The sequence below is a fragment of the Lutjanus erythropterus genome, chromosome 10 (assembly GCF_056507025.1).
Source record: "Lutjanus erythropterus isolate fLutEry1 chromosome 10, fLutEry1.hap2, whole genome shotgun sequence".
Taxonomy (NCBI): Eukaryota; Metazoa; Chordata; class Actinopteri; order Lutjaniformes; family Lutjanidae; genus Lutjanus; species Lutjanus erythropterus.
Genome location: NC_139326.1, coordinates 6,242,390 through 6,355,306, shown reverse-complemented (window position 1 = coordinate 6,355,306; position 112,917 = coordinate 6,242,390). Strand labels below are relative to the sequence as shown.

Below are 112,917 nucleotides of genomic sequence, written 5' to 3'. Positions count from 1 at the left end.
CCCAAAACCACACGTCAATCATATCAACATGCTAGTGAGCTTTGTGGTATTAACGTTACGGCTCAGCTTAGAAGGATTTAATTAAAACAATGGAACAGAGCGACAATACTCCCCTTTGGCTGAAAACAACACTGTAAAAGTGGCCAGTCAGTACACGTGTCTGTGTCAAGCACATCATCATAGTTAGTTAAAAATGTCTATCCATCCATCTTCAACCGCTTATCCAAAATCGGGTCGTGGGGATAACAGTTCCAGCAGGGTGCCCCAGACATCCCGTTCCCCGGCTACATTAACCAGCTCTGACTGGGGGATCCCGAGGCGTTCCCAGGCCAGATACAATCGTTTCACCCAGTCCTCGGTCTGCCCAGTAGCCTCCTCCCAGCTGGACGTGCCTGGAACACCTCCCTAGTGAGGCGACCAGGTGGCATCCTTACAAGATGCCTCAACCACCCCCTCCTCCCCATGAACTGCACCTCGATATCCTGTCCAGGAAAGTCACGAAAAGAACTGGTGATAAGCTCTGACGGAGGCCAACCCCCACCGAAAAAGAGTCTGACTTACCACAGAGGACCCGGACACAGCACCCGCTTTGGGCTAGAAAGATTGGATGGCCCTGAGCAGTGACCTCCTCACCCCATACTCCCGCAACACAATGTTAAAAATGTTACTGAATAAATTAGTGTGCAGATTGTGTCTGTAGATCAAAGTGAGTCAGGAAGGACTCTTCATGATGGTGGAAGGAAAGTTTTTACTGCAATAAAAATGGTTCAACACTACGAAAACTGCAAAATAGCATCTTAACACTGCAAAAAGTGACAGATGTCAGAAATGCATTGGCTGAATTTCTGTGTAACACCACCGATTTGGGCTCCTTATACCTAAACAGCAATCCACTTTTCTTATTTTAGTCTTAGTTTAAACTGGCAACAGCCTTGGAATTTGCCAGTCAGATTAGAGTGGTTCATTCCACCTAAAATAAATGGGTGGGGACATGGCGCAAGAGCAAAGTACCCAGATGGGCTGCTCTCAGACATATCACAGATGGAGCTCTGTTGTGATGAATAGCCTCAAGACTTTATTCAGCTCGTTGTTGTTAAGAGATTGATTGTCCATTTTTATATTTTCTAAACATGGACGAAACCATTGGACCAAGACCACTTAAAAAGGGTGGGATCAGTCGGCTTCCAGTCAGACTGTGGTGGGGTTCATTTGTGGTCTGAAAGCAAATGAACCAACCACAGGGTTTTATGATAGCAGATATGTGATTTTAGCTGACTTAAGATGCTGAACTACTAATAAATCCATCTGCTGAAATTTCTTCAGGAAACAGTCTTACAATTTATCTGTACAAGGCATGTATATGTCAGTTATGTAAGTGCTTTAAGTATTTCCCCTGTTTAATCTATTCAAAATGCTGTTCTTGTACCCTACTCTGTTGGATTAAAAAGTATTTGACAGTGATGAGCCCTCCTTTTAGTCCTGCCTGTGGTCTCTACCTGTTATTCATTGTAAAACGGAGTGATACCTGTAGTTAAAAAGTCTCAGTGCTGTTATACTCTATATCAGCACTCATGGGATGTCTTTTGTCCAATCAAATTACTTGGTCAGAGCTAACTTTTGTGTGTCCTGCACTGTCATTAACATGCTTCCTTCTGTGCAGTGATACGGTTTGCAGGTGTGCAGGTTGTGTCATCTAGCTCCATTAGATTCAAGAGAAGACAGACATCTCCAAAACTCTGCAACTTACACCACAACTGTCTAGATGGCACGGCAGGTAAGAGTAAAAATGTATTTTTGATTCTGGTGAAACTTCTCTTTAACTTCACCTTCCACAAGGACACTTCACATCAGTATCACCTGGCAGAGGTCGAACAAGAGTTGATTTTGTCTTTTTTCCAGGTAACACACACAATTCATAGGTAAGCAAAATCATTTCTTGTTTAATAATAATAATAAATAATAATAAAATTAGAAGGTTTTGTCCTGAGATTCTTAGCTGACATTTTGTCACGTCTTAGCAGTAAAACACAGGTGCAACTAATCACATTAATGACTTCATTCCAGAGTTGTGTCTCAGTTAGCCTGCGTGCACAACAACAGGGCCGTGCAAGAGGGGCACACATTATTCTTATTGAGTACATCTGTTCTTCTCCTCCCATGACCTCTTTACAAGACAATACCCCAATAACTTAATAATCTTCTATCTTATGTCATTTAAATGGATATAAAACTTAACTCTTTAACAGAATTTTTGATTTTAGGGGAAAAAAGTATGTAAAAGAATTCATTTTAGTAATGTTAGAAGACATAGCATGAACAAGTGCTGTTGACACTGTCCTGCTGGTGTCTGTTTTGGCAACACTGGTGTACAGGAACACACATTTACAATACAGTACAAGAACGGAGAGACTTTAAGACAGAGGCTCCCAAGCTTTTCCTGGTATGCATCTTTTCAGAAGTTAAAAAACACTGTGAGCCTTAATGCTCAATTCTCATTTATTGCTCAGATCTGATTGTTTTGTTTTTGTTTTTGTTTTTTTCTTTGGCTCTTTGCGATTTTCCAAAATCAGATTCCAGTGTGAGAAATGATCCAGAAATTATGTCAATGCACAAAAGAGCAATAACTAAGACTTCACACAGAGCTCGCTGTCATACAAGAGAAAACATGGAGGCCACTGAAGTTGTCATTTATGGTTTAATTTATAAGCTGATGTGCAGTGGAAGTGAAATCATGAGCAGATGATAAATAAGGGTGGGGATGAGAAGAAAAACAACAACAAAAAAAATTAATGATGGCTTTTTGGGGAGCAATGGCTGCTTCTTCAAAATTTCAGGATGTCGAATGCTACTTTTAGCTACATCTTTCAGCACCTCTCCACAGGTCTTGGGCAAAACAAGACACAGTCATAACAGCCACATAAATTCAGATATGACTGTTCACACTGAGGTAGTATCACAAAAAATCAGACTTGTATCTGATTTAGGACTACAAATAGAAGTGGCACAAATCAGAATTGAAGAGATCAGATTTGTGTTGTTCACACTGTCATGAAAAACCCCCCAGATCTGAGTCACATTTGATCAAAAAATCATATTTGGGTTATTTTCGCCTGCAGTGTAAACGTAGCTTCTGATTGTGCAGAAGTTCTATTGCACATGAGGTGATTTGTCCCTCAGGCTGTTGTTCAGACACAGCTGACACCATATGAATGACTGCTGGATGGAGTTTGCAACATTAAAAATGAGGAGCGGACTCATCCTTGTTCTAACAGGACAGGTTTGACAAGCAGGCTGTCACCCCACCCTCATCTGACAGGGTGGGGTCAAACAGCGTGTTGCCAGAGGGCGTTAAAACTTGGACCTCTTAAATGTTCTGTCAGCAGGATTTAACCATGATGTTCACTGCCTTCAACTGCTGTGCAAAGATTTGAATTAATATTGATAAAATTCGCTCTTGTCACCAGCAGGGGGCAGCATTACTACAGTTTTAAAAGTGCCTCTGAACTTTGGAGAGAATGAAAAATGGGGAAAACTACCAATACCAGATCATAACCAGGTTAACACATTAACTATATCTAAATACTGACTTGTATTTTCATAGCATCTTATGAACAAATATAATTAATGTATACATACATGGCAAATGTTACCTATGCGGAGATATGATTGTATTATCATATTTTTAATGGTAAACACCATTAAAAATCCAAATCTGTGAAGTAACTAGTAACTAAAAGTATCAAATAAATGCAATGGAGTAAAAAGTACAATTTTTGCTTGGTAAATGTAGTGTAGTAGAAGTATAAAGTAGTATACAATGGAAATACTTGAGTGCACTTGAGTACATAGTACTTAGTTACTTAACACCACTGATTATTACAGTATTGAGTCCCCCTTTAATATGTAGGTTTTTAATGCAGTTTGAGGGTCAAATGTCACAGACATTCAATGTTAGTTTTCAGCCTCACACCTTATGTGCAGATATTTCTTTGGTTCCTCTGATTGTAGATGGTGAAATTTCTAAATTCCTGCAGTTTTGTGTCAAGAAATGTTGTTCTTAAACTGTTGGACCACTTGCCCATGCAGTTTTTCACAAAGTGGCGAACCTCACCCCATCCATGTTTGTTAAAGACTGAGGATGTACATTTAATTTCACCTGCTACCAATTATCCTGATTACTGGAATGTTCAAAACAGTTTTTTGAGCATTTCACAGCTTTCTCAGTCTTTTGTTGTTCATGTCCCAACTTTTTCGAGACATGTTGCGCTCATCAATCAATCAATCAATCAATCACAAATAATAAACTTTGACTATTAGATATCTTGTCTTTGTACTGTGTTCAACTGAGTACATGTCAAAAAGGATTTTCAAATCATTACATTCTGTTTTCATTTTCATTTAACACAACATCCCAACCATTTTGGAATCGGGGTTCTACTATGTGGTTGGCATATCTAAACATAGTGTCATAAGGATATAATATGTATATTGAATTAAATTCATGGGTTATACTGCATGAGTTATACTACTGCTGTTAGGTCTACTGCTTATACTAATTTTTAATGATCAACAAAGGTATTCAGTGCTGCAAAATATGGCCCTAAATTATGATTTGATAACCTCATAAATTGCAGAAGCAGTAGATTTAATGTCCCCATAAATCCTTAATTAAAACCATTCATCCGGGAAACACTCATGACTGCAGGAAGACTGACTGGCAGAGCAGTTGAGAGAGGGCGGGGGCCCTCTGCGTGCCGCTCATCGCACCACTAGATGTCATAGGCTCCTCAAGAAAGACTCAAGGGCCTTCCAGAGGGTCTGGTGTTTGCTTCCCGGCTGGAAGTTTTCTTTTGTTTATCCTTTGGCAGAAACGCTGTCCTGAGCTGAGCCTCAGTCTCAGCAGTCCCTCTGTCTGCTTTGTGTCTCTGATTGCGCTGCAAACCTCATTGTTTTGAGATATTTCTGCTCTAACGTGCGATTTGGAGGAAAGCAGGGACATGCCCAGGAGGAATCATCAAACAGACGTCTCCCGTATTGTCTGTCCTACATCCCAAAAGCTTGCGTAACTTCCACCAAAAACCTCCCCTTAGACATTATCTCAGTTCTACTTCTTGAGCCTCCGAGCTCCTCTGCGTTCCACCTTTCCTTCCCGACGTTCTCCCCTTTCTCAATACCCCACCTGGAATGGAGTCCAGATGTGGAACAGGGAGAAGGAGAGATTGCTTGCTTGGCTATAAGGAGTGCGGGGGCCTGTGGGGTGCATGGAGAGAAAATGTTGGAACGACATTAAAGTTTGTCTGGATGCCATTAAGTACAATTTGATGTAATGTGCAGTTTGGGACGTGACATTTTAAATGGAAACTGTGCTTTCCAGATGAGAGAGATTTGGGCCGTGTGGAGTTGGAGGGGGGTGTTGTACTTGAAGCCTTATTTAACAGCTTGGATAAACAGCCCTCTGTTTCGTTGCTGAGCAGGCGCCCGTCCACTCCGTGTGCTTTCTTTCAATAATCATGCTGGTTTTCTGAGCCCGCTCCAGTGTACAGTATCATATACAGGAATAACAAACCCGGGGTCCACTGTGTGGGTCAGAGCACAGTGCGCCATTATACTGCCGGGCATGCTAGCACGACTGAGGTGCCTGCAGTTTGGATATGTCAATGAATGCATGTCAAGCTCAATTGCATAAAGTGCCTTTCCAAAAATGTTCCTGCTTCACCTTCTCATATTTTGAAACGCTCTCCAGATTTGAATCGCCACGGTCTCCATCCTCCCCGGGCCTCTCATATATCAAAAAGTATTTTTAAAACAGAAATCCATCGAGGCCAGGGCCGTATTTTTGGGAACTTTCCATACACACACAGGCAAAAATGTGAAAAGGAGACTTTAAGGAAGTTTATGATCCGCTGTATTTTTTGGATTGGGTGTGATTCTTGGAAATATTATTCTTTCAACAAGAGATCTGAGTTTTTGGAATATTTTTTTCTCTGAGAGTATCATTAAATCTATTTGATTTCTGTGTGTATCAGCCTGCAGTAGATCTGTTGGCTCATTTATTATATCGACTCTGACAACAAAAACAACGTATGGTATGCTCAGAACAACACCCTCACCCTCCGCTGACTTTGCATTGGGCTTCAGTGCTTCTTAATGGTCAGCCAGTTCATTGGTAAAACTGTAAAAACTAACTTGCGTTTGGAGCCGAGGTCATTTCTGTTGCACTGGCGGCTCTCTAACTGTGGCCATCCCCACATAAACACTTAAATTAAATTCAAGTGTGTGGTTTTATTGGCAGAATGTGGCAGAAATGGGATATAATATCCATAAATATGTTTTTATTAGTGTATAATCACCTGAAAATAAGAACAGTTGTATGTGCGTAACCTTAGAATGAGCCAGTTGTGGGTCCTCTTCCACGGAGGCAGCCATGTTGCACCGCCATGTTTCTACAGTAGCCCGGAACAGACAAACCAGACACTGGCTCTGGATAAGAGCTTTGCAGCCATCTGTAGGTTTTTCTATACAGGTGTGGAATAATGGATTACATGTAACAGGATTACATAGTTAGAATACAAAAAAGGTAACTGTAATCCATTACATGTAACTGCAATCCATTACATGTTATCGCTATAGCTGGACAAACCATAAACCTGCAACGAACATAAAACGTTCAATCAGGCTCAACAATTTCACCATATTTGGCACTGAGGTAATCCAGAAGAAATGGAAAGTAATTGGTAATTGTAACAGAAAGTAACCCTCCCAACCTTGCTACTACACACTTGGAAGGGGAGAGTGAGGCAAACTGTTTGCAATTTGCAAACTCACTGTTAGATGCCACTAAAGTCTGCACACTGGTCCTTTAAAGAGTCCATCTATTGCAGTGTTTTACAGGCAGATCGCTGTTGTGACGGCCTCCAAGTGGACATAAAAATAACTGCTTCTGGAATAGAAAAATATGGCGTTGATTCATGTCATAAAGTCACCATCTACAAAATGACAGCTGAGTCTCATTTTATTTTCAAGATCAAGATTGTTCTATGTAGCCATAACTCTTTGTGCAGCAGCACTTGTATAGAATTTACTGAAGTGTATCTGTAAAAGTCTTTACTTCCTCTCCTTCCCGCTGATTGAATGAAAAGCCTTTGATCTGCTCAAACACACACAATACACAAGAGACCTTCAGCACTCATTCATAACTTTAGTTTGTGGTCTGCCAATGCAGGCGCACACTGAAATCAAGACCTTCCTGTCTTCTACAGTCTGGATGGAAACGGCTGATTCAAATCAAAAAGCAGCAAAACATCAACAAGATGGCACTGAAATAATTCATATATAAACACCTTTATCGTCCTCATCATTATTATCTTCTTATTTATAGCATAATATCTCCCTCTTAGACATTATAGGTCTTGGATGTTGCTTCTAAAAAAGTCATATCACCTGCAACGTGACAGATGTCTTACTTATTCTTTGTAAATCTGTGACTGTTACATATAAAAGCATCATATGAGGTTGACACAACTGCAAGTTGTTTGTGTTTGATGAATAACAATAAAGTTCTTGAATTTTGAAACTTACTGCAGCAAAATGGAAGAAAGTGAGCTCTTTTAAGCCCCTATGAGGATACACAATGATTAGGGCTCAACTAATATAAGATCTTTGAGGCTGATGCCAATGTTAGGAGGTTAAAAAAAATCTGATATTAACATATTGGGCTATATTTTTATACAGATTAGAATAAACAGAACATAGCTCTAAATATTATTGCAATAACCCCTCAAAAGTGGTGGTGATAAAGATCTGTAATAGATGCAAGATATTTTACAGTTTAACAATAAAATTTATTGTCCAAAATGACATAAGGGCAGTGAAACAGGAAACTTTCACTGGTATTTTCTAACCATGCAAACTATTCAGAGGAGTTTTTTAAACTTGTTGTTTTAAATAGTGGCTGCCAAACAATCTGCAAATGCAAGTTTTTTGTCCCATATGCTGACTATAATGCACTATAAACCCAAAATAAGTTAGCAGTGCTCAAATTTGAATTGAGGAAATCAGTTACCACAATTTCTTTAAGTTAATAAACTCAAAAGTTGGAGATTATCACAAACTTGACTTTTTTAAGGCTACATTCAGTAAACTCAATATTTATTACTTTCTTTATAAAATCTCTTACTTACCTTTAACTCAGAAACATTGACTTAAGAAGACTTGAAACCATTTACTTCAAATCTTTAAATATTTGCCTTAATTACACTGAGTACTAACCACTTTTTTTGCTCTGCTCTTCCTTTTTAGCACAGAATGAAACATAATATTTGTAAGACAGCAAAAAATATACAAATGTATGTATGTTTTAATTATGAAAAAGCAAAATATTGCAAAGGCACACAAAACCTATAGTGAGGCAAAAAAGCCTCTGAAATTTGGCTTAAAATAGCAAAAATTCATGTATGATATGAAAGTTGAATTGAAGAAAAGGGTGCATTTTGCTGTTTGGACCGTTTCTAAGACTGTTAAATAGCTTTATGGACCGTGTGATGAAGTTTGATGAAGGTGTGTGCGGTGAAGTGAGTTCAGGTGGGTTTGGTCACATGTGAAGAAACCTCCTCTCTGTCTGTGTCTCGGGCTGGATGCGCTAGGACCGCGGGGACCAGAGCGCAGACGCAGACGGAACGGGCGCACTTGGGGTTGTAACTAAGTGAGTTTGAGTGTGACAGAGGCAAGCAGGCAAAAACCGCTAGATTTTGGGAATTACACAGGAGCCGATCAAGAGCAGCTCACTTCTAGTCCGAAATATTTTTATTTCTCCTGTTTAAAGCGATTTTAAAGTGGAGGGAAGTCTGCGCAGAGCTCCGGGATCGGGGAAAACGCGGAGGAAAAGTTTTAAGAGAAGCGAACCAACTGAGAAAAGTTTGAGAATTTACTTTTTTCTTTACTTCTTCATATAGATGACAGAGTGGATAAGGCTGTGGCTGCTCATCAACCTCTGGATTAACTTTTAAAGAGTGGAAGATAACGGTAATGTTGACACTCCCAACTATCCTAAAAGTGATATAAATCTCTTCAGGTAATTAACAAGACCTCTAACTTTTTAAGACAGATTTCTTCGCCTGTTTGAAGGTGTTGGAGACGTTTGGATGGACTCACGCATCCTTTAAAGTTATTAACCATTTGGACCGTAGGGAGCTGCGCGCCCGGCTGCCATGACATAACGGGACACTCTTGGAAAATCAGTTTCTGGAATGACCGGATGATGAGTGCTCATTGTTGAGTTCCTCCAGAGTTGACCATTCATTCAAGACCCGAAAGATCACTCCTGTTGTTTTTAACCTACGCCCTCCTGAGCAGCTTCATGGTGGAGATATGGGATGACTGGAGGAGGGGGTGCAGCTGAGGTGAGATCCAGCCGAAGGACAATGTTTGCGCCCGGCGTTGGCATCCCTCTGCTGCCGGGGCGTCTGGTGGTACTGATGCTGCTCCTGCTGGCCGCCTCCGAGCTGCCGAGGCTCTGCCAGGCTTGTCCCGGGCTGCTCGCCGCCACCAGCGGCTGCAGCTGCACGGACGAGCGGTCCAAAGCGCACGGAGTCCAGGCTGTGGGGAGAAGGGTCAGCTGCAGCAAGGAGGAGCTGAGTGAGCCTCCGGATCCCAGCCTGCTGCCCAACAGGACCACCGCTCTGTGAGTCTGATAAGTTTACTTTTACCCCTGAACTAATGATATAACACTGCCAATTTATCATGGTTAGGATTGGGAGGGTTACTTTAAGAAGAAATTCCGATACAATTACTGGTTTCCTGTTTTTCAAAAAATGCAAAAGTTACACAGGTATCACAAGACTCAAGTCAAGCAGTTTAATAACTTTCTTATGGAGTATTTGGTGAAATAGTTTAGCTTAACTCTAGTGTTTGGTTTACAAAACAATTAATTGTTCCTTCCTTTCTTGTGCAAGTCACAGCAGCAATTATGAGCAATTAAATGTACTATGTAACTTCAGCAAGTTTGCTCTTCATACTACACACAACTTCAAGTAAACTGAAACCTATTGGAGTCTGGGGCTTGTAGTTTTTCCCACACGTCATCCCAGTCACCATCATCATCACATACACATTTTTTTCTAGCTCTCTGGATTTCTGTGCAGTTAAAGTTAGCTGTTGGTCTGAGTAACTTATGTAGTTCTGTTCTGTGTAGCTAAAGTTAGCAGTTGGTCTTTGCTGTAAATGTTGAATTAGATGTTGAGTTCTTTGCATGATGACAGTATTTTCACAGCTGAAGACAGAACTGTCACTGTACTGTGATGCTGTTCCTCTTTAACAATTTGAAGACAAAATAATGTTCCACCCAGAGAAGCATTTTGTTCAGCAGAGGTCATGACAATGAGTTGACTATAAGATTAGCTGGTTTTCACTGGTGTTGTGAGACCGCTAAATAATCCTCATTGTTATGTATCTGTAATCTGATACAGTAACTTTTTTTGCATCCCATTTACGTAACACTGTTACATGTAATCCATTACTCCCCACACCTGATCTTGATCATCCAGCTGTGGCCTTACATGACAGGCCATGTCTGTGGCACTGAGTGGTAAGATCTCATGCTGACCTTTACTTTATGGCCTCATCTGTATTCCCATAATATCCTTTAAAGATATCGGGGGACCACTTTATAATTAGGTTAGTTTATTAATTGGGTTGTAAACACTTAATTAATCAGTTTTCGATGTGGGCTGTCAACATCCAGTCACTGCTAGACACTAATTAACTATACTAATGACTTACTATCATTTATAATAGGCAAAATGGAGCCTTACTGTGAAGTGAACACTAAAAATAAACTTTTTTTCACATAGTTTCTGTCCTGCCTTAAAACTTTAAACTGACAGAATTTGAAAGGACAAGTTGAGGTAATTTTGTAATAATTCAAAGCAAGTAAACTTTCCTACTCAAATAAACTTGATATTAATTCAGCTGTACTTATGAAAACATGTTCAACTCTCTTAAAAACCAGGTGTTTAGGATTTAGCGGCATCTCGCAGTGAGCTTGCAGATTGCAAGACATCATCTCAGTCTCCACTTACAGTTGCGTAGAACCCAACTTGTGCAAAAGCTGAATGTAGCACCAGTGTTAGGATTTGTCCATTCTGGGCTACTGTAGAAACATTGAGGCAGCCTCTGTGGAAGAGGACCCGCACCCTCTGTAGATTTAAACAGCTCATTATAAGGTTTCTCTTAACAGTATTTTAGAAGTAAGGAGGTTAAAAGTTAATAAAATAATAATAATTGTAGTGGCTTCGATTAACCTGAATAACCTTGTACATTTTCATTAAGCTAATGGCCAAAAGATTTGTTGATTCCACTAAATTCCAGTATGATTTTTTTACATTGTAAAACAGTGCATTCTGAAAATGTCAAGGTAAACAATATTGCCAAGACCTTTGTGTATGTATCTGGTAATTTGATAGTTTAACCTGATTCCAAATGACACTTTTTGACTATTAAGATTTGCTGAAGGATAAATGCATGTAACTCACTTTTGCACTTTTTATCTATAAAGTGTTTGCCACCTAAATGATAACCTGAGTCTAAATAATTTATAGTCTTATTGTGAAGGATTACTCATTTGGGTAAGAGAACCGTTCCTGCTCCATTTCAAGCTGGCACAGCTTTGGCCATAGTTACAGTAAGTGTAAAGTATAACTGGCTGAGGCTCCGCAGTGTTTCCATGTGATCTCATAGGATTTAACTGGTTTTGATGGTGTATTTTACAAGACAAAGCGAGGGCACTGTGTTGCAATCAGGCCCACACACACCCACGACTGACTCTGAACCCATGACCTTTGGCTTAACTGTATTGAGGACTTGCTGCAGTAATAAGACTTATTAGGTCAGAAGTTTACATCTTGATCTAGTTTGACTGTGTAGTGGAGGGCTGAGCTGAGCGTCGCCTCCTCTCTGTAAAGCATTATGGGAAGATCAGGGAGAGGGCAGGCTGACTGTAGCCATCATCTGGCCCTGCCTCTTTGACACAACTCTGTCACTTTAAATTTGACTCTGACCCAGCCGGGCAGCTTTCTCCTTCTCCCTCCACCACCACCTCCTCCCTGTGCACATGGTCCAGCTGACTCGGCCTCTGAACACTGGAATAAACAGAATAGGACTGCAAATAACATTTAATATTTATTTATATTATCTGGCAAAAGGCCACACACACAAGGAAAAGTACAACTAAAAAGTAAAAACTAAAAACTCTTGTTACATCTTTTATGTTTTATGACTTTTTTCCGTCTTGTATCTTTTTCGTCCACCAACATCCATTTCGTCTTGGAACATCTGTCTTATCTTGCTACGTCTTTGTCATTGTTTTTGGCTTGATGCTTCTTTTTTTTTATCTTGTTTGGGGGTTTTTTTTGTGTTGTTACGTCTGTCATCTCTGATATCCACTGATGGATCCCTTTTTCTATGTGTTATTGTCCCATCCATTTAGGTTGAAAACAGTCTTCAAGATGGGAGGGTGGCACACAAAAAGAATCAATAATAATAATAAAAAAATCAATAATTCCCATCAAATACATTAAAACAAAAGTAATGAGCCTGTTTTGAAAATGTAAGGAGGATAAATATGGACATTTGGGTTAAAATATAGGGAATAAAAGTAAAAGGTTGTCAGAAAAATAAATAGTCAGATAACAGATACCTGAAAACTCTTAAGTACAGTAACCAAGTATTTGTACTGAGTTACTTCTTCCCTCTGCTTATTAGTGCAGTTTAAAATGTTGATCACTGTCTCCCAAAGCCCAAACTGATGTCCTCTACTGTCATAGGGGAGTAAAGAAACCAGAAAATTCACATTTCAGTTGAAATAAGATAATTTGGAAATTTTCAGAATGATTAATTGATTATTAAATAGGCCTAGTTGCAAATAATGTCATAGTTCACATATAACTGACTAATGTAGTAATTGTTGCAGCTGTAAAATACAAATCATTTTGAGGATTTTATGTCAAAAATCACCAAAACCATGTGGTGAGAACTGGATGATTCTGGCCTTAGTGTGATATTTTTTAATTATGAAGCAGCTATTCGTGTGGTCTATTTGGACAACACTTGAAAGGGACACATCACGTGCCAAAACACACTATCTCTCATGATGGATGGACAACCAATCTGTCAGCGAGGCATTTTTTTTGGGGGGGTGGGGGGTGGCGTTTCTCCTCACTTTCTCCACAGCTGCTCAGACTTTTCTGAAGACGTTGCCTGTTCCCACAGTATGTTACTGTCTGTGTACTCTGACCCAGTGGGAGAAATGTTCACTGCACATGGGCACAGTAAAAAAAAAAGAACATGTTCAACTGCCCCACTGCAGCGAGCATATGAGGTAAAGTAAGTGGATTTATGCCCTAGGAGAGCTAAAGCCAGCCAGCAGTCCATTTATAGGGCCTTATGTTTCTTGCTTAATAAAGGCAGAATAAACATCTGGGGAACACATTTCTGGAAACCAGAGGGGGAAAAAAAAGGAGGCTTGGGTGGCAGTGGTCGAGGTGATTGAAGATAATCTTCCATCCCAGCGTCTACTAATTTTGGTTGAGTTGTTTTTTTACAGATGTCTAGCATTCTGTGACACTTTATGAAGCTGTGCAACAAACAATTGCACTCAGAATCTGCCATTTTACCTTTACCTTTCCCGCAAACTCTGGTGTCAGGAACAGTGGTGAGCTCCGGCTGTCTGAGGGGCAGGAACAGGAAAACTAAAAAGGATACCAGCTACGTGTGATGAGGTTCCAGCATGTCGAAAGGTGTGATGCTTTTTTGGTGTCTGTAATTAAATCAGACATCAGGGAGAAAACCCCCAAAATATTTCCTCCATAAAACATGGTCCAGCTTCACCCGAATCACTAAATAATGTTATGAAGTGGTGTTTTTGTGCAGTGAGTCTCAGCTTAGAAACGCTCACCTACGCTCAGACCAGTTAATGGATGTATTTTTCTTCCATGCTTTGCTGTGTCATAAGTGAGAAATTTGATTGGACAACCCTGAGTGCAGGATGAGTCATCAACTGTTTCAAATCATTTTCCAGAAAAATATAAATCTCTGATATACCATTAAAAAATACTGAGAATGCTATGAAACGACTTACTTTGACATTGCTGTGCCAAATACTGGAATATGAGTGATAAAGATCAATATATAGGTGATAAATACACATCAGTTTTGACTTCATGGGAACTATTTGCCAATTAATTTTCATGTATGTAGGGCAGCCTATATGGCACTTTACTATGTTCTTTCTGCTGGAAGGACACCATAGAGGGCACTTTATTAACTTTTATCTACCACAGGACCATCCACAGGCACTTCTGTGGTATTGTTTGAATATGGGTGCACCGGGTGGGGGCAATTATTCCTCTTGCCCCAGCCCCCAAGTCCACCAGTGGTCTGGAAAGTTCATTTTCCTGAAGATGCGGTGAGTTCCTCAAGCGCCCAATGCTCCCATCGCTGCTCATGACATTAGCTCCAGATGTGGAATGTGAGAAGTTGTGTTGATATTCGTGTTATTCCTGACATTCCTCAGCCCCGCTCGGAGACTGCAGACAGTATCCCAGGTGCAGCAGGGGAGCTTTCCCCGTGCCCTGCGCCACCTCAGTCCCTCCCCACATCGGATGGCCTGACAGCCAGCCCACTCTCCCGGGGCAGCCTGGAGGAATGCTCTCCTCCATGCTGAGCAGGCGAGGGCTGGAGGACACCAGGCCCAGGGCTTCCGGGGCCGGCTGCTACGTGTAATGCACAACAGCTGGCCCCTGTGAACATTCCAGCTGAGGCCCCTCAGCCTCATGGGAAATCCCGATGGGGATTTGTTTATTAAAACTATTAGTTGGCTGTTTGTTGTTCCTGCCAGCCGTAAAGGAGCAACCAGTCGCCCCAATATTATCACCTCCTCCTCTGGCTTGTCGGTGCCTGTGCTGCAGTTTGATTACATTACTTTGTGTCAGATTATATACTGCACCATTACTATAAACTCACACTTATCACCAGTTTAATGATGCATCAAGCTCATGCTACAGTCTCCTGTCCCACTTTCCCTCTTTTTCTTTATCTCCAGCTCCTCATTTCTCTTCCCTTCCCACCCCCTCTATCATGAGTTCATCCACACGCAGTAACTCTCAACCTAAATATTTAGTCGTCTTGGTAGGAAACTGCCATGTCCAAACTCCTTCCAGATGTGAGCCTGCGCAGGCTTGTGTTTAGGCCTAATTATGCACGGCTGCAAAGGAGCTGGATCACTGGGAGAGGAGAGGAAGAGGAGCGGAAGGGTAGAGAAGGGGAAAATAGATAAGAGTGTAAAAGTGTAAAAAGAAAAAAAAAGTGCCGTTGCTGAAGAGGAGGGAAAGTGGGAATAAATGAGGGGAGTTGAAGAGAGGCTGAAGTGAAGGAGAGAGTTGAACACGAGGAGTTGAAGAAGAAGTGGGAAGAGGGAACCAAGAGGGGAACAAAGAAAGGGAGCAGAGCAAGAGAGAGGATGGAGGAGGGAGAGGAGAAGCTTGGCAGGCGGTTCAGAGGGATGTGCCCCTGGAGACTGAAAACTCCCCAGCCCCTGACTAACAGATCTTCGACACTGGGGTGAGAGGGGGGAGGAGGAGGCAGCAGCATAGCTTCACTTCACAAAGCAATGCTCCATGTCTCTATTATTATAATTTTTTTTTCTCTGTGTGAAATAGGAACTTTTGGTAAAAATCTGCAGACGGATACATATTATACCAGTGGCGGACTCAGGCCATCTGAGGGGCAGGGGCAAGAAACATATGGACACCAGCTGTATGTGGAAGGGCACCAGTGCCCCAAAGTTATTATGCATGTTCTTATGTTTTGTCCAGTAGAAGGGCACTCAAGAGGACACTTTATCATGTTTTTGTCGACTGAAAGGGGAGTCTAAAGGGCTCATTATTATGTTTTGTCCACTGGTAGGGCACTTTATCACATTTTTTCAATTTGAAGGGCACTCAAGAGGGCACTTCAAAACATTTTGCCCACTGGAAGGGCACTTTATAACATTTTGTCCACCGGAACAGCCCTTGATAACGTTTTGTCTACTGGAAAGGCACTCTAAAGGCACTCTATAAGCCACTTTACCACATTTTGTCCACAGAAAAAGCACTCTAGAGGGCACTTCAACACATTTTGTCATGTTGTATTGTCCTTAGGGGCAACCAAAAGGGAATTTTTGCTGCATTTTTTTCAAACACGGGGCCGCCAGAGGGGGCAATTACCTCCCCGCCCCGCCCCTCTAAGTCCACCAGTGTATCATATATATTCAGCCCCGGGAACACACAGCAATAACTCCTTTCCCAGCTCTGTGTGGTGGCAGCTGTGTTTGTTTTAACGTTTTAATGGATAACAGACAAATGAAGAGAACGTACAGTGGCAGTCTATGTGTGAACGCGCTGCTGGTGTCTCATAGCTTGTGGTTTTCACCCAAGTCAAAACCGTGCTCCTCCCTCTGCGTATTTTGCTGTCATCGTCGTTAGTGACTGATGGCCCCGGCTCAGTGGGTGCCAGCCCGAATGAGTGGGCACAGATGCTCAGGGTGGGGGGTCAGCATGCCCGCCCTTGGCCTGATGCCCCCTCACCCAGGACAGCTGCTGTGTAAGACAGTTGTTCACTGCGTGGTTGCACTTGAGCCCAGTATGTCAGTGCTGCTGGCTGCTCGTCAAGGGTTTAAGATAAAAATATTCCAACTAGGGCAGTAATATTTTTATCAGTGAGGGTCACTGTTGTAAATGAACAGTTGTTAAAGTTCCAGTTTATAGGCAACTGGGGGAAACTGTGGCTTAAAGGAACAGTTCACGCCAAAGTCTGAATGTTTTCCCTGGCCTGTAGTGCTATTTATCCATTTTGATTTTCTTGCTGTGACTTGCAGAGTTTTGGACATGTCTGCCTTCTCTCCAGTATAATGGGACTAAATGGCTCATCGCAAAAAAAAATACATTTGAAAATGTAAAAAATAGATAATTCATAGACTTTGTTGCGGTTCCATGTAAGAACTACTTTCTTTCTAGAAGACAGAGAGTCATTTTGGTAGATTTTAAAGTAGTTCTGGTAAATTCTGCTACAGAAAGAAAGTAGTTCCTGTAGCTGATATCTCCACCATGCACCATGTCTGAGTCAAATGAAATAATTGAAAATCTTGTAGAAAGCATAGATGTTTATAATGGTTAAATTGGGCAAAATATTAATTTAGTTGGGCAAGCAGAAGGCAGGAAATCACTGAACTCAAAGTCCAGGGTGTGTATTTTCAGAGCAAGGTGCTTTTGTTTTCAGGATAACGGGCTTAGCTTTACATCAACAGACAACTGACAGTTATAACAGCTGATCGACTTGCAACTGAGGACTCGTCCTCGCTTGATGTTGTCAGTTTACAATGTTGCACGTGTCTTGCACTCCTGCAGTGTTCCTGCAGCCTTGCCCAAGTCTGGGGAGGAGGAGGTGGTGAGAAACAACTCGCTTCAACTGTAGATCGAATATTAAATAGGATTTCAACCTATTTAATACACAGTCTATGGCTTCAACTTGCTATTTGTACTGTCATGCTCAGTGGCTATATGTTGTTCCTTTGTTCTAAAGTATTGATGTCCTGTGAGAGGCAGTTGGGTTGTATTCACACCAAATCAGGGGCAGTAGCAGGTTGTTAAGTTTTAAGCTAAGCTGACTGGCTCCTGGCTGAAGCTTTAGGCTATATTTGCTAGACAGACATGAGGGTGGCATAGATCTTCTCATGTTGTATTTGGGAACCTCAAACAATAAAATGAAACATATTTCTAATGCAGCTACACTTTATCTTGAATAGGTATTGGCTGAAGTAATCCTTAAAGGAGCTTTAAGATGCTTTTATGCCTAACCCACATTTTGTCTGGCTTGTCTTTGTCAATTTTGGTTTCATTTATCCATCTGTTATCATTTACTGTGACTCACCTCAACAGTATCATCGATTGGCTTCGATATAAATCCCTTTAATCACTATTTTATCTCCTGAGTCACATCATCGGCCTCTTACTTGTGGCCCGTGTGTGGACAGAAACCAAAGGGCCAGCAGATGTGTCTGTGGTTTATGTTGGGTCTGTGAGTCAATATATGTTGAGACGGGAGTGAGTCGATGAAGCACCCCAAACAGTCGTCTTATCAGCGGGGAGAATTCCAATAGCAGGGAGAGCGCTGGACCCCAAGCATTCCTGCAGCTATAGGGTTTATTTATGTGGGGAAAGGTGTTGAGAGGAGGGGGAGCGGGCTCTCCTCCACACATGTTAGGTGGGGCAGTGGTCAGCAATAAATCAAAAAAGCAAACAAAGGCTTGACACTGGATCCTTGGAGCTTTATTCTCAGCTCAGCACCTGCCAATGCCACACAAGCCCGGGTTTTATTGTGCCCTCGCAGGTCAAGGTAACGTGACCGGAGCTGGACGTCGCCACACAACCACTGTGCTGCACTGTAGCTGCCCGCCTGTTTTTATGATGAATGCGTATTTCACTTATCACCTCGTTGTGTTTGTTGATTAAAAGGCTGCGATATTTCAAAACCTGACAATGACAGAGCCGTGTGTTGTCGTAGTAATCTCGTACCCCCAGGTGGGTTTTTGTTATTTTAGTTTTTCCTTTCACGCCGCTCTCTTCTTATCTTACTCCAAAAATGCCTGACTTTGACTTTTCTTTGCCAGCGCTAACTTCCCGCTCCCTGTGTCTGACCGCAGTGGCCCCCAAAGTTCCTGCTCTGGGTCGACAGCACATGGATACAGACGCAGATAATGAGAGTCTATAGTGGGAATGCCTGTGGCTTCTGTGTGTGTGTGTGTGTGTGTGTGTGTGTGTGTGTGTGTTAGTGTTTGGTATATGCTTTCTCTTGAGAACTTATCCATAACAATAGTGCAATCATCTACTGAACTCACCAATGTAATCTGAGTGCTCATAACTACTTTTTGGTCACTCTTGAGTTAAAAAGATTTACTCTCTAAAATACTCAACAGTGTCTCTTAATCAAGCAATATGTGGCAATTGCACATCAAAAATGAGTACAACAACCCAAATAGCGAGTTGGATCCATGGATAGTGTATTTAAAAAGGTTCAAATCTTATAATATAATATAATCTATGATCTATGGTTGAAAAGAGTTGACCCCAAATGACTGATACAGACACTCATTCAGTGAACATTATGCATTAATTTGAACTCTAAACAATATCAAACGGCAAAGAAAAACAATTATTCCAGCCTCGAACAGAAATTTTAAGGGGGGATCGTGTGACTGACGTGTTTCATGGTCATTTTATGCTTTATTGCCGTAAATATATTCTCCTTTAAAGAGACTTAAAACTGTGTAGAAACAATAACAACATAATAATGGTGATGAGAAGCTTTTTCAAAAAACAAATAGCATAGATTTAAAAAGGAGATTTAAATAAAGTTTCTGCTCAAAGCTCCACAAGGAAACTATTCAGAGCTTTTCAACTCAAACGTCTGGTCCCTTGTGACATCAATCTGGATCTTGATACAAACATTGAGAGCTGAAGTCATGATGTTCAGGTTAGTCTGTGTCCCACCAGCTTCTGTAACTAACACAGTTTCTCAGTAAGCATTTCTTTAATTGATCTTTCTGAAAAAAATAAGTGCGTTCCTGGAGTTTAGTATCAATATTTTACAAAGAATTGGCGTCCACTGCAGAGCGGGGGGCAGATTTAACTTTTCAGCATACAAACAAACTACAGCTGTCATGAAAATTAAAATACAAAATATAGAAATAAATAAAGTCTGTGGTTAATGCAAGATTATGTGATCTTTATGTTTTGCTCTTTGATATAAAAATACATCCTTAAATACTCCACTTTTGAATTTTTAAGCTTTTATGTGTCTTAAAAAAGGCAGTTGCTAACAAGTATCATGCTGAACTCTACTCACTCAGTGGGGGGGGGGGGGGGGGGGGGGGTGTTGGTGGTGTAATTTTGGGGTTTGCCTACTAAAACATGTCACCCCTGCAGCACTTTATTTGGGCACTTACGTCATCGAAAACATATTCAACATGCAAAGGTCTCGGGCTTATGGGAGTTTGTGCTTGTTAAAGGCACCTGACAACAATATTCGATATTGGTTTAAAAAACACCCAGCAAACTGTTGAGAAAGACTCTGCTCCAAGATTGTTAATTATTTGTATTATTGCAAAAGTAAATGGGATTTTGAACAAGATTTTTTTTAATCTCTGGAACAGAACCCAGAAGTTTTGGTTTCACTTTGGCTCTCTAAAAGATATAGTTTGACATTTTGAGAAATATGTATTATTGTGTTTTTGTCAGGAGATTATCTCCTGGCTACATCTGTCAGCCTGGAAACAGCTAGCTTAGCTTGGCAAAAGACTTGAAACAATGGAAAAACAGCTCTGTCCACTTCATGTGAAGCCACAACTTGGTGTTTTTTACTTATTGAACAAAAGAGATACAACATAGGAAAATTTGGAAGTGATGGTAGCTGTTTCCATCAGTTTCCAGTCTTGGCGATAAACTAATCATCTGCTGGCTCTGGCTTCATACCGATCTTTCCCATCTAACCCTCGGAAAGACTGGGAATTTCCCAAAATCATGAGTTCCGGAAGAGTACAGTGAATTGCAAAGGTCAAGTGTAGAAGAGATAACATTATTAGCTTATTAGCTGTATCATTAAAAAAAAAAAGTTCAAATCTGCCAGATTTCCAAGCTTAAAGGGAAAAATAAATGAATCTCAGACTGTTTTTTCTATTTCAGCATTAAATCTGCATGGACAGATAATATAGAACATGGCTACTTTTTCTTAATTAGCTAATTATACTCAAACCTACTAACAACAACTTCATAAATTCATCACTCCAAACCCTTTTAATGTTGAGTATGTTGTTACTGTAACATAGAACCACAAGATATTAATAAACTGTCACTTCAATTTGTTTACCCATTGCTCATTCTGTAAAAATGAGTGTATTTACAGCTTAAATCAAAGGGACAGAGCCAGTTGTGAAACAGAGCAATAAGCCTTTATTAAAATCTTTGTTGATGGAGCAAACCGCTGCAGTAGGAATGCATATCCCTTCAGCTGAAAATCAAATCATTCTTTGGAAAGCATGTTGGTCTACCATATTTTATAACACATGATTATTTAATAAATTCTGGTGTCAGAAACTGGTTGCTACGTGCAGTAATTAGGATTGGAGCGATGTAAACACTGATTGTGATCTCTTGCAGTCAAATAGAATGGAAAAAAAATATCTAGAAAACAAAAGCACAACCTTCTCACAGATGCCACTAAAGACACCGTGAGAGTATCTGGGGCAGAAAGATTTTTAGCCAACCCTTTGTAAAAAAAAAAAAAAAAGCAGCCTGATTTCCCAGCAGTCTTTGCTCAGGAGCAGAAAACAGAGGCTGGTTATGAGACCGAACAATGAGACAATGTTAGCCAGGCATACACCACATTCCACTCACTGTCTGAAAGAGCTAAATTCACTAAATTGCCTCATTAAAAGTGTAAAAACACTTTAGACAGTGATTAAACTGACTATTGTGTTCCTGCTCTGCAGCCATAAACTTTCCAATTTGGTTTGTCTTGACTTGTCTTTGACTCTAAATATTGCGATAATTTATTGCAGCTTTACAGTAAGGCGGTGGTATTTCAACTCGTGCTCTCTGGCTGTTAATATTCATAGCTGCTACTTGTTTACATCTTTAAAGTTCACTGCTTGTACGGCTTTAGTAAACTGTGTATAGACGGCGCAAGAAACACGCTTCATGGACGGTTCCTGTGGGCAAAACTAGATGGATTGTCTTAGAATAAGACTAACTCCAAATGGGGGACCTTCCTCTCCAAAGTATTGTGAGTGTGTGAGTGTGTTTGTCACAGGTGGTTCAATTAAAGTTGTGCATAATGCTGAGCAGTTAGCACACTGAATCATTACATCATCATTACCTGTTCATTACTTGTCCTTCTCGTGTCCTTATGCATAACTAATCACTAGTTCCTCTATAAAATTAGTTACTCATTAGTTAATGGTTCACTAGCAATTAGTTACTCATTTGTTCCCTGGTTGACACACGAAATATTTTGTAACTTACTGTAAAGTGTTACCATAATAATAATAAAATTACTAGTCTCCTCCAATGATTTGGCGCTGACTCCATGTTACTGAAACAAATACCAATCATGGTATTTCACGTTGTTTTTCTTGCGTTATTACTTTATACACAGAGCTAAAAAATTTTTGAAAGCTTGAGCGATGATGCTTTCTTAGTCTGTTTTGTCCCGGGTCAAACGTGCCCCTCTGAAAAAACAACTGGCCCAGACCCCCCCCCAGTAAAACTGGTCTAGAACCGCCACTGGTGTTTGACCATGCACACACACATATGGGAAGGGCGTGCATCGCCACAGCTCTCAAAATAGGCTTCAGTCCTCCCCTCTCTAATTAGAGACATTTCAAAAACCCAGATTTTAATTTTAGACTGGTAGCTTTTGGACCACTTATGAACACACACACACACACACACGCACACACACACACACACACACACACACACACACACACACACACACACACACATTGAGTTAAAGATACACACTTTCCATATAAATAAAACTGATAGGTTACACACTTGTGCATCTAAATCTGCACACACACACAGCCACAAACCACAAAGCCTTACTCCCTGGCCCAGGCTGGTAACCCAAGCACAATGCAGTATACTCTATAATAAGTGGTTGCACATATCAAATGCAGGAGTTCACTCCCCGTATCGAGCCTCGAGGCAGGAAAGTATGATAATAACGCTAAGTAATGCAAGATTCACATACTATAAATCATCCAACTCATTTATTTGTCACTTTAACATCTATGAGGAGAAACTGTTCCACCGTTTAATGTGGCTCCTCTCGCCCTCCGCTCCCTATTTGATGACTGAATTACTCAATCAGGCTTTGTGAAATGATTTCACAAAAAAATATTTTGCATGCAATTACATGGATGCTCCTTTCCATGACAGGCCGTAAATGGGGGCTTGTAGCTTGGCAGCGTTCCCTACGAGCCCTCTGGTGGGTCGGGCACAATGGGCACATTCACATCTTGACATGCATTTGCTGCTAAAGTGCCTGTTGTGCTCAAGGGCATTTAGTCTCTCTGTTACATTCAGTGGCCGCCGTGACTCTCTGAGGACAGGCTCAGGGTGCAAGGGGCTCCTGGGACGGCTGGCCGAGGTGGCTCTCTCTCGTCTTTTTACGACGAAAGGGTTAAGCTATTTGGACGACGGACCGGAGCGCTGAATAGTCGGCACAGTCTGGAGGCCTCTTATAAAGTACTTATTGTAACAAAGATGACACAGCCACCTCCCAGTCTGAGAGATCTCTCTGCTTTCATTCCTCCTCCCTCAACCTTCCTCTCCTTGTCTCTGCAAAAGTGTCCATTAGCAAGAGAGAGACTGAGGGATGAGGGTTGGGTTCAGCTGATGTATTTGAAGCCTCAACAATCACTTATGTGCAAACAGTGACTGGGAATGTCATTGAATTGGATCATTTTCATACCATAAAATGAATGATAATAATTTGAATCATTTATAACACAAAAGAACAAACAGTATGTGTACCATGTTTTTTGTTGACGTAACTCATTTTATAAACCCTTATGAACATATATTTATTGAATAAAACAGAAAAAAAACCTTATCTATGACAGATTTGACAGCCAGCTGACAGAGTTGACTTCACATACAAGGGTGTGTGTCCAGACTTTTCTGACAGGGCGGGCTGAGTGGGGTACTGACTTATTTTTATTTATTCACTTATTTTATTAAATTGAGGGGGAAAAAATACAAGGTTCAAACACATTATTCAATTATTAGCTAAATCTTTTTATGCCTGAATAAATCGTGTTTCTGTAAAAATGGGACGGAGCTGATGGAAATCTGGGACACAAAGTTAAAGGGCCAACATTTTCATTAAAAATGTGTTATTATAATTGCACACCGATGTTATCAGTAGGTAATGTTAGTTTAGGTAGTGTGTTTGAAGTTATTGTCTGGGTCATGGCGTGCACAGCCAGCACAGTAGCAAACCTAGAATATACAATCCAGACATAATCAAACCATCGGCACTGTGTTCATTATATGAGGTTGGGTGACACAGACTAGCCAATATGAATTTTTTACAGTTTTATTTTTTTCCACAGCCCACTTACACACATTTCCTGAAATGACAATTTACTTTCCCAAAACTATAAACTCACCAAAAAGCCACACTTAGTCGGGCCAAACCTCAGACAAAATTAAACACTTTATTCCAAACATGTTATCTTCCATCTAAATTGAACTGCAGATTACTGGATGACAAACAGAAGCTGCCAAATACAAAAAACACCACTGAAATAAGTGAAAAGATGCTATCAGGAATCTGGACACAGGCAACTTCAAACCAAAAAAAAAAAAAAAAAATCTATTTACATTTAACAATTTCAAACAACCTGCTGTGTTTGTGTTATTTTGAAAGTGTGAAAATTGCCAGTGTTTCATGGTTTTGGCAACAGCAAACATATGATAATCTGTCAGGGATAGAACAATAAAGTCCTGGAATTATTTCCGTCTTTGTTCCTGGTGTTTGCACAGTCCACCAACTTTTATCAGAGACTGACATTCAATAGTAGTGGACTGGAAAAGTTGGAGAAACAGAAAATACACTGGGGTTTTGTTTTGTTAGTGAGTGAGTATAGCATAACAGCCTTTGTTTTTAATTTAATTTAATCTTTTATCTGTCCTTGCTCAGAATTTTGTTGTGCATCCAGAAACAGAAACATTATGCAGTATAGAGTGGTGAAAAATGATAAAATAATAATAATGGTTATTTTATTTGTATATTAACCAGATAAAATAACCAGACAATAGCACGAGCAGTTAAAAGTATTGGACAGATCTTCAACAGAGTTCTTTAACTGAACTAAAACAGGATTTCTGTTTGAAAACATGAGTCTGCCTCTGTATTATCTGTATTTGATTTTCAAACATTTTCATGAAAGACATTTTGACAAGTCGCAGTTGGAAAAACACAGGTGTAAATAATAAAATCAATTATGGCTGGATTCCTTTTAGCTGCCTCAGTTCCAGGGTTCTGGTATTCTTCATGTTGGCTCACCGTCACATCGTCATGGTTTACTGGGACACTTGAACAGAACAGAGCCATTGTTCATGTTATTAGTAACACCTTTGTTTTACCAAGTCATGTCTGTTTGTGTGAAAATGTCTAAATAATGCACTCTGATTTGTTAAGAGTCTTTTTAGTGACTGCAGAGACCGTATGTACCAGCAAACATACTGAATGTACCAGTGACACACACACACAGAGACTCACACACACATCCTGTGACATGTCATGACCCAGAATTCTCAGCCGCTAATGAAGGTCCGCACCAATTACTGCTGCGAGTTTGTCGCCACAGGAGCCCCAGCTCAGCGAGGGGTTGTGTGTACGTGAGTGTGACTGCTGTCTATCACTGAAACCTTCAAAGACATTACAAACAATTGATCTTTTACCTCAGCATGAATACACTTTGGATTGCAGGCAACAGTAATTTCTGCATTTTGAAGTCAGTTGTCACCTGTAGCGTGGCTCAAATATTATTATAGAAGCAATTATTTAATTTCAGCTATTGAGAGGGCGAAGATATCATCTTGAAAGTGAGAGGTTACCCATCATTACAGCAAAATCCACTCACTTAAGGAATCATGCAGCAATTTGTAAAATATGCTTATTTGATAACCACTCTTTGATCTGTCCAATTTGTTCACAGAAAGTTTGTTTTAAAACTACAGGTCAAAGACTCCTTGGGGCAGCAAATCACACTGTTAATTTAATTTAAAAAATCAGGCAATAATTGGCTTTTTTCCATCACCATGAGAAATCTGATTTGATGCTGCACACAGCATGAGTCTGTGGACGGCATGGAACAGTGACAAGAGTTGGTTAGCGGGCTGATAAAGTTGGAGGTGTGCAGTCTGTCGCCTGCAGTGTCTGGTTTAACAGCTCACTGTGGCTGCTCCTTCTTGTTCAATTACTCCCTGCAAATTAAAAAAAAACTGATCCCTCGCAACTAATACAGAAAATGACCATTATCCTGTTTTGTAGTCGCATTTTTGATGAAGAATTGCGGTAAATGCTAAACTCACTGACATTGCGTGTCCTGTAACTACATCATAATGCAGATGCATCTCAATCACTGTAGTGATGCATCATTTGACAACAGATAGTGATGTAACAGGCATTTATTTAAATAAAAATCTTTGAGATTCCCACTTTAAGATGCTGTGTATCGCATTTAATCTGTACAAAAAACAAAGTTCAGTAAGAAATGTAGTTTTATGGGGGTATGTGTGAGACTGTAAGTTTTTTTTTAATTTTGAGAATTTTAGAGATATCAGTTGTAGAGATGTCTGTCTTCTCTCCATTACTAAATGAAATGGCATGCAGGTTGTGATGCTCAAAGCACAATAAAAGATAATCCATAGACCTTGTTGTGAGCAGTAGACTTCTCATGTAGAAACTACTTCCTTGTAGAGAGAAAATGTTCTTTTTTCTTTCTTTCTACTGCAGAAAGAAAGTAGTTCTTATTTTTTTGATATTGGGGTGACCTGTCCCTTTAAACTCACTGGCTGCTGGCTGTAGCCTTACATTTAATGGACAGATAAGATTTGAGCGTGGTTTTGTTCTCCTCATCTAACTCTTGGCAGAAAATGAATGAGTGCATTTTACCAAAACGTCAAACTATTCCTTTAGTCCAAACATTTAAACTGGCCGTCAGTTTGTTAATGTATCATGTAACACAGGTATGATCATATTATTCCCACTCACTGATGTCATAACTGACTCTGAAATGAGACTCCAGCTTCTTGCTCATGAGGTTAAACTACAGTATAATGTAGTTTTGTTGTAATGGCTTTTGATCTATTAGTCCTGGCATTTGGACGCTCTAAGCGGCCTCGGAAAACCTTGTAACAGCCAAATTAAGTATTACATGTTTTTAATCCATCTTTTGGTTCAACCACAATATTTTGTTGATCCACTGCGTCTGTCCTCATTAGTCTGAGTGCGATGTGTGTGATGTGTATATAAAGAGAAACGCTGCCATGTCCACTTAGCTCTCCTCTGTGAACTGCCAATACACTTGAAATGCAACCCTGGCAAGCACAAGCTGCTCGAATGGAAAGCAAAGAAGGAAAAAGCAGTAAAAAAAAAAAAAAAATGCTGATGGTTTTGTATAGAATGTTCACAGCTGTAACATACACAGTTAAAGCGCTCCCACAATGCTTTGCTGTTAGTGTAAAAGTGGATAATCGTATTGCTTTGAGCAGAATTTAATTACCTCTAAGGAAAATTCCCTCTAGGCTGAATTATTATTTCTTATTTATATGAACTTAAGCACTGCTGTGACACAGACCAGCATGTGCATTATCAAGTCAGCATGCTAATTAAACCGGGCTTAATTCAATAATGACTCTCTGAGACTCTCATTGAAAATCACTCTCATTATCTGGCTCCCATTGGTCTCTGAATTAGGACTGGATTTATGGCACGTTACCAATCTCTTTCAAGGGTTCTTGTCTTTCACCTCGCGTGTGGTCCTCGAGGGTAAGAGACCTATCCAAAGTTAAATGATGTTTACACAGTGGCCCCGTTGGGTTGTTTTGACTCTCTTTATTGCGCTGAACCTGCGTCTCTCTGTCTCTGCTGGCCTTGGAGCGCTACATTGACACGTGGGGTGGGACAGGAGGCGTAAGGAGGCATCTAACCAGAACTCATGTTTTCACTCCACTTCATCAGTGACAGTGAGGATGTAAATCATAAGTTTCATCGTGATACAATATTATATAGATTCTTCAGACAATTATTAACCATTATTAACTTCAACCTATGGTATTGCATCTTATATTGCATAAATAAATTATCCTAGCAGCTAGCAAACATCTCCCAAACCACAGTCTTACTGATGAGAGAGCAGTTGATATTGCCTGAGAGGGAAGGAGGAGGTACACTTGGACAGAAACAGTCATCAAAGTAGATTAATGTTTTCACTTTGCATCAATGATATTGGATTGTTGATCACTGCATTAAATAATCTATCCAGATTGATGGACTATACACCCGTATTGCTGGTAAAACGCTCTGTATTCAGTGAAAGAAAATATTACTATTATTCAGAGATTTTAGAGTAATACATAGTTAATGAGTCCAGGCAGCTTAGCCTGCAGATGAATTATTATTAAATATAAATCCCTCCTTAAAACTCTCATTGTGTTTGTGGTTTTCTGCAGAGGCCTGCAGCTACACAGAGCTCACTGTCCAGGATGCTTGAATATTTAGAAAGCAACAGGGGCCAGTTGGAATCAGCGCTTTTTAAATGCATCTCATTCATGTCCGGGACCTAATGCCAAACCAGGATGGAGCATTTCCTGTATATTCTTCCCACTTATAAAAAGAAAAACAAGTATCTAAGTGTGTCCAGTAGAGAGACAGTTTGAAGGTTGCAAAGATATTGACACCAAACCTTCAGTGGTAAGAGGCTGCAAACAGGACTTCCTGTTGAGTTTGGGTTTACAGCATTCTTGCTGTGGTTAGGACAGGATGATAGAGGGATGTGTTTTCCCTCACTGTCCCTCTGCACCAGGTTGTGATCTGGAAAGCTGAAAGGACTCCGTTCAGCTGCTCCCTGTGCTGGTGCCGCACACCACACAGCAGGCCTTCTCATGCAGCTCCACCACAGGGATGATTCCTCGCTGAAATGATTGGTTGACAATGACCCCAAAAACCAAAAGCAGCTGTAGGAAGCACGCTGCTTTTGACAGACAGTTATAGTTTTACAATACACACAGGTACACACAGACACATGTGCACGCACAGACAGACCTGAGGCAGTATGTTACAGTCAGAGGGGGGAGAACGGAAGTAAATCAGTGTGCAAATACGATTTGCGACATGCTGTCATGCCCCTGTGTGGCCCTCAAAGGCTTTGTGGGTTTAGGAAGCAAATTGAGCAAACCAACAAAGTGAGTGGCACGGTGCAGGGGAGGAGCGGCTGCGGTTTACTAGACAAGACTCTTTGTATGGTTTTTACTTTTTCACACTCTGTCAGGCACCAAGGAAACCCTGAGCGAACACTCAGCTATTGCTCTTGCAACTGAAACATCAAGCACACTGGTAGTATGTCATGCTCTTTAGTTTGTAAATAATGAATTAACCACAGAAACATTTTGTTTCAAGATGTCCGACTAATATTTTGTTTTAAAGTTTGCTTTAACAGCAGTATATTTGTTTGGACAGATGTGTGCCAACATGTGGTTTGAGGTGATGCTGTGGGATTCAGTTTATAAGGGTGCTTTGGATATATGCTCATATGTATGCTGTGCTATACATATTAAAAGATTGCATTATTCCAGAGTCTAGATTTTTGTGGTAAAACATCTCAGTTATATCCCAAAAGTTCTCAGGATATATGTTTTTCTATCCAGACTCCTTCATTGTACCAGATTACATGCAGCTGTCTCAAGTAGGGCTGCACAAATAGTTGCAATTGCAATAAAATTGCAACATGGCCAAGTGCAATATCCAAATCGCAGAACCAGAACCGCTTATCCTGACGGGTTGTGGGGCGGCTGGAGCCTATGGAGCTGACATATGGTGAGAAGTGGGGTACACCCAGGACAAGTCACCAATTCATCGGATGGCTGACACAAACAACCTCTCACACTCACATTCACACCTACAGGCAATTTAGAGTTATCAATTAACCTATTTTGCTGATGCAAGCTCTGTGCAGAAAGGTCCTGCCCCTGCCACAAACTCCCCAGCCCCCAAGCCAGCTGGGGGATTCAAACTCAGAACCAACAGCACTAACCACTGCTCCACTGTGCCGCCCACCAAATCACAATATTTACCAAATAGTGCAGCCCCAGTGTGAAGGTTACTGTTCAGGTTTTTATCTTTTTATTTGTTTGTCCTAATCATACAGACTAAACCAGGAATAGGGAAAAAGAAGAGGAAGAAGATTTTTTTTTAATCTTGCCTCTTGCCTTTTGAGAATTCACAAAACAAATAAGTAATTACGGAAACTCTTGGCCAAAATTAGAACAATCAAGCGAGTGCTTTTTAAAATATTTGCTCATTGGCCCTATTTAGGGGCACATTTGATCCCATTTAATTGTGCTGCTGTAAATTTTATTCCTCTGGCACTGCCCCTGCCTCATTACAACGATGACACACCAGCTTGTGTCCATTAAGCACAATCATGTATTCGCATTCCCCTCTGCATCAACTTTTCTTTCTTTTTTTTTTTTTTTTTTTTTTGGACATTTTGATTGGCTGCTACTATTAACGTTACTAGCTACAACCAGTCAGCTGGAGTGCCACTACTGGAAACGACTGCATGATACTGAGATGTTGTCCAACACATGAAGACCTTCAGTGTGCAGATAACAAACTCTGGTTGCATTCTGGGATGTGTGATTTAGGGACACTGTACTTTTTAAATGCAGCATAGAATTGTATTTCGCAAATCAAAATCTTTACAAACTCTTGCGGGCCACATAAAATGCGTCGCTGGGCAAGATTCAGCCCACGCTGCTTAAGTTTGACACGTGTTATAGAAGAACCAGAAACACAAAAGGCAGACCATGAAAAAACGAAACGGTAACAAAAATGTCCGAGTGGATGGATGGAAGGCACTCTGGTGTACCAACAGTTTCCTCAACAAGTCGAGAGTCTAGCTTGTTTTTCATCGTAACCAGTGTCTTGAGGAAGCACCAAAATTAATGAGAAAATGAACAACACAAGTGTCACAGTAACTGAAGGGTTTAAAGTTGCTTTAAATTGCCTTTTCTGTGCTTGGGCCGCCAAAAATGTAGTTTGGCCACCAAATTTAGTGGCTTGGAGGCCCATGGGATCAGTGACTAAAATTAGCTTCTATCACTGAATGGATTCATATGTGTTCATTTTCATTTCATTCTTGTAGATAATGAAAAACATAGCAGAGCATGGAGAGAAGTGGTGGTGTATATATATCCGTGTGTGTGTGTGTGTGTGTGTGTGTGTGTGTGTGTGTGTGTGTGTTCTCCATGTGTACTGTGGTTTGACTGACCCTGTTTAACCCCTCTACTCTGAGTACAGCACACAAGAGAATCTCTGGTGTCTGTGCTTCTGTTTGACCTGGCTCTTTTCATATGACCTCCTGCTTTTTTGATCTTCATGTAAATGAATTAGATGAAACGGGTGGATGAGATCCTGGAGCCCAACATGTGGCCCTGCTTTTTTTTTTTTTTTTTTTCTTAACACAGATTAGATGGATTCAATTAGCCTGTCTGATTTCTCAGAGGCCTTTGTGGTCTGAAAGGGTTAAGTGAATGAGAGATACCATCCACAGTCTGGACTGAGTTATCACAGTGTCGTGCCATGTACTGTACAGCTTATTGCTCTGGAAAGCAGATTAACTCAATCTGCCATCTGATCTGTCACTGAGAAGCCACTCTTGTACAGTTAAGGCCTCAGTAGCAGACGTTAAGGCCTCCGAGCGGCGTGGACTCGTATGATTAAGAAGCTACTCATCTTCTTTGCTTGTAAAGCTCTGTTAACCTTTGTAAACTCCAGTGATGAAGCGATGCTCTCTCATACTGTCACCTGCCTCCGGACATGGCTCCATCTGTCTGTTGGCTGTCCAGGAAGTGCTCTCTCTGCAACCCCTGACCTCTAGAACCGGGTTCTGAATAAACAGCTAATTGGCTGGGTTTCCTGTTTAGCCTGATGGGAACGCCGACTATTTCTGTCTGTTTACAGAGTTCTGCCTCTCTCTCTGTCTTTCTCAGAGTCGTACTCTCTGTATTGTTTATGAAAGAACAATGTCCTCCACTACGACTGCGCTCCAAACAGCAGGCTTTGGGGATTATACAGTAGTGACCAGCCTCTGCTCTGCAAACTCCCCTGCGTTCCTGGAAATCTTTTGTTGTCTGTGGGAGGGTTTCACTTAGCTCATTTTGTGGCCTTTGTTTGTTTGTGAAAGTCAGCTTTCAAGTCCTAGTGTGCAGAGTAGCAGGCTAATTGAAATATCGTGTGTTGAAATGTCTTAACTTGAGACGAATGAGGGCTATTGTGATATGAGGCCACATGTGAATTTAATCTTTTTCCAAACATGCATGCACACAACGCACAAATAAACACATCTGTATATGCTTCAAATTGGGGTGATTTGAACTGGGGTTGTATGAGGTAATCATCAACAGTCAGTGTATTACCTGCAGAAGATTTCAGTCGGCATGCCCCCAGTTTGGAGAAACAGAGAGGAGCACCAGCACAGAAGCAAAGCAATGAGCTGCTGTGGACGGGGCCGGCAACAAAAAAGTATTTTAGCCACTTAAAGGGGCAGTTAGCCCTCAAATCCAAAATACATCTTTTTCCCCTGCCCTGCAGTGCTGTTTATCCATCAAGACAGTTTTGGTGTGAGTTGCAGAGTTTTGGAGATATTGGCTGTAGAGATGCCCACCTTCTCTCCAATATAAGGGGACTAAATGGCACTCTGCTTCTAGGGCTCAAAGCATCAAAAAGACGCATTTGAAAAATTCCACAGCAGTGTCTCTTTCCAGAAATCATGACTATCCACAGACCTCGTTGTGAGCAGCTTCATGTTGGAACCATTTTCTTTCTACAGTAGAAGAAACCAGATTCCTGCTCACAACAAGGTCTGTTGATTATCTTGAGTAACTGAACCATGGGGTACCAAAGGGGTACTGGTTTTGAACTTTTCAAATGTGTTTTTGGTGCTTTGAGCACCACAATCCGAGTTCTATTTAGACCCATTATACTCAAGAGAAGGCAGACATCTCTAAAAATCAGCAACTCGCACCTAAACAAGAGAAAAAATATGTATTATTGATTTTGGAGTGTATACACTATATTCTGAATAATTTCACTTTGCTGTTAAAAGTCTTTTCTGATGGAAAACCACCATTATATAAGCCAAATATTACTCCCACCAAATTAACCGGACTCCACAGGCAAAGTTGGTAATTTTACCTTGTAGCACACTTTGCTGTTGCCTTGATCCATTAATTTGTTTGTGTTATTATGCGGCTTCAGTGAATCCAAGCTATGCTTTTAAAACACAGAAGTCACACAAAAACACTAATAAGCTAACTGATCAAGGCAGTGGTAGACTAGCAACTTCATGAGGTCTGAGAGGTAAAATGAGTGATTTTGCCTATGTAGTTTGGTTGATTTAGAGAGATATTTGGCCTACATAATGGCAGTTTCCCATTGGAACAGGCTGTCTGATGGCAAGGTAAAGCTGTGAAAATATTCTAAATATGGCGCACACATAAACTGATCCCACGTCAAATAATCCAAGCTACCCCTTTAAGAAGCTAACATTACAAATCATATCATAATGTTATATTTTTTTCTCATAGAAAAGGCATGAAGATTTATGCATTCATGTACATTCAAGCAAGCGAAATACCTTCCGTGTCCGCTGACTAGTAGTTTTTTTTTTTCTGCATAATAAGCTTAGTCAGAAAGGAACTATTGGTATCTAAACTGTCTGTGTTGAATTAAATGGCTTGCTTCTTTGCCAGATGTGACTTTCTCCTCTCCTATCTGCATTGAATTATTCAGGCAGTTCCGGATCTTCTGTAGCTTTCATCTCAGGCCTGCATCAAGTTATAGGAGAGATACTGTGCCCAAAGTCAAGTGAGAGACCTTAAGGTTCAGGACAGGAGTCATAGGTTCAAATACAGGCTACGCCACCAGAGGCCTGACTCTGCTCTTGTCTAACATTCACTTTGAAAAAGCCTTGACTTAATAATTGTGATTTATTTGAACAGTTCAGTGTGGATTTGTGAACATGACATGTTTTTTTCTAAAGCTCTTATCTGATGTCAATTTCAGTGTGGATTTTGTGAGAGTAATTCCAATGATATGCATATTTTTTAACCTAAAATAAGGATAATTTAGGTTTAAATGCTAAGTAATCAGTCAGCAAGACCTCGGTTTCAGTATTATAGTCATTATCAGTGAAGCAGCTCTCGTCTCTTGATTGCAGCTCAGTTTAAAAATATACACCTCTGATTTTATTTTGGTAGATAATTGTAGGAAGGTATTGACTGAGGTGGAGATGATTTACTTTCCATGTTGGCTTTCATTTTGTTCTCTCTCTGAATGAATAACTTCTGTCTTCAAATTGTCCTGATATTTTGGCTGTCAGTGAAATTACTGAAGTGAAGAAGTGTGAGTCAGGCCGGTTTGTCCCTGTCTACCGAAACTGCATGATTAAATCTGGTCATTAACTGGGCTGGAAGGTGCAGAGCTGAAGGCAGTGTTTTTATTGATGTGGCAGGAAACAGGGGGGCCGACTGCTGCTGCTGAATCTGTAAATCTCACAGACTGTTCGTAGTCCGCTCCCACTTTTAAAGCCGCTCTCACAGCTTCACTCTCTCGATTAAGAACACACTTAATGTCGCAAACAGCCCATTAAGCACCATGTGGTGAGGGCAAAGATGATGTGAAGCTGAAGGGTGTGTTAATGATGGTGGGCTGTCGCCAGAGCAGGGCCCCTGCTGCACCCTGAGCTCCCGCTGAGGGGATATGGGGAGTAGTAGCAGCAAAGAGGATCAATGGACGAGGCTGAATATTCAGAAGTCAACACTGGCTTTAAACTGCAGTGTTTAAGTAAAACCACAATCTTTTCCCTAAATTTTCCCAAGTGTTTTTGTGGCCTAAACTTAGTGATAGGTTGGATTTTTTTTAAGGAGGGTATGTTGTACTTATCAATAGTCAGACGGCAGTTGACAGAGTGGAGAAGCAGAGAGGAGTACCAGCAGGGAAGGTACATTTTGCAAAATTTATTTTATCCACTTTTAGGCGGATGAAAAGATGCACATAAAAAATCTATATCAGTTTAAGTGTACAGTACAGTTAGAATATTTTCACCTCTTTATCTTGCAAACTTTTCCTAACTGCTGTTAGATAAGCCAAAAATTAACCAGACTTCTTTTTGCAAAACCAGTTATTTTACCTCAAAGAACACGGAAGTTGCTGGTCTAATACTGCTTTGATTGGTTAGTTAGTTTGTTTGTTTGTATGACTTTGGTCACACTCTTACCGAAGCCAGTCAAGCAAGAGACAGACTAAACTGACTTGCTGGACATGCATACCCAGTATGCCTTGCTGGAAGACACACACCTACATTGCCTGTATTGGCTATACCCTTAAGTGATACCCTTCGTGAGCTACCGGGCCCAAGCTGCTCTCCTCCAGGTCATGACAACTTCATAGCGCTGGTTAGCATCGTACCTAGGTGAACAGTAGGGTTTAGCAAAGCCTGGAATACCTGGAGGAGTTTAGCCAATCAGAGCAGCGTAGGGGAGGCATACTGGCAAGGCATACTGGGTATGCGTGTCAGCAAGTCAGAGAGTCAGAGCAAAAATGTTTTGTCTATCAAGAAAAGTCTTTAATATGGCTTTCAATGCAGAAATATTCAGTTCTGCAGCATCTATACTAACCTTTATGAGCTCCTAATATCGTTTTTCCTGTGGTCACATCTAAACCACACCCATATCTTCCTGTAGTTCTTCATAGGATGCTAACTCGCCTGAAACCACTGTGGTTCGACCAGAAGTGCATTAATTGGAAGCCAAGAAACTTAGCAAGCTGGATTCTCATGATCTCAGGACCTGGTCACTTGAGTGTGTTTTTTATGCATGTGGGAGTATTTTTATACCTGTAGACAGAGCACTGGGTTGCACCAATGCTTGTGCTAAGCTAAGCTAAACACCTACTGGTTCTAGCTTTATATGTAGCATACAGACGTGAGAGAGGTATCAAGCTTCTCATCTATCTGCAAGAAAGTGAATAAGTGTATTTCCCACAGAGTCAAACTTTTCCATTATGCAAAGGTTTGTCCTAACTGGCTTTTACAATGCCCCTCAGAGAAAAGTGATTATCCATTTCCCGTGATCCCCCCTGTCAGAAAAAGCAATCTCAACTTCACTTCCAGTGTGTCCTGTGGCCCTCTGCCCTCTGGACTGATAAGAGCCCTATAAGCCAAATGATTGGCCAGGAGGGAAGGGGCTAATTGACATGGCCTGTGCCGTCGTTCGTTTGATGTGGAGAGACATCCTTTTGATGTAAAAATGTATGCGAAATGATTATCAAGATTACAGTTTCCCTCCTAATCTTGATGTCCTATTCCGTCTTTAGCATTAATTGGAAACATCTTAAGCTAATGTTTCTAGTCAGGCTAATCTCGCGTGTCTGGAGCACTGAGTGGACATTTGACTTGGCTCTCATCCTCCTCTTGTGACCCCTTCACTGTGTGTTTTGTTGAACCTGAACTCTCCCTTAGCAATGAAGCTGATTTCAAAGATAGTAATCGGAGTTTAGCATTTTAAGATACGCATGAGTTTATTCTCAGCGGAATATTTCCAACAATACTCAGTTTGTTTCTTTTTTTTACAGGATACTGAGCCACAACAAAATCCGAGTTCTGAGAAATGGATCCTTCTTTGGACTTAATGCTTTGGAGAAACTGTGAGTAGCCCATTGTTTAAGAATATTTCACTTCTGCAGATGCTACAGTGTCATGTTTATTGTTTACATGATGACATATAGGCCTAGCTTATGCTGTTATTTTAGCTCGCCTCAGGGCCTTTGTAGAGAAATACAGACGGGGTATCAGTGAGATCTGAGCAGCTCTGTGTGCTTCTATCCAATCATGGGCTTCTGTCCAGCAGGGAGGATGCTACACTCAGACCGGCTATCTCAGAGTTATGTTGAAAAGTTCACATAATTACACTTGAGTCCTTCATTATCAGGTAAGCCCCACTCCACAGGACAAGATAAGGGAGATCTCTGGGAGGAGGTGTATGTTGGCAGCTTCCCCTGTGGTTCACAGACAGCTTGGTCCTCCTTAGTAGCATCATAATCTCTGTGAATGGAGTGTGAGACAGGTGATAGACAGGATAAACGTGGGGAAATTTAAATGAATGGCAGCTGCGGTGACAAACAGGAAAGGAACCATAGTGGGAACTGGTGCCTATCAGAGTAGCTGTTTGCCTTTTCATTCCTTTGTAGCGGCATGGTTCTATCCATCTGTCTGTCGGTTAGTCGGTGCTTTGGTCCAGACTGAAATGTCTGACTAACTATTGGATCTATTGTCATGAAACCTGGTAGACATTCATGGTCCCCATGAATCTTATTGACTTAAGTCATCGCCTGACTTTTCTTCTAACAGTTTGGTGTTTTAGTGAACTGTCGCTACAACTATTGGATAGCCTAACATTGCTTACTAGGATTTCTCAGTTCACTGTTGATTTTAAAGGGGCATTATCAACAGTGCAGACCAAAATTCCTATCCAACTGGATAGAGTGACAACGAATCAGAGCAGCGAAACAGATGACATAGCATAGTTTGGACAGTGCAGGGGAAAAAAAGCAACTTGGTCACAAACTTTATCAAATTACAGCTTAACAGTGCACTAAAATGTTTCTGAAAACATTTGAGGCAAGAGATAGGCAATGTAGTACTAAAGTGTCTAGTTTGACAGTTTTATCTGAGTTTTGTGAGCCATGGCACTCCTCAGTCGGTAATCATATCAAACCTGCCCTGTGATTGGCCTGAAGATGATGAAACATGAGAAAACAGATGTGCCTGGTTCCCAATTATTGGACAGATTGCCATGAAATTTGGTACAGATGAACTCCAGAGGATGAATTACAGTCAGGGTGAATTTAACATGTCTGGTATCAGCATGTTAGCATTGTCTTTGCGTAAACATGTTAGTATTGTCATTGCGAGCATGCTAGCATTTCGATGTTAAAGGTGAGTCCGAACAAGGAAAATAGGTCAGAGACGACAGTATCTTAGTGACATTTGATTTAATAGATTGAAACAGAGATAAGACACCTGCAGTTGTCTCTCAAGCACGCACTGAAGGTTAAAGTTCTCATATCAAAATCTAATCATGTTTTCTTCCTGTAAAACAAAACATGATGTGTGCTTATGCAGACTTGAACCAATTAATTTTAACCAATATTGTTATGAAATCCACCTAGCAATCAATCTTCAACTTTCATTAATTCATTCATTCATTCTTCCCAACATTATGTCCTGCCTGCTTCACATGGAAATATCTAATGATATGGACACTAGATTCTTATTGCTGTTTCATCTGGACTATATGCTTATTTTGGTCATTACAGTTGAGACTGGCAATTAGCTGCTAACTGTTAGCGTCTACAGGCTACCGCTGTTGGCTCCTACTCTGTGAATTACACCTAGAATGTGTTTCCCACCAGAAGGTGTGCTGTTTTACAGAGCATCCCAGTAAATCTTTATAGCGCCCTTGGTAGCTAACAACACACATGGAGCAGCTTCAGTCTGGATACTGTAGTCTGGCAGACATAGGCTACTTATTTTGTTGGAGGGGGGATGGGCATGTTGAAGGGATATTAGTTCCACATGCCACTCAGAGCTGCCACCCATGAAGCTAACAAGCTTCTCAAAAATGTCGAAAGAAAGAAAAATATGGTAATTTGCTGCAGCTGTTAGCTTGTTAGTACCTACCTGCTGGAGCTCACTCCAGACGTGCCAGTCGAGAACAAAAGCCAAATTTGCTGAATTGCTGTTTTTTATGTCTGGCATGCGAATGCCATGGATGAATAGATCCAAGGCCAAGTTCTCGGTTCTCACCTCAACTGTCTTGCCCTGAAGACGCTGATGAAGCTGCTGACAGGGAGACAGTAAACCGAGATCCTGTGACTAATACTGCTTTGGAGAATAATTGATAGCAAAGTAAAGCCAAAGTAGATCTGTGGCTTCAAGTGTTTGATGTAAAATGAGTCGATGTTGCTTGTTTTTGTAAGTGCGGACATGGTTCCCTGCAGCGCCGTAGGGTCGGTGGGTCGGGTAACCTGAGCTTACCCACTAACTGAGCCTTGTAGCTGGAGCTGTGATAAAACTAGCAGGGGGCAGCAGGGTGGAGTTTTTTCTGGAGAGTCATAACTAAAAGACCAAGGAGAACAACACAGACCAGGCAGACAACACTATACATATTCACACTCTTAAAAATAAGGGCTGAGGTTCTACCCAGATCCATCTGCTTCCGAAGAACCCTTTTTTGAAAGAAGGGTTTGTCATGGGTTCTTTGTAAGATTAAGGGTTTCATTGTTTGGACGAAAGAGTTCTTCAAGGGTTGTTGAACTCATTCATCAAGTGCTCTTTGCACCATAATATAAAAGGGTTCTCAGTAGAACTGCCTTGGTGGGTTCTAGATAAAACTCTTGGAATATCAAAGTGTTTGCTGTAGAACACTCTGGGTGTGTTCTAAATACAGCCTTTAAAATATAAAAAGGCTCTTGGCACAACCCCCTTGGTGGGTTCTAGTTAAAATCCAGGGGATATAAAAGGCATTTTGGGAAATTTCCTTGTTCTACTCAGATCCATCTGCTTCTCGGGATTGTAAGAGTTCCATTAAGAACCTTTTTTGGAAGAAAGAGTTCTTCAAAGATTGTTGAAATACTTGAATAACTCTTTTGTTAAGCGTTCTCTGTACCATAATATTAAAGGGTTCTCAGCAGAACCCCCTGGGTGGGCTCTAGATCAAACTCTTGGTATATAAAGAGGTTCCCCTTGATGAGTCCTTGTTAGCACCCTTAGAATGTGGAAATATTCTGGATGGAACCCTGAGAGAGGATTCGGGGTGGAACCATTTCACCATAGGTTTCTCCTCTAGAAGCTCTCATAGGATGTTCTGGATGAAACCTCTCACAGAAGGCTCTAGATATAACCCTTTATGTTTGTTTCTAGGTAGAACTTTATTGGGTCGAGCTGAAAAACCCTTCGCGGTTCTAGTTGCCACCTTTTTTTTTCTCAGAGTGTATCCTTGTGCTCCACAGAGGGAGATGTGGGCGTCTGGTTTTCGGAGAGGACACAACGTAAATCATGCAGGCCTCATTTCACTCCTCTGCCTCAACCTCTGCTGGCTCTCTGACACACAGCGGTGGAGGTCTGCTCACTCACTCTGACGTCTTCAACCTTTAATTGAGCCCTGCACAGCTTATAATTACATCTGAGCTCATGGCAAAATTGCTGTCTGATGTGAAAAATGCCGCACTGAAATTCACAGTTGCAGTGATGGAAGGGTTTGAAGGGATGAAAACGGGAGTGAGTTTACGGGAAAGGTTTTGGAGTTTTTGTCTTCGTGATTTCAGTTTGTCTCTTCAGCTCGCCGTCGCTCCACAGGTCTCCTCATTGTTTCCAGTATGTCGTCTACATGTGCTTGTCATTTGGAGCAGTAGTGAACAGTTACTCATATTATGCGGTCAGTGCTGTAATCAAAGGCCAGCCCACTAGGGCTGAGTAAACACACATCAGGGAATTACACTGCATCTCTTCCCCTGCGCGACAAGGATAAACACGGCCTGCTCCCTGACTGCACACACACACACACACACACACACACACACACACACTCTCACTCTCAGTCCATCTCTGTTGTGACTCTAGCAGTGTGTTTCCTAGTATGGGCACCTTCGCTCCTTGTCCAGTCGTTTCAGACGGGTCTGGTAACTCTCTCAGCAGACACACACTCACACCAGACATCCATTCAGCGTTGAATGCAGTCTGATCTGCTGTTGTTAGATGGAGAATACAGCTCCAGGGCAGGCCACCCTCCTCCAGGCCTGGGCCAGACAGTGCAGCAATCTACACAGTTAGCCCTTTCATTGGGACAAACCTCCTCAAAGCCACTATTGCCTTCATAACCTGCCAAACCACCCAAGTGCAGAGGAGCAATTTAGCCTTGTTTGTTTTTGCCCTCTTACTGGACTACTGTGTTTTTGTAGCTCTTTTAAATAGCCCTGCCATCCAACAGCTACATTTGGATCTTGGAATACCTCGTTTTTTTCCAGAAACAGCAGTTGAATCATACCTGGCTTCTGTGGCGGTGCTCGCCGTATGCAAAACAAATAAGAGATGATGCCCTTCAAGGTGTCTATAATCAGGAGGCCAGAAATGTCCAGCATGCAGCAGAGTCCATCAATTCCTGATAATGGATCATTGTCATGCATTATTCCACTTATTATTATTCCACCAGCCAAATAAAAAAAAACAGCCCTAGAATGGGGAAATTCACTATATTACAGGAATTGTACAAACAGGAAGAAATTAAAATATTAAATATAATATATTATATATTATATTATATTAAATATAATATATAATATATAATATATATAAACAAGAATAAATATAAAATACAGGAACAATATAGACACTAGTAAAGAGAGACAGTATACAGTATACAACATGAACAAGAAACTTGTTTACACCATTAGGAAATAGGAAATATTGATAATACTACATCTGAGTGAAATATTGATATTGCACTTATGAAATAAAATTATACCTGAGTGAAATCTAAAGTTTTTCTTTATCCCTGGTGAAACCTGATGATTTGACTAATACCTAGAACAATCATCACCATCTCATCAGGTTCTTATGCAATGTAAATGTTGTTTACTACACACAGTAAATCGGACCAGTCTCAGATACAACATGGCAGCGGAGATATTTCTAGTCCACTCAGCTCATGGAATCCTTTGGCTCAGCTATTAGCCAGAATGCTAATGTGCATCTGTGTGCATTCACGAAGTAAAGCAGATCAGATCTGTGCAGATTCCCATGTGACTAGCAGTGTTTATTCTTCCAGAAGCCGTCCGTCCCTCTGCTCTGCCTGGTCCTCTTTGCAAAGCGATACACACAAACTTTTCACTCAAGCTGAATATTTTCAATTTGCACTCTCATCCAATGCCTAATGCAGTGCTGCCTGCAACACTGTATTAAGCACAACTCATTTGGGGTCTTGTATTAGTACTTTTAAAAAGTTTAATAGCTTAACAGCAGCATATGGCTGCTAGCACTTGCTCCATATCACTTATATTATGGCGGCTCTTTTGGCTCAGACAGAATGGCCAGTAAAAAAGGCAGGCTGACTCCTACTGTAAATTTGGGTTGGGTTGGGTTGGGTTGGGTTGTTGCAGTAATGTTATAATCAAAATGGCCTGTTGGTAAAATCATCGTTTGTAGTTAACTATTCTTAAAATAATATGTGGGCAGTGTGTCATATTTTAACATTTGATCCAAAAATATAACCATAGGTTAGTAATTTGCCTTCGTGTGTGAAATTAAAATGAAATAGTTCAGATTTCATTGTAAATGTTGGGTCTCATGGTTTTGCAACAGCATGCTCTATGTCCAGGGATAATGTCCCTTCTGTTTCTGATCGGTTAGATATTGAGTATCAAACAGTTTCAGTTTCAAGAATTGTTTTGGTCGAGTATCATGATACTGAACTTGGCATTAGTGTCGAAGTCAAAATTTTGGTATCATGACAACCCTAGTCACATTCATGCACAGCATCAGGCCTCCGATACAGTACTCATCCACCTATTTGAGTACCTCCACCTCTGTGCACGCCCTTTCTGATGAGAGCTGACGCTGGCAGCCCTACTAACGAGCCGGGACCTTTATGAGTTGCGGACAGATCCCAGCAGCCTGTCCTGCGCTGATTTGAGGCGAGGTAATGAGAATAATGAGCAAAGAGGGCCGAGGCAGTCTGGCTCTTGTCCAACTGGGCCCCACTGCACCATGGGACACAGGACAGGCAGGCAGGGCACAAGGGGCCCTCATTACCAGGTCTGTTCACCCTACAGGGAGAGAGGGAGCAGGGAGCAGAGAGGGGAGAGCAGAGGGCAGCGATGATGATGGATGAGGGAGCAGCAGGGCGCTCGCAGCGGACAGGTCTGAAAGGCAGGAGTGAGGCTTGTGCTTAGGACCAGTTAGAGGCTCGAGGTGTTGGCAGCATGATAGACTTTGTCAACAAGAGAGTCTGAAATGATCCCTACAGTACCTGACGTGTCTGCACTGCGCTACATACAAGAGTATGCACAGGAAATAACACGCAACATTATTGAAAACTTCCTGTTGACTTACAGAGGTGGCAAAAGTGCACACATTCTTCACTCAAGCAAAAATACAGATACTTGTGAAAAAAAGACTGAAAAGTACCCTTTTCATTCAAAGAACCCTTTTTGGAAGACAGAGATCTTAGAGGAATTGTCGAAATCCTTGAAGAACTCTTTCATCAACAGTTCCTTGTGCCATAATATAAAAGTGTTCTCGGTAACCTCAGTGTTCTCAGATCTCATTAGAACCCTTTGGGTGACCTGTAGATAACACCCTTGGAATATAAGAAGGATTCTTGGTAGAACCCGGGGTCGGTTCTGGATAACACCCTTGAAATATCAAAGGATTCTCAGTAGACCCCTCTGTGTGGGTTTTTTCGTCTTGTTAGGTCTTTTAAGTCACCTCCATATTACTGTGTCTTGTGTGTAGTTTTGCCTTGTTACGTCTTTTTTCATCTCTGAATCTTTTACGTCATTCTGTTTCTTGTTACATCTGTTGTGTATGATGTGCCCTGATGAATAAACAGAGGCATCGTCTTCTTACATGTGCTGCTGTCTCATCCATCTAGGCTGAAATCAGTCTTGAAGTCTAAAACTCCCCTCAAATGCATTAAAAATTTAAGTAACAAGCAAAATAATTATGTTCAAATGTAGGCAGTAAAACTAAAAAGTCGTCTGAAAAATAAGTACTCAATTAAAGTGCAGATACCAGAAAAATCCGCTTCAGTACAGTAACTAAGTATTTGTATTTCCCATTTCTGTTGACTTATAATAACTTCATTCAAGAGCAGGAAAGAAGGAGTTCCTTGTGATTTATATTTGCAGAGAAACAAGAATTAAGGGAAGTTTGCACTGGAACCTGTGACCAATAAGTCACACAGTGCATGAGAACGTGCAGATGTGTTTAGGAAAATGTCTGCATGATAGAAAACATATACACTATTATCACATTACGGTTAAGAACACTCAGGCCAATTCATTACTTTTTGACTTGATCGTATCTGTTTTACAGAAAGAGGGGGGGGGGGGGGGGGGGGGGGGGGACGACCGGGCCGCTCAGTCTTCTGCCTGAGCCTCGCTGAAACCGACCTTGAAATCGCCTCTGCCATTCTGAGCAGCTGGGGTTAGGAAGGAGTCCAACTTAAACAACTTTACCATCTGACACAGGGGAAGTGGAGCCGAGATGGCTAAAGATGGTATGGTGGCTGGAGAGAGAGGGAAAGAGAGGAAGACGGAGGGAGGGGATGGAGGAAAGCACACTCCTGCAGTTTGTCTTATATAAAGCTGAGGCTGTTTTTCTAAGTGGGAGATTAACATTATTTCCACACAGGCTCAGAAAATTACCTTAATGAGTGGGAACAAAGCAGAGATGGGCAGCAGTATAGCATGTAAAAACAGTGTGCGGACATGGCAACCTGCCCTTCTGTCTGCTACTCTCTCTTACAAATGAAGAGGTCGACTAGAACCATAATGGGTTCTTGGTTTTGTTCCAATGGACGAACCCTTTTTGCTTCCTGTTAGAAGCTTTTATAAACGTTCCACTTGGAGTGCTTTCAGAGAGTTCTACCTCGAAGTCAACATAAAGGGTCATATCTAGATTCAGCTGTGAAGGCTAACACCCAGAACTCACTATGGAGGTTCTATCCAGAACCTTTCCACCTTCTAAGGGTGCCAACAAGAACTCACTCAGGGGGTTCTACAGGGAACCTTTTTATATTTCCAGGGTTTTCATCTAGAACCCACCAGGGAGGTTCTACTTAGAAACCTTTTATATTGATGGGTTTTATCTAGATCATGCTCAGGAGGTTCTAAGGAGAATCTTTTTATATTCAAAGGGTTGTATCAAGAGCACACCTGGGGGTTCTATCAAGAACCCTTTTCCATAGGTTTTTAAAAAGGACCAACCCAGGGTTTTCAACTGAGATCTTTTTTTTATATTCCAAGGATTTTATCTAGCTCACACTCGTGAGGTTCTACTAAGAACCTTTTTATATTTCATGGTTTTATTATAAAGAACTCACCCAGGGTGTTCTAGCAAGAACCTTTTCATATTCCAAGGGTTTTATCAAGCTCACACTTTGGAGGTTCTACTGAGAACCTTTTTATATGGCAAGGATTTTATCTAGAACACACTCATGGGGTTCTAATGAAAACCTTTTTATATTCCAAGTGTTCTATCCAGATCACACCCAGGGTATTCTAAGGAGAACCCTTTTATATTCCACTCAGGGGGTTCTACTGAGAATACTAATGTATTCCATGGATCTTATCTAGAACACATTCAGGAGGTTCTAAAGAGAACCTTGAAGGTTTTCAACAATCCTTGAGGAACTCTTTCTTGTAAAAAGTGTTCTTTGGATGAAAAGGGTTCTTAATGATACCTGTAATGTTACAAAGAATGCTTGACAAACTCTTTCTTTTAAAAAAAAATGGGTTTTCAGAGGCAAATAGTTCAGGGTAGAACTAATTCCTTCAGGAAGAGCCTCCTTAGAACTCTTATTTCTAAGAGCACAGACCAGTGTGGGTAAGATGAGGTTCAGATTGTAGAACTCAGGCCAGCTGTGGAGGTTGCACATGAGAACCCTCAAAGAAAAAAAAAAAAGAACATTTGTGTTGGTGTGTTTGCCCGCACACGCCATCGAGTGGCCCCCGGTTAGACAACGGTCACCTAATGAGAGTGCATGACATGAAGGGGTGGAGCGGGTGAGGAAGGGGTTAAGCGTGCTGGAGAGTGGAAACAGAAAGGGGGGGTGCTGCTGGAGTTGATAGACTCCAGATGTGTCTTTCAGATAAACTGAAGGAACGGGGTGTGTTTGTATTGCAAGCCTAGCTCAGTCATGGCTCTGGGGGTTTATTGAAACAGCGAGCGAGCCCCCTCATAAGCCCATTACCAAATTGTACGCTTTATACGCCAGTAACTCTCTCTCGCACACTCATTCGGCAAACTTGATATGGTTTCAATGGCATTTTTCCTGCAGAGGAACTCGAGCTTTCTCTGGACTTACTTCCCCCCACTTCCGTCTGTGTTCCTTCTCTGCTTTATTTTTGCATCTCCCCTCTCCCAGCTCACTGGGTCTCTCGCTGTTCCTCCCCCTTCCCACTCTCGACATGCTGTGGTCCACCTACTGGCTGAAAACTCACTCACACTGGACGTGAGCCTCCCTTTTCATTGATAATTTGAATGAAAGGCGTTTGTTCCTGTTTCCTTCCCAGCTATTAAGAGTGCATTGTTCCAGCACTGTGTCTATTAACGTATTGGCAAAGATGGTGAATGAGACTTTTGGGTATTTCAGATCAATTTGACAGAATAAAACTGTAGTTATACTGTTTCATATTATTAAAGGGACCGCTCACTCCAAAATCAAGAATACATATTTTCCCTCTTACCAGTAGTGCAAATTATGCATCAAGTTTGTTTTGATGTGACTTTCTCTGAAATATTTCGAACTAGATGGCACTCTGCAACTCAACAGCAATGTCTCTCTCCAGATATCATGACCCGGTTACTCAAGATAATCCACAGACCTTGTTGTGAGCAGCGTCATGTAGGAACTACTTTCTTTATACCATCTGCCAATGATATCAGAGGAAGGATGTGTGCATCTACTCATGGACAAAAGGCTCGTTATGTTTTAACATCAAAAAGTTCATGTTCAAGCTGCCTTAGAATTTTAAGTTAACAGAATTTGAAAGACAAGTTGATTTTGTGATGATACAAAATAAATGTGCTAAACTTTTCAAGTCAAATAAACTTGATATTAATTCGGTTGTACTTGAGAAAACATGCACATCATGCTTAAGATCAGGACGAAGGAGGAAGGTCCAATATATTTGTGTGAATCACAAGATAACATAAGATAGAACAAGCCAGAATTGCTGTATTGCTCTTCTGACTGTCCTGTAGCCATCATGTGATAACAATATGCAAGTCACCATTTCCTGACCTTGCAGTTATCAGGGTGTATAAAACACTGACACATTCTTTCTTCTGGACTCATTCTGACCAGTTCATTCTTTAACTGAGCTGTGAGACCGTCTGCAGACACCTGAGTAAACCTTACAGAAAGACAAGTTTCTGACTTTTTGCTTTATTCAGCAGAAACTGTCACACAGATGAACATTACAAACAAATCTGATTTCCTTTTACATTTTCTCAGTCTGAAGAGTCAGTTCTTTAAATACTTAAATAAATACTAATCTTAAATACTTAAATACTAATCTTCATGATTTTCACAGTGTCTTTGTCATTGTAAAAACAAACACACCTGATGTATCTTAGAGTCTGTTAGAGGCACACAGCAAGTTTCCATCATAAATGTTTTTAACTTACACAGTGCATGCTGAGAGGTCTGCTTATATGCTCATTTTGTTCCTTTAGAAACTTAGTTTAATGAGTTGTTTGCACTCTGTACAGTACATTCATTCATATGCTTGAATATAATACTTGAGTGTAATTAACTTGAATAAATAAAACTTGTCTATTTACATTAAGTAAATGAGAAAAGATAAGTTGATTCCAACTATTTTGCATAATTTTTTACGGTGTGATGTCCTCCTCAGCTAAGCTGTAACCTCTCATCCATGAGTAGATGCATGCTTCCTTCTGCAAAGTGGTACAACTGGTGTAGTTTGGCAGAAAGAAAACATGAAACAGCCCACAACAAGGTCTGTGGATTATCTTGAGTAACACGGGTCATAATCTCTGGAAAGAGACATTGCAACTCACTCTAAAACGATCTCAATGGATAAATAGCTCTACAAGTAAGAGAAAAACTGTGTATTTTTGATTGTGAGGTGAACTGTTCCTTTAACTGGAAAAAAAAAACTAAAAACAATAGCATTTCACCACCTTTTCTCTCTTTACAAAACTTTCACCAAGCTTTAACTTTACATGATCATTAATGTGACTGACAAATATTATGATCCGCTGCGTGTCCCTCTGAAGCCATAAAGTGGCTTTCATTGTGTCTGACTGCTGTTCATGCAGCTAGATCTCATGAAAATTAACAGAGCTGCCAGAACAGGCATCGCCCCCTTCGCTCCAAAAGCCAGAACTGAAGTCAATAACAGTCCGTGGTTCCAGAGTTTTCCTTGGCACAATAATCTGCAGCTCCTTTTGCTGCAGACTATAGAAACATATAATCAAGTTAGGACATTTTACACTTCAAATAAAAGTGTATATTGCTATTTCTGTACATCCTGCAGTTGGATCTGCAGTATATGTTTCTGTCAGTCAGTAGCAGAGTCGAGGGCCTCATTAGATTGAACCAGAGTACAGTGATGGTGATTGTCCAGGTTTGAAAGGGAACGTCTAGTGTGTCTCCACTGGTTCACCAAGTGCATCCTTGGGGTGCAGCAAACTGCATGTTGTTTAATTACTAATTTAAAGGAACACTTCACCCTAGAACTGAAAATAGACATTTTTCTTCTTTACCCGTAGTGTTATTCATCCACTTAGATCTTCTGGTGTGAATTGCTGAGTGTTAGAGGATGTCTACTTTCTCTCCACCGTAATGGGACTAAATGGCACTCAGCTTGTGGTGCTCAAAGTGCCAGAAAAACACATCTGAAAAACTCAGCAGTAATGTCTCTTTTCAGATATCATGACCTTGTTACTCAAGATAATCCACAGACCTTGTTGTGAACAGTTTCATATAAGAACTTTTTTCTGTCTGTGGTAAAATACACCAGAACTACTTTCTTTCTACTAGAAAGAAAACACAGACTTTGACTGTGATGCAGATGCAGTGTGCATCAAAATGTCATGTCTCCTAATAATATTAAAAGTTTTGTTGCCTCAGTCCATGTGCTTCAGTGTTTTTTGATCTATCTTCCAAATTCTTCTTCTGACAGGAGTATCTCACCCTTGAGACACAGGCCTATTAAAAGCAAATATGAATCATGGTTAATAATTTTCATTTGCAACCATTTAATTTTCAAGCACTTAAGCAATGACAGGTTCATATCTCACCGCGAACAATAACATTTTTGGGAGGTTTCTAAAACTCAAAGATTCAAGTATGTCAAAAAGAAGAAAAGTAAATTATCTCAACAAAAGATTACATGAAATCAAAATGTTCTTTACTTTATTTCCTAACTTGAGAGTTTGAGTTTGATTCAAAACTCCAAAATCTGAAGGTAGTTAAAAGTTTTCTCTCAACTTTTTTGCAGTATAATTAAAAACCCTTTGTAGTGGCTACTTAAGGTCATTCAATTTAGGTTGTTAATCACAAACTACATATTCTCATGGCATGGCAATGCCACAGCTCACCAGCCATGGTAGTCATTTAATGACAGTCGCCTACCATTTGATTAAAATCACCTGTGGTTTGTGAATACTATCAAATACTATGAATTCACCTAAAAAGAATTAACAATTGCTCCTTTAAACACATCCTCCTGGCCTGCCTGAGCGAGGACAGGACTGACCTGGTTCATAAATCAAACACACCTACACTTTACTCTGTCAGTGTCACTGTGCAACAAGACTCAGACTTTGATAATCAATCCTGTGATGTGATTTGGATGTACAGTAGTTGAACTACCTTCTGAAAATAGAATAGTAAAGGTCTTTCTTTGCTCCTTTTCCTTCACGGCTGCGCCAAAGCAGTTGGTTTCCAGACAAACACATACAAAAAGTTGATTAGGTATATCCAATCTGAGAGGAACCAGAAAAAAAATAAAGAAAATAATCTGGGGAAGGGGCAGCAAAGCAGGAAATTAGTAGAAAAACAAGAGCTCTGCAGATCCCGGTTTCCTGTTTTGGGGGGAAGGCAGGAGTACGTTTGGGGCCTGTGTTACAGAGCCCCCATTGTGAGCAAGTGTGTTGAGCAGTGGGGAGGTGGGGTCTGCGGGGCCATACACAGGGACGATTCTGCTCAGCACTGAATCCCCTAACCCACCTGCCCCTCCCTACAGGGGAAAGCTAGCTAGTAAAAAAAGGAGAAAAAGGAAACTGTAAAAATAAACGAGCAAGGGCCTCTGCGAGACTCGCCAACCAGACAGGAAATGACACGCGGCACAAAAATGGTCTCCACTGACCTCTGTCAGGAACCAAGGTGCCAGTTACCCCCTCCTCCCTTTTTTTCCAACATAATCCATCCATAGACATATATGTTTCTGTCTTCAGGCTTGTATTGTCCTGCATCAAGATCAATTCAATCTAACATTAGTTTTAATAATGTTATATTGTTTGCTAGATAGCTAAAAATGACACCATATTCTTTGATAGTTGTCTAAAAAATAAAAATTGTTATATTGTTTTGGTAGTTAAGGTTTGTTACACTAGCCTAGTTAGTCATGATGGCTTGGCAGAGTAGGCCTAATTTCTTTTCCTTTGAGAAAAACTTGCTAGCAAAATTAATGGAGCAATATGGCCAAATACAGTCATAAAATGTGCAACAGCACAGTAAGGAAAAAAAGAGAGTGTCTGGCAGAAACCGGCAGACTGTTTTAACAGATCAGTGGAGTGAAATACAGGAGAAACTCAGCCTGTCCCTTAACTTCTTTTGAGAAACTTGATTATTTTTCACAATCTATCACAGAAAAGCTGTTTGAATATTTAACCTCCCCAAGTGTAAGTTTAATACTAAATCACACCATGAATTGCAGTTTAAAGTTTTGGTGCAGCAGAATTAAAGTTAATCTAGGTTGAGAGTAACATCTAAACTAAGGTTTAAAGAGAGTTTTAAGATTAATCTCTGATACATAAATTAAAGTTAAACCATGATTTAATCTGATTTAAAAATTAATCCCTGTTGGTGCAGCCCAGCCTCTCAGTATAGAGGCTGGCCACATCTTTCCATTAAAAAATTCCAGGAACAGGAAATTCTTGATTCCAGTCTGGCGATAATGAGTGGCTATTCCCTGGCTTCAGTCATTTTCCCAGCCTCCTCTGGGGCCAGGGCCTAAACAATGTCAGTGGAGCACCCCAGTCCCTGCCGCTGTGCTCCTGATAATGGAGCACTCCACGTCTGGAGCGCTTTACAGACCATGTCTTCATTATTACCCTCTTGCTGCCCTACAAGCACGTCGCTCCTCTCCAGCCTGCATGGGGCCCAGGTGCTCATCCCATGTCCCCACAGAGAAATGACTCTTCAGAATGGCAGAGGACCAGCCCCATTGATCAGGAGGAGTTTGGAGGAAGAAAAAAAAAAAAAAAAAGACATTCTTAATGGCAGCCGCTGGTGTTAGGCCCAGCGGCAGCAGACAATGGCCCCTTCTGGGCTGGGAGTGAGCTCGGGTCTGTCACAGCTCAGTCACACAGGCCACATGTGGCGAAGGGGATAAAGCAGTGCACTCCTGAGGTTACAGAGCATAACTCAAAGAGGAAGACTATAGTCATAATAATCATGTGTCACAACCAATCAAGTAACAGCTACAAGCAGAGATGGGAAATAACTAAATCCGTATACTTCCTTACTGTACTTAACTAGACTTTTTTACTAGAGTTTTCATTTTTCTAACAACTTTTTACTTCTACTCCCAACATTTTAACACAAATATCTGCACTTTCTACTCCTTACTGTCTGTTACTTTAGTTTTGATGCATTTTGTGTTAATTATTTTGCACCATGAATTTCACACACAACAGACGTAACAAGATGAAAATGACGTAAAAGACGTAACAAGATGTAACCCACGTAAAAAACAAGACGCGAAAATTACATAAAAGATGGAACAAGACAAAAGCAGCGAAAGACGTAACAAGATGAAAATTATTTGAAAGACGTAACAAAATGAAAAGAAACAAGAAAGGGAAACTTAGCTGTGGTGACAAGCTGAGGTTCAGTTAGCTTTGAAATGTCCTTCAGGGGGCAACTTTTTACATTTCTACTTGTATTTTTTTTTTACTTTCACTTGAGTAAAGAAGTTGAATCAGTACTTCTGCTTTTTTATTACACAAGTATCTGTACTTCCACTTGAGTAAAGAGTATGTGTCCTATTGCCACTTCTGGCTACAAGTTGCAACTTCTAACCTTTTTAACTTCATTTTCATGCTCAGACAGAGCGAGGCTTTGAAGTATTTCTCATCTCTGCTGTGATTCTCTTGCTTGGTGACAGCTGTTGTCATCAGTGTCGAGGCCACTGAGCTGTGAAGCTGTTGTCAGGGAGGGCGCTGTCTACTACAGAGGGCACACAGACAAGTCATCGCCTTGGTGTGAGGCCCGCCCGAACTGCAGTTTGTGCCGTTCTGTAGGTTTGAAACAAAATTGGAAAAATATCTGAGAGTGCGGGCGAGTGGCCAGATGTTTAGTCTGGATTATCATGGTGAACTAGAGCTGACATTTAGGATACAGTAGGGCTAAGCACTCGGCTACAGCTTCAAGTCCCGCTGACTCTAGTGAGCTCCTCTACATTCCCCAGCTTGGTGATAAGAGAGTGTATCAGAAATAGTGGACTGCTGATAAACAAAGCAGACGCAGCGCCGCACCCTCTGAAGCCGGGTGTAAAGGAGCAGACTGTAGGAAATGCACGTTTGTTGTGTGATACTTGTTTTGGATGATAGTTGGTTTTATCACATTAGGCCAAAGGTTCATCTTCAGAAAGCCTGAGGTGCTTTGAGATACACACCATCTGTGTCATGTGCTGATGTGTGGCTCTCACTGCCAGTGATTGTGCGTAAATTCTCTGCTCCTCAGTCAGGGTCATGCACGTAGGCTTTAGGTTACTACAGTGGTTCTCCAGCTGTGGTGTGGGCCCCACTGGCAGAGCATAGAGCCACTGGTGTGGATGACATGGGAAAAAATATGTAATGAAGTTGAATGAATGGACAATACAACCCCACTGGGGTCAGTAAATGTTTGGGAGGACACTAATTGTTGAAGTTTTGAAAGTGAAAAACTTTCTCATTCTGGTGTGTTCTGTTTTATTTTGTGGTTCATAATGCACCACACATTTTCAGTGGGAGGCAGATCTGGACTGCAGGCAGGTCAGACTAGTACCTGATCTCTTTTACTACAGAGCCACTCTGTTGGAACACATGCAGAATGTGTCTTTTTATCATCTTGTTGAAATAAGAAGGGACGTCCCTAAATGAAACGTCATCAGGATGGCAGCATATGTCGCCCCAAAACCTGTTTGTACCTTTGAGCATTAATCGGGCATTTACAGATGTGACAGTTACCCATGATGCCATGGGCACTAACTCACCCCAATAGCATCACAGATGCTGGCTTTTGAAGTTGGAGCTGGTAACAATCTGGATGGTCCTTTTCCTTGTTAACCCGGAGGACACAATGTCCATGATTCGTGAAAACAGTCTGAAATGTGGACTCGTCAGACCACAGCACACTTTTCCACTTTGCGTCAGTCCATCTCAGATGAGCTCGGCCCCCAAAGACGTCAGCAGCGTTTCTGGATGCTGTTGATGTATGTCTTTGCATGGTAGAGTCTTAATTTACATTTGTAAATGCTGCAGTGTTTACTTTCACAGTGTTCCTGAGCCCATGTAGTATCATTTATACAATTATGTGGGTTTTTAATGCGGCACCACCTTAGAGGTCAAAGGTCACAGGCATTCAAAATTGATTTTCAGCCTCGCCCCTTTGTGCAGAGATTTTTACTTTTTTCAGTTTTAGTTGAGTTTTAGTGCAGCATCTCCATATCCTGTAAGACACACATGACAAGAGAAACATCTTTATTTTACTTTGACAGTTGAAAGACATGAGGTTTGAAAGTAAGATTGCTATCTAGGAACATGGGTTCCTGCTTATTCGTAGGGTTGTCTTAATCCCATTGCTGATGCAGGTCTACAGTGTACACAGAGGTCAGTGTTACACAGCGAATACATGAGTGTGAAAAGGACAGACAGGGAGGGAGAGACGATCATCAGAGAGAGGAAATAGTGGGCAGTGCCTCGTCTTTCATCGCTGCACTAATGAGCCCCGGGACACACAGACTGGAAACAGCTTATTGTTCTCCCCCCCGCCCTGGTCAACAAATCCTATAGAGCTACTGACACACAGAAACACATGTACATTCACAGTGTGACACATACGCACACAAAGATTACCGCATACATTGTGACAAACCCAGAGGAGGCAAAAGTACAGACATGCTTTACTCAAGTACAGATACTTGTGTAAAAAAAAAAACAAAACTCAAAAGTAGAAGTCCTTATTCATCTTCTTAACTTGCTCTGAAATGTACTGAAAGTATAACTTCTGAAGGAGACTTCTTCTGACTGTTTCTGTGTAAAGCTAACTCAACCTCAGCTTTTCTCCACAATCGTGTCTCCTTCTCCATCAGTTTTCATCAGTTTTTTTCATTTTGTTACATCTTTTACATCATTCTTGTCTTGTTACATCTTTAAGTCATTTTTATCTTGTTATATCTTTTTTGTCCTGTTACATCTTATGTTTTTTTGTTTTGTTACATCTTTTATGTCGTTCTCATCTTGTTATGTCTTTAAGTCATGTTTGTCTTGTTACATCTTATACATTTTTGTTTTGTTACATCTCTTACGTCATTTTTCTCCTGTTATATCTTTTTTCTCTCGTTACATCTTAAGCTGTTTTCATTTTGTTGTCTTTTCTGTCTTGTTACATCTTATTGTCTTGTTACATCCTTTTTTATCTTGTTACGTCTGTCGTGTGTGATATGGACACGTCAAGAAATTGTCCTTTCTGTGTGTTATTGTCCCATCCATTTACTTTGAAATCAGTCTTGATGTTGGGAAGGTGGCATAGAATAATGCAAAATAAAAAGAATCACCAATTCCCCTTGTATGTATTGAAACTAGAGTAACAAGTAATGAGCCTGTTTAGAAAATGTAAAGAGTAGAGAGTACAGATATTTGTGTTAAAGTGTAAGGAGTAAAAGTAAAAAGTTGTTAGAAAAACAAATACTCAAATAAAGTACAGGTCCCTGAAAAGCCTACTGTAGGCCCACAGGGCCACACATACTGTAGAGACTGTCAAATGCTCAGACTTGAGTAGATTTTTTTTCCTTAGTCAGAATCAAAGAGGTGGAAACATCTCCACCTTTTTAAAAAGTTGTGAAGTTGTTGCAAAGCGTTCTGTCTGCCAAGCTGGCACGCGCTCAAAGAGCCGGGCTGAGCTGTCCAAGGCTGTCTGCTTTGAGACAAACACAACAGACCTCAGCCTTTTGGTCCGAGGCCAGGCAGATTTTGCTCCATCATTATAACCTGTCTCCTGTCTATAATCCAGATATGAGCGATGGCTTAGCGAGAGCTTGGACCAACAGCAAAAAACCCCTGATCTCTGACTCCATCCCAGCCATACCGCACAATCTAACTCTTTACGGGAAGCCATTTTCTGAAACAATTTTCCTGCCCCAGTTTGATCAAAATAGCTCATCTCCTGGAAGGCGGACAAGACAATGGTTAAGGGATGCCTGAGGTTGTGCGCGGTGTGAGGCAGCGCGGTCGAGAGCGGCGATGACAGATAATCTTTGTGGAAAAAAGGACCAGAAAGTCCCCTGAGGTCTTGCCTACCACAGTGGCATCTCTGGGAGAAGTGAAATAGACAAAAATGCAGCCGCGGTGATGATGATTTTGAGCTCCTGTAAGGAAATCCTCCCTTGCGACTGGTCCAATGGGAGTAGGCATTTTTCATGCTGCAGGAACATGGATCACATTCCAGCACACATCAGCCATGTCCTGCCGATAACCATCCGTCTACTGACCTGCTTTAACCCCCATTATTCCCACCTGGGCAATAAAAAACCTGGATTCAAAATGCAGTGCAGGTTAGCTGATAAAGAGAGGCATCTGGCTGAATAGTTAAACAGATGGGTGTGGGTACGGAATGGGAAGAGGGTGGAGAAAAGTACAGCAGATAGTATGAAATTAGATCCTCAAAGGCAGTTAAAGTAAATAATATTTATACTTTGCAACGGCCAAGTGTATGATGGGAAGAGTCATTTTGACACAAGCAGAAAAATGACAGAACCCCTTGCTTGCAGTTTTAGATTCCACTCCATGTTTTATTTGGTCAAGTATCTGCATCTTGCTAGCCTCAAGCCCCAGGTGGCTGATGGGATAAGATTTCCTATCTGTGTGCAGAAATAGCCTGCTGTGTCCCACTGGAGGAACCAGGTTTGGGAAATGTGTCTGCACTCCCTCTCATTTTAAACTTAAAGATCACTTCTTTTTAAAGGTCGAATCAGTAGGATTTGTCCGAGCTGTTTGTAAACAAAATGATGAGAAAATAAGGAAATACATACGATATAATATAGGCTGAGGGCAGGATCGCTGCAGATACAAACCACACCACCACATGCTTATAGTGGGTCATAAGTGATGATTGAGAGGGATTATTTTTGTACGAGTCTATACATTGTTTTTAGGAAAATATTGCATATTATGAATTTAAAGGAATAGTTCGACATTTTAGGAAATTTGCTTCTTTGTTTTCTTGCTGTGAGTAAGATGTGACGGTTGATGCCACTTTCTCTTAGTTAAAGAAATGGTTCAGATTATTTGAAATGGAGTTTTATGTCATACTTATCAATAGTCAGTGCATTATGAACAGTAGATGACAGTCAACCCATCCTCAGTTTGGAAGGCTTTTTATAACTTTCTCTAACTTTCTCTCTCTCTAAATCAACCAAACTCCATTGGCAAAAGCAGTTATTTTACCTCACAGAACATGTGAGTTGCTTGTCTACCGCTGCCTTGATTGGTTAGTTTGTTTGTGTTACTGTGTGACGTTAGTGTTTTAAAAAGTTACTTTGTGTACCAAAGTCACACAATAACACAAATAAACTCAGTGATTAATGCAGCAGTAGAGAAGCAACTCCTGTGTTCTGTAAGGTAAAATTACTGATTTTTTCAAAGGAGTCTGGTTCAGTGAGAGAGGGATATTTGGCTCATGTAATGATGAATTCCCATTGTAAAAGTCTGTCTGAAAGCCAGGCAAAGCTGTGAAAATATTCTAAATATAATGTACACTTAAAATGATATTTATTTTTTAAAGACTGGCCTGTTTTTAAGTGGCTAAAATTCATTTTTGCTGCTGAACCTGTCCACAACAGTTCATTGCTTAGCTTCTATGCTACCACTCCTCTCTGCTTTTCTAAGCTACAGGCATTCTGATCGCCATTTACTGTGGGTGATACACTGACTATGATAAGTACCTCATACAGCCCCACTTCAAATTATCCAAGCTATCCCTTTAAGTGTGAAGTATACAGCCAGCAGGTGGTTAGCTTGGCTGAGCAAAAAAACAGGGTGAAGCACAGCTAGCTTGGTTCTATTTGAAGGTAACAGAATCTGCAGGCCAGCGCCTCTAATGCTCAGTGATTAACATGCATCTTCGTGTGTTAAATCCATACAAATACCAAAGCATAAAAACAATATTTCACCATTTTACAGGGGCTTATTCCTAGACTATTTCTTGGCTCTGAGCAGGAACTCCCAGTTGTGAAACTGCAGCTGTCCACTTTAAACTTTGGCCATAATGTGCTTTTCACCAAATATAAATGTGGTGAAAATGTGGCCTTTCTGACAACCTTAAATGGTGAACAAAGTTGGATTTTATCGTGCCTGTAATTTTTGACCCGCATGTTTTGCATACTTCAATTTGTTTTTTCTTGACCACTGCATAGTTTGTGTATGTGAACAAAACTATTGGATGCTGTCGGACTGGTCCAAACAAAGTGGATCTGGGGAATTAAGTGTCGACTTGCTGAGAATGAACAGTGTTAACTTTATTTTATTCAGAAAACAATAAGGATTGTCCACTTGCCCAGTCCAAGTAAAATGCCATGTCAGGCTAGTAAATTTAGCAACTGACTGACCAGGAAAGTGGTGAAAAATAACCACATTCATTATTAATAATTGTCTCAATAATTTTCTTTGCAAAAATGGCAAAAAATGCTGTTTTCAGTCATGGTTATTTCAGTTATATTTTTTGCTTTTTGGGATGGACATTTGTCACTATTTTCTGACATTTTATTGCAGCCCTTGATTAAACATGACAATTAACTTTAGTCTTTGTTGTTATTTGATAACTGCTAATAAAGAAGCCAATTCGAGTTGCAAGTCTATTTTGATTTTGTCATGTTGAATGTTAAATTTGTGACTCATGTCTGACTGGAGTCCAAGTCATCTGACTTAAGTTGAAACCTCTGTTAATCAGTAAGCTTTAGAGATGCTGGTAGGATTTTGTCAGCTTCGAACAGAGCCGGGCTAACAGTTTCTTCCTGTTTCCAGTCTTTATGCTAAGCTAAGCTGCTACAAATTACCATACAGACAGACATTTAACTCTCAGCAAGAGGGAGCAAACAAGAGCATTTCTAAAAAAGGAATAACTATTCATTTAAGACCTATCGGCATCATGCATTTTCTCATTGGCCTAATATTTTCTGTCTCCCCAGGGACCTCAAGCACAACTTAATCAGCACCATCATGCCTGGAGCCTTCCAGGGCCTGTCTGAGCTTCGGAAACTGTAAGTAGACATTAACATGATTCACATTCCATTCGGCTTCAGAGCAGCAAACATATTAACACAAATCATAAACGCAGGCATGGAAATTTTGGATTCAATTGTTTGGTATGAGACAAATGAAGGAGTCAGGGTAGTTTTTTATGATGCGAGCGGCATCGTTTGCCAACTTCACAGTAGCTGTGGAACCAGACAGGCCAGCACGTCCCCTCACATCTATCTTAAGAGGGTTCTGTTTTGGCAGCTCATGGCATGCGTTATATTGAGCTCCTGGTGTTAGTGTGACAATAAAAAGCCTCCTTCAACCAAAGTGTTTGTGCCGGTCCTTGTGGGGGCCCTGCAATGTCATCTCTGGTGCCCCGCTCCACCGCTGTGGAAACCTCAGGGCCTCCTCACACGTCATTGGATGTGACAGGGCGGCTGTTTGCAGCCACTCGCTGCTCGCTCATTGTGTTTTTGGACACCGAGGTCTGGTTGCGGCGTAGGTCGGAGCTGGTCGTCTGTGCTGCGCCGCGTGACTCCCCTTCCCTCCTCCCCCTACTTGTGTTTTCCCTGCAAGGTCTGGGGCTTCTCAAAACAAACAGGGGGAGATAAACACATGCTCTGGACAGCTCTCTGCTGGGTAGTGTCAGAGGTGCAACAGAGCAGATCCCTCTCTGACTGTGGCTATACATCACACTCAGAGGTGGACGGTAGAACAGGGGCCCCGCTTTTACCCCACTGCTGATAAACCTTTCCTGGGGTCCCGTGGAGAAGAGATAAGGAAAAGTGGCATGGGACTGTGGGCATGTTTATTTAAACTTTAAACTTTCTAAGCCTTCTAACTGTGGAAAAGAGGCAAAGAAAACCCTTTAACAATATTTATTTTACTATAGAGCCCCGCAGGAGGTCCTGCACAGTTTGACTTGTATGCCGGTCATGTAGTGTTGGATCTGATATCACAAAACCTTTTAACATTTGATCAAGAGCGCTTAGTAGTGGCGATTTAGTTTTCAACAGTTTAAATGACATTTTGACATGTCAAAACCTCATTTTCACAGAATGTTAATTATAAAAGATAATAATCTGTAAAACAATTTTGACGTTACAACATATATTCTCACGTGTAGAAATTAGATACAGATTGGTCAAAAATTATTTACAGATATCTTTAATCATAGATACTAAGACAAGACAAGATGTTTAATTGTGAAGCGGATTAACTTTGTTGTTGTTTTTTATTTGATGCCTTCAACATGTTTCAAAAAAGTCTGGACACATGCATGTTTACCACTGTGATACATCAACTTTTATTTCAGTAACACTCAGCAAGCATTTGGGAACTGAAGACAGGTATTTTGTGTGTGATAATGCTCCAGACATGTTCAGTGGGAGGCAGGTCTGTACTGCAGGCAGGTCAGTCTTGTACTTGAACTCTTTCACTATGAAGCCACGCTGTTGTAACACATGCAGAATGTGTCTTGGCATCGTCTCACTGAAATAAGCAGCGACGTCTCTGAAAAAGATGTCATCGGGATGGCAGCACATGTTGCTCCAAAACCTGTTTGTACCTTTGAGCATTAATGGGACCTTTACAGATGTGATGGTTACCCATGATGCCATGGGTACCAATACACCCCAATAGCATCGCAGATGCTGGAGCTGGTAACAATCTGGATGGTCCATTTCCTCTTTAGCCTGAAGGTCACAACATCCATGATTTCCGAAAACAATCCGAAATGTGGACCACAGCACACTTTTCTACTTTGCGTCAGTCCATTTCAGATGATCTCAGCCCAGAAGTCTGCAGTGTTTCTGGATGTTGTTGATATACGGCTTTCACTTTGCACGGTAGAGTCTTAACTTGCATTTATAGATGCAGTGACAAACTGTGTTTACTGACAACAGTTTTCCAAAGCGTTCCTGAGCCCATGTGGTATCCTTTATACAATTAAGTTGTTTTTTTAATGCAGTGCCGCCTGAGAGGTGAAAGATCACAGGCGTACAATGTTGGTTTTTGCGGCCTTGCCACTTATGTGCAGAGAATTATCTGGATTCTTTGAATCTTTTAATGAGATTGTAGAGGATGAAATCTCTAAATTCCTGCAGTTTTGTGTTTGTTGTTCTTGAACTGTTTGGACTGTTTGGTGAACTCCGCCCCGTCCTTGCTTATGAACAACATCCTTTCGAGGATGCACCTTTAATACGCTGTCATGATACCGTCAGCTGTTACCAGTTATTCTGTTTTCCTGTGAAATGTTCCAAACAGGTGTTTTTTGCAGGCATCAAATTCAGAGTGATGTATTTTCTTTGCACTGTATTCAGTTCAGTTGAATACAAGTCAAAAAGTATTTGCAAATGTTTTAATTTAGGTTTTACACAATGTCACAACTTTTTTGGACATAAGATTGTTATTAAACTGTTATTACTGCTGCTGATTTAAAGTTAGAAGGACTTGCCAAATGGTTTTTCAAAGAGTTTAGGTATCACAATCTATGACTGAGGGAATGAGATGAATCCTCTTGATTCAAAAATTCAACACATTCTTTTGCCTTTTCACACTTTTTAGCGACCTATCCAACAACCGCATTGGCTGCCTGACTGCAGACATGTTCCAGGGACTGACCAACCTCACTAAACTGTAAGAGACAGATAAATTGATTCCATGAAAATGTTGTTCTTTTCTCATAGCAGGGAGAAGCTGTCAAGTTAACTTGTTTATGTCTAACTTGTGTTCTGCTAGGAACCTGTCTGGGAACATCATCTCGACCCTGGATCCAGGAGTGTTTCAGGAGCTGCCGTCCCTCAAGCTAGTGTAAGTACCAGATACTGTCGGCATGTAGACACCATCCCATATCTGAATAAAACAACAAGTAGTATTCTGGACATTTATTAGATGTTTTCATCCATGGATTATTTGTAGATAATTCTGAACTGATTTTCATGAAATTTAGTTTGTTATAAAGCTGAAAACTCCATGATAGTGGTTACTTGTTGGAATCAAATTCAGTTTCTGTGGCTGATCTAATCAGCTCTATGCCAAAACTTTAACTTTCTGAGTAGAGATGACTTCCACTGAGACATGCAGGCACCAACCTCTGAATGGGCAACATTATATATTCAGAATTTCACTTTTTCTGAATTCCTCCAAAAAAGTTGATATCTATGATATTGTTGTAAAGCCACCTGACATCTTGTAATGATCTGCATGAACAAAAAATTGTCCTGTTTATTGTTTCCTTGATGCTTGGTTACAGCACCGTTGCACTGTTCTATGCATCTTAAAAAACAGAGACTATGCTTTACAAAAACCTTTATTCAAAACTTTGTAAATCCTCCCTGGGGCCTGATTCAGACAGCAGACTTAACAAACTCTGAGCCTAAACCTGAATGAGTTCACCCAGTGTGAGATGGGAAACTCTGAGTTTTCGGCTCCAGAACAGCTGATCAGAATTAGTTAAATCAGCTCTGATTGCATGCACGTGCATAAAAACCATCTTCAGTGTAGCTCTGATACTTTGATTCAACATGGCAACGGGTAAACAAAAGTCAGAGCCTCCATCTAAATCCGGTGGAGGTACAAATATGAATGTGTGGGAGTTTGAGAACAGAGTGGGGAAGTTACCGCTATTATATTTTAATCAATGTAGTCACTTGTTTATTATTTGTCAGACATGAAATCCTTTAATGTGCTGGAATCCGACCGTATGTTACATTTGATTTTTAAATATAGTTTGCAGCTGTAACCTGACGGGATCTGTCTTTCTGAAACAGAAAACTCAGAGTTGCACTCATGTCAGGCTTAACAGTCTCAGATTTTTCACTAACGCTGCAATAGAGCCCTGGTTGTCATCTTGCAGTTCTCGTTTCATTGCATCAGGTGCTTCACCATCTGTTGCCAGGTGGAGATCTGCATTCTGTTGAGTGCACTCCCTGTATTTATTCTGAACTGAATATCTTTATCTATGTATTGTTTGTAGATGAAAAACATATTTGACCTTAGGCCACCATTAATCAGAAGATCAGCCCGTCTACAAACATATCCAGTCTGAACAAATGTTTGCTTGTCTCTTATACGCAGCACTGCCAAATCTTGTATCAAACAGTCAGAGCTCGAGCAATAAATCTTGAACATGAAACAGAAAAATATGCATCAAGCCTTTGAGTATGTTTTTGTTATGTACAGGTATGACATCCTGATCCAGTAATAAGCAACTCAAGATAACACGGTATCTGAGCTGTGTAGAGTGAAAAGTGAAAACTCTCTTATCTCTCATGATGAATGACCATCACTTCTCTCTCCAGGAACTTCAACTCAGAGTATCTGTCATGTGACTGCGGCTTGCGTTGGGTCCCAGGCTTCTTCCGCAGCAGTTCAGCCCGGCTGGGGGATGAAACCCTGTGCGCCTACCCCAGGAGCCTGAAGGGAAAGCCCCTGCGTGGACTGAGGGAAAGCCAGCTGAGCTGTGGTGAGAGCCTGGCGAGAATGAGACATACGAAATGAGGCGGTTCACCGCTTTGTTGCACAGAACACTGGCTTGTGGATGACAATGACAGTGCTCTCATAAGATCAGCCCAGTGTTTCTAAGAATTAGCAGACCAAACGGGTGGAAAGAGATCCATCCCAGCAGCTCAGCAGGGACATATTTCTAAAAGTATCAGTGAGCTGTGTTGACAACTAATCCTGTGGGTTGAATTTACCAATTGCTGCTGCCTGCATCCAATCAGCTCAAGCACAGCAGACTCATAATAGCTTCTGTGGAAACATTTAGCTGAGGTTGAGTAATGAGAGAGCAGCAGAAATAATTTAGAGTGATGTATAACCAGGGTTGAGAGGGTAACTTTAAAAGTGTGTTCTGACATAATTAACTTTAAAGAATGTAGTCAGTAGCTAATCTGTAAGTGTCACAGTATTAAAGCAATGCAACTTGATTACTTTCAGTTACTTTTAGATTACTTAAATATCAACTATGGTAAAACTGTTTAGCCGAATATAATGTTTTATGTTCATTGTAGATTTTTTAATTATTTGTCCACATATTCCTTACTTTGCTAAGCACAAATGCACATTTATTTAAATTAGTTAGTTAGCTAACTGGATTTCTGTGTAGCTAACAATAGTGGTTGGTCTGTGTAGCTAATGTTAGGAGTCAGCCAGCATAGCTAACGTTCGACAAAAAAATGACCACCTAGTGAAGTATTTTCTCACACTAAAATTTACTTTAAAATTATAATCTTGTGAATAATCCCTATTTTTACTAACTGTATCTGTACATCCACTTTTCTGTAACTGTAATAGAATAATTACCTTTTTGTATCCTAATTACATAATCCAGTTACATATAATGTAACAGTCACATCTGCGTCTTATCTCCCACCCTGCTGCTCAGACGGTCCTCTGGAGCTGCACACCCTGTCCCTGCTGCCGTCCCAGCGTCAGGTGGTCTTCAAAGGCGATCGGCTGCCCTTCCACTGCACTGCCGCCCTGGTGGACAAGATCACCACCTTACACTGGCGTCACAACGGTCGGCTGGTGACCTCTGACCCAGAGATGGGTGTCCAGCTGGAGAGCAGCGTGCTGCATGACTGCACCTTCATCACCAGGTACAGAAACTGAAGTTACAGTGACAATCTGAGGATGATGTCTGTTTATGTGTCTTATTCTTGCGCAAAGACAATTTTAAGTGAATTAATACATTTAAAGGAGAACTTTGCAATATATTCACTTTAATATATCATACAGTTACCATGATATGTCATCAGAGATCAAGGAAACATGTTAAGTTGAAACAAGACAGGTAGCCAATTAAGTCAAACTCAAAGTCCAGGTGTTTTCAGAGCAGTGGGCTTTTGTTTTCAGGATAACTCTGCAGTCACAAACAATTCACAGTTATGAACAGCTGATCAAGCAGAGGAAACAACTTGCTTCAACCATAGATTGTATATTAAATAGGTATAATTATTTAATATACAGTCTGACTGCTGCACTAATTTTTGCATGTGAAATTGCTGAGGAGAGTTTAATTAGTTCAGACAGACATTGCAGTATGTGGTGGAGATGTGTTACAACGAGCTGTCTCTTCCTTCTGTATCCAGTGAGCTTATTCTATTCAATGTACATACGGAGGCCAGAGGAGAGTGGGAGTGTGTGGTTTCTACTGGGCGGGGCAACACGTCTCGCAGTGTCGAGATACTGGTGCTGGAGAACAGCGCCTCCTTCTGTCCAGAGGATAAAGTTGTCAACAACCGTGGGGAGTTCAGGTTAGTGACAGTCACAGAGGTTATTGTTGCGTCACTTAAGACTCAGCGTTCTCATTCCTCTCTGGTTTTAACCCCCCCTCCCCAGGTGGCCCAGGACTCTGGCAGGCATCACCTCACATCAGTACTGCCTGCAGCTGCGTTACCCCTCCCTGTCTGTGGAAGGAGGTATTGAGCAGAAAAAAGCCTCTCGATACTGTGACCCCACTGGAAAGTGGTGGGATGGCGACTACTCGGAGTGTCACTACACCAATGGCATCACCCGTGTCCTCCATACCTTCATCCTGGTCAGTAGTGCTGTCAGAGCGAGGTTCACTACAGTACATGACACAGACTTAGACTTAGAAGAACTTTAATGTCCTCTAAGAGGTGTAGAAACACACTGACTGATGTTTAGTAAACACTCACTTACATCACACCTTGTCCTTTTGTTGCACTTTTTTACAGAGGCCCATCAATGCGTCCAACGCCGTCACTCTGGCGCATCAGGTGCGCACGTACACCCTGGAGGCCGCAGGCTTCACTGACTCTGTGGATGTGATGTATATGGCTCAGCTGATGGAGAAGTTTATGGAATATGTCCGACAGCTGCGAGAGGTAAGAGATTTAAAGGGATAGTTCAGATTATTTGAAGGGGAGCGGCATGGAGAAGCAACAGGAGAGCAGGAGAATGTACTACTGTGAAAATGGTCATCAGCAAAGCGTATTTTAGCCACCTAATCAAATCAATATCAGTTTAAAGGCATATTATGCAACAGTTATAATGTCAGAAATAGTGTATTCACTTATATAAAGGTAACCTCTTCCGGTCATTACTTATGACCCACTAGAAGTGTGTCTGTATCTGCAGAGGCCCTGCCCTCTACCTGTATTTCCTTATATTTCTCATTATGTTGCTGTGCTCGGGTTGCTTTGCCAACTCAAAACGTTGGTATTTGATGTCCTGGCAATTTTCTGGTGCTTTTATGAACAGCTTGGAGAAATTCTTCTGATTCTACCTTTAAGTGTACGCTATATTTAGAATATTTTCTGTGCTTTACCTTGCCATCATATTTAGCCATTAAATAAGCCAAATATTGCTCTCTCTCACTCAAACCAGAATCTGTTGGCAAAATCAGTCAGAACACGGGGGTTGCTGCTTTACGAATCCATTAGTCAGTTTGTCTTATTGTGTGACTTTGGTGAATCACAGCTAACCTTTTAAAACCCCAGGGTCACATAATAACACCAATAAACTAACTGACAGAGGCAGTAGTGGACCAGCAACTCCTGTGTCCTACGAGGTAAAATTATTGAAGAGAGCTATATTTAATGGTGGTTTCCTGTTGGAAAAGGTTGTCTGACCCCGAAGTAAAGTGGTGAAACATTTCTAAACACTTGAACTGATTTTAGATTACACACTGACTGGATAAATATCTCATACAACCCAGCTTCAAAAATCCCTTTAACTGCATTTTTTAAGATAAATTTAAGTTTCTCCCAACGTTACTACCTTTTTTAATGTAAAATTTGTTTTTGTGTCAGCTGTCAGAGGTGTTGGTGGAGATGGGTAGTAACCTGATGCAGGTGGACGATCAGATCCTCGCTCTGGCCCAGAGAGAGAAGAGAGCCTGCAGCTCCATCGTCTACACTCTGGAGACGCTGGCCTGGCCTCAGCTGCACAGTCACGCTCAGGACTTCTCTATGGTAGGAACTACTGGCCAAAGTTTCCTTTTTATTTAGTTTTTTCATCTCATCCTTTTTTTTTCGGAGAATCACACTGATAAACTTGAGGAGTTAATTTGCAAAAACAGATAAATACCATTCCTAAAATGAATAAACCAACACCAGTTTGACTGATATTCCCCTGAGCACACAAAATGATTTTAAAAATGTCTATACAGCTATATTATTCATAACCTGCCACTGACAAGATCAAATGAAATGAGTCTGTTTACATTTTTCAAGGCGGCATTACAGTGGGTCATACTTTAACCAGTTATAAAGAAGGAGGAGATATTCATTTAAATACTTTTATTGAAAGATCTTTCACCATGTATATTTTTGATTCCTACAGGTGTCGAGGAACATTGTGATGGAGGCCCACTTAATTCGACCCGCCCACTTCACTGGAATAACCTGCACTGCGTATCAGCGTCGTGAGGTCTCGACGGTCAGCCTGGGAATGGAGATGACAGAGTCCGCTCATGAGCAGCAGCTCCGTTTTCGCTGCAGCACCGGCTCCCATAACACCTCCCTCAACAATTTTCCCCTAAAGGTGAGGCAGGAGCACCCCTTCTTGTGTCCGCTTGTGGCTTCTATTACCTCCATACTGTGCAGGCCTGGGGAGCAATGGATTATGTTTAACAGGATTAGAACACAAAGAAGTCATTGTAAACCCTTACAATTACAGAAAAAAGATGTAATCAGATGACATTTATGTTTAGTAAAAAGCTGTGCTCGTAGGTTTTATGATAAAATTCAAAATGTGCATCTGTGTTTTGTTTTTTATTCTCCAGAACTCAGTAGCCCTGGCCTCTGTGACTCTCCCAGCTACTCTGTTTCCTCCTGATGCTCCTGCAGACTGTAAGCTGCAGTTTGTCGTGTTCAGATCTGGCAGCTTTTTCCCTCTGTCTGGAAACTCGAACAACACGGGGGAACACTCTCGCCGACGCAGCGTCAACACCCCAGTGATCTTTGTTGGCCTAGGTGAGAACTCTTTTCAGCCGAAACCACCTTTGGTTTCTCACATTTAAAGGAACAGTGCATCCTTAAATGCTGTTAGGAAGACACTTGGCATTTCTGGGCCTTCCCAAAGCACATTATAAAAGGTGCTATCTGCATCTGTGAGGCATAGTGTACAGTATGGGCCAGTATTAAGCATCATACTGTTTTTGTGGAGACATATAAGTCCAGCGAATGAAATTTGAATTAATTTGTTGGAATCGACCCTGTTTTTATGCTTGTGGGGTGAAGTACCCACTGGCCGTCCAATCACTATAAAAAAAATCTACAAAAACACAGATTTTTCACAAGCATACAAAAGCTGATATTAAACTGCAGGCAGTGAAATTTGTGAACTGTATTTCAGAAGTTCAAAATATTAATCACCTTTATTTGCTTCCATGTGTAGAATAGGCATCACAAACTTAGTTATCTAACAATAAGTATCCATGACTGATGTTGCAGTTCATTGCACAATAACTGTTCCAGTCATCAGTACAATTTTTATTGGTAATTCTTTCTGTGGCAGATGGCTGCAGCATGTGGAACCACTCAGAGCCCATCTGGGTTTCGCTGCGCCACTTGTCCCCTGGTACTGATGCTGTGGCAGCCCAGTGGAGCCTGAAGGCGCTGGAGAAACAAGGAAGCTGGAGCCAGGACGGCTGTAAGCTGGTCCACAGTGACAGCAGCACCTCCACCATGCGCTGCTCTCTGCTCAGTAACTACGCTGTGCTGCAGGTAGGAGAGCCGTCAGTGTTAATCGTTTATCCAGAATCACAGAGGAGGACTGAAACTTTCACTTGTGTGTGATTTCTTTCCAGGAGGTGCCTGACTTCCCCAACCCCACACCCATCGCTGTGAGGGTGCTCCACCCTGTGGTCTATGCCTGCACTGCAGTCCTCCTCCTCTGCCTCTTCACCATCATCATCACGCACATACTTCACCACAGGTACAGCAGTGTGTGTGTGCACAAACAGACCTCTCGCTGCTGTTTGTCATTTCTTTCATCTCCTCATTGTTTTACTCTGTGCCGCTACAGTTCTATTCACATATCAAGAAAGAGCTGGCACACTTTACTGAATACCTGCTTCCACATCGCCATGACAACAGCCATCTACGCAGGAGGCATAAGCTTAACCAGCTACCCTGTGGTCTGCCAAGCAGTAAGTCCTGAATTTACACACTCTTCTCATTTTGATTAGTGACACCTGAGCCTGATCTCTAACCGAATGTTACCAAAAAAATGCCTGACATCAGTTTCATCTGCTCATGTGCTGTGCAGGGCCTGGAGGACAGCATGCATCTGTTCTACTGGTTAACAAATCACTAACTGGTCTTGCTCCTGATAACTGTCTGACATGGTTTTAAGATATGTACCCACTAGATCCCTCATGTCCTCTGGTAGTTGTCTCATGGTTGTTCACAGGGTCCAGTCAAAGACTAACTTTGTGGCTTTGTAGCCAACACCACATCAATACTATAGCTTGTACCCTGTCGTCAAACTGGCCTCCACTGGTCTCTGAGGGTGTTTTGGTCCTGGTCTGACTGTGTGCACTGGGTGCTTTCAGTTTGGGAAGAATCAGCTAATGAACTGCTAATGAACGCATTACATCAACAGATTGCTTTAGCTGCATGGCGGGAGGGGACATAACATACCTTCAGTGCTATTGGCTACTGTAAATGTAAATAAATCTCTGCAACAATTCCCTAGCTAACCAGTAAGCACTCCGGTAGCCATTTCATCACACTACACTGTTTGCTAGCAAGCTAATAAGTTGACAAAAACTTTGCTAGCAAGCTAAAAAATAAACGATATGCTACATTGTTTTCTAGCCCACTAAAAAGTTGGCAAAGGGTTTGCTAGGAAGCCAGTAAGTAAACAAAATGCTACATTATTTGTGAGCAAGCTAAGAAGTTAACAAAACATTTGCAAGCCAGCTGAAAAGTTAGTTAGCCTCCTCATGATGGACAATTCATCCTCCTTCGACAAAAACTTGTTAGCCAAATTATTGGAGCAATATGGTCAAATAGTAGAAGACTGAAAAACAGTTTTTTGAAACTGTTCTTTTTAACTCATTTTATGTTAAACACTTGGAGTTGCATTTGATGTATGATGTGCTGTTTAAATAAAATTTGATTGACTGAATGATCTGACTGTACCATGTGACAGGTGGGCATCGCCCTGCACTACTCCTCGCTGTCGACCCTGCTGTGGATTGGAGTTAGCGCCAGGGTCATCTACAAAGAAGCTGTGTGGAGAATGCCTCGGCAGCCGGAGGGAGAGTCTCCTGCCCCACCTACTCAGCGACCCATGCTCAGGTCAGCGAGCGAGCCACAGCTCACCTTCGCCCACGTCGTGTACCATGCCGTTTGCCGTCAATACAATTTATGTTTCAGACAGATTCTGGTGCACGGCCACCCAGACTGAGCATCATCAAAGTGGGTCATTGTGCTCAACAACCAAAGTCCCTCTGTCTGTAAGGAAACCTTAGTATTGCTGTAAGGCACAAAAAAGCTATAAGTCAATATGAACTCAGAGTGGGAGAGGGGAGGAATGTATGAAACCAACATAACAGAAGCAGAGAGGTCATCATAAATCAGAGCAGGGTCACTCAGGGGCTGCACTGTCTTTCTAGATATTCACGTCTATTTCTCCTCCTTGTGCCCCTGTGATCCTCATGCACTGACCTCACTGGCGCTCAGACCACCCTGTTGTTGCCCACTCAGCCACATGGGATTGTGCTGAAATAAATCACAGACTTCTGGGATCATATATAAAAAGACTCCGTGTTGCTCCTAATGGTAAAATTCTACAAATTTTAACGTCCTCCTCTTAAAATAAGACTTGATCCTGGTAAAGATCACTTGGTGTATGATACAAAGTGCTTTATAAAAAAAATAATAAAACCAGACAAGGCAAATAAATTTCACACCAAATTCAAAAATGTCCAGCACAGTGAATAAAAATAAGCAAATAAATATGACAACTATCAACATGTCAGTTTTCTCACTCCAATGTTCAGACTGCTTGCAAGAAATTTTTAGGTTAAGTTCAGAGCGCTCTGAGAATATTATCAGAATGTTTGTGAATGCAGGCCCTGGAGCCACTACTGACTTTTGTCACACTCTTCCCACTAAGAGATTGAAGCATCACACAGCCCCGTCCAGATTATAAACATGAAAACACAGAAATTACTCAGACGTGCACTCTTTAAAAACACTGCAGCAGCCAAAGGTCAAGAAGCATCCTGTGGCACAAACAAGAAGTGCTCTTTATTCCTTAAACTGCAGCTGGAACTTGCGTTTGATATGTTCTTCTCTGTTATTTAAGGTTCTATTTGATAGCTGGTGGAGTTCCTCTTATCATTTGTGGGATCACTGCAGCTGTCAATGTCAACAACTACGGAGACAACAGCCCTTAGTGAGTACTCCTCTTTTTATCCTGGAGCTCTTTGGCCCTTGACTTTGTGTTATTTTGTTGGTGCTGAAGTGCATAATTCTTTTATGATACGTTGAACACACAGATGGTCCTTGTTCTGCTCTGACCCTCCTGACTTATTTACTGCCTCTTGCAGCTGCTGGCTGGTGTGGCGCCCCAGTCTGGGCTCTTTCTTTGTCCCTGCTGGCCTGGTGGTGTTGGTGACCTGGATCTATTTCCTGTGCACTGTGTTTCGCCTGAGGCACCGTCAGGCCAAAGAATGCACCGGAACCACCCTGTCCTCCCCTGTGACTGAGAGCCAGCCCGCGCTGGCAGGAAGCACCAGCCTCCTCTCCACAGACTCAGCAGTGGGGCCTATAAACCCCGCTGTGGTGCAAGAGGACCAGTATTCACTGAAGACACAGTTCTTGGTGCTGGTGGCGACCCACTTCCTGTTTGTGGCTCTGTGGTGTTGTGCAGCCATGGCGATGTGGCTGACAGGGCACACCAGCTTGTTGTTTAGCTGTCTCTACGGGATGGCTGCCATCGTTTTGGGGGTGTTTCTGGTGGTGCACCACTGTTTCCGGCGTCTGGACGTGCAGGCCTCATGGCTGGCTTGTTGCCCAGGCTACCGCCGCTCCCATCCCATGTCCACGTACACGCACACCTGCACTACTGGGAGTGGTGTGCAGACCTCTGAGCAGGGATCGCAACTTTTCATAAACTGCCATCCACCTGCTGACTCTCACAACTCCTCATCAGCTCGCTCGTCGTCCACGCCGAGCGGAATCAGCAGCGTGGGGCCCGGGCCCTGCAAGCTCACCAACCTGCTGCAGGTGGCGCAAGACAATTCAAACAACACGTCACGAGCCCCCGCGGGAAACAACACAAGCACCAGTACTGACAACATCACCAAGCCAACGAACAATATCCTGCCCAGTGTTAACTCTGCAGCCCCGGTGCACCCCCAGAGGAGAAAAGTGACCAGCAGAACTAAACAAGGGAGCAGCCAGTATCACCACCGTGGTGAGGGCAGGGGTCACTATCGTCTCAAAGCTCTGAGGACTGCGGGAGGTGGGGGTAGCCTGGGAGCTTTGGGGCCCACCGGGCTGGATCACCTCAGTGCTTCACACGCGGCTTACAAACAGGCCACGAGTGAGAATGGCAGCCTCCACCACAGCCTGTCAGAGAACCAGGCCAGCCCGCTCACCAACGGCAAGCGCGTTGGAGAGTCGGTGGCGACCAGCCCCTCGGAGGGCAGCGATGGGGGCAGCAGCGGGAGTCGCAAACCCTTCCCCCTGCTGCCCTCCATGGCCAGCAGAGCAGCCATGCACGGCGCTCAGAGACGGTGTGCCAGCAGAGACAATTTGAAGCTGGCAGCAGCTGCAGAGCGTGACAATAAGCGCTGCTCGTACCCTTTGAACAGTGTCACCACCACTGTGCCGGGGGCCGCGGCCCCGAACGGCACCCTTAAAAACTCAGTGCTCGAGCTGGAGCAGGACATGAGTGGCACTGACCAATCACAGAGCTCCGTAGGAATGAAGAGTGGTTTGTGGAAAAGTGAAACCACAGTGTAACCTATACTTATATGTGAACTTTTACTCATTCTTGAGAATTGGAACAAATGATGTCCTACCAAAAAGACTCCCAAAATTATTAATACCAACATTCTGTTTTCAATTACTCGGTGAAAATTTATTCTTTAAGGATTTATATATGAAATATATGTAATTTATGGCATGTTTTGGTTTGCTTCTAGTCTACTTGCCACCAATGTGAACCTGGAAATGTTGAGTACCCCAAAGTCTTATTTCAGAAATGTAAAGCATCTGGCAGTTTCATAATGCTGTGGACCCATACTTTACATTTCTGACACAAAACTTTGTGGTAGTTGGGCTCTAATGACCCGCAAATAAGACTACTTAGTTGTTTAATTTATAAACTTGCCCTGTGTCAGAAAACATCCTTGTCCCAGGCAGGAATACTACTCAAGAACTGGTCAATTTTATATTTTCTGACAAATTCATGAAATAATGATAACATTTCAAGGCTGTAGCCCAAAGCTAAATAAGAATTATGGTTTAAAAACTCTGAGCAACTTCAAAAATTAAAAATGGCTCCTCAAATATGTTGTGAAATGAAAAAATGCAACATTTTGTCAACTCTGGAAGATGTCAGTAACCTTTTAAAATATACTTTCCAGCATAATTGAAGAGTAAAAATCAAAACTCCCCTCAAAATACAATTTTGTTCCAATTCTCAAGAATGAGTGCTATGCATGACCTTGATGGACTCTTAAATGATTGGGTTGTGTTTTAATGGTCGCTTGATTATAATAATTATATAATTTAAGATATAAAATCATGAAGGCATCCAGGACCCTAAACTGGTACTTTTTGCCTCCGTAGCATCACAAGAGTTTGCTGTGAAATGGTAAAAAAAAAAAATAATAAGGCAGGTTTTTTTTATTGTCATTTTCAAACATAAGATACTCACTTATTTTATTCATTTCACAAAAAAATGTACAAGATATCTCTGAAATGGGCATATGATGTCGATTTTGGATGTCTAATGAAAGCTTTACTGTTTTAGCATTTTTGATTTTTCTATGCATATCAACTATAGCACGAAGTGGAACACAAGATGGTCCATTTCCAAAGTACAGCTACATGCATTTAATCTGTGGACAACTTTTCACCCTTATGTTTGCTTCAAGTAACTGTTTGCGTGCGCTCATGTAAGCTTTTGAATGTTCTGTGTGTGTGTGTGTGTGTGTGTGTGTGTGTGCGTGTGCGTGTGTGTGCGTGTGTGTGTGTGTGTGTGTGTGTGTGTGTGTGTGTGTGTGTGCGTGTGTGTGTGAGTGAGTGTGTGTGATTGCATGAATGTGGCTGTACAGAATCTCAGAGTGAATTAAAGAAGCTATGCCAGACTTTGAATATATGATGAAAATGTTTCATTTTTGCTTCTCTGTACTTCCATCAGCACTGACAGACATCTCCTTATCTATTAAACTCAGAAAGAGAGGGAGAAGAAATAACTGGCTTTCTTTCATCCACTCACTTCATTCAATTTTCACTTCAAGCAGAGGAAACTTTCTGCTCTGATGCATGAATGACTGCCCCCTACTGGAGGGCAGAGAAACTTCCAAGACATTGTCAGGAATCAGAAATGTTTCTATGGCGCTTATTAGCTGGACTGGATATTCATTACTGATGTCTTTAAGGTCATTTTGAATAGTCAGAACTCAGATTTTAGATATTAGTCTGTAATTACATTTTGACAAGATTCAAACTACCAATCTAATTCCGACCATATGTCATAATTCCAGTTTAAGATAAATTTAATCCCCCACAATTTAAGATATCTATGTTGGAAAATTCAATATATCAGCCAATATTCTTTACTTATATATAAAATCCAAAATGACACTGAAACAGTAAACACTCACAGGAATTTTTGAAAAAAAATATAGATAAAAACACATAAATGGAACAACCTGAATTAAGAAAAAGGTTCAAATATACATAAAATGCTGTCTATAAAATAAAAAAAATATAAAAACATACAAATCTACATTATGTTCTGTAAAACAAAACAAAACACTATCATCTCATCAGTTTTGCTGTGCCAAAATATTCTTCTTAATAAGAAAGAGTAACATTTTCATATCTATCTATGGGCTGATGTGATGAAAAAAGTCCCATATACATAAAATGCTGCTCATAAAACACATAGATAAATATAAACAATATGCATTATGTTCTGTAAATCGTATTGGTTTACTGATACATCAGTCTGGTCCGATTCATTGGGGATTTCTTAAGACAAAATCATGTGACATCAGGGGTCTGTGGTCTTAAGTGCATCAAACTTGTGGGGGTCCTGGACATGACAAAGTTTGAGAATCCCTGTTGTGGATATTTTGAACTGGAATTATGACAAGTCAAAATGATCTCAAACTGGAGTTTGGAATAGTCATAATGTAATTGTAGATATCTATTATCAAATTACAGACATCTTGAATAAAAATTCTGACTAGCCACAATACAGCTGGACAAAAATGACGTTAATATCTGTAATGTTCCTTCCAGATGGTCAAACTGAGTCAGTAAATGTTAAAACAACTTGCGATATGCCTTCTTGCAAGTCAGGTAAATTTCACAGGTTTTGCAATGACAAACTCGTCCAATACTTTCTGTCCTAACAGTAAACTTTCTCACCATAATTTTACAGGTGTTGGTGTGAAACTTTTCTCAAAGGACAACACAGACAATACTTTTCATGTATCAGGGACCTGACCAGAAACATCACTCCATGCAGATCATGAGCTCTTTGATTGGATTCAAATCATAATGTTGCCTTCATATTTAGTGGACTTACAAACAGACTCTGACTTCTGCTTTTAAAACAATTTGATAAATTTGCAATTCAGGAAATTACATGAACAGGAAGTAGTTGTGTCTACTATGCAGCTCATTGTCGCAGCTTTTTCCCCATTGTTCTTCAAGAGGAAGTCGTCATGAAATCCAGAGAATCACATACTGTATGTTGCAGCTGTTCTGTGGTTTAACACGGTCAGTCTGTTGTATGTTCTGTGTGCAGCGTGAGCCTCTGGATCAGCCCCTGAGCAGGATGTAATCAGGTTACAAAACATGAAATTGATCATCTACTCCATGTGACCATGACTTATTTTGCACCTCTCATAAAAACAAATATAAACATGAATATAGACGTGTCGTGTTCATGATTCTGTATGAATTTCACTGTCATCATGTTCAGGTACTTTGTGTTTCTGCAGACTGTTAGCTGTGCATATCTTTCATGGCCACACCTGAGTTACTACTTACTATAGATCTAATCTGGATTTTGCCTATCAGTAACCATGAATTTGCAATAATGTCCAAGCTGATTTTTTTCTGATGTGTAACGACATGTCTGCAATATTCTGGAAGAATGGAGCAACTGTACCTCGCTTAGTTGCAGCCTTCTTCGCGTGCTGAAACATTTAGACTATGGTGTACACTACTTTGCATATTACACAACCCTACAAAAACCCATGAAAATGTGGTGAAACATTTTTCTAAGCTTTCTTACCCGGGAATGGTTAACTATTAAAGGAATATTGCCTGAAATCAATTTCCTCTTAAGAGGGCCTGGTGGCTTTCTTAAGATCAAGCTCTAGATAGTAAGATGGCAGCCAGAGAGTGATTTCATCCTGCTTTGTTTTGCATGACTCACATTTTCAAACTTCATCAGTCTGAACATGCTGCTCCTTGAGCCCCCTCAAACAGACAACACAATCATCTTATCAGTTTTGTTGAGCAAAAACATTCCTCTTAACAGGAAAAAGTAATATTTATAGATTTCCATATCCATAGGGAGGGCCATGTCTGCCAATGTGATGAAAAGAAGATGCTGTTAGTCATTTTAATGAGAAGCTCTCTGGAAATAATGAGCTGGTATCTTAAAATAATGAGAAAGTTTTCTGAGCAAGTCTCTCATTATTTTGAAACACTAAGTCATTATTGGCACTAACTCATACTTTTGAGATAAGTAACTCACTATTTTGACATACTAACTCAGTTTGAAGTAATAACTTATTTTGAGGTAAATAAGTACTTATTTTGATATACTGACTTATTTTTTCAGATGGGCTTACATGTTACTTTATTTGTGTATTATAATTAACTTTCCTGCAGTGACTGTTAAATATTTTGACAATCTAATAAATCTAAATCTATAATTATAAACCCCAATAAATCTCAACAGACCTACAAAGTGCACACTGGTCGAGATCACAGCTGTCAGATCTTCTTTTACAGATCAGCCACATAACAGCTGGAGCAGCTGTAATGTTTGTATCTGCATGTTTATTGGGATCCAGAAAAACAAGGATTGAACAGTTACGATCTATAAAACATAAAATGTACAAGACGTTATATCTTACCATGAGACCAGTCCGACCAGGGGAGGAAACGGTTTCTGTTCTTCTGTCAGAGCCTGATGCTGGTTGGATAACCCGTGCGTAAAATTAAACTGCATCTCAATTCGGCTGGGGTGGGTGTTCAGCGGGGTTGAGGTCCAGGTTTGCAGCCAGACTCTCCTCTCCCCAGCTCCTCACTCATCTCCCACCAGCTCCTTCTTCAGAAGCTGCAGCCAGATGAGCTGCATAATAACGATGATGATAATTACAAAATATAAGACAATTTCAAGGTGCTTTAGTGTAAAGTATAACCCGCTACACATATCTTCATGACATTTATGGTTCGTGTACTGTATTTTTTTTTTTAATATTATTATTTTTGCAGTTGTTAATGTAAACTATTTCCACATTAAGCTGCTTTGGAGACGTGCTGCTTGTTTGTTTTTCTTTTTGTTGTTTGCTATATTGTTGTATGTTGTTTCTTCCTTTCTCTTTTCTTTTTTTTTGTCAAGCGTCTTTGAGTATTTTGAAACGCGCTATATAAGTATAATGAATTATCATCATCATTATTATTATTATTATTATAAGTGGTGCGATCTTGCTCTTTCACTTCTCCAACCAGGAGAAGCTCGCGCTCCTGACTCACCTGCCTCTCAAACGTAATGAGAGCTGACTTTCTGGTTGGTTTATTGCAGGCTCAGCCTAAACTCGCCTGTGAATTAATCAAGGTAGTTGGGCGCAGCTGATAGGTGTATCCCACTGTGCGCTGCTGGCGCGAGGGGCGGGACAGGGACAGGATACCCCTGCGCCCCTGCCACAAGCCGGCAAAGGTGTATTTGAACACACCTTGACTAAATTAAATCCATCGCTCCTCGCTCTTTCCACATACGCTTTAGATCAGTGTAAAGTACTGCCCTAAGACTTTTGAGGCGGTCTGACGTTCTACTTAACGGTCCACGATATGTCAACGCCCCCCTCCTCCACCGTCCAATCACCGATGGACTCAGAAAACTGACAGGGATATCAACCAATCAGACGGCAGAAAGCAGAGTATGGGTGGGATCTCGAGTCATAACATCAGGGAAGTGAGTTGTTTTACTAGGTGGAGGCAAAGGGCAAAGCAAAGAAGGGGAATTTGTTTTCATAAAAGCCTCTTAAAGGACTTAGTCGCACCGCAGTGATGTCCTGGTTGGGTTACACCGGTTAGTACGCGCGTTAAAGCAACTCAAGTGTTATTAGAGGCTCATATAAAACGTTACGAAGAGGGGGGAGAAGTATTACGACACCAAAGTGAGCTTCCTGAACTGAGGCTTGGTAAACTAAACCTCCAGCAAAGCCGCAGAGGACGCGAAAGGTGGAGAACGAGAGTTCAGAAAGAGGTTAACCAACCGCCCGACGCAGTAAGCTATTTTTATAAGACAGTTCGGATTAACTTTTGGTGAAGCTTAACGGACTTTCGCCATGTCTCTGGCCGACCAGAGCCAGCAGTGGTTCCCCACGAGTGTCCAGGTAACGGTGCATCAGGCTCGGAGCCTCCGGGTGAAGGGTAAAAACGGCACCAACGACGCCTACGCCATCATCCAGGTGGCCAAAGACAAGTTTTCTACCTCCGTGGCCGAGAAATGCGTCGCTCCGGTGTGGAAAGAGGAGGCTACGTTTGACCTGCCGCTCTTCCACCCGGGCAACGCCGAGCGCTGCACCCTGTACATCATCGTAATGCACCGGGCTCAGGTGGGACTCGACAAGTTCCTGGGTCAAGCTGTGGTCAACTTACTGGAGCTTCATGACAACAAGTCCCGCAAAAAGACAGAGTAAGTGTCCGCTGTGATGTGGGAACAAACTGTGTCAGTCTCACTCACTGTTTTCCCTGCAGGTGTCAGGTTGTTTGTTGTAGTTTAGAGTTGCATAGCTACATTGGTGCAACGTGTGTATTTTGTTCCATATTTGCTTACATAAATAATGCAGATTTTTTATTTTTACTCATTTTTTTCTTAGTTCTGTTTATTTAGTTGAGATAAATTATTAAAATTTGAGATTGGTATTAGAGATAACGTTAGTGTTTTTTATTGACTTGCCTGCTCTGACAAGTAGGTCAGAAATCTACTTGCCAGAGGTCAGTTTGTACTTGCCCCTGCAAAAAATGGTTTTGTTTATCGGTGGTTGTCAAGTAACAAGAACAACTTAAGTTACTTGTCATGTTTAATTGAGTGCTTCAAAGTCTATAAAATATCAGAAAACAGTAACAAAAAAAAAAAAAAATGTCCATCTTGGTCCATAGTAATGTCTTAAAAATGTAAAATTTTGTCAGCTCAAAACCCAAAGATATTCAAATAAATCTGATAATAAATGGAAAGAGACACTACCATTTTGCATGAAAAATGATTAATAGATTATTAAAATAGTTAAATTATTATTTAGTTGTCCGGTTTACTTGCCCAACATGGCATTTTACCTGCCCCTGGCAAGCAGGCAGTTATTTTGGATAAGCCCTGGAGATGAACTGATAAAATCATGAAGGCATATAGGACTCTAAATCTATACCCACAATCCCATGATTACAGTGATTAAAATGATCATGGTTATTATTATTGTGGTATTTTTTAAAAATGTGCTGAAAAAGTTCACACATCGAAATCATTTCACCAAATTTTACATTGGAGACTTTTCAACGATTTGAAATGACGTCATGTCCTGTGTGATGTCATTGTTTTCATTGATGCAAAACAAACTCATGCTGCACACCACACCTGTGTCTTAGAGACTGTTGCTAACCTTGGTTGATGCTGGACTGTACTTGCCATTAGTTTCTCAATGCACTGTAATCAAACATGATTATTATGATAATCTGAAATGGTGATACTAATCATCTGGAATTTTGTCTCTGTGTGTTGTAATTATCATTTCATCCCTTTTACAAATAACAGTGAAAATTAGAAAACCGATTTGCTAATATTTGCTTCTCTGACAACAACGCTGCAGCCGCAGTGTCCTCAGGATAACTGTCTTTGTTTGCCTGTTTCATAGTTAGAGTTCAAATTAATGCCAAATGGTGAATGATTAAGTGTCTGTTTATGAGTTGTAGGAAGTCATTAATAATCTTGTAGATGGTTATAACTGTTAAATTGAGCAGTTTGGTGATGGAGTCCAGTATAGGGTTGGGTGATTGGATCAGTGTTGTCCATCGATGATAGGATGAATCCATTGCCAGTTGTTTTGTCTTTTTCTTTGGCTGATTTTTGGGGCTCTGCAACATGCTCTCATCTACTGTCACAGCACAGACCCTTCAAGCCGAACCATACAGTGAATTAAGGATTTAATTTGACCAAACCGGAGTTGGTGATTGTTGGAAAAGTGGACAAACAAAGACAATTTAGTTTACGGTTTAGTTAGACAGTGAGTTTTACATGTTTTTCTGTCGAGTTTGCATGAAATGTGTTTTACAAAGAGCCAATTCAGTTTGTCTTAGTTTGGTAAAAGAGAGAAACTTGAATTCAGAAGGTGAACGGTTGTATTTCTGTGTTTTTAAAGGAAATTATTTAATTTATTGACACTGTGTGAGTTTATTTTGTTTATTGGGTGTAGTGAATGCTGAATTCACTGCCTGCACACGTCTCCCAGCTGAGATTTGAGGGGACAGGAGGAGGTGTGGGTCAGTCTGTCCAACTCATTATTTGCACTTCAGTACTAATTTTCACCTCATTATTAATTTTTGCACATGCAGTCACTATATATAGCTCCTTTAAAGGGTGGGTCCATTACCTCCTGTTTTTTCTTGAGGTTTTTAAACCCTTTTATAGCTTCCCAGTAGTGTTTCTTATGTATTCTAATCTGAACAATCAAATTTTATAGCATCAAAAGATTTACCATGTGACCTGATGTAGGTTTCTGCAAGATGCTCCTGCTAAGTTGAGGGAGGGGGAAGGCATCAGGGCTCTAATCTTCTCACCACTTTCTGCTATCAGCTGAGTGGGACTTTCCATTTCAGAAACCTGGAAAACAGCACAAATTGAGTCCACCTTCCTCGTCTTATCAGTGTCTGAGAAGAAAAGCAGAAACAAAGGAGATTGTGGGAAAGCTGTCCAAGATTATTCTGATCTCGGCACCTCCCTCTGCCTTCTCTTTCTTCGCTGGACCGACCCTAACATTTGGGTGACGCTTCATAACTTGGTGCGAACAGCCTTGTGATGGAGACCGAGCTGAAAATCATTTTCTCACACTGCCGATGTTACTCGTGCACATTCTTCAGGGCTGTTTACCGGCAACACGGCGTGTCTGCTCACACCCAGATATGTTAAATGAGCCAGGATGACATGTGTGGTTTGACGCAGCATGGGTGTAACGCTGGTGTAACAGCCATCAAAATAAAACACTGCGTTAGTGTTGAATTGGGATACACACACCCTCTTATGTAAGAGAATTTAAAAATAAAGATGGTTTAAAATAGACTTTGGTAAACCTTTCCAAATGTGGCCTTTAATTTTGAAATGACCTTTGGTAAAGAGTGAGTGACTTGTGGGTTGTAAGTTCTTTGCAGTCACTCAACGAAGGGCAGCCATGGTACAGTCTGACCTCATTCACTTGATTATTGTTTCGTCATATCTGAAACATTATCTTCTGTTTGCTCAGTAAGTTTTTACACTTCACGACAAAGTTCATTCCTTGCACTTTTCCTTCCAAGTCTGAGCTCCTTCAGTCTCCTCGCTTGGCTTCCTCCCTCTGTCTCCTTTAAGAGCCAGAATGCAGGCTGCTGCTGGGTATTGAATGTTGCTGTTTTCGCCTTGAAGCGAGTGGTGTTCGATTACCGTCCTGCGTCTCTGTGGTGCTGATACAGGGTGTGACATGGAGGACTTTGTTCTGCTGAAAGAAAACTCTGCCATTGCCTCTCACACAATGGAGTGCGTTTGAGATGAAATGAGGTCACAGGGCCATATATATGAGTTTGTATGAAAACATGAGTCATTTACAGGCACAGGTCATCAGACAGTAAGATGAATAACTCGGTAACTATTTAGACTGAAGGATTATTTTTAGAGGCTATCACAGGGATTTCCAAAGTCTGAGACTGTGGGTCTCTCATCAGACAAGGCTTTGTAAAAATCTAATGTATTTCTCTCAAACCCTGGATGTGATCATGATTATGCTATTTGATCCCATAGAGACTGAATGGTTGAGCCTAGATAGCTTAATATTGCTGTTTAACATACATCAAATACATAAAAAAAGGTTTGTCCAAAGGTTATTTATTAGTTTCTGACTCAATACTGTATCTCTGAACTAGCTCCCTGCACACATTTAGCTTAGAGTAATGTGCTATACATATTTTACTGTATATATTACATCTATATGTGTAAAATCTATAATATTTTTTCATTTCCATTCACTTAGCCTTCACTGAAACTGCTGGGAAAATCATTTAAGTAAAGGTCTGGTGTGTAAGATTTATAGAAACCTGTTAGCAGACTGTGGCAGAAATGAATATAATTTTCTGAGTATGTTTTCAGTAGTGTGTTATAACCTGCAAAAAAAGAACTGTTGTGTTTTCATCAGCTTAGAATCAGTTATTCAGAGGGCGTGGGTCCTGTTGTATGGAGGCCGCCATGTTGCACCGCCATGTTTCTACAGTAGCCTAGAACAGACAAACCAAACACTGGCTCTGGATAACACATTTTGCATTCTGTGCAAGTTTTGCAGCCGCCACTGTTCCACCTGCACACTTGGAAGAGGGGAGAGTGATGAGCTGATTGCAATCTGGAATCTCACCGCTAGATGCCACTAAATCCTAGCAGTTTTTACAAAAAGGATCTTCTTAAAATTCTCTGAAAAAGTGTAGCCAGTAATGGATTATTTTTATGGCTAAATTTACCATTATTCTCATTACAGATTATGGGTGCAATGGATTACAGTTGGCCCTTGACCCATTCGGTTCAGCCCCCACGGTTCGGCCCACATGTGATCAGCGGACTAAACACAGCATTCATAGTGTGAATTAGAGTTTTACTCTCGCATGTAGTTTTTTAAAGTAATAACCCCCTCAATCTCCAGAGTAAAAAGAAAAGACTGTGAAAAGAGGAACCCGATGCGCTCTGTGTTTCACTCTAAAGTGCTCTGCTGTGCCACAAAAAAAAAGGAAGAGCGACTGATTTAAAAGCCGTCAGTTTCACCTCCATCGAGTGAAATCCTGACCACCTCTTCTGCTGCTTTCCCTCTGACATGCAGCTGTCACTCACAGGAGCAGCCTGCAGCATTTCTGTGACACAGACTTCAGTGTTGATTGGTTATTCTGAATAAAGTGTACATTATTATTATTAGTATTATACAGTATTTACTATTGCTAGTGGTAATTAGAGACAGAGAGAAGTGGCTACACCGCAGCATTTTCTCTCTTTTTTTTATTGATCTGAAAGATGATCTGATCTGTGAGTCAGAAAGCTGTGATATGATCTGAACCGTGAGTTTTGTGATCCATTGCACCCCTACTATTGCTCAATCTACTGCTTATTTCCTTGATTACTCTATTATTTTATATCACCCATAAGATTAGAAAAAAATCATGCAAAGTTACCATTCTTGAAACAAGTCACAGTCACCTTAGAAGGTAACCTTGTTATTTTTCAGCCAGGACACTATTTTTCTCATGTTTTCCCATGTGTCTAAGTGACTAATGGGGACAGCAATTTTTTAAATTGGTCCAGTACTGAGTGAAAACCTCTGCGCCTGGCAGCCCTGAACCAGGCAATTGGCAACTGCAAAGTACATCCACTAAGAATGCTTTTTTGGCCTTTAGATTAGTGTTCTGTGTTTGACAGCATTATGGAAAGGATCCCTACAGAGAGAGACCTTTTGGTTAAAGAGTAAGATCTTTTTTTTTTGTTTAAACAGAAACGGATGTTTATCACTTTAACCAAACCCACCAGACTCCATTTATAGAAACAGGAATTTTATCATTGTAAAACTCGCATCATTCACAAAATAATCATCATCACCTTTCCACTGTTCCAGCAATCACCAGCTCTGCTTTGGCGGAAATAAACCCTTAATTCACCGTCTTAGATGTGACAATATTCAGAGAGGAACGAGAGGGAGGTCTGACATCAGAGAAGCGGGGAGAGGTGGCGTGTAGAGCCAGGGAGATTACGTTGCAGCCCTTTTACGGCTGATGGCTGCAGCAGTCTCGCTCAACACTGGACCGATTTCAAAAATTGTTTCCCCATTAGTCATTTAGACCCAGAAATATGGGAGAATGGGTTCTATGTTGAAAAAAACAAAGTTAGCTTTAAAGTACAAGGAGACATGTTTTCTTCAAAACACAAAGACGTTCAGTCTACAATTATTTTTGATAACAAAAAAAAAAGATCCTTTTTTGCTTGAAAAATGACTTGAGTGATGAATCCATTATCAAAATAGTTATTGAGTTACAATATTGGACTAATTCCAGTTGTTCCAGAGTCGGTTCTCCGGAGTCAGGTTCCTTTACTCAGACACTTAAGCCGTGATATTTATTTTGTAAACAGAGACACTAAAATATCTCCCATCCTGACGTATTGTTTATGTTCGGCCAGCATGAGAATCACCGTCGGAGAATTCCAACAAAATATGATCTCATAAACTTTCCTGCACTCGTCGTTACATCCTTGAAAACTTGTGAAACACAATTACAAATATTAGCGTGTGGTGTCAGTGAGTGTAAAACCGATATTTTGCAGGAATCCATCTGCATTTTACAGCTTATTTTATTGCCTGAATCCACTCTGGTGTTGACTCAGAGGATAAACACAGGCTCTCCTGTTAATCATTAGACATGAGACAAGAGAAGTGCCCTTGACAGTTAGGGAACCTGTCCAGCAGGACTCGGTGAGCGTGCACAGTGGGCTCGGCTCTTTGGCTGGACGCTAACAGAACAGAACATGTACACCCTGTCAGTCAGTTAATAACCTCAACAATGCATTGTCTGTGTACTGTCAACTTGAGTGTGTTCTCTGCTGTAATCCACACAGACAAAAGAACAACTAAGAGTTTTCTGTGCTGACTTGAGAAACTGTGATTTATCTGTCCTTGTGCTCAGACTCAGTTAGCGATTGTTTGTCTTGGCTTGCTCAGTTTAGGGTGGGAAACAAGAGCTGTTTGAAGTAGACTCAGTGTAACTTTCATTACATCACGCATTGCGCAGCTCCTCCCTGTGCGTTGGAGAGCGTTTGAGGAATGTTGGTTCACTCCCAGACTTGTTTCCTGGCTGTTATCCTAAGAAGAGCCGGTCTGGATGTCTGCAACAGTGCATGACACTGAAGTGAATGCTGCAGCAGTAAACTCCACCTGAACTGTGAATAACTGTCTGGTTGATGGCACACTGTGCTCTGTATGTAAATTCAGCGAGAGATATCTTTTCTGCACTACAGTTTATCTCTTATAAGATTAGATCGAAGCTTAATAGGTGTAACAAAATTATCAAAGAGGAAATTGCACAGTGCCCTTTACAGTTTTTTCAGTTAGTAACAGACATTTCTCAATAATGGGTTCAGTAGATCTCCATCAGCTGAACAGAAGTTGACGTGGACTGAAGTGCAGATGCCGTCTCATTGCTCTGACACAACATTCATAGACTCAAACTCAAGCACCACCACAACTCTGTTTACATATTATTGTATATACTGTTACATTTATGTCCAAAATCTGTTTATTAAAGTGCAGTTTGCTGCATTCAGCTACAATTCAATCTAAAAATAATTCAAAAAACAAAATGCCTGAACTCCTAATTGGGCCTATTTTCATCCCTTGATATCCAAAAGGACTCCTGCTCCTTTTTGGACATGTTTTGTTTTGTATAGGTTTACTGCTAACTTGTTGTTTTGTTTATTCTTTTATTACTGTGAAAGTACTGGTTATTTTTTGTGGTGTTTTGTTTTTTCAAATTTATTTTATTCTTTTAAAAAAGTGTTGGAAATAAAGTTCATTCAATTCATTGAAAAATAGTTGCCCCATTTCAACACAGAATACTCATGTAGAGAGTGCCGGTTTCTACCATTGATGGATAACGTGTGGGTGATGCACGCTCGACTAGTGGGAGGAAAATTTATATACATGTATATATGGTATATTTAGCTCTAGAGCTGTATTTAGCCGATCACTAACACATGGTCAAAGGTATATAATGCACAGGTATTAAGGGTGTGTCCATCATCACTTTGCTGTTTAATCAGTGCATACTCTGACTACAAAGTGAGGTGCAAGGCGCAAAGAGATTGTATTTAATCTCTGAATTAATCATAGGTGTGTTTTGGGCGTTGCATGAATGAAACTAATCATTGTGTCATCTCCTATCCCCCAGAAGAGCCAGGTGCGCCCGCCTGCACATTGCTATTAAAATGATGGATTCAGTAAGTTGGAGAAGCGAACAGAGATGCTAAAATGGCTCACTTCATCCACCTGAACCTGCATGTCTCTCTCATGTGCACACAGCTTCGTCCTGTTACTGTTGCTTTACAGTGTCTTTAAATGAAAGAATCTGAAAACCTTTGACAGGCCATGTCACAGACCCCTATTTGAGAACCACTACCATAGAGGAGCTGTTTTCCTCATGGAGGTGGAAAGTTTATTTATATTATTTGTATCAGAAATCTCTCTTAGGCGCAATGAAACCTGGAAGTCTCAACACATCTGCAGAAGGTCATGAGGGATGGAGCAGGGATACAAAAAGATTATTTTCCAGGTGTTTTGGACATGTTGTATATCTGTATCTGTGGCTGTCCTATACATGCATGTGCAGTGAATATGTACGGTGGCCGACAAGTGCAAACGCGCTGCATATACAGACAGGTGCTGCAAATACAGAAACGCGCTGCATATAAGAAAACAGATGCAAAAGGAAAACGCTGCAAATACAGAAACGCGCTGCATAAACAGAAACGTGCTGCAAATACAGAAACGCGTTGCATACAGGAAAACAGATGCAAAACGAAATCGCTGCAAATACAGAAACGCGCTGCATAAACAGAAACGTGCTGCAAATACAGAAACGCGCTGCATATAGGAAAACAGATGCAAAACGAAAACGCTGCAAATACAGAAACGCGCTGCTAATGAGAAAACAAATGCAAAAAGAAAACGCCGCATATACAGAAACGCGCTGCAAATGAGAAAACAAATGCAAAACGAAAACGCCGCATATACAGTCACACAACGGAAGTGCTCCAGGCCTCTAGGGACAGTGCTGAGCTTTCCCCCGAGAGACAGACAACGGACGAATCAACCTGCGGAGGAGAGGAATAGGCCTACGTGAAATGGCACATATTACTAGATAAAATCCTTACTGTCTGTTATGTATTATGCACTCCCTGTACTTTACTGTTGTTTTATGTATGAGTGTTGTCATGTTGCTTATATGTCATGTTTCCTTGTATGTCTTCAACATGACAATAAAGTTTGTTTAAAAAAATAAATAAATAAAATAAAAAAAATCCCGAAAGGGGAAACGTAATTATGAAGAATAAACATCCCGTAACTGTTTTTTAAACTAAAAAAAAAAAAAAAAAAAAAAAAAAAAAGGAATAGGCCTATGTGAGAAGTAGAAAGTTATTGGTGAGAGGAAAATTGGAGGCTTGAGAGGCTACATGAAAAAGTATTCTTTTTTCTTTTTCTTTCTTTCTTTCTTTTTTCCACATGTGGCCCTCATCTTTTACTGTATTATGAAAGTGCAGCTGATTTACATTTTTACATTTTTGTTTGTTTGTCGGATTTACATTTTCTGATTTTTTGCCTCTCCCGCCTCCAATTTTCCTCTCACCAATAACTTTCTACTTCTCACGTAGGCCTATTCCTCTCCTCCGCAGGTTGATTCGTCCGTTGTCTGTCTCTCGGGGGAAAGCTCAGCACTGCCCCTAGAGGCCTGGAGCACTTCCGTTGTGTGACTGTATATGTGGCGTTTTCGTTTTGCATTTGTTTTCTCATTTGCAGCACGTTTCTGTATATGCGGCGTTTTGTTTTTGCATTTGTTTTCTCATTTGCAGCGCGTTTCTGTATTTGCAGCACGTTTCTGTTTATGCAGCGCGTTTCTGTATTTGCAGCGTTTTCCTTTTGCATCTGTTTTCTTATATGCAGCGCGTTTCTGTATTTGCAGCACGTTTCTGTTTATGCAGCGCGTTTCTGTATTTGCAGCGATTTCGTTTTGCATCTGTTTTCCTATATGCAGCGCGTTTCTGTATTTGCAGCACGTTTCTGTTTATGCAGCGCGTTTCTGTATTTGCAGCGTTTTCCTTTTGCATCTGTTTTCTTATATGCAGCGCGTTTCTGTATTTGCAGCGCTTGTCTGTATATGCAGCGCGTTTGCACTTGTCGGCCACCGTAAATATGTCTAGTTTTGTGCTGCAATACTGGAATTACTCTAGTTTCTGTGAAATTTACCATAAAGTAGCACAATCCATGCAATAAATAAGAGACCTTTCTGTTGTCATGGAATCTTGGTTTGTGATAAATAAATAAATAAATAATGCTTAAAAGACATTAGGGACATGTATTGTTTTTTTAGGTTGTTGTGTAATGAGTGGGATAGTGTTAGGATAAATATTGAAACAAATTTTGTCAGTGTTTTGGTACAAGAGTTGATCCTGAGGTGTGTGTAAAGTGTTTGGGTTGCATTTTGAGTGCATTTTAGATGTTAGATTGACTGTTGTGCACAGGGAACTGTATGAACTGTGTTTAAAAAAAGTGGAATCGGTGTAGAGAAATGTGTGTAACCAACAGTTGGAGGGCTCTGCTGTGGAACAAAACAGTTCAAAAGGGGAAAGGCTCACCATAATGGGCACTTCTGCTATAGTATTAGTATATCTAATAATAGCGAGGCTTTAATTATACCAGCAGGAAGTGTCTGTATGTAATGGCAGTAATTGCTTGTTTTGGCATAGTTTTAAAAAGGGCTCTCCAGAACACTCCTACCTTTCCCTTGCAGACAATAAGGGCTGATCCTGTACAACAGAGAGGACATGAGGGGGGAGTGTGAACAAAGCTGTGATTGTCAGGCTTTATCTGCGGTTGGCATGGCGCTCCCAACAGGAACTGGAACAAGCTGTACATTAGTTAATGACACCTGTCAGTCTGCGGTCTAATAAGACACAGGCAGGCAAACACCAACAGATTCAGAAAGTTATTTATGTTGAGGATTTATGTATAGTATGTTATTTTTCATTTTCAGCTTGCATTTAACTTAATGTAATGCTATTTTAAGTGAACCTATGCATTGCTTTGTTTCCATAGTAACTTTATAGAGCCAATCTAAAGTCAAACTACTGTATTAAAGAGTAAACTCATGATCAAAACAGCCCTCTGGGTTTGCAGTAATAACAATAATAATACACCGTTAAACATAAAATAATTATAGGGACTTAAATTCGCAGCATCAGCAGGGTTCAGTGTCGATGTCTGTTGGAAATCTACTCGCCCACAGTAACTTTTTACTTGTTCCTATAAAAGTTGTTTTATTAGCGGTTCTTAAAGAACAACAGAGACTAAAGTTAATTGTCATAAATAGGGCTGCTGCATCTATAAAAAATCAGAAAATAGTGAAAAAATTCCATCTCAGTTTTTCAGAGTCTAAGGTGATGTCTTTAAATGTCTTGTTTTATCAGTCTAAAACCCAAAGATATTAAATTTAATATGATAAATCAGGAAATCTTCATATTTGAGAGGCTGAAGAGAGCATTTTTTACCATTTTGCATGACAATTTACTTTAACAATTAATTGATTATTAAAATAGTTTAATAGTGTAAGTTCTTTTTTACCACCTGGTAGAGCTGCAACTAATGGTTATATCCATTAGTGATGAGTCTGTCAATTATTTTTTTTATTTTTTAATAAATTGTTTTGTCTATAAGATAATAGAAAATTGTGAAAAATGCTCACATCAAGTTCCCAAAGCCCACAGCAACGTTGTCATATTGCTCCTTCAGTCTGATCAAAGACATTTCTATCATAATGATAAACTGTAGAAACTCAAAAGCAGCAAATCCTCACGTTTGAGAAGCATTTGTTTAATAAATTACTTGACAATAAAGCAGCTGTCAAAATTGACTGTTGAAGCTATAATTTAATTATATCACCTCTTGTTTGTTAGAATTTGAGCGCAATGGACTGAAAAAGCCTGCAACTCAAGATTATTTTCATTATTTAGAAATCAATTCATTTTTTTTTTTTTTACTGTTATAAACCCAATTAATTAAACTGTTCTGAAAGCAAATCAGAGAAAGTGATTGTTTTACATACTTGACTATTGAATCTAATTAGAAGTGTTCACTTTGAGATTATATTTGTCTAACAACTAATCACTTAATCTAAAAAATATCATCATGCATAACAAAAACACAATCATCATGTTTTAAACGATCCCGAGGTTTCTCAGGGTGGCAGCACTGACTTCAGACAGCGCATATGAATTCACCACTGTTCAAGTCTTGAAGGGTGAATATGGGGCTTTATTTAAGCAGGAAGTCCTTTGAGATAAAGATCTCTTTTTCAAAGGACACCTTGCCATTACGAAGTTACAAAGGTTATAAATTGGAGCATGTCAAAAACAGACAAGGGACAGAAAAGATACCATGTGTTTTCTTTTGTTTTTTTTTTGCAGTTTAATGAACAAGATATCCATGTTTAAAACTTAAAAAGCCCATTTTTTATTCGGAAAATCCCTATGATGTTGCAAAAGTAATTCTTAAACATCTAATCAATTTTATCTGTTGTTTCAGTTGGTTCAAGCTGGTGGACAAGACCGGAAAAGAGGACAAGCCACGAGGGGAGGTTCTGCTAGATATCCAATTTATGAGAAACAACATGTCAGCCAGCATGTTCGACCTTTCTATGCAGGACAAACCTCGCTCGCGAATCTCCAAGCTGAAGGACAAGGTCCGTGGGAAGAAAAAGGATGGCTTCTCTGACTCTGCCTCGGCCATCGTTCCCTCTGTCAGCCAGGTCCTCACAGACAGCGAAGGGGAGGCTGATGCTCAGTCACTCAACCAGTCTCCAGGAGTGAAAAAGAAATCTAAGCTCAAAACGCTCTTTGCTCCCAAATCTAACTTGCAGCGAAACGTCTCGCAGTCCATGTCGACACTGGGGTCACTTCCAGAGAAGAATTCATCTCTCAGTGGCAGCCGCTCGTCTGGCCTCAACGTGGAGTCTCCTGAAGGTAATTTAAAGGGATAGTGTGGATTTTTTTAGGAGAGGTTGTGTGAGGTGCTTATCCATAGTCATTGTATTACCTATAGTAGATGCCAGCCAGTTTGTAGAAGCAGAGAGGGGCACCAGCACAGAAGATAAGTAATGTACTGCTGTGGACAGAGCCAGCAGGAAAAAAACATTATCCATTCAAAAAAGGCCTACTTAAAAAAATAAATATTAGCATCGTGTATGCAAGAATAATTTCTCTTCTTCAGGGTTTTCCCTGGTTTACCGCTGCCTCGGTCAGTTTGTTTGTTTGTGTTGGTGCATAACTTCAGTGAATTCATAATAACCCTTTAAAACAACAAAATAACACAATAACACAAACAAACTAACAGATTAAGGCAGTGGTAGACCAGCAACTCCTGTGTTCTGAGAGGTAAAATTTCACTAAAGGACTCTGGCTGGTTTGGAGAGAGCAGTATTTGACTCATATAATAATGGTGGCTTCCTACACCAAACTGTGAATGTGTGGGCCTCCATCTACTGTAGATAATACACTGTTAGATAAATACCTCAAACAACCCCACTTAACAATCTGAAGTATCAGTTCAGTCTTTCTTATCTCAGTGTGTACTGTATGTCGACAGCTCTCTGTCCTCTGCTGTACAGTGGAAGATAAATAAAGTTGCTTTGCATGTCAACAATGACCTCATGCTTCACTGTCTCTCCTCCCGCAGGTAAGAAGAAATTCAAATTCCTGGGACACAAGCGGACAGGCAGCTCTGACAGCAGGGTGTCTCAGGGTCCGTTCTCCCTACTGGGTCGCTCCAAGCAGAGCAACAGTGACTCGAACAACCTGTGCATCAACGGCAGCCACGTGTACACAGAGGAGGAGTCCAAGAGTGGATCCACTCTCAGTCTGAACAGCTCAGGCCAAGGCTCTGTGGAGGACGTCCGCAAACACACCTCTGATCCAGATTCCTTTAAAAGTGTACCTGTCCCCTCCCTGCAGACAGAGTCAGACAGGGCATTACTGGAGCAACAGCGCCATCAAGAGGAGGAGGAGAGAAGGCAGGCAGAAGAGAGGCGCAGAGCGGAGGCCAAGAGGCTGGAGGAAGAGGAGAAGTACAGGCTGGAGGCCAAGAGGCTACAGGAGGAGGAGGAGCGCAGACTACAAGAAGAACAAGAGAGGAAGAGACGCTTCCTGGAAGATGAAGCAAGGAGGAAGAAACAGAGGGAGGAAGAGGAGGAAGACAGGAGAAGGCAAGAAGAAGAACGCAGGATGCTGGAAGCAGCAGAGAACCAGAGGCTTGAGGAGGAGCGTCGCAGAGCGGAGGAGCAGAAACGACAGGAGGAGGCCTCCATGAGCGACAGGCTGACGACTCTGTTCGGGATCATCAGAAAGAAGGAGGAGAAAAAGGAGGAGGTGCAGCAAAAAGAGGAGCTACCCACAGAAACCCCCCGCAGTGACTCAAGAGAACCTGATCTACTGATCTACCACCGCTCCACCAACCCGTTCGAGGAGATCCCCCTCAGCAAAGATCCTCCAGTCAGCCCAGCTGATCATCAGAAACCCAGCCGCAACCCTCAAACCCCCTCTGCCATGGTCTTCCTCAACCGCACCGCTAAAGTGTCTGCAGTCAAACCCAGGTACAGTAGGCATTCTTCTTATTTAGTTGCATTATATATTTTCAACAATGTGCTTTGCTTTGCAAGTGTGATTTGAGTCATGATTTTAGTGGGAACTGGGAATGCATGATATGAAAAACAATTATATTATGCATTTATTTTGGCTGAAATTGCAATTTTGATATGCAATATGATTAGTGGGAATGATCATTTTTGCATCACAGTGTTCATTTTCACAAAAAAACTATGAAAATCATAATGATGTGACATTTGTAGGCGTCTGTGCCAAACAAACTTGAGAGAACAAGATTTTTAGGCCTGGACATACTTCATTGTAATCCTGTTTTGTCACACATTTTATCTTTCTCAAAAAACTGTAGGGTTCTGCTATTTGCACTTAGCCATATTGCAATTTCGATAATATTGTGAGTAATTCTGCAGTCCTAAAGCGAACGTCATTTTTGCATTTAATTTTCACTGAAAAAAAATATGGAGGCCAGGAAATCTCTGTAGCACCATAATGTTTAATTTATGATGATATATTGTGACACATTTTACTGTATATAAAAAAAATAGCACTTTGGATATGGCACACACTTGCCAGTTTCATCCAGGGGACCTTTTTGAACCTTTTAAAAACATTTGTAAAATCTTCCGTTTCTGTGTGACTATAATGTCTCAGGTTGGGAATTGTAAGATTGCACTGGCCCATAACGTGATTAATTGTTCAGCCTTTCTCTGCATGAATGTTATGTAATAATGCTGCTGTTATGTCAGTGTTACGACACTGGGGATGCTTAGTAGTTGCTTACAGTCACACTATTGTTAGACTTGCTTGACTTGAATTTGACTACTGCCTCCAACAGGCTCACAAGTGACACTGCACATTTTGTCTACTACCTTTTTGGTGGGATGTGCATTTTATTCAGCCAAAAAGACGCCTCACACTAACTACAAGTTAGAAAAAAGTGTGTTGGGGGGCTGGTTTTTATCCACGCTCCATCTAAGTAAGAGGCACATACAGTCAAGAAATGTAATTTGAGAGAAGTCAAACACTTGTGATTATTGGGTTTCCTTCTTCACCATTTCTGCCAACACTGAAACTTGGGAATTTCACAGCTTTTCGTCCTTGTGACTGTCTTGAATTACCAAAACTTTGACTTCTACCCAACGGTTGATGAACCAGTTGGACCAGTTTGGTGTCTGTACAGATGAGAATCTGGGTGTGGTTTGTGTTTGTGACGATGTTGTGGAACAGGTAGTGGACTCAGAGCTCATAAGCTGTGACTGAGCCACAGTCTCACCTTCTATGTGGACGTCTTAGGTGATTGTATTTTGATTTTAGACTTTTTGATAGTTGTTTGTGACTGGATCGGACTGGATTTTTCATGTTTGAGTCATAATGGTAAGGGGCTTGTGCTTGTTATCTTACAGTATCTCTTGTTTTAAAGATTTTTTTTCCTAGACAGCAGATGTTATCCAAGGCATTTCGAGTTGTTTGTGTTAGTAAGTTGTCATATTTTGTTACATTTTGATGCCATGTTGGACTACATAGTACAGTCTAATTGGGATAATCTTTAAGAAATGTCACATTGTAGTCTTTTAATTGGACAGTCAAAATTTCTCAGTAGGAGAATGTCAGAGCTAAAAATAGAAACGGTAACCACAAGGCATGTGAATTTTCAAAGTTTTGTCTGTGGGTTGGACATTGACATTGAATTCTTTAATCAGCAAATGATTTTATCATATATAGTTATATAGTTAGTTATATATATAGTTCAGTAAATATTGAACTGTCTAGGGATGTAACAGTATATCGAATATTGTGATATTACGTGATTCTTTTATTTTCGTTTAATTTTGTAAAAGGACTGCTACTGGCTGCTGCATTGTTTTTGTTTTGCAGGTGTTCATACTTATTGTTTTTATAATTCTTATAATTCATTCATTGCCAAAGATAATTTTTGCAAATTTTGACAGAATTGCTGATTCTGATTTTGATTATTGAAATTAAAAGCTATTTTGATTGATTTTCAGTTTAATATTGAAATTAATATTGAAAATGTGACACCCCATTTTTTTCAAGTCATCATTTTTCACAGTCTTTTTTTAATCATTGCAATAAATATTGAGTTCTGGACTTTCTATCATGGTATTATCGTACCTCGAGTTTTTGGTATCGTTACACTCCTAGAACTGTCTGTAGATCGGAATTTATTTGTTTTGGTTATTATTATTTACAATTAGTTGGTGATGGGTTTTACACTGGTGGAAATGACTTTAGGTGTTGTGATGGTCACACTGACTCTGACTCTTTAGGCCTTTGTTTTCACTCCTTGGCAGATTGGCTGAATCTTTGGAGTCTGAACCTACTGACTCCCAAACCCCCAGTCAACTGTGTCCTTCCCCAGCCTCCTCTGAGTCCACTCTCTCTAGTGTCCCATCTGAGTCCCCTGATACTTTTTCCAACCTCCATTCCTCCCTTGCGCCGCCAAACATAAGCCAAAGCCCGTCTGGTTCCCCTCGTGGCAGCGTAGACGATTTGTCCTCGGTGGGATCTTCACCCACCATGGCAGATAAGAAGAAGAGAGCCCCCCTGCCCCCTGGAAATAACGTTCCTGTCAGAGAGCTCAGTAATCCAGCATACGTAGATGTCGATGGATCGCAGCAAGGCAAAAAAATGTCTCTACCTCTTCCTGATTATGACACCTTGTTTCCTCAAAAGAGACATGGAGTACAAGGGCACACTCGATGGGACCACATAATCGCTGAGGTCAATCAGAGACACAGGGACCTTCCGCCTGAATTTCTGGGTCCAGAAATGAGTGTGGACGGCCCAGAGGACCACAAACCCATTGTCAGTCCTTCACTTGAGCAGGACAGTCCTGCTATGAGGCATTATCAGCCACAACCTCTGGAGACCAAACCGGTGTCATCAAAGAAAGTAGCGGCCCCACCTCCCCCTAAATCAGTCGCACCTCCTCCCCCTAAATCAGTCGCACTTCCTCCTCCACTCCCTCGATCAGGGTCAGATTCCAGTCAAAGACAGAGCCAGCAATCTGCCTTGAGGCCGAGTCCGTCTGCAGTCCCAGGATCTGCGATCACAGATGCTTCAAGCAGGGAAAGTCTCCCAGTGAGGTCCAGGGAGGGCACGAGGAAGGTGTTGCACCCATCACCTGCAGCCAGACCAACAAGCCCAGCAGACTGGGATACCCCATCGCCAGATGATCAAAGAAATGTGCAAGTCACAGTGAACAAAGAGGCACCCACAGCCAAACCCAGACAGAGGGTTAGTGGCAAAGAGCCAGTACAACAAGAAGATTCAGCTGTGACACCAGTACAGACATTATCGAGTTCAAATATGAGCAGCTTGGACAAAAAAGACAGTTGGACAAAGGAGAACTTTGTAGAGTTTGATCCGTTCCCCAGTACTGATCTTCTTTCTAAAGATTCCTGGGCTCAGCCGAAGCAGAACAAAGAAAAAGATGACTTTTTCATGGGCAGTGCACAGAAAGAGCAGAAACTTGAAGACAGAGGAATTACACCAGATGATCTTGATGATATTTTTGGTCAAGAGAAACTAACAGATCCATTTGCTAGTTTTAATGGCAGCGATTCAAACAAACAAGATGAAGACAGTCCTGCTTTCCAAAGAAGGAATTCACGGAGACGAAACCAGATTCCTCCTTCCACAACTCACCCCGATAATAAAACTCTCAAGTCTCAACAAGAACCTGCATATAAAGAAGAAACAACCATCACCACACTTAATCAAGGCCTCTCTGCAAGAGCAGTCATGAATGAGTCTGTCACCCCGAAGCCTCAAGCTGAAGCGAAAACACCGAGCCGTTTGTACGGAGCTGTACCGGATCTATTTGGAGCTGAACCTTTCACTGTAACCTCAGAGCCCCTCCAGGTAGTCATGGAGGAACCAGAACCTCAGGCAGGAGGCTTGTCTGGTGGAAAGATGCCTTTGAGGGCATGGGTCTCACCCTCTGAGGTTCAGCCTGTCAGTGCTCAGAATAGCAATGGAGGTGGGCTAGCCTTATCTGCACGCAGGTGAGATTGAACAGGCTGTTTTATCCAGACTTTGCACATGGAATGTGCCTGCTGTTGTTAAATGGGGAAGCAGATCAGGTGTTGGGATTTACCTTGGGTGTGACTGTTTTGAAGGCCTGTGGTTTCTTGGCCACTTTCCTCCTTTCGAGGTTAAAGCTGGGTTAGGCATTGTTTTTGACATCGTTGGGCAAATGTTCCATAATAACTTTTAAGCATGATGTAATTCAGGTAGTCCAGGAGAAAACTTAGACTTCTTCTCCTCCTCTTTGCTCTGTTTTCAGGTTTTAGAAAATCTACCCTGTGAAGAGACACTTAAAGTCTTGATTTAACACGTGATTGGACCTGCAGTTGACTTAAGTCAGTCACAGGTCCGTAAGATAGTTGATTGTTGCATCTCATTCCCTAATCTTCATTGGGAATGAGACTCAACAATCAACATCTTCAAGCCTCCAATCCAAAGCATTGGTAATTTCAACTGTCTTTCTCCAGAATCACTTCCTGCACCTTTAATTCTGAATATTGGACTTTGATCACAGTGGAATGATGTGGAATATTTGCAAAATATTGAATTGTTAAATGAACAATTCATTCCAAAATCAAAAATCTATATTTTCAATGACTGTTTTGGTGTGACTTTGTTTTGGAGATAACATCTGTAGAGATGTCTGTCTTCTAGATGTTACTCATCTTGTGGTGTCAAAACGAAAAAAAAAAAAAAAATCGTAAAAGCCAAACAATGGCAATGTCTCATGAAATAATAAACGTGTTACTCAGTTCAATTTCATGTAGGTACTGGTTACTGTTTTCTTTCTAGTAGAATGAAAGTAATTCTGGTAGATTCTACTGCAGAAAGAAAGTACTTCCTTCTTGAAACAACAAAGTCTGGATTATCTTGAGTAAACACAGTTCATGATTTCTTTAATATTATATTGGAGAGAAGGGAGACATATTTACAGTTGATATCTGCAAAGCTCCATAGCTCAGACCAAAACAGTCTAAATGGATAAAACACTACAGACCAAAGGAAAAATATATATTATGATTTTGGGGTGAACTGGCCCTTGAACACTTTTTCCTCCTGCTTTTAATATTGTTTTTTATCAGTAGTGTTTTCTGTCAAGTTTCCTCACTTTATATTAATGTTTGCACTTTTCTTTGCAGGCCTCATCCTGTGAAGCCCATGAGCTCAGTTGAGAACCAGCATCCAATCAGCAGCCCTGCTGTGAAGGAGATTAAGGTCCGGGACAGCACAACAGGGAAGATTCAGGTACAGTCACACTGGGACCAAAACGACGGCACCTTTATTGACACGTCCCCTTAAGCAAGTTAATTAGATTTTTCCTGCAGGAGGGCTTCAGGGTCACATTACAAAAAATCTGTTTAACATCATCTGCATTATGTATATTTACAAGTCAGCTTGTTTTGAGATAATCCTCTGACATTTTCCTGCAATTAAAATATTAGCTTCATGATAAAAATAGTCTGTTACGACTGGTAGCTTCTAAATGACCTGAGATCTTGTGGTAGTTGACTCTAATAATACTGATAAATATTGAGCTTGAAGCTTCATTTTTGACCGTGGTTATACCAGTTTGACAAATCTTATCAGGGATCAAATCGACAAAGAAGACATGTTTGCATCTTTCTCTTGATTATACCAAATCCTGATTTTCCTGAGAACCTTTCTTTATTTACAGATCCAGAGCTTTGAACAAAAGACATTCAATTAATTTCCAAATAATCCCATACAAGTGACCAAAAGGCCTTGCACTGAATTTGAACTGCACAGTATTGACATCCTAGATTTATGAACTTATTAAAATCGATCCACACTCCGTTTGGAATTTAAAAAAGAGAGAGAATTTAAAATCTGATCTTAGAGGATTTTAACAAATGGCCTGTGGGATTTTTTGTTAGATTAAAAAAATGGCTTAATACAGCTAAAAGTGGCACACAGTGCGTGTTACTAATGCTTGTTTGGCATAGATTTGTTAGAGCAGCACTGTTGGGGTCTATTTTGCAATAACAACCCGCTCACTGCATAGATTTAAAGTTAGAGAGTTAGCACAAACTTTATTGTTCCCACAGGAAAAATTGTCTTTGGCACAGTGATACAGTCCATTGTTTCACATAAAATAAGATTAAAAACATCACAGAAACATAAACGTGTGACACAAAGCTCGACAGCTGCCTCATATAAACTGTCCTAAAAACATGAAGGAGTCATCTGACTATGAATTTCACACTGACAACACAATGACATAAAACCAATTAAAATGCAAAAAAGTGCTAAAGTGTTAGTGCAAAACAGCAACGTGCAATAAATACACAGAGTCTCAGTATTGGAGTTCTGCAGCTTGATGGAGGCTGGAACAAACGATAGCTTTGTGCAGTCTGATTTTCACTTTGGCACACAGAGTCTTCTTCCCGATGGCAGAGGTTCAATGATTTTTGTTATTCGTTTCATGGCTGCCTCCTCACACACTCTGTATGGGCTCATATTCTTTCTTTCCTATTATCTTGGCACAATTTCTCTCACAGCAAAAAGGTCGTGGGTTTAAATCCCGGCTCAGCCACAGCCTCTCTCTGTTGAGTTTGCATGTTCTCCCCGTGCCAGGGTGGGTTTCCTCAGGGTCCTTCATCATCAAAAACATGTGTGATAGGTCAGTTCTCCAGTCATTACCCCTGACCAAGGTGGTGGCTTATGAGTGGAGGTGGTCCACAGGTTCTGCACAGCAGCTGCCCACTGCTCCTAAAACTAGGATGGATTAAATGCAAGGACTGAATTTGTTACAATAAAGTTTACCTTTTACATTTACCTTCACTAAAGGAAAAAAAAAAAATCAATCATTTGACCCAAAATAGCAATTTAAAAATTACTTTATTGATGTAAAAAATATTTTATTGCTCCTCCAGAGTCAAAACATCTTCTGCTCTCGTGGGATTAATACTTTGAAAATCAGCTAAACATATTTACAAAAAATAGATATAATCAGAAGATCCAGTGACATTTCTGTTTTCCACTTGTACTCACTTCTCTTCACCCTCCTCAGGTACCAGACTCGGTGGAAACTGGACCGTACACTCAGCTGACACAGGAAGAGTTGATCACTCTGGTGGTGAAGCAGCAAACCGACCTGTCCAGGAAAGACGCCAAGATCGTCGAGCTCGAGGAGTACATCGACAACCTGCTGGTCCGCGTCATAGATGAGAAACCCTCGATCCTGCAGTCCCTTAACTCTAAACCAGTGTAAGGTGACGGCCGCTGGAGGAAGAGAGTCCCAGCTGTGTTTATTGTGTGTGTCTGTACTGGTTTCACTGTGTACTGAGAGACACAATCTCTATGAAGGTCTTATAGAGCATATGCACTTTTTTAGTTTCAGAGTCAACTTTGTTTGAGAATGCTGGAAAATTGACTCTGAATTAATAACATGGTGATTACTTATTAACAAGCGTTAAAAAAAACAATCTTTATAGGCAAATGAATGTATTTGTTTTGACACTAAGGTACTGGAATTTTCAACATCTTGATTTATATTCCATACTTGATGAAACTTGGGTTGAGCTTTATTTAATGTACTAATAATGGAGAGAAAATCTATTGTTTTTTTTAACTATCTTGCTTTTTTTTTTACTCTTTACACTGGGTTTTGTGTAACTTATTGCTGTGTGATGATTGATCTTATACATAACCTTAAAAAAACAAAGTTATTCACCATATTGATCTAAGAATGTAATATTTCTCTCATTTAACAACCCCAGTTCAGAAGAGTTGGGACATTGAGTGAAATGCAAGTGAAAACCAAATGCAATGATTTGCAAATCCTTTACACCCTTCATTCAGTTGAATACAGCACAGAGACAAAATATTTAATGTCACATTTCGCCCATGGCTTCTTCAGGTTTGCTCAACAGAAGCGAATCTGAAGAAGCCACGGGCGAAATGTGTTGTTCGCTTCATATAAAATCACAGTAACTCAGTTCAGTGTGCAAATGTTTATGTCGATGTTTTTATCTGAGATGTTCCTGCGACTGACCAGCTTCTGATCCCTGAAACTGGCTGTGCAGAGGGATTATTTAATTATTTAATAAGATATTTATTGTTCACACTGATAAACTAGGCATCGAGTTCAGAATATATTTACAAAAAACAATAAAGTCAGTCAGTTTGAACATTAAGTATCTTGTCTTTGTACTGTATTCAATCAAATACGAGTCAAAAAGTTTTTGCAAAGCATTGCATTCTTTGTTTATTTATGTTATACACAGCGTCCCAACTTTTTTGGAATTAGGGTGGTATTTGCAATAAATTATTTGATTCACTGCATTCAGCTCTTTATTATGAGCTGGGACAAGAATATGATTGTGTATATAACAAGTGCACATTGACTTTTCCCTTTTCCCTCCACCACTTAAGTCTTATTTTGTATTCTCTTTGTTGCTCATTATGGTATGGCATTTATTTTTTTAACTACATTCCTCCTACTTTTACTCACCACAGTCGAATGTCAGCTGGTTGTCCAGTCCTTAAAAAAGATACTGTGCCTATTTTTGCTTCAAAGAGGTATTATTTAGAAAACCAGCAATAAATAAGAGGCAAGCAGCTACTCTGTACTGTATATAGTTTGAATGACACGGTAGTTAGAGCTGTTTTTCTTTCATGTGGTTGTAATTTAGCCTGCACACATATTGTAGTTTGAAATATTATGCAAGTTATAGGACAGAATCAAAATGTTTGTGTTGTATTTATAAAATGAAAACCAAGCGATAATCAAAAACTAATCACCAGAGGAACAGTAATAACCAACCAGCCTTGTCTTTGTATTTGAACTACACTAATGAATGAAACCCGCATCTTCGCCTTTATATGACAATATTATGTTATGCCTTGGCAGAAATGATCTGAGCAATATTAATCTTCAGAATGTACAGACCTGTGCCTTCAGAACCTTTTTCATGACTCTTCTGTCTGATTTGCTGGATAGACAGTCGCTGGTTACCTCTCTTCTTTTTCTGGAGTGAGAGCTTGAATATTGCAGCCTGATGTATCGAGTGTTTGTCTGACACGATGACAATACTACAGTCGATGCTGAGCAATAACATGGTTTTAACTGAAATAAAGACACTAATTATTTCACCAGACTGTTTGTATCTGCAATTATTTTATGTGCATTTTGAAAGAAATATATCCTACATGTGTGTATTAGATATTAAAATCAGTTTGTCACACAATAACACGAATAAACTAAACGACTGAGGCGGCGGTCAACCTGTAACTCTCATGTTCTGTGAGGTAAAATTACTGTTTTTGCAAAAGGAGTCTGGTGGCTTTGGGAGAGCGGTATTTGGTTTGTAAAACATGGTTGTAATAGCAGCTTCCTGTCAGAAAAGGCTCTCTGATGCAGAGGTAAACCCCTGAAAATTTTCTAAATATAGGATAATTTACCATAGAGGTCTCTGTGAAGCACCAGCATGTCATACCAAAACAACCCAGACCCTGTCCACAGTGCTTAGCTTCCTTACCCGAACTCCTGCTGCTTCTCTAAGCATGCAGACTTTCATCTGCTGGTGGTAATACACTGGCTATGGATAAGTACCTCATACTGTGCAAACCCACTTACAAACAATTCAAATATTATTTTAAAACCACTCAAACAGGCCACATATTGCATTGAGCACTCCAGTTGTTCCCTTAACCAGATGTGCTTTTCCCAGCAGTTTTATTTTCTTCTTAGTGAACAAATTACCGGCTCTCACATAATATAATATATAATACTGCCCCAGAACTACAAGCATAAGGAACAAATATTCCCATGGAAACATATATAGCATGTTTTAATGTACACAATAGCTGCCTTTCAGGTCAAAATGAAATGCACTTTATATTTTCTAATAAGCAGATCATCCTTTTTCCTTTGTTCATGGTGATTACAAAGAGAGTCTCTTAAAAAGTGGAGTTACAAATATAATACTGTATTATATATTTTATTATTGTCCGCAAATCCCATGAAAAGACAAAAACCAGCAATGAACTGATCCGACTAAGTACTGTGTATCTAAGTACCTGCATCACCCTGTCAGTCTTTATTTTGTATTGGTTACTTACCAAAAAAATATCAATAATTTGACATGAAATATTCATTTAAAATGAAGCTCAGGTTAAGTTCAATCACAAAGACTTATCTTTATACTTCACTCATCCCTAACTGTCCCTCTCTCTCCCTGCTCTCTCTTTACTCACTTATTCTCAGTCAGCTGTCCATGAGCATTCACTCCTTCTGTCAACCAACCAGCCACAGTCTCCATCAGCCAATCACGTTGTGTCAAAACTTTAAATCTGTTCTGCTCTCTCATTTCTGCATGGAGTTGTTGTGACTCTCCTCCACCCCGTTCTCCTCCAGTTCTTCTCATCCAGAGCTGCAGCTGAGCCCATCAGGGGTCCAGTCCTCATCTCATCCAAAGCCATGTAATAAAGCCTGATAAAGATTATTCCTCTGTGCCATGGACCTACATTGTTGTCCAAAACCTGTTATAAACACATCATTGAACCCTGAGCAATTGGTTTCTGTCATTTCATGAGACCTGTATAGTTATTCTTCATGCCTGCCAAAGGGTCGGCTTCTCTGTGAAATCAAATGAAACGAGCCTTTGTTAACATTTTCCCAGACAAATTTTCAAACAATACCCAGTCCTAATGAAAACACTACCACTTTTGTCCACAGGGGGCTCCAAAATCAACACAATACAAAAGTTCCTTGTAGTAGCTTTAATTAAGTCAATATTTGAATCTAGTAAAAGACAGATTGTTTTCCGAAGTCCAAACACCAAAAATAGATCACACAAAGATTTTACCAATAAACTGGCCTCATGTGAAAGAGACATTACAAAATAGATAAATTAATTCGTATAATTTACAAAAGCAAGGCTATTCAGTGTGATTGTATCTGAACAAACACACAGGGCAGTCGACGGTCAACCTTCTGTATTGAGACTTAAAGGGGAACTCCACTGATTTTACACTTCAAAGTGTGTTAAATACATATCTTAGGGAGCATGACTGCATTTATAAAAAGAGTTGTACACAGCCGTCTGCAGCTCCAGAGGGAGCTGCACAAAATCTGATGAATTGCCTCAAGTGATGTTACTTGAGTCTGAGTCGGCCAGGGTAAAAGACTTACGTGTGAAAAAATCTGTTGATATGGAGTTAGACAGAAGTGCTCACTGGACCTCTGTGGACCACAGAGTCTCTTCTCTGCTCCAGGCCACATTAGCCTCTACTATTAACACACCCAAACCTGCATTGTGGTTGATGTAGGTGTAAGGTCTTAACAAGGAAAAGGAAAGTATGAAGTTAAAAAAGACTTTTTCATGAATCCTGCTATTTTTTTCTCATTTTTTGTCAGTGGTGAATTTGATAGTTATAAGGTTGTTCTGATACCAATACCAGTATTAGAAAATACCTCCGATACTGCTTGAAATGCGGCCTTGGCTATCGCAAGTACACAAGTCAATGCTCTGAGACAAGACCCTGCTACTTCCCAGCAGTGTGCCGTACACCAAATTTTATGGTCAGCTGTACCTCGGCATCAGATTGTGCTGCAAAGTCTGTGTTACTGTAACCAGCTGCAGCTTGTGGTCAGCAGAAGGTATCTGGGGTCTGTATGAGGAGCAGGAATAATCCAGTCGATTGTATATTCCCAATTTCTCCATGAGTTGCCTTTGTTTTAGCAACTGAAGTACAAATACTGCAAATATTTCTGCATCTTTACTTCCTGATTTGGGTTGTGTTTGGGAGGATCCACAGTAAAACCCACGGTGGACTTGTTGTGATTGTGAACTGGTTTGGACTGAACAGTTTTGGGGTCAAGGGCAAAGCAAAAGACTTTACTAGTGGTCAATGCGCTGGTATGTCGGATCAGTACGCAAAGATCAGGTATTGGAATTAGTACCAGAAGGACAAAATGGTATCAGAACATCTCTATGAGTTTTTCTTCTTTTACCCATTAACACCAAAAATAAACTGCCTAAGTCAGTTTTAAATGTTTTGGGCAACATTTGTGCCACTGGGCTACTGAATTGTGGCACATAATGTGGCTACTTTAAGTGAAAGCTGGATTGCCATACAGACTGAGGAGTCATACCTGTCTACAGCTGTCTAAGCCTGCATTATCTTAACGTTACCACAATGACATGAGTACTCAACTGTCCAAAGAAGCAAACACCAACCAACATTAGTCTCACAACACCACACTGGCTGTGGCGCAGTTGTTTGCTGAGATTCCGATGCGACGGCGACATGTGAACATTTTACGGAGCTCAGCGCGGAAGCGGTCGTGCAGCCAGGCATAGAGGAACGGGTTACAGCAGGAGGAGCTCATTGCACACAGGTGACAGAGCAGCTGGATGAGCAGAAAGTAGCGCTTATCGATCAGATCGATGTCAATGTCCCGCAGCACGTTGAACACACTGATGGGCATCCAGCAGACACCAAATGCCGCCACCACCAGGCTCACCAACCGAAAGGTCTTGCGTTTGCGCATGCGCTGAGCCTCCGCCTGGCTCTGGGTGTGGTGTCCAGGAACGACACAGTTCCGAAGTTTGACGGAGATGCACAGGTAGGAGATGCAGAGCGCAGACAGAGGCAGGACGTAGGTGATGAAGAGCGTGCTGTAGGCGTAGGCCAGCCGCTCCCTCTCCTGGCCCATCCAGAACTCCTCGCAGATGGTGAAGCCTTCATTCTTGAACTCCACGTGGTAGGTGTGAGCCACGGCAGGAGCCACCAGGCCGCAGGACAGCAGCCAGATCCCAGACAGGAGGTAGGTGCATGCCAGGACTGAGATGCGCTTCTTCAGAGGATGAACTGTGGCATAGTATCTATAAAGAGGCAGAGAAGAGGAGAGCCTCAGATGGTTTTATGAGAACTAGATTATATTTGATCCATATAAGGTATCTACCCTGATCACTTCTTCCCAGGTACTGCCTTTGATCAATGTGTGACCGCTTCAGGCGAGGAGAGTGAGTGGAACAGTATAGATGAACCTACACATACAGAAACCAACACTACACTGTGCATGATGGAGTGGTCTCTAAAATAAATAATTAAAAATCAATAAATCTTTACACAAAATAAATCAAATAAGAATCCAACCAACCTACCTTTGAAACAGGTGCAACAGTAAGGCATTATCTTCTCTTTAGTTTATTCTCTGCTGCTTTCCTTTGGTCTCCTCTCATCCTCATTCCTCCTCATTTTGTGGGAACATGTTTCTGCATTGTGTACTTTTACTTTTAAGGCTTTAAGCACATTTTCTTGGTTATACCTACATGCTTTTACTTAAGTAACATTTTCAATTTTCAATGGTTGCATTTTCTTTTACTTCTATATGTATTTTTGCAGTGTGGTATTAGTGCTTTTACTTCAGTAAAGGGTATGAATATCTCTTTCACCGCCGCTCAGATCCATGTTGAGCACAGCTGCTGCTCCCCCTCCTTCTAGAGCATCTCTCATATACAAATGCTCACCTCACATATATCCAGCACTCATAATATTTTTTTCATCGTATCCTTTGTATTGTGTTGTTGTATGCATGAGTGATATGTCAGTCTAGGGGACAGACCAACACATCTTGACCTGGTATACATACACATGCACATTTATGATTCGTTATGTATGGATTGGTTGTTTTTGTAATTATGTAAATGAGCATTTTGTTAACTGTGGCATTTTTACATCATGTATTACACACTGATGTTCATTAATGTGCTCTGTCTCTGTTAAATAAATAAATAAATCTCGGTTTCATAGAATTAACTCAAATGCAGCTGTGGCTAATTGAGAATTAATGGCTCGGGCCAAATTTAAAAAAAGAAAGAAAATTGAAAAATGAAATTGGAAAAAAAATGTCTTGCAAAAAGTAGTTAACCTTACCTGGGGTCTATGTATTCAAGTGCCTGGTTACAGGAAATGGTGTCTTGCGCTGCTTTGGAGAAATTAACTTAAGCGGTCAGAGAGAAATCAAATAAATATAGAGGAATATGGGACACTTTTATACAAATTTTAAATTGTTGGAACAGCAGCACTGTTAAAAAAAACACACACAAAATACTCTTTTAAAACCATGTTTCTGTGTGTGTCTGTATAATTTTCTCTCATACTTTCTCTTTTCCTTGAATATTTGAAGGTGGGGGTAGTGAGGTGTTTATGAATGTTTATGTGTGTATGTATGACTGGATGTTCTTTCAGTGCAAAAACCAATACATATAACACTAAAAAGTAAATTTGATCCATCTATAAAAATCTGAAAATGGAAACATGCCAAACTTTGGATAATTGCAGGCAAAGAAGGACAGCACTCACAAGTCATCGCTCGCCAGCTGCAATCAACTTGCAAATGACTGTACAATTATTAGAATCACAAATAATGCAGACTAAAAAATGACCTGAGAACACAACCAATACCAAACTGAAAGGTTCCAACAAAAAATATTCACATTTTTCATTTCCCCAAAAATCAATTTAGCTGTGCCATGGTTGTCAAGGTCTGCAGACAAAGCAGGATCTGGGTTTCTGACAGACAGCTGGGTGAACGGAGCACTCAACCTTGAGGTAGCGATTACTGTGGAAAAGTGTTGTTGTCTGATACATCCTCTTACATCGTTTTTGTGCGTCATACATTTGCACTAATGGACTGGGAAATGAAAAAAAATTAAAAGTTGAACAAGACATATAATGTAGTGTAATATGAGCAGCCAATTAAGAAATACAGGATATAAGAGACTTACATATCATTATGAAACAAGGTTATATAGTGAGATTAGATTCCTCTTTGATTGAAGGAATAGATTGGCTCAAGAGGTAAAAAATAAAAAATAATTTATATGGAGGAAGATGGATTAAGTGACTCGCAGCCTGAGGGAAGAAGCTGCTCTTCAGTCTGATGGTACAGCAGTGTAAACCTCTGTATCTCCTGCCTGATGACAGCAGAGTGAACAGGCTGAGGTTTGTGTTGTCTTTTAGTGTCCGCTGGGCTCTGTGCAGCCACCTCACCTCCCCGGTATCACCGATGTTTGGTAGATGGGTACCAATAATGTTTTGGGCAGTTTTAAAGACCCAGTATAATGTATTTTTCTGTCCTGAGTCATGCGTATCTCATGCTAGTTTGTGATGTATCCAGTCACGATGCTTTCAGTCACTCTTCTGTAGAAATTGACTACTATTCTGCACAGGAATTTTGCCTTCTTAAGTTTCCTTAAAGGGATAGTTCACCCAAAAATAAAAATTCAGTCATCATCTCCTCACTCTCACACCGACTGAAGGTCTGAGTTTCACAGGAAAACAGTGTTGCAAAATATCACAAACAATTCAAGTGATGGTGACCAGTTTTCAAAAAACAACCAAAAAAGACATAAAATGTATCGAGAGATACTAAATCTTTTCTTGGCATACTGATAGTATAGTAGTATGGGTATTGGAACGCACATACTGTCACTAGAAAGGTTCTTTCACATTTTTGAGTTTTGCAGCCACTGTAGGTTTTTCTGCAGGCTTGGAAGGGGAGGGTGAGGCAAACTATATGCCACTAACTCCTCCTCCGTTAAGAAAAAACGTGGCCAAAGTTATTTTGAATACATCCCTATCTCATGCTTACATTTGCTCCCTGTAGTCCCGGAAACACAGCTAAGTTATTTTCAGAGCTGGTTAAAGATCCACTACATTCAGGTGCTCATATTTGCATCTGCCCCTGTAATTTTATGCAATTTTCTCTCAAGACATAGTGGCATTCAGTGTGAGAAAACATTCACGATTATTTCCTCATTAGTATAAAGGTATGAATAAATGCCTCGAGCAATATCCTGTAGGATATTTCAGGGAAATGCAGGATGCATGTAAATCAGGCACTAATAAGTTCTCCAGCAGATTTATTTATAATCTCTTCACAGACTTTGTTTGACTTACCTGTCCACACCAATGGCGGTGAGTGTGAAGACTGACACATACACCGTCACAGGCTGGATGAGGTACACCAGGTAGCACATGAAGCGGCCAAACACCCAGCCGTGTGGGTTGAAGGCGTAGGCCAGCGTGAAGGGGACACATGTGGCACACATCAGCATGTCAGAGAAGGCCAGGTTCCCGATGAAAAAGTTGGTGACGTTGTGCATCTTGCGGGTGCGGCAGATGACGTATAGGAGCAGGTAGTTGCCGAAGACACCCACCAGAGCCACCAGAGTGTAGCAGGGAATGATGAGCAGCTTGAAAGACTGCAGCAGCTCCACGCCCACAAACTGGGAGCTGCGCTTGGAGGAGCTGTTCTGCAGCGCCACCTCGAAGACTGGACCGGTGTCGTTCCCGCTGACATCTTGCATCACACATGGGGGGGTGAGCTCAGCTGCCCAGCCGCTGCCGGTACTCTCCATCCCAACAGGCTGATGTTAACCTGAAGGAGGAAATCAGGATTATTACTATGCATATTATCACAAACTGCCAAGCCAAGAACATGCTGAATGACCACTGAACATATTAATTCTTCCCTTTCATTATAAGTCTGTGTAAATGCAGATATACCATACAGTTTAAAGCTGGGGTAAACAGTAAATTTTTGGGCAAAAGTTCCATAATAACCTTTAAAGGAGCACCACCTGTCGAAAAGAACTCCAGTCTAGGACTGGGCGGCATGGCTAAGATTTATATTGCAGTATAATTTTGAGTGTAGACAGTAACAGAATATGTCACAATAAATTTGTTTTTATTGGCAGTAATGATGCAATCACTTCCATGTGTGCATGCATGAGTGCGTGACTGTGTGCGTGATCAGCTGGCCTGTATCTTGTACAGAGCTAATCTCGATTAGCATAATTTTTTCTTTGTGTACATTCATGACTGTATGCTGAAGGACTTCTGTGATTCACAATTTTGGAAAAAAAATTGACACAACCCCCCATTTTTTACGGTTTCACAGGCCATGGGCATGATGTTTACAGGTCACCCCATTCTTGAAAACACATTCTTGTGTCTTGTAAATCTCAAAAACACCTCAGGGGAATTTCTTCAAACTTGGCACAAATGTTTGCTTGGACTCAAAGATGCACTGATAAGATTTTGGTGGTGGTAAAACAGTGAAAATTTCACATAAATGTCTAATAGGATAAAATCATGAGGTGATGACGTTTTATATTCAAAAAGTCAAAGGTCAACTTCACTGTGACATCATAACGTTCAGCTATAAAAAAGTGAAGACAGCATGTTTCTCATCGGAAATGATTTCACTGGAATCACACTTGTATTGTGGAAACTGTCATTTTGACAAAAAATGCACTTCCTATTAGTTCCATATTGACATCCTTCAGAGACACTGCAGACATATGAGTGTGGACAGACATGGATGTAAACTGTAACTTGACTACTTGCTGGAGACAAACAACTGTGAGGCAGTACTTCTATTTTCCAACTGCTCTGCTTTCTATGACCATTGACAGCTGACTTCTCACTCTTCTGAACCGGCTGCTAGGGACCTGACACGCCAGATGTTTTTTTGTTTTGTTTTTTCAGTCATCTGGGAAGTTGTCCAAAAAACACTTGGCAGGTGACTGGATGAACCATCCCATCTAACATGGGCTAACTTCTTCAACCAATCAGATCAAACTCTTGCTGAAGCTGGTCGGGAGATGTTCTGATATAACTGATGCTATCACGGTATCTGTGCTAACCTCTGTAGGAGCCGCCATTGTCTGTTTGAGAAGAGTCCCTTCCATAGACTCTTCTAATTGTTGTCACACTTAAAATGACACCCGTAGTTGCCAGTGGTCCCTCTGAGGATACTAATTGGCTGCACCACTTTTGGTGCAGACACAAACAGATAACTTGAAGCCTGGCGAGATGGACTTTCATGTGATCTTGGGATCTTGCAAATCCAACTGCCTCACAAGGTAAGCTAGGAGCAGCAAGTGATCAACATCTGCTTCAGTTTAAAATCTTGTTTCAGCTCGGGACAACGTACGTGTTGCTCATGTTAATGTTGGAAGAACTTTGCAAATCTTTGCTGGTTGCATCTGGCAGGTGTGGTAGCATTGCAGTAGGTACTTCACCATTTGTTGCCTGGGGGGATATGCAAACTTTTGAACGCTTTAAATCAAAATTCTGGATAAATTTTACACATTGCTCCTTTGAACATGATATAAAACTAGATTTCTGCTCCTTCTCTTGGCTCTGTTTTCAGGATTTAAAAAAATCTAACCCGTGATGGAAGACTGACCAATCATAGGTCCGTAAGGTAATTGATTTTTGAGTCTTGTTCCCAAAATGTCGATAACTGATGACCTGTGAATGAGGCTCAATTACCAATTATCTCCTAGACACTAAACCAAAGCATTGGTAATTTGACGAGTTGGGAATGAGACTCAACAATCAAGCATCTTTCTCCAGAATCGACCTTCTGTCCAGTTGTAATCCCTGTCCTTGTGAGAACACATTTTCAGTCCTGTGCGGCTCCACAGGGAAAATCACTGCAGACAGTCATTTTCTTTTGTTAGACTATAAAAGTTTTCTGTGATTACCACTACAGAGGTGTGTTTTTATCTTTCTGTTTGAAATATTAAATGAGTGGGCCTCTTCGCTGTAGTACAATACAGACGCACTGAAACATAGCTTGTCTGTCACAGTGAGCCATTTGTCTTTCAGTTATTTCATCAGATTTTCAACACGCTGAACAGTAAAGCAAATGCTGCTGCGTGACTCAAACCTGCTCTCGCCTATTATCTCTCCAAAACACTCGGTATGTGCTGCGGCTGTGTGCACGGCACAGGGGCTGCTGGTACCAATACGCATCATTTCACTTCAACTATATTTAGCACATCTGTGGAAACGTAAAGGGACAAATTACTGACAGACAGTGAAGGACAAAAACGACATAAATGGTGCCTAAATGGGATGATGGACTGAACTGACAGCTTTGGCAAAAACCTGTTGCACTTTATGTTTACTGTTCAGATTGCTGTTAAAGTAAAAGCTTGTTGTAGAGTTCCTGAAGACATTTTGAGTTGCACTTTATTTTGCAATTTACTAATAAGATGTAACAAGCTGTACTACGTATTAAATCAGACAAAAACGAAAATACTTTGTGCTTTATTAGACAGTACTTATACCCTTATTAGACCATAATCTGGGTCACATTACAACAGAACTGTACTGTAAACTAAAGTGTCTTATTTCACACTGTTAGACCCTAATTAGACTTTCTTATAGTGTAATTTGAGACACAATACAACCAAACTATACTGTAAACTTCTTATTAGACTTTCTTAGGGGGTGATCTGGGACATACTACAACAGAATTATACTGTAAACTAAACTGTAACTGTACTGGAAACTAAAGTATATTGTTTCCTACTCTTAGACCCGCATTAGACATCATTAGATAATAATGTGGGACACATTACAGCAGAACTGTGCCGTAAACTAAAGTGTACTGTTTCTCACTGTTAAACCCTTACTATTAGACTTTATTAGAGGGTAATATTTGGGACAAATTATAAGAGAACTGTGCTGTGAATCTAATACTATTTAATAAAGAACATGTTATTTCTATTTTTTATGATATTTGAAACAAAGTATGGCTTGTTATGTCTTCTTAGTGTACTGTGAAATAAAAAGCAAGTGGATTTTAAATTGACTAAAAATTTTGTTTTCTGTGAAAAGCAGGGAAAAGATGAAACAGGCAGAAAAAAACATAACACTTTGTTGTTACAGTAACTGTCAGAACCATCAGAAGAAAAGATTGCTGTCCAAGATTCACCCAAAAAACCATTTTCCAGATGGCAGTTGATCAAAATCTTGAAGTGTCAAAGTCACACTGGAACAAAGCCATGTCTCAGAAAGAAATAGAATTAAAACTATTATAAAGAATTTAACTGTTGCCATATATAAACAGGTACCTCTTTACATTAAGACTATCCTTAAAATAGTTTACAATTAGATTATTACTTAGGCTGTAAAAACTTTATAAACTATTAATAAGCTGTTCCAACACATGAAATAAAAAGGGCAACTATGACCTGTTGCTTGCCAAACAGTGGGTGCACATTTATTAATACTGTTCAGCCTCAGATCTCACTGCTTCCTTTATATTCTTCATCACATATTTATTAAAAAGTCGACAGTCAGCATATCAAATTAGCAGATCAAAATACCATTAATTCATACACTAAGACTTATACATTTTCAGCGTGCAGCACTTTACATTTTACAATAAGGCTCCCTTTGCCAATTATAAATGTCAGTAACTCATTATAGTAATAAGCAGTGTTTATAACTGTTTAATGATCATTTAAAAAGTGTTTACAACCTAATCATCAAACTATAGATTATATATATGG

General features: G+C 40.8%; 3 protein-coding genes across 3 annotated transcripts; 2 read left to right on the top strand and 1 right to left on the bottom strand.

Annotated features, from left to right (window-relative positions):
- The first annotated feature begins 8,655 nt into the window (after positions 1-8,655).
- adgra2 (adhesion G protein-coupled receptor A2) lies at positions 8,656-72,679 on the top strand. The gene is made up of 19 exons (XM_084728048.1): positions 8,656-9,679; positions 36,520-36,591; positions 58,369-58,440; positions 60,986-61,057; positions 61,160-61,231; positions 62,722-62,885; positions 63,807-64,020; positions 64,513-64,677; positions 64,763-64,961; positions 65,122-65,271; positions 66,199-66,360; positions 66,731-66,931; positions 67,173-67,362; positions 67,907-68,115; positions 68,199-68,326; positions 68,417-68,540; positions 69,548-69,696; positions 70,709-70,798; positions 70,953-72,679. The coding sequence occupies exons 1-19, from the start codon at positions 9,372-9,374 to the stop codon at positions 72,370-72,372; spliced, it is 4,161 nt and encodes a 1,386-aa protein (XP_084584174.1). The 5' UTR covers positions 8,656-9,371; the 3' UTR covers positions 72,373-72,679.
- A 4,984-nt stretch (positions 72,680-77,663) lies between these two features.
- On the top strand, positions 77,664-100,061 carry rab11fip1a (RAB11 family interacting protein 1 (class I) a). Its single transcript, XM_084728047.1, has 6 exons — positions 77,664-78,529; positions 90,447-90,883; positions 91,596-92,508; positions 94,831-96,546; positions 97,708-97,813; positions 99,600-100,061. The coding sequence occupies exons 1-6, from the start codon at positions 78,180-78,182 to the stop codon at positions 99,798-99,800; spliced, it is 3,723 nt and encodes a 1,240-aa protein (XP_084584173.1). The 5' UTR covers positions 77,664-78,179; the 3' UTR covers positions 99,801-100,061.
- A 4,251-nt stretch (positions 100,062-104,312) lies between these two features.
- On the bottom strand, positions 104,313-109,058 carry prlhr2a (prolactin releasing hormone receptor 2a). Its single transcript, XM_084729442.1, has 2 exons — positions 108,503-109,058; positions 104,313-105,420 (listed from the first exon to the last, which is right to left on the bottom strand). The coding sequence occupies exons 1-2, from the start codon at positions 108,961-108,963 to the stop codon at positions 104,784-104,786; spliced, it is 1,098 nt and encodes a 365-aa protein (XP_084585568.1). The 5' UTR covers positions 108,964-109,058; the 3' UTR covers positions 104,313-104,783.
- Positions 109,059-112,917: the final 3,859 nt, after the last annotated feature.

Bases quoted from the DNA above. Each gene is read 5' to 3' on its own strand.
- adgra2 (XM_084728048.1), top strand. From the start codon at position 9,372: ATGACTGGAGGAGGGGGTGCAGCTGAGGTGAGATCCAGCCGAAGGACA. The intron at 64,678-64,762 runs GTTAGTGACAGT...CCCCCTCCCCAG, and splicing joins AACAACCGTGGGGAGTTCAG to GTGGCCCAGGACTCTGGCAG. The intron at 70,799-70,952 runs GTGAGTACTCCT...TGCCTCTTGCAG, and splicing joins TACGGAGACAACAGCCCTTA to CTGCTGGCTGGTGTGGCGCC.
- rab11fip1a (XM_084728047.1), top strand. From the start codon at position 78,180: ATGTCTCTGGCCGACCAGAGCCAGCAGTGGTTCCCCACGAGTGTCCAG. The intron at 92,509-94,830 runs GTACAGTAGGCA...ACTCCTTGGCAG, and splicing joins GTGTCTGCAGTCAAACCCAG to ATTGGCTGAATCTTTGGAGT. The intron at 96,547-97,707 runs GTGAGATTGAAC...TTTTCTTTGCAG, and splicing joins CTAGCCTTATCTGCACGCAG to GCCTCATCCTGTGAAGCCCA.
- prlhr2a (XM_084729442.1), bottom strand. From the start codon at position 108,963: ATGGAGAGTACCGGCAGCGGCTGGGCAGCTGAGCTCACCCCCCCATGT. The intron at 105,421-108,502 runs GTAAGTCAAACA...GCCTCTTTATAG, and splicing joins ACCGCCATTGGTGTGGACAG to ATACTATGCCACAGTTCATC.